Source organism: Gallinula chloropus (genome assembly GCF_964237585.1).
Source record: "Gallinula chloropus genome assembly, chromosome: 20".
Taxonomy (NCBI): domain Eukaryota; kingdom Metazoa; phylum Chordata; class Aves; order Gruiformes; family Rallidae; genus Gallinula; species Gallinula chloropus.
In genome coordinates this window covers 10,213,750-10,322,170 of record NC_140105.1, presented here as the reverse complement: position 1 = coordinate 10,322,170, position 108,421 = coordinate 10,213,750, and the positions used below count along the sequence as shown (strand labels likewise).

The window sequence follows — 108,421 nt, the reverse complement described above, 5'->3', positions numbered from 1 at the left end:
GTGCTGGCAGGGGCTTGTTCCAACGTAGGGTCACAGCATCTCCTCTGTGTCCCCACCTGCTCCCCCCAGCCTGGAGCCCCTCCACGGGCTGCAGGTGGGGTCTGGGCCTTTCCCATGGGTTTCCCCAGGGGCTGCAGGGGCATCTTTCTCTCCGGCACCTGGGCCGCCTCCTCCCCACCCTGTCCAGGCCTTGGTGTCTGCACAGCTCGGTACATCTTCTCCCTCCTCCGGTGGCAAAATGCAGCTGCTGCCGGGTTGTTTTCTGCTCTGTGTGATTCTCAGAGGCTCTGTGACTATCTCTAGCCACGACTTTGGGCTGGAATTGCTCGTTGTTTATAGTTTAGGCTGGCAGAGAACTCTAACTGCTGCTTAAAGAAGCCGTCTCAGCAGCACAGCCTCACCAAACTGACACAGGGCCCATTCCAGTCAGCACCAAAGGCAAATCCATCCACGCCCACCCTGCAAGGCATTTCCTGACAGGCACTGCAGACAGATGCTCATCGTGTTCTCTCCTGTCCCCTGGCAGGGCAGAAGGCTGCAGCGCTCCCAACACAGGCCTGGGGCCCCGCTCCCAGCCAGGCACCCCACACAGAACTCCCTCTGTGCCTCTAACTGCACAAACCCCCTCCAAGGGGGAAACAGAGTGATAAAAATTGCACCCTGAGCTTTCAACAGACACCCCAGAAGATTCTAACCTCACACTTCATAAGGGAAAGATGACCAGTGTATCAACTCCTTACCAGTGGATGCTTGTGAAGCAGGAGGCACTACTGCAACACGAGCAAAGCCCAGCCACTCAGTTCATACTGGGCACAGCTGCACCTACCCCAGCTGTAGATTGTTCCAGGCTGGGCAATATACTAATTGTCCTGCTTATTGCAGCCTGCCACCTCAGCCAGGTAACGTCCTGTTTGGTTTGTCTCTCACAGACCCTCAAGAAAGTAACACTACTGAATTTTAATGGGGGGGTGTTTGAATGACAATGCTCTGCAGGGAGGATTGTGGTGAAAATGATGCTCAACCTTTGGGTTTGAAGGGGGCTGAATTTATTTATCTGAATCCATTTGCAGAGGCCCACAAGAAAAAAGTGCTGCTAGTTCACCTGACCAAAACAATCAAGCCCAAAGCAACTGCCTTTATTTGGCAAACAGCTTATGAGCCAAGAGCAGAGAATGAAACAAAAACCCCCACAAAACCTAAGCCAACAACAACAAAACTACCCCCAGACACAAAGTACAGCAAAACAGACTGAAAAGGCTGGATCTCAGCATGTATTTACAGGGTACAAACCTTATGTACACAGAGATTCATAGTTACAGGAACTACAGGCACATGGAGTATCACAGTCAAAGCTGGAGTTGCAGAGGCATTTGAGAGCTCTCAGTGCTGTCTGTGAGATCAAGGGCAATGAGGTTACCTAGCCTGAGCTACCATGTAAGACAGGTTTTCAGGTCTTGCCAGTTCTTCAGCCTGTAGCTTCTAATAAGGCTGCTGAAACCTCAGCTTGAATTATTTCTTTGCTGTCAAGAATCTCTCTTACTCATTTCCCAAACTTCTAACTCCAGGCTCTCATACTTTTCTCTTAGAGGCTGACATACCCTATTAGCCCATTTCTGTTCCCTATCTAATTAGTTTAGCCTGATGAAGTTATCCTGTGAGATAATCTAAAGCCAGGTGGTTCTGTGAAACATTGACTGGGATTCATGGGTCCATGGGAATGCAGAAGCTGAACTAATACAGGCTGGAGTACAAAGTAATTCACACCCCATTCCCTGCCAGCAGTTCCATACCAGTTTGGGATTTTTCACCCTACAGCAAGGATGGGATTACAGCAAGAATGAAGTGCTGCCCTGTGATGCTCACACAGTGCTGGCACAAGAAAAACTCACAGCACTGTCCTGTGGAGGGGACAGCTCTTCCCCTGTCACCTGCTTCAAATGAAAGTAACGATGGGCACAGCAGAAGAACCTCAAGACAGCCACGATGAGCTGGCTGGGACCTTACTCTCTAGAAAACAAGTTAATAGATACATGTTTGACCCACACTTTCTGCCTGTGCATGCTGGCTCTTCATCAGAGGCAGTGCTGCTATTGCTGAAGTCTCCTCACTTGTTTTTCTGGCAGTTTGTGTGACATTGGACACAGCAGAAACAAGACATTGTTCAGCAGGGGGTTGGGGAGCTGCCCAGAGGTTGTAACGATACTGAAATTGCAAGTAAGTCAGACAGCAACACCAAGAGTGATACTGCAGAGTCCCAGAAAGCAACACACCCATCACACACGTGTGGCACGGGGCAGCAGGACTCTTGCTACTTTCTCTCTCACCCACTGACACCTCTCAGGCAACAGCACCTTGGAGATCATAGAATCGCAGCCTGGGTTGGGCTGGGACCCCAAGGATCACAGAGCTCCAGCCCCCCTGCCACAGGCAGGGACACCAACCTCCAGGCCTGGAGCTACACAAGGTTGCCCAGGGCCCCATCCAACCTGGCCTTGAACGCCCCCAGGGATGGGGCACCCACCCCCTCTCTGGGCAGCCTGTTCCAGCCCCTCACCACTCTCTCTGCAAAACATTTCCCCCTAATATCTCATCTAACCCTCCCCTCCTTCAGCTTCACTCCATCCCCCTTGTCCTGCCAGTGTCTGCCCAATAACTGCCCAATGGCATTAGATCAGAATACCTAAACCCCAACTGTGACACAAAACTCCAAATACTCAGCAGGTTTTTATTCCCTGTTTAATGCACTGAACAGAACAGCTCAAAAAAAAAAAAAAAAGAAAAAAAAAGAAGCATGAACTCATGACCAGGAACATCTGTAGCCAGTTGCCAGACCAGTGAGGGCTGGAGCTAAATGCTCAGCAGATGAATGCCAGGCTGCAGGGACTCCAGGAAATTCAGTGCATATCTCCTCTCATGAACACAGAGCACATGTCCATCTGGGCTGCCACCTTTTATCCCTTTATAAAAGGAAAAAGGGAATAAATGCACCTGGAGAGCAGGCACCTAGGGCTCCTTCCAGCTCTTCCACAGGACTGGAGTGGGATTTTATGGCTCCTGTCACACACGCTGGGAAACCATCACGCACTGAGGGTGTAGGGCTGGACAAGCAGCAGGATGTGCATGAAGCAGAGGGGTCCCTGCTGTGCTAACACTGGGCCCCAGAGCCAGGTGATGCACAGGTGGGAAACAGGACTTTGAAAACAGAACCCAGAGAGAAAGGAAGGGTCCAAGTAAACACAACACCCTACAGTGGAGGCCTGTGGCTGAGCACACTGTGATTTCTTGTGCAGGTGAAAGATCAGCAGGGTTCTCAGAGGAAATCTCTTCCATCAGAACTCCAGCTCCTTAACTGAGAGCAACACTCTGAATTTACCTGACATGGAAAGCTCAGCACTGCTCAGAATCAGGGCAAGACTTTCAGGCCAGCAAAGTACAACTTGGATCCTGCCCATCTGGTCAACTTCACACTATTTTTTGCAGCTTTGAAACAAGAAAACTAATAATTGCTGAAAAACCCTCTCAAATCAGCCTCTGTATCAATAACCTGACAGCTCTTTGTGGTGGAAGAAAAGAGAATGAAGATGTTCTACCAAAACTGAAATGATGAGCCCACTGCAGGGACGCTGTTTTTAGGAAGAATTTCTTTTCAAGGGGAATTAAAGTTACCAGAATATTCCTATTTTCTACCATCAGCCCTGAGCCTCTCCATCCAAGCAGGAAGAGAGGGAAGCAGGGGCAGTTTGTGGAGCTCAGCAATTAGTGGGTGAGACACTGGGTACAGTCCTGGAGGGACTGTTTCTTTTGGTAGTGCACGAAGGTTTTCACATGTTGGTGCTCATCCTGGACTGGCTGTTAGCTGGAGTGAGCTCTCCTTGGCTGCCTTCTCTTGGAGGAGACTGCAACAAGACCAAAACACATCCTGGTTAGTGATGTGTAAATAAAATACCCTGCAAAGAGCATCCTGAGAAACCAAATGAAGCACAGCAGGATAACCACAGGGGGAAAACATACCCAAAACTCATAAATAATGAGAACTTTGCAAGAGATTTGTTGTGTTTACAGCTTCAATAGTTACTGTTCACAAGAACTGATCCTTAGGAAGTCACAGAACTGTAGGGGTTGGAAGGGACCTCAAGAGATCAAGTCCAACCCCCAAGTCAAACCAGAACTTCTAAACCACTCTTATTTACTCTGTACAAGGTGCTGTTGGCCCCCAAAGCTGAATCCTGTCTGGCATTTAGTTATAACAGATTAATACACTACAAATTGAACCCATTCATGGCTTAGCCTCACTCAGGGCATTCTTTTGGAACCACATCCTGGAAGGAATACTCCAAGCAATTCCTGTCTTCTGGCTTTTGGTTGTTTTGGGTTTGGTTTTTTAACTTCCACTACTAAAAAGAATTACTTTAAACCATCTTTGTTTGGATAAAAGCTCTGTCTCTCAAGGATTACTCAGAATGAATTAGAATCAACTCAATCATATAAACTCCAAAGGACATTCTGTGTTGTACAGGCAGGTCAGTGTACTGGCTGGGAACACTTGTTCTTCTCCATTCAGCATTTCCTGCTGTAAGAACGTGTCCAATCATGAGTATGACACATCCATTCCCCTCCAGGATCTTCCATTCACCAAACTCTTACAGGTTTGGGTTTCAGAATCTCCCCCCTGTGCCCAGGTGCCCAGCCCAGGTGCCCATCCACACCTTGACGTGGATCTGGTTGCGCAGGACGGCGGCGCGCAGGATCATGGCCTTGGCGCGGCGCTGGAACTCTTTGCCCATCAGCAGAGACTTCTCAAAGGTCGTGCTGCGCTGATCCACGTCTCGAGCGTAAAGGATCTGAAAAAGCCAGACAGGGAGCTGAGCTGGGACAGGTTCCACAGGAGGGAACCCTGTCTGGACAAGGGAGCCCAAGCTCAGCTACCACGGAGTCTGAGCTTCCACACAGATCAGCACTGCTGGAAATACCGGTCTCAACAGCTCAGTGCAAGCTCAAGGCAGCCCAGGACTCACTCCAATCTTAACACAGCTGCTCAGTGTGGGATCTGTGGCTCAGATCACAGAATCACAGAGTGTTAGGAGTTGGAAGGGACCTCGAAAGATCATCTAGTCCAACCCCCCTGCCAGAGCAGATCACCCAGACTAAATCACACAGGAACACATCCAGGTGGGGTTTGAATGTCTCCAGAGAAGGAGACTGCACCCCCCTCTCTGGGCAGCCTGTCCCAGGGCTCCCTCACCCTCACTGGAAAAAGTTCCCCCTTACATTTACTTGAAACTCCCTCTGCTCCAGCTTGCACCCGCTGCCCCTTGTCCTGTGGCTGCCATCCCTGAGAAGAGCCTGGCTCCACCACTCACCTTACTGTGAGAGTCTATTCTGGCATTGATCAGTCCCTCCAGGATCAGCTGGGTAAGTTCATCCTCCAGAGCAGCCACCGTGGTATTGAAAGCAGTGGCCATCTTGCGCATATCTGCCGACACGTAGGGGCTGAAGTACTGGGGAAAAGGAAACACTCAGTTGCCAAGTGTCCTCCCCACCCTCTGACAAACCATGGGAAGAGCAATTCCAAAGAGATGGCCACTGACCAGCCACCTCTCAGGATCCCAGGAACAATTTACCTGGATGAGGGCACGATTTCGGATCTGGGTGTAGAGTGTCCGGACGTGAGGGGCGAGGTACATATCCAGCAGCAGGTTGTCCTGTGCAAAACAGAAGAAAAAAACCCCAAAACCATCACAAGATGAGAAACAACCTGGAAAAATACACCATTCCTATGTTTCCTGTGTGTATACACTTCAGCCTTAAAGATCCTACACCACAAACCAAGAATGAATTCAAGAACTTGCAATGTATTTTAAACCAACCCCCTGTGTTTTCTCCTCACTGCTAAACTGCTTCCAGTTTCTGTCCACCACATCAGGAGACAGAAGACACAGAAGAGCTGAACACTCTTAGCAGCTCTTTTTCTGTCACTGCTTCTCACAAAGGGATTTGGTAGGGTCTGTTCTGCACTGCTCCCCTGCAACTCACCTTCATCTCATCCAGCATCTTCAGGCATGAAGCGTATTTCGACTCATAGAACTTGAAGATGATGTCACGAACCTGGGGCTCCAGTTCCAAAAACAATTTGAAGGAGCTACAGATAAAGATGTCAGTGATCAGACATTGGAACCCATCACTTAAATACCCCACATCCCCATCACTCCAAATTGTAAGGTTACAAACTCTCCCTATCACCTGAGAATCCCAACTGTGCCAGCCTGTGTGTGTTCCCTTTCACAGCAGAGCTTTCAGTATGCCACAGGCAGGTTAAGCATGGAATGTAACCTGTCCTAAGAGTGGGAGACCTTCAGGATGCACTCTTTTTGAGTGCTCTCCCAATTCTCCATCACAGATTTCTGAACCTTGGGGCCTCATCCTCTGAATCAGCCAATAAAAAGAGTACAGGTGAGAACCCTTTTTCCATACCCACCCAGCAAAGGGAACACCCATCCAAGCCAAGAGCAGCCAGTTTCTCTAGGAGAACCCTGTGGGAAATGGTGTAAAAGCTTTGCTGAAATCCAGATAGAACATCCACAGCTTCACCCTCACCTGCTAAGCAGGTCATCATAGGAGATGATGTTGGTCAAGCAGGACCTGCCTTTCATGATCCCACACTGCCTGGGCCTGATCACTCACTTTCCCTGCATGTGCCTCATAATGACACTGGATGATTTGCTCCATAATCTTCCCAGGCACCTGGACTGACAGACCTATAGTGCCCCAGGTCCTCCTTCCAGCCCTTCTTGTGGATGGGTGTCACATTCACTAACCTCCAGTGAACTGGGACCTCCCCAGTCAGCCAGGACTGCTCATAAGATGGAAATCAGCCTGGTGAGCACTTCTGGCAGCTCCCTCCCTCCCCTCAGGGGGATGTCATCCAGCCCCACTGCCCTGCATACATCCAGGTGCTGAAGCAGGTCCCTCACCACTTCCCTTTGGGTTATGGGGGCTGCATTGTGCTCCCCATCCCTGTCTTCTGGCTCAGGGAACAGCTGCTCTTGCTGTTAAGACTGAGGCAAAGGCAGCATTCAGCCACTTGGCCTTTTCCTCATCCTCTGTCACCGTGTTACTGGCCCCATCTACTAGAGGACAGACCAGTTTCCTTTTTATTCCCAGGTCTCTTAATTCCTCATGTATTTATATAAACTTTAGTTGTTGTCCTTAACATGGGAGCACAGGTGAAGTTCTAGTTGTACTTCTGCACTTCGGATATTTTCCCTCTATAGCTTCACTCCTGTTTTGTAACCCTCATGGTTGCCCTGCCCTGTCTTCCAGAGGCCATAAATCCTCTTTTTCTCCCTAAGCTGCAGCTCCAGCTCTCTGTTCAGCCAGGTTGGCCTTTTTGCCCAACAGCTTATCTTCTGGAACATGGGCACAGCCTGCTCCTGTGCCTTTATAAGGCTTCTTCCTTGAAAAACATCCAGGCTTCAGCCAGCAAAACATCACTTAATGCTCAAGCCAAACAAAAGCTCAGCGATTTGTCTTCTCTGCTGTATGAGAAAACTGTTAATCTTGCCAGAATCTACCCTCAACCAAAGCCCCAGAGATGTCCAGTACATGCAAACTCCACTCAAGGTGCCACCTACCTGCTGGAGATGACATTGCGCTGCAGTTCCTGGCGGTCAAAGGTGGCCAGGGCACAGAGCCCCCCATAGACAGCCACGTTGCTGGGAGATAACAGCTGGAGAGAGAGAGGACACACTCTGTCACTGGCCACTGAAGGTTGGAATTCAGTGCTCTACCCCCCCAAGCCTTTCCTTCATGCTGTGACTTGTCAAAGGCAGTGAAAGCACTCAGCATGCCCTGAGGCATTCCCCCAGAGCCTGAGAGATTCTCCACTGCTGAGAGCAGAAACCAATTCAGACAACTTCTGATTGAAACAGACAGACAAATCCCACTGGCAATTCCTGTGTAATCTGGAGTAGATCATTTGGAGATCTCAAGAACAGAGACTCACCAAACCCCCATCACAGTTCACAGCACCCCAGGAATGCTGTGAGAGTAACTAAAACATCAGAAGAACGACACAGCACCCCCTCCCTCCCAAGACCTGCACACAGCTCCCTCCCAGTCCTCACCTCAGGGAAATCACAGTGATCAAATGATGCCAACAAGAAGCACTTTGCTGCCTGTTTGTACTTCCGAGCAGCTAGTTCAGCCAAGCCTAAGAACCAGAAAAGGTTAGTCCTTTGTTTGAGACAGCACAAATTAGCAGAAACTGCAAAATCTGGGGGGTAGAGCAGGCCCCAGATGGTGCCTTCACTGCTGAGGTGAAGTGAGACTCTCAGGCAGTATCCAGCATCCTCTGAACTATGCTGACTCACACTGGCATCCTCTCTGGAGAAACTTAGGGAGAAGAAAGAAATGGCAAAGCCAAGTCAGCAGCTCCACCTCATCATCTTTATTACACTTTGCATTTCTGGTGAGAAAATACAAAGTCTGTCAAATCTAAGAGAAAAAAATAAACCTAGCACATACTGTTGTGTAACAGGCAGAAAGACAGGCAGGCACTACAGGCAGCTGAAGGGTTCACTCACCTGCTGCACATTTCAGTTTGGTGAGAATTGCTTGTGTCTGGCTGTCTCTTTCCCCTCTTTGCTAAAGGACATGGAAAAGCAGCAGTGAGCAAGCAGCATGAAATCCATTTTGATTAATTACAACTGTCCTGTTTGTCTTGGGAAGCATGGCAATAACTGAGGATGGGAGGTTTTTACCCTAAGTCAGATTTCCTACACAAGAATCACGGGAGAAAAGAAATACTGAATCTCAAACCCCAAAGCAGTACAGCAGCCAAGGAGGCTGGGTTAGAGGAAGAACAGGCTGTAAGATGAAGGGAGCAACTTGTAAAGGGGAAAAGGAAGAAATTGTTTTATCATTTTGGAGACAGAAAAGAAAGGGAAAACTCATGCAAGACAAAAAGCAGGCCCTTACCTCTGCGATTTCTGGTGTAGACTCAGCCTTGCTTACATAGCTCAGAACATGAGACCAATTCTGGAGGTAGACACTGACCTGCAGAGAGCCAGAAACAGTGTAGAACAGGCATGGATAAATGGTGTAACTGGGAGAAGCAGCATCACTGCAGGCACAAGAGATGTAACCAGAGCAAAGTAGGGGTGGGCTTCACAGCAGGTATCAGAAAGACACCAAGTCCCATCTCCCCAAACCCTCCTACCTTGATGACATTGAGACACATGTTGATAACGTGTTTAGCACTGGTGCAGTAATCACGGGCTCGTGAGTAACACTTGAGAGCATTGCTGAGGTCCCCACAGTCAAGGTAATGATCACCTAAGTCATCATGGCCTCTCCTGCAGCACAGGAATTAAAACACCAATGAGCTGCAGGCTCAGAAACAGCCACAGTCAGTTCGTACCAAACTCACCACACCGACCTAAGGTGCTGAATGCAGCTGACATCCTCTTGTTAGATGCCTGGAGGAGCAAAATGCTCCTCCTTGCTCCAGCAGAGCCTTCTGCATCTCACCTGATACTCTCCTTGATGGAGTTGCCCTTGTAGTTCTTCAGGTCTGTGTCGAGTTTCTCCAGTTTCAGCAGAGCTTTCTTGCGTGTGGCTTCAACCCAGGCGGTGTCGAGGGGAGGCGGCTCTACGCCGCTGTCAGGGACAGCGTCAGGGGTGTTCTGCAGGTCTCTGAAAGAGTTTGAATGGGGCTGTTATGCTGCAAGCTTTTCAACACACAGCTCTGGCACTCCTGCCCTAACCAACAGTGCTGCATACACAGAGAGAACAAAGAGAAACCAAGGATGGTGAGGAAAAGAAGGAAAAGACTGGGATTTCCAGTGGTCACAGTGACGTGACAACCACAGATGGTCACAAAGTCTGCTCAAAATTACCCTGAGGACTTTTTGCAGGTATTTCACTAACAAGCAAGTCATTGTTAATTTTAAAGAAACAACCTGCTCTGTCATAATTAAGTTAGTAATAGTGCTGCAATTAATTTATAGTCTATGAAAGATTCACTGAATCCAGTCAAACATCTCGACATGGGACGCGGGGTGGATGTGTTTATAAGTCCTCTCCCCAGCTACACTGCAATGACTCCATAGCAAAGCTACAGAGCACAGATACTATTCAACTTGTCCATCCAGCTCAGATCCACAGGTCCCCTGCACTGAACTCACTTTCCAGTGTTTCAAACAGAAAAACATGTGCTGAGCTTCTCAGGCTTTTTGCTTGATTGGGTTTTTACCAACAGGCCTTTCACATGTGAGAATCACAGAATCCCAGCCTGGTCTGGGTTGGAAAGGACTCCAAGGATCACAGAGCTCCAACCCCCTGACACAGGCAGGGACACCAACCTCCAGGCCTGGAGCTACACAAGGTTGCCCAGGGCCCCATCCAACCTGGCCTTGAACACCCCCAGGGATGAGGCACCCACCCCCTCTCTGGGCAGCCTGTTCCAGCCCCTCACCACTGTCTCTGTAAAGAACTTCCCCCAATATCTCATCTAACCCTTCCCTCCCTCAGCTTCACTCCATCCCCCTTGTCCTGCAAGTGTCAAGCCGATTCCCCTCCTGTTCCTCTGCTCCCTTCAGGGACTGGGAGGCTGCAATCAGGTCCCCCCACAGCCTTCTCTTCTCCAGGCTGAACCAGCCCAGTTCCCTCCGCCTCTCTCTGTAGGGGAGCTGCTCCAGCCCTCTGAGCATCTCTGTGGCCCTCCTCAAGGGCCTTCCAATCACAAGGCTGGAAAAGACCTTTAAGACCATCAAGTCCAACCATTCCTGTCCTAAACTAACCTGTACCTCATCTACCCTTTCTTTAAACACATCCAGGGAAGGTTACTCAGCCCCTCCCTGGGCAGCCTGTGCCAGGCCCCAGAAAGCAACAAACACACTGCTACATGGAGGTGGCAAAGACTCTCAGGGCAGAACAAACCAAACCAAGGCAGTTAGATAAGGTTTTAATTTATGAACACAGGAGCATCTAGAACAGGCTTCACCTCTGTAATCCACCTAAGGAAAGACCACTGTGTTCATTAATATCTGAAGCAGCTGCAAGGACCAAACTCTCCTCAATACCTGCCTGTGGTTTCTTAAAACACTAAGACTTCAAACAAGACAATGTCTTCTGGTCTTCTGTGTGTTCAGTCTGTTAAAAAGCATCAGTCCTTAGGCCTGAACTCCCACATTTCCCTGCTATCATATTGGAAGGCCCAAGACAATCTGCACACAGACCGTGCCAGTGTGACACGCAGAGTCCCCACTGCGGTGCTCTGGTCTTAACCCATAAAGCTCCTCAGGTTCCCGTGACCCCCCAGTACCTGGTGGCCTCAGACAGCTTCCTGTGGATTTCTTCATACACATCGACGTTGAAGGTTCTCTGGACGAAGGAGAGCGCCATCTTGAGAGCCTCCACCCGCAGCTGCGGGCAGTGCTCGGCGATGAACTGCAGCCGCTCGATGCGCATCAGCCCGCTGTAGCTGGACGCGTACTGCTCCAGGTCCTGAAACAACACCCGGCCTTAGCAGCCACAGACAGCTGCACAGACAGACAGACAGCTGCACAGACAGACAGACAGGCTGCACAGACAGACAGCTGCACAGACAGCTGCACAGACAGACAGCTGCACAGACAGACAGACAGCTGCACAGACAGACAGCTGCACAGACAGACAGCTGCACAGACAGACAGCTGCACAGACAGACAGACAGCTGCACAGACAGACAGACTGCACAGACAGACAGCTGCACAGACAGGCTGCACAGACAGACAGACAGCTGCACAGACAGACAGACAGCTGCACAGACAGGCTGCACAGACAGACAGCTGCACAGACAGGCGGCACAGACAGACAGCTGCACAGCTGCACAGACAGGCGGCACAGACAGACAGACTGCACAGACAGACAGCTGCACAGACAGGCGGCACAGACAGACAGACAGCTGCACAGACAGACAGACAGCTGCACAGACAGACAGCTGCACAGACAGACAGCTGCACAGACAGACAGCTGCACAGCTGCACAGACAGGCGGCACAGACAGACAGACTGCACAGACAGACAGCTGCACAGACAGGCGGCACAGACAGACAGACGGCTGCACAGACAGACAGACAGCTGCACAGACAGACAGACGGCTGCACAGACAGGCGGCACAGACAGCTACACAGACAGACAGACTGCAAAGACAGGAGGTGGCACAGACAGGCTTCACACACACACAGACAGGCTGCACACACAGACAGACAGCTGCACACACAGACAGACAGGCTGCACACACAGACAGACAGCTGCACACACAGACAGACAGCTGCACACACAGACACGCAGCACAGACTGCACAGACAGGCAGGCTGCACAGGCTGCACACACAGACAGGCTGCACACACAGACAGCTCCTGCACGGGTTTCCTGCAGCCCTGACTCCTTCAGGGAGGGCACATGAGCAATACAAACCCAGGTGCACCCACCCCATTCCTGCTCTCTTCAGACTTCAGCCAGTTCCTCTGTGTGCAGCACACAGTGACTGACCTTCCCCTCAGCCTGCAGCACATGCCAAGCTGCCTCTGCTTTAGTTCATTCACTGTTCATTCAGGCCAACCAGCTCACCCACCTTATGCATCAGTTAAATCACCTGTTAATCATCCTAATGTTCAGTTAACCAATTTGCAGCATTTGAGCCAGAGCTTCCCAAAGCAGACAACCTTCCCAGATGGTTTTTTTTCTTGAAAGAATAGTTTTAATTTGAGAATGTGCACTCTTTTGCTCACACTAATTCCTTAAAACATTTCCTTTGAGAGCAAAGAGTGTCTCCTACTCTTGAGGAAAGATCTGAGGTGTACATTCTGAACACTTAATAGATTTTAAGCCTTGGGGAGGAGAAGAGAGAGAGGGGAGGAGAAAAGCATTGCTGGGAGTTTCCCTAAAGCCAGAAGTACATGTGCAACCAACCACAGCACAATGTTCAGGGCAGAGTCAAGCACTCAGGCAGCAGGAAACACCAGGTTCAGGTTGCCTGTCCACATTTAATCTGCATCCTGTGTCACATCTGACTACCTCACCATGAATGCCTAAATTAGGATGCTGCTATCAATGTGAAATTAGCATTTTCTAACGTGATTCTTGCCTGGTTCAGTGCCAGAATGATCTTGCTCTGAGACTAGAACAGGACAGTGTGCACTGAAATTGTGTCCTTGGGATTCCTGCTTTATGTGCTACAGAACCTGAAGAAAACAAGAGGTGTGGGGAAGGAGTCACAGGACTCTGACAGCCCTTCAGACACTGTGCAGCTGTGTCTAGAAGGAGACCTGCTGGGACTCCTTGATCACGAACCCTGGGAGGGTTAACCAACAGTGGAAACTTACTGATAAGAAGTGACAAAGTGCTGGGGGTGAGTTATGTGGGTGCCAGACAGAAAAGGAGCAGCTAGTCAGCCTTGAAAGGAAGAACAAAGCAGGCTGCAAGGAATGAAAACAAGATGTCTGCAAGGGGTTGTGCTACCAGGCTTAAACTGCTGGCACTGACAGTGTTCCTCAGTGTTTGTAAGTGTTTTTAAACCAACCAACAAACAGCAAATGTAAAAATGGCTCCTGCACTCCAGTGCAACTGGGGCAGGCACAGGCTTTGCAAAGTGTGTAACCCTGTGCTCTGCTGCAACAGAGACACTTTGCCTGCATCAGGCTGCACCCCATCCCTCAGTGGCAGCACAAAGGCAGGAGCATCCTCTCTTCTCCAGTTTCATGCCTGCTGGTGCACAATACTCCTGCAGTCACTGAGTAATTCCACTTTACTCCTCAGGTCTGCAAGTTCCACAGGGGAATTCTGGTGCTTAACATCAGTTACAGAGGAAAGAATGATCACTGTGTTTTTGTGGAGCATTTCAGTGCTGTAATAACAACACAGACATGAAGGTGACAACACAACTGCTTCAGCACTCTAACTTTAGAGAACTGAAAAGCAATGAAATCAAACAAGGTATCAGGCCAGATGATGAAAAAAAAATCCCACAACACTCCCACCCCCCCAAAAAAAAAACCCAAACAACCAGAGACAGATGTGGAGTAAACAAGTAGCCATGTGTTGTTAGGCACAGGGACAAGAGGTACAAGTGAATGCTTCAGAGGTTCTGAGTGACCCAAAGCTTCCCAACTGAATGCTTTATTTTTCAACTTTAATGTTGCTTTAACTTTGTCCAATTAAGACCTTTTGTTCTCTTCTGACACAGTGGCCTCTCACTGTTAAAGAGCTGATAGGCCAAAAAAGTGGCTAAAATCTCACAGCATTAAGTAAAAATTGAAGAAATTGATAAAACCAAATACCACCTTTTGTAACTCTACAGCTCTCAGTCTCCAGAGGATCACCAATGGCAGAATTCTATCCTAATTATATACTTAGTGCACATCAGCCTGGCTCCTCAAAGAACACACCTCAAAATAAACTTGTGTCTGTGTCAGTAATCAGAGATGTGCTGAACTCTTCTGGAAAGGAAGCTGTGCCCAAGAGGCAGCAAGTCATGAAACAGCAATCCTCCTTCACCTCAGAAGGTGCAGTAGAGGTCAGCATGTGACAAGGAGCTACAGAAGAGCTCCTACCCCTAAGGAGAGGTACCTGCTCTTCTCACTCCACCTTGCTTTGAAAGAAATGGCTTCATCTCTAAGTAAAACTTCACCAAGGAGTAAAAGGAGGGAGTTTTCCAAACACCTTCCAGGAAGAGGCCATGCCCAAGAAACAGCCCTCAGCCAGCACATACCAGAGTGGGGTTCTCCACCACGTAGTTGATATCAGGTGCATTTTGCTGATCTTCTTGTGGGTCTACGTCAATCTGCATGGGTTCTACTGCGCCCTGGAACAGCAAAGCAAGGTCAGAGGGGGCTCCCTGCACTGCAGCAGGGAACAGCTAGGAAGGGCTTGCTTAAATACACACTCAGTGTGTCTTTAGACACGTTCAGGTTTCCTCTCCAGCCACACCACCCCCCAGCAGGTCTCCAACAAGCAGCACTGAGGCTCAGCATCCACCCAGCACTTTGGTTTGGCTGGTGGATCATCCAGCAAGAAAGTGAAGGGGTCAGAAACCTCATCCTAACAAAGGGCCTTAAGCATCCATGCTGAACTCCAAATGATGCTCCACGTCTCTTCCTTGAGCAGGAGCAAGTGTTAACACTCAGCTCAAGAAGCTCCAAATATCCAGAAGGACCCAAAATACTCACCAGAACCTTTCCAAGCTACTCTAATGCTTAAAAGGAGTCAGGGGGGTGGGGGGGAACCCAACCAACACCTGTTAAAACTTTTTAGAAGTTTAAAAAATGTAAAGTTCAGAATGTAGAGTGGCAATTCCCTGGTTTGTGACAAACACTGGAGAAAAAATTCTCTGTACTGCAGTTGGACCATCCTACCATAGTTACCAGAGTCCAACTGTTTGGGTAGATTCTCTTTCACCAGAGCAACAGGATTTTATTCTCCCAGTCCATTTGGCACTGCTCTGAACCCCACAGGGAATCATACCAGTACAGTGACCTCAGCACAACTGCACCAGTGCAATACCTGGGCATGGTCCCATTTAAAACCAATCTACTATGCAACCCCACAAACAACTCTGGTGTTCCTTCTCCTAGTCAGAAGGATGCTGGGCACTCCCCCTGGGTATTACCAACTTAAACTCAGGAAAGCCAAGCTGAATGCCATCCTATCAAGTGCTAAGGAGGTGCTGATATGACCATAACACCTGATTTGGGGTAAATGACATGAGCAGGCCTTAGGAAGCACAAAAATGCCAACCACCCTCCTCCCACCAACCCAAAATCACACCCATGTTTTTCCTGATCTTGCTGTCTGTTAAGAAATCACAGATGGGGGGAAGTGGGTGGGCTGCTGTATTTTGGTTCCCTGTGTGAGGAGGAACAGAGCAGAGCCAGATTTCCTAGCTCTAAAAATGGAACCAGCTTGTCTTCCCCCACAGCCTGTTTATTATGTACCTATCTCAATGCTGATGCAAAAGCTCCCAAAATGGGAAGGAAAAGCAAGGAAAGCACAGAAAAGCTTGTTTCCCAGCTTGTTATTCCCCATGTGAAGAGGGGAAAAGGAGGATGCAAAGGAGAGTTTGACTCTCTAGATCGTTATCCAGGAAAACTGCACGAAATCATTTAAGTCACCACAGATACAGACCATTGCTTCCTCTGTTTTTATCCACCTTATCTTCTCTTATATCATAAACACTGTCAGAGCTGGCTTTTGCAGGCTGAATTTGCCTATGACAGTGAAATCCTGACATGGATTCCTTAGAAATCAGCATTACAGAAACCAACAGTAACCCCAGCTGGTGGAACAGGATGGTTTCTGCCCTGCTGAGCTGCCAGGCCACACTCTGCATTTCTCTCTTCACTCCCAGATAAGGGAAAACACACCAAGAGGGGCTACAAGTCCCACTGGGACAACGTGAGCCCCAACATTCTCAAGCTACTTTTTTGGCAGAGAAACACGAGGTTTACTTAAGAACTACTCAGAAAGTGAATAAAACAACACTCACTCCCTACGATTCTCTGAGCCCTGTGGGGAGGAACCTCCTAAGGCCTCATGCAAGCTGATCAGCGGCTGCTCAAGCTGGAGTCTTCTGCTGCACTCGAGAGGAAGAAGAGGCGTGACCGGCTGCGGGGGTGCAGCAGGACCCGCCACTGGGGACAGCTGAGCTGCTTCGCTACACTGTCCCTCGCCCTGTCCTGTCAGAACCCCTCTGGGCCCTGGCAGAACGCTGGGTGGCTGCTGACGGGGCCGAGGGGCGCTTAGTGAAGGTCCAGGCTCAGCACACCGACCCCCTCTGGGCTCCCGCGGCTTCCCCCCCACCCCAGACACTCAGCCCCTCTTCATCCGTCGCCTCGCTACACCCTCCTCCTCCTCCTCCTCCCCCCGAGCCCTGCCCGCAGCACGGGCCCGCTGCAGCGGCGGGGCCGCTGCGCTGGGAGCCGCTCGCCACGAACGGCGGCGGAAGCCACACGGCCGGAGCGGAAGGGCGAGCGAAGGCCCGGCCGGGGGCCGGGAGCCCCCGCAAGGGAGCCCGAGGGGGGAAGGCCGCGGCCCGGCGTCCCCAGCCTCCGCGCCTAGGCCTGGGCCGCGGCAGGGCTGGGCCGCGCTGGCGGACACGGCGCGGGAGGGCCGGGGGGCGGGGGGGGCGGGCGGCTGTCCCGTACCTGCAGGTTGAAAACCTGGACGGGCAACGGCATCCTTCCCCTCGCGGAAGCCACTTCCGATCACACCCCCCTCCCCTCCCCGCGCCTCCCCCTCTGCGGGGCTTCCACTACCGGGTCACACAGCGCCGCCAGCCCGCATCCGACAGGTGAAGCCCTTAAAGGGGCCGCGGCCCGGCCCGCCTCGCCTCTCCCGCCGGCGCACCGGGCGGCGGTGCGGGCGGGGCGGGACTGCGCGGGGGTTCCCCGCCTTCGCCGGGGCCCTGCCGCTCGTTACCGCCTTCCCCGCGCGGTCTCGGCTGTCCCGGCGCTCCCCTCCGCCGGCCGCGACCGACCGGCTGCTGGGCTCGCGGCGCCGGCCCGCCCGGTGCCGCCGCCCGCCCGCGGGGCCATGAGGCGGCCGCGCAGCGCGGCGGAGGCCCGCGGGGCTGCAGCATGAGCGGCTCCTACCTGGGGCTTCGCAAGGCCTGCTTCCTGCTGTCCGTCAGCGCCGCCGCCCTCCTCCTGCTGCTGCTGCCGCGGGGGCAGCCCCCCGCCGCCGCGCCCCGCCGTCGCCCGCCGCCCGCCGTGGGGCCTAGCGGGGTCCCGCCGCACCGGGAGGGGCCCGGGGGGAGCGGCGTGCCCGGGACGCGGGCGGGCTCTCGCCAGGAGCCCGGCGGCGGGACTGGGACGGGCGGCCGGGGCGGGGGCCTCGGCGGCAGCCCGCAGCCTGCCAGGAAGGGCCGCCTTGGGCCTGCCGGGGGCTCGGCCAGGGAGAGCCTGGAGCTGAAGGACATCTTCATCGCGGTGAAGACCACGAGGAAGTACCACAAGAGCCGGCTGGACTTGCTCCTCCAGACCTGGATCTCCCAGGCCAGGGGACAGGTGAGGCGTCGCCAGCGGGCAGGGGCAGCCTCCCCTTCCCCCCCGCCTTTCCCCTGGCAGCAGCCGCTCTGCTTCCTCGCTGAGTCTTCCCTTGCATGTGCTCACACCGGCTTGCTTTGCCAGGCTGAGGGAGGTTACCGTGTCTATAGAGCTCAGCTGTGCCCACCTCAAAGGGTTCCTCATTGATTAAGCTGGGTACTCGTTACCTGGCATCCATGGGCCAAGAGGAAAACAGTCTGCTGGCTTCCATGGAGCTGTGGGAGATGCCCCGTGATGAGGAAAGATCCCCTGTGCTGATGCATCTAAGATGTTGCTTTGGATTGGGAAGCTCAGTGACTAAGGTTTTCCCACTGAATGACAGAGAACTTGTTCTGTCAGGTTGTAGCCCGTTCAAGTGTGTTAATGCAGCTTTGGAAAGAGATGGTGGCACCACCTGGCACCTTCCACCCCGGCTCTCCTGGCTGGCTCCTAGCCACAGGGAGTAGGTGAAGTTGCAGAGAGAGGTGCCACCAAAGCAGATGGTCATTCCTATCTGGAAATTGGCTGTACCTGGAGATGAGGAGAGTGAAATCTGGGATGTTTTACTAGAATCACATTCATGTGGTTTGCAGTGCAAACCCTTCTCACATAAGGCAAGGGCTGAACCTGCTGGGGTTCTCACCACCACCCTTCCCCACCCCGCTTCCAATGGCTACTGTGACAAGCTAACAAGGGAAAGTACTCCAAATTCTGAGTGCAGTTGAGCAAAGTTGAAATTAGCTTCTGAAATTCTCAATTGTGGACACACCTTTTGTCTCCTACAGACATTTATCTTCACAGACTGGGAGGATCGGGAGCTACGCCTGAAAGCAGGTAAGCTCTGTGGCACAGGCACATGCCAACTGCTATAACTGAGGGGTTTTTCTGTACCTAGAAGCCCTTATTTCACAATGTGTGAGCCATTGGGGAAGTTAGGATGGAGAACAAGGAGAAAAACTTCTCCTTTCACAGAATATGCTGTTCCTACTTACCACCTGGACAAGATGCCTGGAACTTTCTGAATACTGGGCTCACCTTTGCACCCACTTCCTTCGTGTTAGTGAGTCTGTCTGGTCCACAGTTACATCAGGCATTTCCTTTTGCACACAGGCTCATGGCACTGGTTACCTCACAGAACCACCAGGTTGGAGAAGATCTTTAACATCAAGTCCAACTGTTCCTCTCCTGTGCTAACCCATATCCCTGAGCACCTCATCTAGCCTTTCTTTAAACACATCCAGGGATGGTGACTCAACCCCCTCCCTGGGCAGCCTGTTCCAGGCCCTGACAACTCTTTTCAGTGAAGAATTTTTTCCTGACATCCACATCCTGCACTCACCTTTCTCTGTACTCCACAGCTTGCACGCCACATGCACAGCCCGTGAGCCCTGCCTGCCCTGCAGTTCACTCTCCATGTGTGCACCACATGCACTTCAGATGCAGAGGGTATTAGTGCCAAATGTGGGCTTCTTTTGTAGTCTTTGTTGGACTTCACATGCTTCTTAAACCTGAAAGGGCTGATCTTTATTTTTCTAGGGGATCATATGATCAACACCAACTGTTCTGCTGTCCATACCCGGCAAGCTCTCTGCTGCAAGATGTCTGTGGAATATGATAAATTCCTGGAATCTGGGCAAAAGTAGGTGAAACACATTGTTCTGATTGACTTTGTTTCTTCTAGTCCTGTGTTCACAGGAAAGTTGAGTAACCTCCTCTGCTCCAGTAAGGAATGAAGTTACAATGTGGTGATGAGCATCAGGGGGAAGGGAGCACAGCATGAAGCAGTGTTTCTAAACAAGCATCATCTGAAAGGTGGAAAGGATGCTAATCTAAAGGGGGTTGTTAATTTTTGTTATTATTTATTAATGTTTATTAATATTTTTCCAGGATTAGGGTCTGTGGATGCCTTCAGCTTTCAAATTCTGTAACCCAGAGCAGTGGGAAATGCTTTCTGCTCCGAGCCTGACGCACTAAGACCTGGCTCTAAACCTGTCACTCATTTATTTGCCACTACTCTGCTGTAACCTTCTCACTCTGTTGTGTTTGAAGGTGGTTTTGCCACGTGGATGATGACAATTACGTGAACCCTCGGACTCTCCTGCGTCTCCTGTCTGCCTTCTCACACAGCCAGGATGTCTACGTGGGGAGACCGAGCCTGGACCATCCCATTGAAGCAGCTGACCATGTCCAAAGTGATGGATCAGTAAGCATTCTGAGCTTTTAGAACCTTGAGAATTCCTAGGATTTTTGCCATAAAAAAAACAAGTGGACTTGGCAGTGGTGACTTTCAGAACCAGGAACCTTCAGTGTGACCTCCTGTGCCTGTGCACAGTAGTATTTGTCACCTGGCTGGATGTCTGCTTTCCTTCCTTTACTCATGCATGTCAATCTCCTTCACAAGGTGAAGGGCCCTCCTCACCTTGGCTCCTTCCCTGTAGTGGTTCTGAGGGCAGTGTTCATTGACTTAGGGTTTGGGGATTGTGTTTTGAGAGCAGTTACCACATTGTCACCTTGAGCCAACCTCAGGTGGGTGACAGAGGCTCTCTGGGTACGTAAGGTGTTTCTAATCCTGAGTGGTTGGTTACTAGGCTTCCAGGAAGTGGAAGTAAACATACCTCAGTCATGAGATCCATTTGCTAAAGGCCAAGTCCTCACTGGATCACCTGTACTGACAGGCCTAAAGATGAATCACTCCATGGGCCAGAAAGTCATCCCAAAGCAGCTTGTTGGGGAAGACTGCACAACAAAACAGTCTTCTTGGACATGGACCCAAGTGACTATGAGCTCACCTCTGGCTCCCTCAGGAACACTGAGCTGGCTGTGACCCTTGGCTAGAATGACCAGGGAACAGATGGAGTTGGGTAGCAATGGGACTGCAGTTTCAGTGAGACCTGGACAGGCTGGAGACCTGGGCAGGGAGAAACCAGATGAGACTCAACAAAAGCAAGTGTAAAGTCTGGCACCTGGGAAGGAATAACCACTTGAATCAGTACAGGCTGGGGGATGACCTGCTGGAGGAGAGCTCTGTGGAGAAGGACCTGGGGGTCCTGGTTGATGACACATTGGCCATGAGCCAGCAGTGTGCCCTGGGGGCTGAGAGAGACAATGGGATCCTGGGGGCATCAAGAGGAGTGTGGGCAGTAGGTCACAGGGGGGAATCCTCCCCCTCTGCTCTGCCCTGGTCAGGCCCCACCTGGAGTGTTGTGCCCAGTTCTGGGCTCCCTGGGATAAAAAGGACAGGGATCTCCAGGAGAGAGTCCAGAGGAGGGGTATGAAGGTGATTAAGGGCTTGGAGCATCTACCCTGTGAGGAAAGGCTGAGTGAGCTGGAACTGTTGAGTCTAGAGAAAAGAAGACTAAGGGGGAACCTTATTAATGTTTATAAACATCTTAAGTATGGGATGCAGGGGGAATCAGCCAGCCCCTTTTCAGTGTCTGTGGGGACAGGACAAGGGGCAATGGCTGCAAGTTGGAGCACAGGGAGTTCTGCACCAACTTGGGGAAGAACTTTTCCCCAGCGAGAGTGAGGGAGCCCTGGGACAGGCTGCCCAGGGGGTGTGGAGTCTCCTTCTCTGGAGAGATTCCAGCCCCGTCTGGACACCGACCTGTGTGACCTGTCCTAGGGACCCTGCTTGGGCAGGGGGTTGGACCCCATGGGCTCTAGAGGTCCCTTCCAACCTCTGTGACTCTATGATTCCCATTTCATGTGTGCTACCTTGATTGTGGTGTCTTGACAGTTCAGCTGCTGTCAGTTCCAGGATCAGCTTTCATTTGATAAAACAGCCAGCTGGGCTCCCAGAGGAATAGCAGTTAATCTGTAGCCTTGTTCTGACTCAGTGCAAGATACCCAGCAGAACCTCAAGTTCCCTCCCCTGTCCAGCCAAACAGAAGAAACCTGATGATCAGTAACTACTGTGTGTTTTTCTTGTTGCTCTTCAGAAGACAACCGTGAAATTCTGGTTTGCCACAGGTGGAGCAGGATTCTGTATCAGCAGAGGTCTTGCCCTGAAGATGAGTCCCTGGGCCAGGTAAACAGGGTTCTGAGCTGAGCTCCATGGCTCTGGAGTTGGATTTGATGATCCTTATGGTCCCTTCCAGCTCAGGGTATTCCATGACTGTAGAGCAGTGTGCTTGGCAGGCTTTAGGGCACACTTCATCTTGTCTCCTGTGCTCTGTGTCTCAGCCTGGGCAACTTCATCAGCACAGCAGAGAGAGTGCGTCTGCCTGACGACTGCACCATCGGCTACATCATCGAGGGGCTGCTGGAGGTGAAGCTGCTGCACAGCCCACTGTTCCACTCCCACCTGGAGAATCTGCAGAGGCTACAAGGAGAGACTGTGCTGCAGCAGGTAGGACTAAGCCTCATGTTCTGTTGTCACACTTACACCTCAGTGTGATCAGGAAGAATGCCCTCCATAGACTCAGCTCTCTCTGCAGAGAAGGATGTCTCCAGACTCTGAGCTCTCAAATTCCTTCATTTAGGTAAAGCCCATACTTTCACCTTAGCCAGTGAGGTCATGTAGCAGCCCCTTCCTTAGGGGCCCTGTTTTGCTATGTTAAGCCTGAATAGGCCATTCTCCTAAGCTGACTTTCCACAGGACATTGTAGCAGCAAGTGTGGAAGGAGGAGATGCTCTGCCTGTCATGTAAGAAAGCATTTCTGTCTTTGCCTTTCAAAACCTCTGAGACACAGCTAAATGATTGAGCATTTTTAAGAATAACTTGGCTGAATCTCAAGAAACTTAATCAATTAATCAGTCTTAGGAAAAATCAAGTCGTTTTTAATTGCTGGGATGCCTTTTCACTCACGGGCAGTAGATGGAGCTGCAAGGCTGTCCAGAAGCTATGTCTGCCTGTGCTGTTTGGCACCAGGAAAAAGCCAGGGAGCGGCTTTGCCCCTACAAACTGCTTGGTTATATTTTCCTGGCACTTGTATTAAGCAGTAGAAATGCACACTTGGGGCCAAATTCCAGCATGATGTCATCTCTGTAATGAGTTTAACTGTATGTGGAATACAGCCTTTTGTTGGTCATTGTTTCACTAACCCAAAATTCAGGATGCCTACAGTCAGAGAGAAACTGTGAGTAGTCTTCTAGCTGGCATGAAAGCTTCTTAATACAGTGCTTGTGTGGAAGAGTTACACTGAATTGGAGTTTCAGAGATCTAAACTGTGTTGCCCTTTCCATGCCATTCAACAGCCAAGTGTTTCTGTTTCCCCCTGTGTGTTAAGACATCACTGCTGGGACTTCAGGCAATATCTGGTGGGGATGAACAAAGGTCATTTAGTGAAGGTACAGACATTAGCAGGATTAATCCCTTGCAAAGCTTCCAGGTGTGAGTAGCTTGTCCTTCTGAGCAATGCAACTTCCAGCTCCTGTGCTTATTCTCCCACGCTGTCTTTAGATGGGCAGTGGTGGTGGCTGTTGGTGCCAGTATTGGTTATGTCCAAGCTAACCCCTGCTTTCCAATGTAACCCACCCTTTGGATCAGACAGGGTTCTTGGTTTGTTAATCATCCTGCTGCCCCTGTTCTGATTTTCTGCATCACTGTTGCATTTCTGAGTAGTTATTTGCTTTTACAGGTAACCCTGAGCTATGGGGACCCTGGGAACAAACACAACGTGGTGAGTGTGGGAGGAGTGTTTGGCCTTCAGCAAGATCCCACACGGTGAGTGTCCACTTCCAAAACAAGCTCTCCCTGCCTTGTTTGTGTTTATCAACTGTGAGACAAACCAACCCACTAATCAGGTTGTTTTCTCCTGTCAGCTCCTGTTGTTGTGCCACAGGCAGCTAGACCCACCCCCTCTGCTCTGTCAGACTGCTGCACATGCCAGAGTGCTCCTTGTAGGGAGAATTCCAATCTCATGTGGTTTTTTCTTCACAGGTTTAAATCTGTCCATTGTCTGCTCTACCCTGACACTATCTGGTGCCCTGCTAAGAAGATGTCGTAGCTCCTGACCAGCTGCTCAGACCTGTATCTTGCCTGGCTTGCATAAGATGGGAGTTGTGGGGGACTTCTCTGGTTTGGGGCTTCTTGTTTTGGGGTTCTTTTCTTCTTTGGGAAGACAAGCAGAGGTATCTGCACAGGAGGTAGACAGACTCTACTTACAAGCACAAGGTGTGCTTTGTTCAGTGGCAGCCTGGGACATTCTGAGAAGAATCCTTGTTCTTTTGTCCAGTGGCTCTTTGTACAATGACAACTGGTACATGTGTAGGAGTCACCTCAGGTTTTCTTCTCATGTCATGTGAACCTGTGCTTGGACAAATGCAGTACTTGGACTGACAGCATCCTTACTACTGTTAGAGGCTTTTAGAGGCCCACTGTCTTGAAGCTGGAGTGCTATAGCAGACTGTAGTCCCCATGGTGACAAGAGAGGGGAAGTCTTCGCTCATCTTTCTTGGGAACAGCTTCTGTGGCCTGTCACATTAAAACCTGACCTGTGGGCCAGGACAGGGTCTGTTCAGAAACACACAAATCCTGGAATCACTATGGTAAACAAGGCTGGAAGCCTTTGTTACAGAAAAAACCCTGTGTTAAGGGTAAGCTTACTCAGCACTGGATAAAAATGGCTTACAGTGCACGTTGTCCCCTGTAGTCTGTGTGTGCCTCCCATGGAGGTGATTGTCAGCCTTGGCTCTCTTACCAGCTGAATTGCAGTGGTTGTTGATGATGATGGTGGTTTGCCAGGTCTGAGACTATTCCCTTGATGTTTGATTCTGAAGAAGCATTTGCCATGCTAGATGGTAATGGCTTCTCCTGCTCAGCCCACAGCAGGCTGGAAGAGCTCGAGCGTGCTCACTGGCTGATGGAACATGTCCTGCTCCTGAAGCTGGGCTGTTACCTGTCACTGAGGAGGAATGCTAGATAGTCAGAATGCCCTCAGGAAGGTTTTGAATGGTATCATTTGAGGACCTTTAATTGTATGACTGTGGTTACTCCACTTCAGCTTCTTCAGATAATCTTTTTAATTACCCTAAGGTTTAGATCTGTGTTTATTTCTACTCTTTTTAATTTTTCAATAAATAACTCATGCAGTCACTCAGAGGAGACTGCACACACACAAGGGCAGAAGTTCAATGCTGTAGCAGTATTGCTGTTTTTAAATAAAGCAAGCCTAGGTTCAGAAGTGGAAGAAATGGGGCCCTGTATGTTTACTTTCTTCTTAGCCCAGACTTTGGCCAGGTACAATCCCCACCTGACATGAAGAACAGTTTAAAAATTCATTTGCAAAACCACTCTACTCTCAAAACCCCTCAGAAAATACTTGCTGGTTTAGTGCTAGAGGCTGGATTAAAAGGGGAATGCAGAATGATGGATACTGTGGAACTGTGAGCAATGGCCAGAATGTGGACCTAGTGAGGGTTTCAGATTTCTAAACAGCTGTGCTGAGCTCTACTGTGGGCTTCACCTTGTTGCTTAAGGTCCTGCCATTTGGGATGTGGTATAATGGAGGCAAATGCCTGTGGTATATTAAGTATAAAACTTGGCAGAGGTGTCACCCTCCTGAAATGCACTGGTCCCTGCACTCTTATGATTAACAAAAACCTCTCAGTGTTACCTGGGCACCCTGTGCTCTCTCTGAATTTGTCATTAATGCTGAGCTCTGCTGCTGGCTATACAGTCCTGCAGCTCATCCTTAAACTCCTCCTTTCCTTCATGGCTAATAAGGTGAAGTTAATAAGCTGGGGGAAATCCTATCAAAGTCCCAGTAACACAGCAGCTGTTTTGTAACAGGAATACCTGTGATGCTGACAGCCTGGTACAGGAAACAGGTGGGGTGTAGGATAGTAGGGCCTGGGTATGTTCTACCCTTTTATTAGGCCTTCTGCTCAAGAGCAGTAAGGTGTCCTGGGGTTTAATGGTTTGTCATTAATAGCTCTGGAGTATTCCTTCCTCTATATAAATATTTTAAAAAAGAAAAAAACTACCCAGAAACTCAACCACCACAAACCACTTGTTACTTTCTTGTTTTGAACCTTTAGCAGAAACCCATGAAACTTCCTTGATGACATTTTTGTCTTCAAAAACTGATTCTGATCTCTTCTCTTGGAGCTTTTCTTCCTCTTGTGCTGGTAGAAGCCTCTGATAAGATACCCCAGCCAGCACGGACTGGGTAGTACCTGTGTGGCAAGCTGCAGTGCAGAAAGGCCAGTGCTCCATCTGGATGGCAGGCAGAACTGAGTAAAGCTTCACACTGGTCCCCTGAGCTGGGTGTGCCAAAGAGGCAGCGTGCTCCAAGCTGGTGAGGTGTTTGTTAAACTGAGGAAGGGCTGTGTTCTCCTGCATGCCTTCAAGCTGCTTTTAAGGTTTCTTGTACTGGCAATACAGTAGTTTGTGGATCTATCAGGACGCAGCTTTTAAGTCAAACTCCTGCCTGGTGCATAAAGTGATTCTGCAAAATAAATATTTAACTCATGTCAGAGGCTGTCTTGTCACTCTTCTTGCTGTGCTTTCCCTGCCCTGTGGTCACAGCCTCTGCCAGGCTTCTGGTGCCAAAGAGCCAGAAGCCTGTGAGTGAGCAGAGGGACAAATGGGGTTATTGATGATTAAGAGAGTGAAGTAAAGGAACTGAAATGAGGAAACTTGTCTCTTGACTGTCCTATTTTGTTTCTGCCACTGTTAAATGTGTTACAGGAACCTTTAAATTCCAGTCTTTGGAGAAGCAATGACTGAAGTGGGGAGTGGTCCAAGCAGACCTCTGACAGGAGGGGGAATTGTGCTGCTCTGCTGGCAGCCGCTGCCAGCTCTGTGAAGCAGGAGCTGGGGCTGCCGTGCTGGGGCTGCGAGCAGCAGGGGCCTGGCTCTCACCTCAGCCAGCTCGGGCCTGGTTGGCTGTTGTACCTTCCAGCACGCTGCCGCTGCAGGGCTCAGGCTCAGCGCCGGGGTCCCTGGGCGCGGGGGGCTCAGGTACTCGCAGCTGGTTCTCTCGGCCGCGGCTGCTGCGCCGGGGCTGTGTACAACCAGCGGCCGAGCGGACAGGTCTTCCCGCAGCCTGGAAACCCGCCTGCGTGTCTGCTGCGATGCTGTGCTGAGGATCAGAGCCAAGGAAGCTGACCCCGCGCAGCCCGGGCCCGCCGGGCTCCTGCCCGTCCCCGCCCGGCACAGCGGCGGGGCCGATCCCGCCGCCCGGCCCTATCAGGCCGCTCCGCTGCCGGGCCCCGCCCGGCCCCGCCCAGGCCGCAGTCCGCCCGCAGCATGGAGCCGCATCTCAGCTTCCGCGGCCGCCGGGCCCTGGTGACCGGGGCTGGCAAAGGTGGCCGGGCGGGGGGCGGGGGGGGGGTCTGGGCGGGGGTCTGGGCCCGGCCGAGGGCCTGGGCCCGGCGCTGACGCCGTGTCCCCCGCAGGCATCGGGCGCGCCGTGGCCGTGGCGCTGAGCAAGGCCGGGGCCCGCGTGACCGCGCTCAGCCGCACCGCCGCGGACCTGGAGAGCCTGGCGAGAGAGGTACCGGCCGTGCCCGGGACCCCCGGGCCGCCTCCCCCTCCCCATCCCCCACACCGACCCGGCATTACCCTGAGCCCGGCCCCCCCCCCGCCCCACGGCGGCCGCCCCCCCCTTAGTGCCCAGGCATCGAGCCGCTGTGCCTGGACCTGGCCGACTGGGATGCCACGGAGGCGGCGGTGGGGGCGGCGGGACCCTTCGAGCTGCTGGTGAACAACGCGGCCGTGGCGGTGCTGCAGCCCTTCCTGGAGGTGACGCGGGCGGCCCTGGAGCGGTGAGTGGCTCGGCCGGGCCCGGCCCGCTGCCCCGGGCTGTGCTTCGGGCCCGAGGGGCCGCCTGATACCCCCTTCGCAGAGCCGCGGTCATCCAGCGGCATGGCCGAGCTTGCCAGACAGCAGGAGCAGGCGATGTGCTGGCACCTCACAGCCTGGCACCCCACAGCCTGGCACCCACAGCCTTGTCACCCCACAGCCTTGACACCCCACAGCCTGGCACCCCACAGCCTTGACACCCCACAGCCTTGTCACCCCACAGCCTGGCACCCCACAGCCTGGCACCCCACAGCCTTGACACCCCACAGCCTTGACACCCCACAGCCTTGACACCCCACAGTCTTGACACCCCACAGCCTGGCACACTCTGCCAGAAATGCCCACCGTCACTCCCTCCGTAGCTGGTCATTGTTACCCCTTCTGCCCGCTTGCTTTACTGTGTTTTAACACTCCACATAACCACCTTTCACCCTGTACACACCAGAAGGAAACCAAGCAAAGCTCTGGCACTGCTCCACACTGTTACTGAGTAGCCAGAACCCAGAGTTTCACCTCTCGGATGCTGGTGTGTGGTGCCACCCTGCCTGCACTGCAGAGAGGAGAGCTGTCTGCTGTCAGTCCAGCTCAGAGCTTCCAGTCCAGCTCTGCCTTAGGCTCTGCTGGACTGCAAGGCAGCTGCCAGTAACACATTTCAGATAGAGAGAAGGCAAAGCCAGGTAAGAGAGTATAAAGCTGTCACAGTGGGGAGTTTGCTTGCTGCAATAACATCTCTTTTTTTCTCAAAAGACCCATAGTTGCAGGTGGGGGCAAGCTTGAGGACACAGGAGATGATGAGTCTGCTGCTTTCTGAGAAGATGGGTCATGCTTTGTCCCTACATTAAAAATTGGTATTATGGGCCTATAATAAAGGATTCAGTTGTCACTGGAGATTAAAATGCATGGATTCTACTCAGGCCACTCTGCAGAACTAGCAGGTAAAGACCTGACCAAGGAAGGATGATGTGGCAAACGGAAGAAAAGCTGCTGCTGCCCATCTTACAGCAGATCTGCTACTTGCTAAAGCCTTGTGAAGCGCTTGATTGACCTAAGAAGAGTGACTGGCTGAGGCCCAGGGCTCACTCTTTGACCTTTAGTAGAGTGCTGAAGATCAGAGTCCTTCTTGCTGGCCAGTCTGCTTGGCATTTCTGCCAGTGCCTCCAGGATACCAGCAGCACTCATCCTCTGCTGCCTCCCAAAACTCCTTTCTTCTCTTCCCAGGCTGCAGCCACTCTGTAACTTTTACATTCCATTTATTTGTAGGTCTTTTGATGTGAATTTTCAGGCTGTGCTTCATGTTTCCCAGGTGAGGAAGAATTTTCATTGCAGCTGTCTCCATAAACAGTAGCCACTGAGCTGTTCTGCACAGCACAGAAGTGTCTGCTGGGGAGGGGTGGGGAGCTGTAACCCAAAGTTAACCTGACAACTTGCACATACACCCCCTTCACTCTCTTGCTTTGCCTCATCTCTTTTTAAGTGGGAAGCAGCAGGGACTTCCTTCCTCTGGGTATTTTTGGTCTTTTGGCTGCCATAGCAGCCAGATTCCTACTGAATGAAAGAATCATTTCTGGCATCCTTTTTGTTTTCCCCTCCCACCCCCCCAGATTGTTGCTCGGCAGATGATTGCACAGGGGGTGCCAGGTGCTATTGTAAATGTCTCTAGCCAGGCCTCTCAGCGTGCTCTGAGGGACCATGCTGTTTACTGTGAGTATGTCTGGCTTTAGCAGTGTCCCTCTCACCTTTGACTGGAGATCTGCAGCCACCAAGCTGCTGGCTGCCAGCTCTGGGCAGTGAGATACTCCTGTGCAGTCCAGGCCAAGTGCTGTGCAGTTAAATGACCCTGTTTTTTTTCCCCTCCTCTTGAAGGTTCCACAAAAAGTGCTGTGGATATGCTGAGCAAGGTAATGGCAATGGAACTGGGACCCCACAAGGTAAAGATTCTTCCAAGAGAAAGACAAGTGTGAAAGCTGAGCCTGAGTGCTTCCTCTCAGAGCAGCCTGGTGAGAGATTGCTTGTTGCTCTTGGCCCCAGATCAGGGTGAACACTGTGAACCCCACGGTGGTTATGACGGACATGGGGAGGATTAACTGGAGCGACCCTCAGAAGTCTGCTGCCATGCTCCACCGCATTCCCCTGGGGAAGTTTGCAGGTCAGTGGTGTGGATTTGTGGCCAAGCTGGGCACTTTTGTTGTGTCCAAGCCTGGCCTCTCATTGCTGTCTCAGCCAGAGGTACCTTGCTGCTTAAGAGGGCAGTCCCAGCTCTGCAGAACGGCTGTGGCTGAATTCCTGGAGCATTTCACTAGGACTGAGCAAGTCTCAACCTTACCTTTCCTGCTCCTACAGCCACCTTCTCTTAGGAGAAGTGAAATGTACCTACTGTATTGCCCATAAACACAGCTGGGAGGGGGGCACAGGTGCTTGCTGTGAACTGAGCATCACTGGGTCACAACAAGGACTTTGTGATGCCCAGCTCTCAGCCAGGCTGACCCGTGTATTGCATCAGGCACAGTTTGGGGGTGGGGACATTCCCCTGCTGCACTGGCATGCAGAGGTCAAAGACAGACCTCTTGGGATGCCTTTCTTTTCTAGCACAATTTGAGGGGTGTCTCAGATGTTCTCTGTGCTTGATTCCAGAGGTGGATGATGTGGTGAACAGCATTCTCTTCCTGCTGAGCGACAGGAGCGCTATGACAACTGGCAGCTCACTGATGGTGGATGGGGGATTCCTTGTCTCCTAAGATGACACCTGCATCTCACACCTGGCCTTACTTTTCATCCTAGTACTGCTTAGATGTAAACTGGATAGAAAACAGTGCCACAGACCCAGTCTTGCTGGAGAAGAGGACCAGCAGGGCTGGAACCTGTACAAAAAGTGAGGCAGAAAATGACCTTTAGAAGGCTGCTGCTTATAAACAATAAATCTCACATACGCCGTCATGGAGAATGTTTATTGCACCAAATAAGGTTTTATCTTGTCACTCTACATGATGATTAGAAATTGGACCTGTCTTTCTTCCAACCCTATTCCCTCCCCCCCACCCCAACCCTTCAGAAGCTTTCCCTGTTCCATCCAAATCCATAGAGCCTGCCTGCACTTTCAGTGGGAAGGGAAAGAAGTTAGCAGACTCTTCATTGCTCCATTGCTGTCTTTAGTAGAAAAAAAACAAAACAGAGGCAACAACCACAGCCCTGCTCTGCAGAGACTGGATTTGGGGGGGGGTGGGGGGGGTGGGGAGGCCCCGCTAAAGACTGATGGGGCGGGAGCAGCACCACGCTGTCCTAGGGTGTGCACACTCAAAAAGGCAGATACATTGATTGCACAGAGCTGCTTCACTCACTGATTGGCTAGTACCCAATAAAGCACCTAATGATTAGTTCTTCATCTTCATGCCTCATTTACTTTGGCCCCTTCTGGGGCTGGTTATGGTTTCTGTAACAGTCTCAGGCTAGAGCACCAATTGGTTAAGTGTAAGCCACAGTAGGCTGGGCAAGGAGACCAGACCACTCTCCTCACCACTCCTGTCATTCAGCACCATTTGCAGCAGCTCCTTCCCCACTCCACAAGGATCTTCGCCGCCTGTTTCACCTGCGTGTTGAAAACAGGTGTTTCCAGGGCAGGATGGATGTCTCACAGCCCTTTAGGCTTCGAGTTCAGGAGAGCCAAAACAGCCTGTTGCCCCAAGGAGCTACCTTGCCTTCCCCATTGTACCTCCCTTGGGGGCTGCACAGCCCCCAGTTAAGTCTCCTGCCCCCGCTGCCCCTTCACATCAACACTGACGTTAAATCAAAGAGACATTTAAAAAAACACTGACTTCGTACATGATGAAGGGCCCTACACATCCCAGCCCCCTCCAGAAACACCCAGCTAATATGCAATCTGTCAGAGGACATCAACATGCTGAGCCAGCACCGAGGCCACCAGCCCCTCAGAACACGGTGCACTTCTTGCCGGGCTTCTTGACGGGCGGCGGGCAGAGCACGGCCCGGATGGCTTCGTCGAACACCGTCTTCAAGCCCCGCTGCGTCAGGGCAGAGCACTCCAGGTACTTCACCGACCCTGGGTGGGGGAAGACAGCCCCAGCTCAGCCACTCCCAGCCTACCCAGGCACTCTGGCCCTCGCCCCTTCCAAAGTGAAAGCCCGGAGACGGAGCGGTGGGCACGTGCGACTCACCGATCTCCCGCGCCATGGCCAGGCCTTGCGGGTAGGTGATGGGTGCCAGCTTCTTATCCCGTAACCTCTCGATGGTGTCCTTATCGTCCCTCAAGTCCAGCTTGGTGCCCACCAGGATGATGGGTGTGTTTGGGCAATGGTGTCGGACCTCAGGGTACCACTGAAACAAAGAGAGGCTGAGGGAACTGGGCTGGTTCAGCCTGGAGAAGAGAAGGCTGTGGGGGGGCCTCATTGCAGCCTCCCAGTCCCTGAAGGGAGCTTGTAAGCAGGAGGGGATTCAACTTTTTAAAAGAGCAGATAATGGCAGGACAAGGGGGAAGGACTAAAGCTAAAGGAGGGAAGGTTTAGATTAGATATTAGGGGGAAGTTTTTTACAGAGAGAGTGGTGAGGGGCTGGAACAGGCTGCCCAGAGAGGTAGTGGATTCCCCGTCCCTGGGGGTGTTCCAGGCCAGGTTGGATGGGGCCCTGGACAACCCTGTGTAGCTCCAGGCCTGGAGGTTGGTGTCCCTGCCTGTGGCAGGGGGTTGGAGCTCTCTGATCCTTGGGGTCCCTTCCAACCCAGACCATTCTATGATTCTATGAAAGCAGCACAGCAAGAAAAGCAGCTGCAGCAGCAGATCCAAGCATGAGGGTGTGTTTAGCGATCAGGAAGAAGGGTTTTGCTGTCTAACAAGGTGGCAACGCCTGAACAGGATACTTCTGCCTCCAGTGCTCAATGTGCTTTGCAGAAAGAGCTTGGTGCAGATGTAATGATGAAAGCACTGAGACATGGAATCCCTGCCAGCAAACTCAGCACATACAGGGCTTCCCTTAAATGCATTTCAGCTTCCAGGACATCCCTTACCTTCTTCAAGACCCAGGCTCAAAGAGGTAAAACACTCAGCCAAAGAAGTCATGAATAAAAAGTGGCTTCCCTCCCCCATGGCTCTGCAGACTATGAGGGTCCCTTATCAAAACATGACTGCTGGAAGTTCTGGGCTTGCATTTGGTGCTGGGCAGGGGCCTTCACTGGTTCCTCCCACTGTTTCACCCAGAAGGAGAGTACTTTACCTTGGCTCTGACATTCTCAAAGGAGGCTGGACTCACAAGGGAGAAGCAGATCAAGAAAACATCCTGTATGGAAACAAGAGTGCCAGCTGTGTAGAAAGAAATGGCTAGAGATACCAGAGGGATGGTGGGAAGGGAGGCTGACAGAGGACAACCTCCTCTCACAAGCCAGGACTGTGGCTGTAAGAAAATCTTCCCCATTAAAGGGGCTAAACTAATTCAGAGAGGGGAGGAACTTAAGAGAGGGGAGGACTTTGATTGTATGACCATCTTCTTTTACAATACTGGGCTCTGCACCTTGAGAACCTGCAGCCACAAAGACCTTAGCAGTGCTGTGGGCTTCACCCCTGGTAGGGGACCGTCTAGGAATCACTCCAGCCAGGGAATGGCTCCTAGTGCAGCCCAGCAGTGAGCTGTGCCCAGAGAGCAGCACGATGGAGCATGGCTAAGCTGCACAGCAGCACCAGGCCAGCCCTGTCACTCGAGCCCTCCTACGGCACGCTGAGCTGCTCAGCAACATTACAAAGCAGGGACTAGGACAGGATGATCTCTCAGGAGAAACTCAGCTGTGATACCTCTAAACAACCAGATTTATGGATGGAGCTGCAGGAAGCCAGACTTTCCTCAAAGGAAAGAAGCCTGGCAGTCCTTGGGAGCCTCCCTGTCCCCAAGAAGGAGTGGGTACAACCAGCCCAAGCCCAACACTCACCGTCTGTGGATAGGAAAGAGGCCGCAGTCGGTCGTAATCCTCCTGCCCGGCTGTGTCCCAGAGGCCCAGGTTCACTGGCTTTCCATCCACCATCACATTGGCAGAATAGTTATCAAACCTGACAGGGAAGAGTCAGTGACAATCTTCTTGTGACCCACACATCCCTTCATCTGACATGCAAGGGGGCAGGGAGTCAGGCGAGGCGCCCGCAGCACAGCCCTGGTGAGGACAGCTCCCACACAGAGACACCCCAGCATCACCCCCTACCCCAGCTCTGGGCAGAACCACCTCACCCACAGAACCAGCTCCCACACACTCATGCACACAGAGCAAAAACCAACTGAAGCCCAAGGCCACTACTCACACAGTGGGGATGTATTCTCCAGGAAAAGCATTTGTGGTGTAACTGATCAGCAAGCAGGTCTTCCCTACAGCTCTGCAGGGGAGAAGAGTGACAAGCATAAAGGAGGGCATGGCAGGAAGCAGCAAGGCAGTAAAACTCACCCTTCTCCCACCCAACAAAGGGGCTAGGGACAAAGTTACTATGTGAGGAAACAACCTTGTAGCAGACTGGGATTCTCCAGCTGTCTCCAGCAACGTGCACCTTGGCTCAGTGTGTGCCTGACCCTGCTCTCTCCTGCTCCTTTTGCCCACATGTTCATCCTCAGCAAAACACCAGGCAAAATGTATTTGTTCAGGGACCAAAGGAGAGGGAACAAATGAGTGTCCTGTGCTGGGCTCAACACATCCATAATAATCACCTCACAAAATGGGTAAGTGGTGAGGTGAGGAAACATGCAACGACACAGCACTGCTGCAGCTCCTCAGGTACAGGAATTCCAGGTCAATAAATACAAAGGGAAAAAAATGTGTATCTGTAAATAAAAATGAACTTTGTATTTGACCACTGTCAGTTCAGAAAGGTGTTTTGACTTGAGTTGTCAGGGCCTGGAACAGGCTGCCCAGGGAGGGGCTGAGTCACTAGACCTGGCTGTGTTTACCAGAGGGGAGATGAGGTGCTCAGGGATCTGGCTCAGCACAGGACAGGAAGGGTTGGACTTGATGATCTTAAAGGTCTTTTCCAACCTGGTGATTCTTTGTGATTCTGTGATCAATGCAGACCACTGAAAGTACCAGCTCAGGACTTTGCTGAAGGCAAGTGTGACCAGTCAGCCCCACTGGCAGGCACTGGGCCTGACTGGCAATAGCATAAGTACAGGAACTTTAGTTAGCTCAGCGTGGTAAGGTGAAAGCTTTGCTCTAACAACAGAGGGGTACCAGGAGCAGAAAGGACCACTTTATCACAGTGGGTGCTGTGAACTGCAGACAGCCTTCCAGGGAAGCAGATCATGAATGCCAGTCACAGGAAAAGCTGTCTGTCAGGCACCCAAGTGGAGCTGAATAGCCAACAGACCTATAGCAAATACCCTCCACCCAATTCCATAACTGGAGTGATGTAAGGAAAGGCTTCAGGGGTGAGTGAGAGACCCCTGGAGACCCCACAGCCCTGCACTGGGATGACACATAGCACAGCAAGAACCACTACAGTAACCCACCCAGGGTTTCCCCTCTCCTGGATAACAGGGAGGGGGTGTCAGGAACCACTCCACTGACCTCCTGAGATCCTCCTGAACTGTGAGCTCTCTCCCACCAAACAGGGAAGTCACTGAATTCACACAAAACACACACATCTGTGACTGCAGCTTTTTGGTCTCTGAGGTCACTTGGCCTCTGCACTGTCAATTTGGTCAGAAAAAGCCAAACCCCACACACCTCCAGCTGAGGCCACTGTGCTCCCAGCCACCCCTCTCCCCTCCACCAGGCAGGTGGGTGGCTCTTCCTCCTGCTCCCCTCTAAGGCCACAGGCCAGGCCCTGAACCGCCTCACTCCAAGCGTGAGGCTGAGGGGGCAGCACGCATGGGAGGGTGGAGAGACCAGTGCCTGCCTGAGACCCCTCCTCATTTGCCTCTCCATATCTCACCTCTGCATGTGTTACGACGATCAGAAAGGCAAACAGGAATTAATGAGGAAAACCCAGGCAGGAGGAGCTAGGGGAAGTTCTGCAGCATCCCCTGTGCCTCACCCACAGGTGTGTTCTCAGGGAGAGGACACGGAGGATGAGGGGAGGCACGTGCTGCAGCAGGCCCAGCGCCGCTGTCAACTTAGAACCCAACAAAAGGAGGCACAGGAGAAGCCTCTGAGCATCAGGATTTTTAGGGAGGACTCTGGGATGAGCCGCACTCGTGTGACAAGACCCAGCGCCACACAGGCGGCCAATACCCTGCCCCGGGGACAGCCCCACAGCCCAGGAGCGGGAGGCATCTCTTTTCCAGGCGGCACAGCGATAGAATGAGACCGAACGGCGTGGGGAGACCAAGACCCGCGCTGATGAACCCAGGAGGGCGCAGGACGCGCCAGGCAGGACGGCGGCGGCCGCCGTGCAGCCCGGTCCCCACCTCCCCGCACCGAGGGCTGGGCCCGCGGCCCGCCCCGGCTCCTCACCCCGCGGCCGCCGCCTGGCGCGGCTCCCCCCGGCGGGTGAGGGGCCTGGGCGGGCCGGGCTACCGCGGCCAGGCGGGCCCAGCCCCGCCCGGACTCCGCGCTGCGGGCCGGGCCGGGCCGGGCCGGGCCTCCCGCCGCCGGAGCCGGCTCCCCCGGGCCGCGGGGCGGGGCCGCGCCGGGCCCTCCTCCCCTCTCTCTCCCTCCCTCCCTCCGTTCCTTCCCGCGGCGCCGCCGAGCCCGGCTGCCGGCCGCTTTGCGCGGGGCCGCGGAGGGTCGAGAGGGGCCGTGGCGGCCCCGCCGCCGCCGCGCACTCACCCGTCGCCCACCACCACACACTTGATCGCCTGCATCTGCCCGCGATGGCGGCGCCGCCGCGACTCCGCCGCAGTGACAGCCCGCGCGGGCGGGGCGGGGCCGAGCCGAGCCCGAGCCGAGCCGAGCCGAGCGCGGCCGAGCCCGAGCCGAGCCCTGCGGCGGCGGCGGGGGTAGGGGCGGGAGCTTCGCGCCGGCCCCGCCCTCGCCGGGGCGCGGGTCTCGCGCCGGCTCCGCGCGGCCGGTCCCGACGCCGCGCGCCCTCGAGGGCCGCGCGCCCGGCCGGGGAGGGGGTGGGAGGGGGGGGGCAGGAGCGCGCGGCGCCCACTCGCGGGCGGGGCTCGGCGGGGCGGTCCCAGCGCGGCCCGGGCGGCACCGGGACCCCGGGCCCAAAATCCGCCCCAGGGACCCGCCCTGAGCCCGAGGGGACGGCGTGAGGCTGCGCGGGGGGCCCGGGCTGGGCGCCAGGGAGCGGGGCTGTAGCGAGAGGGGCCGGGCGCTGGCACAGGCGGCCCAGGGCAGGGTCCCGACCCCGAGCTGCGCTGAGGGCAGGGAGCGCCCGGCCCAGGCGCTCGGGGCCCCGCTGGGCCCGGGCTGGGCTGTGCGGAGCCAGGAGCGGGACGCGATGGGCCTTACAGGTCCCTGCCAGCTCAGGAGGTCGTGACTGGGGGGGGGCGGGCGTCCTCCTGCGGCCGTCCGGCCTCAACAGGCTTTTGCTTCTGCCTTGTCCGGGGGGCTACAGCCCTGCCCAGCAACCACAGACCCGCTGGCACCAGCTCTCCCCTCTCCCTGTGATGAGGACAGAGGTGCCCAGCTTCCTTCCTTTTCCCTTAGCTCAGAACCAAAAGCTGGAGGTAGTTACCTACCTTGGACAGCCTTTTAGCTCTCCAGGAGGGATGAGCAGAGTCTTCATGAAGGTAACCCAGCAGCAGGGCCCTCCCTCCCTCCCTGTAAGCCAAACATTCAGCTCACCACCCTCCAGTGTTATGGCAAAATGCAAAAGCTCTTTATTCAAAATACAGAGCAAAACCCACTATGAAAAATCAGACACACAAACCAACCCCCTCCCTGTGGTTTCTTTTTCCAGTTGCTTCTTAAAATAAGTCCCACAAGTTCATCTCTCCCAAGTTCATCTCTTCCCCCCCCCAGACACGCTGGAGAAGCAGGAGGCTCCCCCACTGCTGTCTGACAGAGGTCTCTGCTTCCTCCAGTTCAGACCCTTACATCCCTTTCCTTTCTCCACACCACATGAGGACTTGTGTTACCAGAAGAAGGGAGCACCTTCTCCCCTCTGTGCTCAGAGAAGCAACTCCTCAGCAGCAAGGTTGGTCCTCTCCAGGGGAAGGACCAGAAAACAGTTCCCAGCTCCACAATCCTGAGAAGCCAGCAGGACAGTTCTGCCACTTGTCCCAGCGGACTGAAAGCCCGTTGGACTTTGGGGACACAAGAACTCCAGCCAAGGGCTGCAGTTCACAAGTGAGGAAGCACCCACACTAACCCCCCAGCACCCCACCCTCTGCAATACCAGTCAGTGGTGTAGAGGACTTAATGGCCAGTGCCCAGCCACCCTGCAAGCAGCTGGACAGCAGCTGCACAGCAGCCCCCTCAGCATTCCTGCTTCTGTAGACAGGGAATGCAAATCTACTGCCCATCACTAGAGCCAGAGCCATGGTGGGGTGGGCAGGGGACAGTGTAGAATGGCCAAAGCAAGCCCTGTGTCAGCCACTGCTTCCATCTGCAAGCACTGGGTGTAACAGCACACACGGGTGTTTCCAGCAGCTTCAGGACCTGAGGAACAAAGTGGATGGCTCCCACCTATAGGAAACTGTGAAATCATTTATTGGGTTTCACTGCAAACAGCCCTGGCATCCAAACAGATGCCTGGGGAGGACTGCTGCCCAGGGAACAGCCAACCCCCTGGTAACAATAGGGTGAGCCAACAGACCGGTCCCATACACTTCAAACGCTGTAGCAGTGCAGGGAAAGGCTCCACATCATGAACTGAGACCCACGAGCCTCCATCCCAGCCCTGGATGGTGGTTTCCTCCTCTCCTTTATGCAGTCAGGAGCAAGATTTCTGAAGAGCAAGAGCAATTTCCTGTGGCTCCAAGCCTTCACGTCACCCCACTCTGACAAAACTGTCCCAGGTAGAAAGGAGGAGCTGTACCTGAGATCTCCACTCTCTTCCTGACAGCAGGTATCTGGATCCTTTAAGCCATGCTCTCATTTCCTAGAGCTGTGGGTTCCCAAGGGAGAGCCCTGCACATAGGCCATGATGGCATTCTGCAAGCAGCTTGCTCGCTGGGCCTCCTCCTCCCTCATCCTGGCAATCTCAGCCTCCTTCATTCTCAGTTTCTCCAGCAGCACAGAGATTTCACTTTCTTTGTCCAGCAGCGCCTCACGGTGACTACTTGACATGGCTGTGGAAGAACAGCAGCATTAGTGAAGACAGGTAAGGTGTGTCTAGAACAAACAGGAGCACCACGCTACAGATGTGGCCAAAGGCTATGGGAAGCAGGATGATCAACAGGCACACAGGTGAAGCTGCATGAGAATGTGACAGGTTTGACAGAGACAAGATGTTACACTCCACTGTGCAGGAAATGCAAAGGTTTTGCTTGCTGCACAGCACTGGGTAGCACTGGGTAGCTCAGTCATCTGAGTCTTGGTCTCTCCCAAATGAGAACAAGAATCCCTGCAGACAGACCAGGATGGAGAGAATGATCCACAGCTGCACACACAGGCAGGAAGCAGCACTATCCCTACCTGTAAGCGCAGCTCAGTTCCAGGCCTGCTGTAGGACAACCTAGCATCACCATTTGAGAAGCATGAAAGGATCCATCACCTTTCACCTGTCTCTCCAGGGCTGCAATCTTCTCCCTCAGCCCCTCCTGTGCTGTGCGTTCAACCTGCAGGTGTCCAATCTGCTCCTGTAGTTCCACTTTCACTCTGTTCACCTCCACCACTTTCTCCTCCTCTTTACTGTTCAGGTCCTGACACACAAAGACAGATCCACGAATAACAACCCCCCCTTCAGCAAGTTATTCTGCCTCTGTGGTGACATCCTCTCTGCCCCAGTCCAGATCACCTGCTGAAGCTCCTCTAGCCGCCTCCTGAGCCCATCAGCATGCAGGCTCAGCTGGCTGGCTTTGGCTTGGGCCTCAGCAACCATTTGTTTCTGCTTCAGGCAGCAGCTCTGAGCTTCATCGCGGGACTCGGCCATCAGCCGCAGCTTCTCCTCCAGGTGCTCCAGTCGCTGCTGCTGCAAGACAGGAAGGGAAACAGAAATACCTCACTGCCTTCATGCAAAGGGATTCTCCCCTTTTTTTTGCCAAGTGCCACTGAAGGCTTAGCCACAACAGACACAGCACTGCTCCCTTGCAGTCAGGAGAGAATCCACTGAGCTGTTTGCTGCTGCCAGGGAAAACACGATGATGGGAGACACTGCACAGCCCAGCTCGCTGGAAGGAGGTTGTGGTGAGCTGGGCTCAGCCTCTTCTCACAGATAACTAGTGATAGGACAGGAGGGAATGGCTGCAATCTGCACCAGGGGAGGTTTGGGTTAGAAATTAGGAGACATTGCTTCTCAGCAAGAGTGGTTCCCCATTAGAACGGGCTGCCCAGGGCGGTGGTGGAGTCAGCGTCCCTCGAGGTGTTTAAGGAAAGGTTGGATGAGGCACTTAGGGACATGGCTCAGTAAGTAATATGGGTGGTAGGAGGATGGTTGGACTAGATGATCCTGGAGGTCTTTTCCAACCTTAATGGTTCAGTGATTCTGTGTCCTTGGTAGAAGCACCAAGGCTACTGCCAGTGTTTGTAACTAATGCTCTGTCTTCCTCCATACCCCAAACGCCTCTGAGACAGCACTGTGCACTGCCAAGCAGCTGCCATGCCCCACCACAGACACACATGGCAGCTTGGAACTCCATAAAGCATTTTCCTTTGTGAAACATTCTAATAGTTTGGGTGTATTTTCCTCAGCCTTTGTTCTTTTTCACAGTGCTGACTTCACTGCTGTTTTCACAAAGTTCAGTCCTACAGCAGTAACCACCTGCAAAGATTCCTCATGAGTCCAGAGCCACTGAAGCAGCCCATGAAAGCTGCTACTGGACAGAAAAATCAACACCTAGCTGTTAGCTTTGCAAACTGGCAATATCCACATCAATTCTGTCAGCACTGAAAAGCACAGAGCAGGTGGGGACTGTGGTTGCATTCTGGAGACAATCCAAAGCAGACTTCTTAGGACTCCTTTTAGGGAAGTGATTGTGCCCCTGTACTGGGCATTGGTGAGGCTGCACCTCGAGTGCTGGGTCCAGTTCTGGGCTCCTCACCATCAGAAGGACACTGAGGTCCTGGAGTGAGTCCAGAGAAGGGCAACCAGGCTGGGGAAGGGGCTGGAGGGCAAATCCTCTGAGGAGCAACTGAGGGAGCTGGGGGTGTTCAGCCTGGAGAAGAGGAGGCTGAGGGGAGACCTTCTCACCACCTACAACTACCTGAAGGGAGGGTGCAGAGAGGTGGGTGATGGTCTCTCCAGCCAGGGGACAGGAGATGGGACAAGGGGCAATGGGCTCAAGCTGCACCAGGGCAGGGTCAGAGCAGATGTTAGGAAAAGATTCTTTACTGAAAGAGTTGTCAGGGCTGGAACAGGCTGCCCAGGGAGGGGCTGAGTCATGTTCCCTGGGTGTGTTTAAAAAAGGGTAGATGAGGTACTCAGGTATATGGTTTAGCTTAGGATGGGAATGGTTGGACTTGATGATCTTAAAGGTCTTTTCCAGCCTTGTGATTCTGCGATTCCTCACAGATCCCACTATCTGCAGGCCAGTGAAACCAAGAGCAGGGAGTTACTCAGCAGTTCCCCAAGACAAAAACACAGGTTAGGCAGCCAAACCCTCTCCTTCCCACAGACAGGTCCTGTCCTTACCTCCTCCAGCCGCGCCTGACTCCGGGCTTTTCTCATCTCCTCCTCTGCCCGGCCCCGCTCGGCCAGTGCAGCGGCTTTGGCTTGGCTGAGCTCCTGCCACAGAAACAAGACAGACACTCCTGATAAGAGAAGCTGCAACACTGACCAGGAGACATGAGCAGGTTCCAGTCACAGGCTACATGACACAGCTTACTCACTGTGTCTCACTCAGGGGCAGAGGAAACAAACCCAGGGGAATCTGGCAGGGGGCACAGGTAGGGGAGATGTGCTATGCTACCTGGGACCACATGGGAGACCCCTGAAGTGAAATCCAGGTAAGAATCTAACCATGATCAACAGAAACTTTAATTTTGTTTGAACAGAATCTACAAGTTTTCCCTTGGAACCTTTTCCTTCCTTAGTCCAAAGCAGTAAAACCCATTTCAGCAGGTGAACCATTGTTTTCTGTTCTTCCCCAGAGCACATGACAATCTTTAATAAGGCCAGCCATGAAGGACTCCCTGGCAGCCTTCTCCTGCCACCACTACCCAAGCATTCCAGCAGACCTGGAGCCATGCATTCTCACCTCCTCCAGAGCTATCCTGATAGCCTCCAGCCTCTGGATCCTCTCCTGCATAGAACGCTCGCTGGCCTCAAGCTGCTGTGTCACACGATCCACCTGCAGAGGAGCAGAAACCACTTAAGCTGGAAAACCACTGCTACATCCAGGCACAGCAGCGCTGCCTTCTGGCATGAGAAAGAGCATCTTTCATTGGCCCACCTACCACCACAGAACTCCTCTTACCACCTCAGTGCTCCACTAGGAAACTGCAATGCAGACAGAATCTGCCCTCTAGAAACTGGGAACTTTAGACAGAGATCCCTTCCAGGCCAAGATGAAACAGAAGAGAGTCCAAGCTCTCATCTTCAAGTGGTACAAATCACCAGAGATTCATTTTATGGCTGCAACATGGCAAAAAGTCTGCCTGGCCTATGTCTTTTCTTACAAGACTTCAAAATCTTCAGAGAAACCTATTAGTATCATTTTGAGAGATCTCACCCCTCAATAAACACTCCAAAGAGAGTTGCCCATAGCCTCTTGTCATGTCCACACTCCAGACAGAACCTCCCTGAAACACAGCAGAGAAGCACTAGCAAACTGAGCCCCAGGTTGAAGCACTGGCTGTATACAGCACAAATTCAATTTCCATTAACACCTCTTTATCTCAGCCAGCATGACCAGACTGCTTACTGCTAATTACCTCTGCACACAGCAAGTCTGACACAAGGGCCCACCCTCCAAGCCTCTTCTGCAGCATCATGTAGCTCTCTGCCCCTTACTCTTACAAGCTACGAGGTCTTACTAGCCAGCAGAGTGTTCTGTGATCTCTTCAGCTGGGCTTTGCTTGTAGAAACAGCCTGTGAGCCCCACAGTAAGGCCAAGTCCACTGACTTTTAAACTTGTTTAAGAGCAGCTGGCAGTGAACAATGACCTCCAGTGGCACCTGTATGTCAGGAGCAGTGAGGAGGCTGCAGGAACCCCACTCTTACCTCCTTTAACCGAAGGGCTTCCACGTCTGCAAGGCTTTGTTTATGTCTTCTCTTCTCCATTTCCAGGCGTTCTGAGGGTTGAAAGCAGGCATGTCACAGTGTGGCAGCACAGGCTGTATTTCTACTCGATCACAGACTCTCCCACCCTTTCTCTTTGGCTGCCTTGCACCACCAACTCACAGCCAGTCCCAACCCCCAGGTGTCCACGAGCTGCTTCTGCTCCTCCACTCACCCTCAGCCTGCATGGCCCGCACCTTCAGTTCTGCTGTTGTGTTGGTCAAGTCTTGTTTTACCTGGAATAGCTGGTCCTGCTGGACTTTGCACTTCTTCTCCAGCTCCTCCACCTACAAGGAAACCATCACCACAAAGCATCACCACAGATCACCACAGAGCATTCTTCTTTCCTATTAGCAGAGCTGTACAGAACGATCAGCAAAGACACAAACAAGGATCAAAGCAGAAGACACACATACAGAGCAGAAGTGAACAGTGTTTCAGGTCCTGCTTCTCCAGCTGTCCTACCTGGTTTCTCAGAATCAGGTGTTTGTCACTGGCAGCAGACAAGTCCCGCAACAGTTTGCCTTCCCGGTTACCAGCTTCCTGCCAACAGCACCAAAACCACCTCAGTTCTTGGCACCACCTACCTACTCCAACCACCAGCACATCCAACTGAATCCACCCTACCCCAGGAACACTATTGCTCCTCTCCATAGAAGCACTCAAATAATTTACACAAGGGTTTTTGTGATGGCAGCTGTGGTTAGTGCACCAGTGGTGAAACTCACCCCACCCAGCACCCTCCAAACCTTCACACACCAGGTATGGCCTGCAACCCTGCTCTCCAACCTCACCAGGACTCATCCAGCTCACCTGCTTCTGCTGCTGAAGCTCCTCAGAGTGGTGCTCAGCCATGCTGGTTTGCTCCTGCTTCGCAGCAGTCAGCAGCTCTCCCAAGTCGTGCACCTTCTGCTCAGACAGCGCCAGGGCAGCTTCAGTCATCTGCAGCCTACACAGAGAAACACCTTCCAGGGTCCTTTCTGAGGGAAATGCCTTCAGTGGGCTCTCTGCACCACGTGGTACAAGACCCTAACACAGAGGATTAAATCAGACCAGCTGAAGGAGGCACTTGTTGCCCAGGGAAAGGGCCACCACTTATCTCTGCACCCAGCAGCCTCTGCAGGTGGAGACCTGGGGCTTCCCAGAGCTGGATGCTCTGGTGCCCCAGTGTACTTTCCTGTGTTATCTTCCACAAGCTGTTTTCCACACCCAGACCCCCCCAGGATTTGCCCACCCCCACAGAAGAACAAAGCTGCACCACTGAGAGGCTGTTTAACAGCAGGGCCTGAATGCTGCACACAGGCAGCAGGAATGATTTGCTTGCTCTGGTCCTGAGGGATATCCCCACACAGCATCCCTGAAGGAGCCAGGCTCCCTGGTGTCTGCAGTCTAACTGCTGTCACATGTGTACAGCCCTACACAATCTAACTCAGCTCATGGGCAGCTCCACCTCATCATTCCTTAGCAAACAGCCTTGCTGGTCAGGCTCCTCCATATCCACAGCAGCTCCCAGAGGATACTGCCAACTGCCAGAGCAAGCAGGTACAGGCTCTTGCCAGGCTGTGGATTGCACAAGGAACATGCCCCATCCCAGAAATCCCTTTTTTTTCCCTTTTCACCCTCTGTAATTCCCTTGCTAGGTGTCTAGTAACAAACCCAAGGCCCCAATCTGACCATAACTTCTGGATATTCCTGCAGAACTGAGTCAAACAGCAAGCCTGCCCCTCTGCAAGATTATCCCTCTTCCTAACAGCTCTGCTCTGCCTATGCAGAACAGAACAGCAAGATGCCTTCAGGATTTCCTCCTCCATACTTGGCTTTCAGTGAATTCATGATGGAGCGCTGCTCATCCAAGGCTTCCTGCAGCTGGCTGACTCGTGCTGCAGACACCCTGCATTTGGCAGGGAGGGAGGAGGAAGAAGAGAGGGAATTAAAAAAAAAGGGTGAGTAATTTTTGCCAGGAAATGGAGAGGACCCGACTCTGCTGTCAAGAAACAGAAAGCACTCAGCAATTCAACTCACCTGCCACTCTTGGTTATTTCTTCTCTCTGTTTGTCTATTGTGTCCATCAAATCCAAGAGCTGTGAACAGGGCAAGAATCAGTGAGGAAAGGAACTACATCAGCTTGAATAATTTCCCTTTCTCCTCTATCTCTTCCCTAGTGACAGCTGAAGGCAGGTCAAGCTACTGAAAGCAAGTGTACTGGAGGTTTGACAGGTTCACTGGCACATCTGACTGAGGTCATCAACCACAGGGACTGCACCATGAGGTGTCAGAAGGAAGAGAGACTCCTATTTCTAGGTTTTCACCACTTGGGACAATATCAAACCAGTTGTAAAACACAAGCTGGAATCATGAATAGGGGTGAAAAAAAGAATTAACAAATAGAAGTCACCAAAACTCCTCCAGAACCCAGAGTGGGGTCAGCAGGACACATGTGGTCATCAATTTGGTTCCTGGGACACCTAACTCAGAGGAAGGACTGAGCCATGCCCTGTGCCCACCCACACAGGTGCACAGGCAACTTCAGGTACATCATAATCCCACCACCGAGCGTTTCACCGGGACACTGAGGGGAAGCTCAGGGTTCCTGGCACCCCACTTGCCACACCAACATGCAGGATTGCTGACCTGCTTGTTCTTCTCATCCTTCAGGCTCCAGACCTCCCTGCTGAGTGTGCACAGCCGGCTCTGTGCCTCACCCAGGATACTCTGACGGTCTCGGTTGTGGCCCGTGGCTTGTTCTGGTGCAGAGAGAGCAGGGAACGTGTTTCTAAAGCAGAGTCACAAACTATAGGGCTTGGAAGGGACCCCCAGAGCCCATGGGGTCCAACCCCCTGCCAAAGCAGCTCCCTAGGACAGGTCACACAGGTCGGCGTCCAGACGGGGCTGGAATCTCTCCAGAGATGGAGACTCCACACCCCCTGGGCAGCCTGTCCCAGGGCTCCCTCACCCTCACTGGGGAAAAGTTCTTCCCCAGATTGGTGTGAGAACTCCCTGTGCTCCAACTTGAGGCCATTGCCCCTTGTCCTGTCCCCACAGACACTGAGCAGAGGCTGCCCATGTCCCCCTGGGTCCCACCCTTCAGCTATTGAGAACCATTGATCAGATCCCCTCTCAGGCTTCTTTTCTCCAGGCTGAACAGCCTCAGCTCACTCAGCCTTTCCTCACAGGGGAGATGCTCCAGGCCCTTCATCATCCCTGTAGCCTCCTCTGGACTCTCTCCAGGAGATCCCTGTCTATTTTATCCCAGGGAGCCCAGAACGGGACACAACAGTCCAGGTGGGGCCTGACCAGGGCAGAGCAGAGGGGGAGGATCCCCTCCTGTGACCTGCTGCCCACACTCCTCCTGATGCAACCCAGGATCCCATTGTCTCTCTCAGCCCCCAGGGCACACTGCTGGCTCATGGCCACCCTGTCATCAACCAGGACCCCCAGGTCCTTCTCCACAGAGAGCAGCAAGCACAGCTGGACAAGACAAGTGTCACCCTGAGCAGACAGGAGCCCTTCTCAGTCTGGCCCACATAGAGAGACCACTCTCACCTCACAGACACAAGATGGGGCAGAACCTAAGAGAGCAGCACATACACGGTAAGCAACACCCCAGTCATTCCACTCCACTGCAGGTAGGGCCATGACAAAGGATGTGCTGCATCAGCTACATCCAAACTGGGTTACCCAGAGGCAAAGCAGATCCTAAATTCTTCCCAAGTGACACCTCCAACCTGATCAGCCCACGTTGAGAGGTGAAAGTGATACAGGGCACTGTGTCAACACTGCTGAGAGAGGGAGTGGAGGAGGAAGAGCTCTCTTCTGGCACAGCAAGCACCCTACACCCCTCAAGTGCTGCAAGGGGAGAGGAGTTACCGAGTTTTTCCCATGCAACAAGCAATACTCACCCACTGCTTTCAGGATGTCACTAGGAACGTTGTTCCCAGCCAGCTCCAGCCTCCTCAGGGTCTTGTTGCTGTGCAGAGAGTTCAGCAGAGCTCGACCACCCAGAAGCCCGATATTGTTCCAGCGCAGGTCTGCAGAGGAAGCAAGCTTTCAGCCTGGAGTCACCCCTGTGCTGAGAAACACAGAGCTCAAGAGAAAACAGGGTCCTCACACATCCACCAGCATGGCTAACTAGTCCCAGATGGCCTCAGCACAAACACAGGTGAGCACCAGCCCCCTTTTCAAGAAGAAGGGGTCAGAGGGACAATGACAAAGCAGGGAAGGCAAGGGTGAACCTTAAGCACAGCAAAGTGCAGGAAAGCATTATAGTTGGAGGGGTGTGCAAGTCTGCCCCTCCCTCTTGTGAGCCTTCCTTCCACAACCACCATCTGTGGATGGGAAAGAACTGGAATTACAGCCACATTTTCCTGAAGGAAATTCTGGAAAATTCCTTCCTAAGGACAGGTCTCAGAGTGTGTCATGACACGTGCCAACAGCACCCACGAATGGGAATGAGCCCACTCCCTCCTCCACTAGGAACTGTCCTGCTCCCAGCACACAGTCTCCATCTCCAGGTGTGGTTCCAGGAATTACAAGGAAGTTCCCACTCTCCAGAGGCCAAGGGGCTGTGGCCTCTACCCCTGCACAAAGCCTGCAGAGCACTCCAGACCGACAGGGATTGGGAATGACACTGATCAGTTGGCAGAGATCAGGGGAGGCTGCAACCACCTTGAAAATACATGAGTGTGTGTGTGTGTGTGTGTGTGTGTGTGTGTGTGTGCATACACAGGTGGGCTGAGAACCAGACACCCTTACCCAGCTCCTGGAGACTGGCATTTTGTTTCAGTGCCATGGCCAGTTCTCCAGCCCCTTGATGGTTGATCTGGTTATTGCGCAGATCCAGTCGCTGGAGAGACTTGTTTGTTCCCAGTCCTTGGCAGAAAAAGGAGAAGCCCTCTTCCCACACACCAAGGCTGTTCCACTCCAAGATTAGGCTAAGGAAAAACCAGACAGGATTTGAGTTCATGGGAAAAAACAGGCAGTTGCAAGAGCTTAACTGTGCTCTGGATCACAGTTCCCAACTGAACACTGAGCTTCCCTAACAGAGACTCACACAGCAGGATGCTGCTAGGGCCATGCATCTTCAGAAAGGGCACCTCCAGTTCCCACTCCTTCTCCTGTCCCATCCCTCAGGAGAAACTGCACCACTTGACATTTCTCCTACCCCAAGGAAAAACCACCCTCATCCCTCTTCTTATGTTGTGCTCCATCTGCCAGGAATAACAGAAAAAAGGGCAGATAATGGCAGGACAAGGGGGGTGGATTAAAGCTAAAGGAGGGAAGGGTTAGATTAGATTTTAGGGGGAAGTTCTTTACAGAGAGAGTGGTGAGGGGCTGGAACAGGCTGCCCAGAGAGGGGGTGGGTGCCCCATCCCTGGGGGTGTTCAAGGCCAGGCTGGATGGGGCCCTGGGCAACCGTGTGTAGCTCCAGGCCTGGAGGTTGGTGTCCCTGCCTGTGGCAGGGGGTTGGAGCTCTGTGATCCTTGGGGTCCCTTCCAACCCAGCCCAGTCTGGGATTCTATGATTCTAACAGAAAGAGAGGTAGACAGAATTTGTTTATTTTTACCTCCTGATGGATTTGTTCTGCCTAAGCAGCTTCCCCAGAGCCTCAGCTCCCTCCGTCCGCAGGTTATTTCCCTGAAACAACATTCCCAGGTGATCAGCAGGCCCTTCCCCATCCAGCTATCCCACCACACACCACCAGGCGCGCCCGAGCCCTAATGCAGAGTTCACTCTGCCAGAGATGGTCAGAGTAACGTTTGTTTCACAAATCTGTCAGCTTTCCAGCAAGTGAAGGAGCCCAGGAGGGACGGTGGATACACACACCCTCAGTCACACCATGACTGAGAGCTCAGGAGGATCACAGGACAGCACAGGATGAGCTGTCCATCCATGATGGGATGGGAAGTGATGGTTGTAGATAAGCAGAACCATTCCAACACGCTCTGTTAGCACCAGCACAGGCAGGAAAGAGACGTGTGACATGGTTTGGGATCACAGGTTCAGTGGAATAGCTCCAGGCCAGAGAAACACAGACAGAAAGTCACCCTGATGGCACAGCGATCGTCACATCTCAAAGTGGGTGCTTAGTTCCAGGCTTGCTTGAAAGGTGGATACACTCTATGGAAGCACAAGTCAAACAACTAGTAATGCACAAACCCAAAGGAAATCTTATGTGCATCTCATCTGCCCAGGCACCACCAGATTGACAGCTGCCTGTCAAAGCAGGGTAACTGAACAAAACCAGACAAACACGAGCTGAAAGGGAACTTGGAAAGTCGTGACATGGTGTTCGGGAGGCAAGAACTAAGTCCTCTGTGAACAAGAGCTTCACATAAGCACAGAGCTGCTAGAACAACTAACCAGGCTTGTGTTCCTATTTCCTTCCCATCTCTTTGTCTTAATGTTATTTGAACAGACTCACCTTCAAATCCAGAGATCTGACCGTGGTGTTGGAGCAAAGACCGTGCAAGAGAAGTTTTACACCTGAGGAGGAAAGAAAAACCCCACAGAGAGAGCTGTTCATCACCTGTGTGTCACCCTGTGCCTGAGCTGGAAGAGAAGGAGCATCCTCTCATACTGCCAGCTCAGACCATATGGCTACAGGAAACCCAGCCACTTACTGAAAGGCTGCTGCTGCTGCTGGAAAGCCTGAGCCTGAACTCCCAGCGCAGGAGAGTTATTGCTATGTTGATATATCTCTCCTCAGCACAAGAGGTGCCCGGGTAGGAACTGCACATCCCCCACACAAGCTCCCAGCGCGCTGTGACAACAGCCCGTATCCAGGAGGAGCCCGGCAGGGCAGCCGCTGGCCGGCTCAGCCCCGGCTCAGGCTGCGGGGATGGAGCAGCAGCTCCTTCCCCGTCCCGCAGCATCCCGCCCGGGGCTCGGCAAGGCCCAAGGCCCTGGCGGTGCGGCCTGGCAGATCCCTACCCACACCCCCCCGGCAGCGGCAGCTGCCACCGGCCCGGCAGCGCCTGGCAAGCCCGGGGCTCGCCAACAGCTTCACCCTGCGCTGTCGCCTCCCTGTCCGGCCCCGGCCCGGGCTCCCCCGCGGCCTGAGTCACCCCGGAGCCACCGCCACCCCCCTACCGCTGCCGGGCCGCTGCTCGCTCACAGGCCGAGCCCTCTCGGTCCCGCTGCCGCCGGCCACCGCAGCGGGAGCGCAGCCCCGGGCGGCACGTCCCGCCGTTCCACCCCTCCCCTCCCCTCCCCTCCCCGCCCGGGAAGCCGCCGCGGGAACCCCGCGCCCACCTTCCTCGCTCAGGCCGCAGTCACCGAGCGCCACCTCGGCGAAGGGCGCGGCGCCGGGCAGCAGCCGGCCCAGCGCTCCGCACGTCTCCAGCGACAGGCTCTGCGCCGCCAGGTCCAGGCGGCCGCGGCCCGGCGCCCCGCCGCGCTCCCGCAGCCGGCGCAGCACCGGCTCCTGCGGCGCCGCGCACAGCCGCGCGTAGGCCCGCCGGAACTCCTCCATGGCCGCGGCGCCCGGGCGCCCGGGCCCCGCCTCCGCCGGCGCTTCCGGGAGGCGGGCGGCGGCGGCGGCCATGGAGGAGGAGGAGGGCGGCGGCGGCTTCAGGAAGGTGCGGCGGGGCCGGGCGGGGAGCGCGGGGCCGGGTTGTTCCCTTCTCACCCCCTGTCCTCCCCGCGCAGGAGACCGTGGAACGGCTGCTTCGCCTCCACTTCCGCGACCGGAGGACCCGAGGTACCGGCGCGGCGGCGGCGGGCGGGCCGGGCCCCCCTCCCTCCATCCCTCCCTCCATCCCCTCCTCCATCCTTCCCTCCATCCTTCCCTCCATCCCCGCTTTGCCGTTGCAGTTAACGGCGACGCGCAGCTGCTGATGGCCGAGATGCTGAACGTCTTCGTCCGAGGTGAGCGCACAGCGCCGGCTCCCGGGGCCGGGCCCACGGGCAGCCCGAACCGCGATGGGGGCCCGTTACCGGCCTCAGAGGGGCCTCCCCCCCCCCACCTCCCTTAGCACCCAGCCCGCCGTGAAGCTGGGCAGCCCGTGGGCTGGGGAGCGGCTCCTGCCAGCGGCTGGGCCGCCGTCCACTGGGACGGCACCTTCCTCCCCCAAAAGCGGCCACCGGTGGCGGCTCTGAGCCCGCTTCTCCTGCCGCTTGCCCCGCAGAAGCGGCAGCCCGCGCAGCACGGCAGGCTCAGGCCGAGGACCTGGAGCTGGTGGACATCGAGCACGTGGAGAAGGTGCTGCCCCAGCTGGTACGTGCGGAGCCAGGGCAGAAAACAAATGCCCTTGAGCAGGGTAGGGACGGGGGCTGATGCAGCTTCATCCATCTCCCTCTGGGGAGGCTGCTGACGGGCTTGCTGCTCTCTCCTTGCAGCTTCTAGACTTCTAGAGGCCTCGGGAAGCACACGTGGCCCACCAGCCCTGACCTGATGTAAACATCACTCAAGGAAGAAGATTCTGAACTTTTCCTTTCTCTTCCACTGTGGTAGCTTTCTCTCCCCTTTACCAAGCACAACAAAGCCCTCAGCAATGTTGCTGTCAGATGCTGTATTTGGAAAGAGGCCCTGGGCCAGCTGCACCGCTGTTTTCCACCCTGCTGCCTTCCTCCTCGAAGAGCAGCCTGTACTTCACAGCACAGGGAGATGCTGTTGCTTTCTCAGCTGATGGGAAAAACAGGTGCTGCTTCACAAAGATGCCTGGAAGCGTCGTCCAAACTTGAGGCTTCTCATCCCGTCAAACAGGCAGCTGCGGCAGAAACTTCAGGTCCAGCTCCAAGCCTGCCTAATGAATAGGTTGTTAACAGGAGCTCAGTCACAGGGTCCTGCCAAAAGCAGGTAACTGATCTTTATTTTATAAATAAACAGTGTCTGTCCCTCACTACCTTCCAGTATTTCTCTAGGGCTGTGACATCAAAGAATGCTTGGAACCTTTTAACCATTTGATATTCTCCTCAGAAGCTGCTTCCCCTCTGCTATAAATTTGTTCTCACAAAGAAACATCAATAAATTAAAACCGAGTTTCCCTCCCTTGTGTAGGCTCTTTGCTGCAATTAATCACTGAAAGTCAAGTTGCTTCAAAGACTTGCAAAGTTTCCCCCTCGCCCGCCCTCTCTCTAAATCTTTGTAGGACGAAAGGAAAAAGGACAGAATAACAAACAGCATGTGTGAGAATCCCACATCATGGGACAGCCTGGCCCCTCAGCCAGCAGGAGGGCCGGGGGGGGGAAGCTGTGAAATAAGAAACCTTACACATGTCGGCAGGACCCACACGACTGAGCCGGCTCTGTCGGGAAACAGCGCCGGCTGCGGGGAAAGCAGCTGACACCAGCGTGCCCTGAGGATTGCACACTCTGGCTGGCTAGCTGCAGCCTTCATACTAGCAAGCTCTTACCCTAGCAAGCCCTTACCCTAGCAAGCCCTTACCCTAGCAAGCCATTTCTGTCCCCTAGACTGCCGTGGCAGGGGAAGGCTCGGTAGGTCACTGTGCTCTTTGATCCAAGAGCCATCGAGGGTCATCGCTCAGGCAGCCCCTTGGAAACTTCACCTAAACCCACAGGTTAATACTCCTTCTTTCTGATGGCAGTACCAGCTTGAGCAGTGCCCCATCGCTCTGTGCTGTGGCTTCTTTGCCAAGACAACTGTTTGTGCAGCTGTATAACGAAGCCAATGAAGGAACTGACCTAGTTCAGCCTTCAGCCCCACAACCATATGGTAAAAAAAGAAGGCAATAGCAAAAAAAAAGGCAAGTAATACAAGTAATAGTGTCTTTGATGCTCATTTTCCCTGGGATAAGTTCAGCTAGTATAGCAGAAGTGATACTGAAACAAAGCCAGCTCATCCAGTCTCTGCATGTGGTGTTATGTGGCTGGGTAGGAATCCTGCACTTTTAAATACCAGGACATCCTGTCTCTCTTCATGAACTCCCTCTCCTATTTTCTTGCCTTTTTCATATTTCAAATTCTCATCTTTTCCCCCCGTTCTGTCTCCATCCACTCCCCACCATCACCTGTCATTAGCCACAGCTACTGGTTGGCCCCGATACACCCCACATGAATTGATCAGCTGTAGCTCCAGTCTGGCTCCTGTGCAGTGAGTAAGCCTGACCCAGCACCTCAAGAGACACAAACAGCCCTATGGAGCACAGGCTCAGCCCACACTTAATCCAGTAAAATAATAAACTCTAACCATTATTTTAGTAATTCCTGTTTTGCCACAGCATGTCTTTTATACCCTGACAAGTGCAAGAGGGACTTGCTTTCCCCAGGAAGAAGTTAGAGCAGCAGCTGTACGTAGCCCTCTTGCATTGCCCACTGCCAGTGGCCACACACAGTCCCTGTTTATGTTTGGGTGTCCTGTAAGAAATCAACATTTTTGCTAAAGCATTCTGCTCCCTCCACTTTGAATCTCCCTTTCCCCCCCGCTCCTTCCACCTTTCTTTCATGCCTCCCCCTCCCTCTGAGTTTCTTCAAAGCATCTGGGAACATTTGGAAGTAATTAGACCTGAAGGGAAATGTTGGCCAGGCTGAGAGACAATGACAAGTGCCAGGAACCCTGGGTGCCCTTTCTAGCCACTTTGAAGTTCATTCAGATGGTACAAAGCTCCGTTTTGCTTTGTTAGAAAAAGATGGGAGGAAGGGAATGAGGCATGACAGGCCCATTGAAAGGGGAGCAGGTTCCTGTGAACTGCCAGAGAAACTGAGTACTGGGGGAAGAAACACACTATCAAAGAGACCGACCAAAAAGGCCTCCTATGGCCACGGGGCTTTATTTCATCTACAAACTGTGCAGATGCACACGTGGGTCAGGGGAGATTTGTCCACACAGGGAAAATGCAACCCCATGTTATTACCCTACAGAACCCCAGCAGCCCAGATTGTCACTGATCCATGGAGGAAACCTGGAGTAAAACCCAGCACCGTGGCTGCTGTGGCAGTGTGGAGTTCAGCTCCAGCCTGAGTGCAATTCTAACCACCAACCCTCATCTCTGTGCAGCATCTGCAGGAGGCAAAGATCCCAACTGAGCAGTGCTTCCCTCTGTGTGCCAGTGGCACTGTGGAGCACAGTCGCTCTGCCGCGGCAGCGCCGGGACCCGCAGCCCGAAGGTCCCGTGGAGAGAGACCTGTGTGGGGGATGGGTTTGGTTTTTACTCACTGTAATTACTGATGTTAATTACATGTAGTGAAATAAACACGGAGCTTGGGGCAGAAACAACCTCCACGTGCATTCCATTGACCTGTGCTCTTCTGGCAACTGAAAACAACCCAAGTGCAGCAGACCAAGAGGGTCACAGGGAAAGCCCATGGGAATTGTTGTAAGTGACCAGTGTGGTTCCTCCTCACTCCCTTTCTGGCCACCTGCCCAGGATTAGCAGCAGCACTAACCCCAGACAGCAAGAAGCAGAGAGAAGTCTTGCTCTAGGCAGCACTTAAGCACAGGTAAAACTGAATCAGGTCATGTACTGCTGCTAGAATCCAGGCTGGCAGACTCCAGTTATCTCTGAAGGGAGGATTTGAATTTTAAAATACAAGCAGAAACCAAGTCCTTCACAGAAAGTACATAGCAATAACTTCCCCCTTAATCCTCTATTCACTTTATTTGCATGCAAGAACCCTTACATTTAACCTCTAACCTTGCTTCTGTAGTCACAAAGACCACAAATAGGCCTTTCACTTCTCCAAAAGGCAAAGCTGACATCTGAAATAGCAGGTTTTTATTGATAACTAAAGGTTATCATACAGGTTAGATCTCTGCAGGGCCCCCAGCCATTTCTTACACACTGTGAAAAAGTTCAGCAGGAAAGAGGCACAGCTGACTGCTCACTGATCCAGGAGCCCAGAATGCTTCATCTCTTCCCACCTACAAAAGAAATGGAACAGCATTAAAACACTTAACCACATCACTTGCATTGTGTTGTTTCTCAATGATGCAGTCTGGTTGCTGAGGGTTCTTATGCACTGCTGTGCTCAGGCAACAGTTGGGTAGCATGAAGGAGTGCTTAAAATTCATCATCACTTTTGGAGCAGGGCACTTCACCCTACATGGGATTAACATGCATGTTAGAGCATGTTACTAACCTTTCATCCCAGCTGCTAATGGGTAACGTGCACAGGTAGGTGAAATGTTATTTCAGACTTAATCCAGGTAATCTTTACTTGGAAAAGAAGGTTTTATGCTTAACTGGGATGCTTCCATCATTGAGGAAACAGAAAAGATGCATTTCCTACATGATCTGCATCTGTATCCCAGTACCAGGCTGGAACAGACCAGCCACAGCAGGGAAACATCCTGACCCACCCCCACAGCCTTCCAGCAACCATTGCACATCTTATGCTACACCTGCTGGAGCTGATGGCCTCGGGATCTTCTGGAATCAAAGACTCAAACCCTCATTCAGGAAGTTAACATTTGGCATTATTAGCCAGGGAATTCCAGACATTTCTTCCTAGCTTTACTGCTGTTAAGGAGGCTGACTGAACTTCTGGGTTTTTTTTCCTCCTCTCTGCCACTGAGTCAAAAAGTGAGTATTGCCAAGAGCTTAATTCAGGAGTCCTTCTTGTTACTTGGTATTTTTCACAAGTTCTCCTACAAAGCCACAGATAAGCTATTGGTTCTCAGACTAAAACCAAAGCTGCATCTGTCTGATCAGGATAAACCAAGGAAAAATTAATCATGGAAACTCAGTTGCAATCTTAGCTGTGGAAAACCACTCCTGTTTTGCAGTGAAGATTAAAACCAGAAAAAACAACTCAAAAAAAAAAAAAAAAATCAAGGGAAGGAAAAGTACTAAACCAGACTGTACCAGCAGAGGAAAAAATAACAGGTTTAACAGATGGCACAAGGCCTTGGTACAAAGAATCTCATGGCCCTTGGTATCTGAGCTACACTAGCATAGTTAAGACCTCAGAACACTGAGCCCAGAACAAAGTTAAGAGTGCTGCAAGCACGTGGATCAGGCTTGGCACTGCCTGAGTCCTGCATTCAGATGCTGCTCCAGTGAAGGCTGGTGTTTAAGTCACAAACTGATGTGTGATTGACCAGCACTCAATGTCCTGCAAGCCAAGATGTTGACATCTTCAAGAACATTGCCAATATCCAGCAAGTCTGGCACAGAGGAGGCTGCCCTTCTGGGGAGCTGGGGATGAGGAGAGCTCTGCTCCCATTTCATGGTACCTGGCAGCTTCAGCCACTTGGGTATCTTCCCAGGGGCGCTTCTGGGCACCTGTGGAGCTCCACACACACTCGTGGGTTTTGGCTGTTGATCAGTCTTTCTGTCACTCCCTGCTTCTGGCTCAGACAGGGAGGGAACTATGGATTCTAAAGATGATGATGCAGAAGGAACTAATGATTTTGACAAACACCTGAGGGAGAAAATACACAAGTACAATTAAGCTTCATTTTTTCATTAATGGCCCCTTGTAGCACCCACCACCTTTAAATTTTAACCTGAGATTGAAAAGACTCTTCTTGTTCATGACAAGCCATGAGCCATGTCACTACAATCCTGCTTTGCAAAGGAGGACTCTCAGAGCTATGAACTGTGGCAATATGACTGCTAGAGAAGAATGTAAAGTACTGGTATCATCAGGGCATGTTTCTCTGCAGTAAGACAGGCATGTTTCACACTTCCCACCCCTGAATCACTCACCCACTTGCAACTCAGTCCCAACGTACCTGGCTACTAATAAATCAGCTGCAGAAGGGGAAACTGCAGAGCCCAGCAGGTCTGATTTCAGGTAACAATCTGTTTAAAAACAAAACCCAAACACTTGTTTGGTAACAGAGGCATCAATCACCACAGAATCACACAGGTCCCTGTGGAGCTCATGCCCACTGTGTAGTATAGTAAATCCCCATCGCCTCCCCTCAGCTGACACAGGACACAAACTGTTTCTTTCACAACTCAAAGTTCCCTATTTCATTAGTGAAACCTCAAGCTCTTGACATTTTCTTGTAGTGCTCACTGAATTTTAGAAACTTTCCTGTGAAGCCAGAGCATGCTTTCACCTCCAGGAGAAACAGAGATTCCAAGCATAAACCAGAGGTGCCAAAGCATCAAAGACACAGACCTGCTGTCCCATTCTTCTACCATCCTTCTCTCCACAACAGACAGCACCTCCTCCACAGCCTGACAAACCTCCTAAGAAAAGTGCTACACTTATTTTTATGCTCAAGCTAACCCACCAAGCTGGCCCTGGGAAGCTTAAGCCATTCAGAATGGGAACATTCACCAGCCTTCTCAAGGAGCATGTTATCTTCTGAACTCTAGAGCATAATTCTTCTGGGTCTGCTGTAAGAGCTACAGAGTCAGCTGAAGAAGAGAGGAAACTCACTCACCCCGGCGCTCCTCGGACCCGAAGTGAACGACAGCAGTTGGGAAGAGTTTGGCCTGGAGAAAAGGGGAAAAGATCACTGACTGTAGAGGCTTCCACAGTTCACTGTGAGCATTAGAGCCAAGTTAGGCAGCTACAGGCAAGTTGACAGAGTTGGAGCTGAGGTCACTGAGCTGAACTTGTGTAGAGCACAGGGCACTCAGAGTAAGATGTGAAGCAAAACTCTACGACCTGTTCTACTGCACCAGTGATCTGCAATTTGTCCTCCTGGGTCCCCCTATCACCTGAGAGATTATTTCCCCCACAATTCTCCACCACTGAGCAGGGAGTGAATATGGTTAAGAATCTTCTGAGACCAGAGTGGCTGACAGAAGAGAAGGAAAAATCCAGCTATGCCCTCAGAAAGCTATTCTAGATTATTCTATTACATCTACACCTTGTCTCTAGTTGGAATTTATCCAGTTTCAACAGCTTTCCAGGATTCAGTCTATTATTTTGTGAAACCAGCCTGAATTTCTAGTTCCTACTTGTCAGAACAATCACCATGTCTTTTTTCATCCATTTAGCTCATTATGTGACCTAGATAACCACATGACTGCCTTTTTCATGTCTGCATTTATCAATCCAAGGATCTTTATTTCATCTGCAAATGTTAGTAATTATTATTTTGTATTTATATATCTACTTCCAAAGTAGATAAAAGATAATGAAGAGTGTGGCCAGAGCCAATTCAGCAAGCCACCAGCATAAGTGATCTATGCTTCTCAACAGTTCCCCTCTATTATTTGAGATGCCAGTCAGCCAGATCACAACTCATTTACTGGGTGCTTTAATTACACATTAGGACACACCTTCAAAACAATAAGGGCCCCACATAGGTCATGAAGCACTGAATCAAGTGAAAGTCAGTTTAACTATGTAAATTTATTGTCTGTGATCTCCTAAGCACTGTCTCCTCCTATGATACCAGGAGGGTGCCACAGTGCCCAGGTTGACCACATCAGTGGGAAGGTGGGAGATGCTGCCTGTCTCGCTGGGAATGGCCCTGGAAAGGAATGCACCACAGCACCTGGAACCCTGTGCTCTCACCTCCATCTTCAGTGCTCCACAACAACTGGCAAGTTCTTATCAGGCACATAAAGAGAAACACATTCAATAGAGTTCCCATTAGCTCATCATCTAAGAGAACCAACCCTTCTGCAAGCTAGAAGTGCAGTCAAGCCAGAGTCAGCTCTTGCTGAGCATTAACTACCACTCCACAGAGAAGGCACAATCTCTACAAGAAACAAATACAAAGTGGAAACATCAGGACTTTGGTCAGCAGGCCTGGTCCCTGATGTAACATGCCAGGATTTTGGTCAGCAGGCCTGGTCCCTGATGTAACATGCCCATAGATTTACCACACTGCTTTCTGCTCCAGCTCCCCCCGTTCTAAGGTGTGAACCCATCACACAGCAAGAATGAGATGGCAGCTGATGGTTCTCAAGCTACTCATAGTGCACAAGATGGTATCTGACTGGTTGTAGTTCACTTGGTTGTCCTCTCATTTTAAAAAACAACTGTGCATCATCACTCTCACCATCCTCTCCTTCACTCACACTCAGTCTCACGTGGTGACTAACCAGCTTTACTCAGCGACCTCTGCATAAACAGCTACCCCATAAAATCCACAAACAGGGATTTTGTTCAACATACTAAGACATTAAATGACTTCACACTGTTGAGAAGCAATTAGTAGCTCAAATGATGACCTACTGAGTATTTGTGAACATAAAATTGATTCTTTTCAACTAGCCCTACGTTAAGATGCAGGGTCAGATCCCAGCCAGTAAGAACCTGATCCCAACGTAGTAAAATTCAACAGGGTAAGAAATGGAAATGTACAAACAGTTACCACCAAGACCCTGTTCTGCAGAGTGTTAACAGAGTTAAGCAGGCAGACTAAAGACCTGGAAATCAGAGAAACAGAAGTAAAACTCTTAGCTACTGAATCCTTAGGTGCTGAATAAACATTACTCAGAGAAGAGGGCTCTTAGAAACACTGCACAGCCCGAACTAAAACATGCAAGGAGGGAAGCAAGCATTAATGCAAATCAATCATTTACCCATAATTAAAGAACCCAAATGCCTTTCCACTTTGGTAGCTAATACTTCTGAGGTCAGTAATAAGGAATGAAGCAGCAGAACAGGTGTAGGGAAGGAAATCTGGCGAGCTAAAAGAATTCAAGGATTAAAACAACAAAAAGTTACAAGAAGTTCAGATACAGGAAGTCCCTGAAATAACTGGCTGGGCCACCAATTACTAAAACTAAGGAATTCAATTAAAGAAAAGAATTTCTATTATGGTTTTAGATCAGTTTCCTCATCAGGGAGACATGAAGATCTCTAACAAGCCAGGAGGTAGGTACAACTGAGCAGCTAAGAGGGCAGAAGTATCCTGCAATGCCATTGCCACCACAGGATCACAAATGGTTGAGGCTGGAAAGAGGATCTGAAAACAGTCTAGTCCAAACCCCCCTGCTCTGAGCAGGATCAGTCAGAGCAGGTATCTGTGGATCTCAGTGTCCAGTTGGGTGCTGAGTATCAATAGACAGAGACTCTACAACTTGCTCAGGCAACCCACTCCAGTGTCAGACTGGGAGAATTAACAGGTCAGTGTAACACCACATAAAGAAAAACTATCTGAAACAATTATCTGAAGCTTTCAGAAGACCTTCTACTCAGAGGCAGAAACCAAATCATCAAAGAGTAAAAGAGCCAAGTACTGCCATAGCCAGACACTGTACAGAAACTGTTGATTAATGGTCTACAGGTATCCTGGGAAAAGAGCAACAACTGAATTTCTCACCTCGATCCAATGAGTAAATAAACCCAAGCAACTGCTTCTCTTCCTATCACCAATGCACACATGGGAATTGTGCAGGACAGGCTGCCTGCTCTGGTGTTTTCTTGAACCTCTGTTGCCACCATTAGCACAGTTGGGATACTGGAATGATGGTCCTTGGACCTGATGCAGCGCAGTGACTACCAGAACCCCAAAGGATCCCTGATCTTCACGGAGGAGCCCGTGGATTGCTACCTGATCAACAGGCTAACAAAACTCTACTAACCAGAGGCAAAATGAACCAGCCTCACCTATCTTCCCAACTACAAACTCCAATTGAGTATGTGGTATTACCATTTCTTTTTCACATTACTCCAGGGGCTGCAGGAGAGTTTCACACACAGCACGTCCCACACCACGCCAGGCTGAAGCAGGAGACCTTCACCAGCCTCCTCCATCAGCTCCTGCTAGAGTGGCCAGGCATCTTCACATCCTTCAACTGGCATTTTAGCAGAAATCGTTATTTATTAGGTCTTTTAACATTTCATTCCTCAATCACCAGGGCCTAGCCTGCCCCAGTCACAAAGACTGCTCTCCATAAACTTTTTTAATTAAAAAGTCCCAGACACGGTTTAGAAACCCCAGAGAAAACTCCAGCAAGAGCTTTGATGTTTCCGCTGCCTTCGTCTGAAGGGTTCCCTCTATTTAGGAAATGGGTGCCTTAAAAAGCCACCTCCCTCCCCCCCCCCAAACACACATACACTCAAGCCCTTTTACACACAACATCCTTTTCATGCCAGCTGCAAGTTGGAAAATGAGGTTTTTGTAGCGTGTTAGTGTTGGAATTTTTTAATAACCTCCCCTCTCCTTCCCCCCCCCCACCCCCCCAACTCCCAACCAATTATCTTGGTAAATAATTAACATTCTGAAAGAGATAAGTAAGCACAGCATCTCAGAGCTCAAAGCCCTTTAGTTCAAAGCCCTGCCCTTTTCTCTTCGTTTCCCTGCTGCCGCCACCGAAACTTCCTTGTCAATCAAGCTCTGGGCACACACATCAAAGCTCCATGTGGGAATGGCCCCAAGGGGTCAGAGAAAATTCATGGCAGGGACTTGGTGAGGCACAAAGAGAAAAAGAGAGTGAAAAACACAGACCAAGAGCTAGACAGGCACACTCAACCACACAAACAGACAGAGTGTGCCCCAATATAAACCTCTACCCTGTTTACTCACAGGTTGACAAATAACCATCGTTCTAAGTGTCAGGATCCACCTACACAGCCATTTCCCACTGCTGGCAAAACATCAGTCCAAATGCTCCAGTTCAAAATCTTCTCATTGAAAGAAACTTAAAGGGACCGAAAGCAGCTCCCAAGCACACAGAATGCAACCTCCTTCCCATGGCTCCACTCCCTGCATCCCTATCCCTTCCCAGGGGTCAGCCAACACACAGCCTCCTCCTGCCAAATCGACATCCAGTAAGTTCTTTTTCTCCAGTTCCAATAGACTACTGGCTCATTCACACAACCCTTTGTCCAGCTTCTTTTGTGCACAGTTCTTGGGTACCATCCCAATTTCAACACTTACGGAGGGGTCGGTACAGAAGGCAGCTAGCTCCATCTCAGTGATCACCCCAGGAATGCTCCAGCCAGGCACTGGTAGGACACAGTGTTGTCTGAGAGGGTTTTTTTTTTTGTAACACAAAAGTATTTCAATGAGCACCAATTGCACATTAAAAAAAAACAGAAAGAAAGAAAGAAAGAAAAAAAAAAGCCAGTGGAATGATCCCACTGGCCAAGGAATGTCTTGGCACAAAGATGAGAAGGCTTTAGTAGCTACAGTCCAGGAAAACACACAAACTCAAAGCTGAAGCCTTTACTATTCTCTAGCACTGCTGAGAATAAAAGGATCAAATATTGGGCAGACCATTACCTGAAAACTATCTTCTCAAGTCAGCTGGTGCTTCCTCTTTGCAGTTGTTCTAACACATGTATCAATGTTTCTAGAAGCAGCACCCTGCAGTTCTTAACCTCACTGCACAGGGCTCTGGTAAGTGTGTTTGTGAATCAGAACAGACTTAGAAACCTCTCAGAGTCACCCTGCACATGTCAGAAGAATCACAGGCTCTTTGAAACGAGCATTCAAAAAGCTCCATTCAGTTATATGCAAAGAATTATTACAACTGAGTAAGTCCACAGCTAGTTAATTAGACTCAAATATTGAGCATTTCTCTTCCTTGCTGCTTGGCTTTCCAGCCAAAGCTACAATGCCATTCTGACTGGGAAAAGAGATGCTATTGAAATATAATGTTCAAATCAAGGGATATTTAACAAGATACAGTTAGAGCTGTTGTTTTTTTTTTTAATTGCAACAGCAACTAAAAATCCAATTGAAAATGGTGTCCCACTGTGCAGTTATATAATGTAATCAGCAGCAACATGAAATGTAACACAGGATTAGGCTTGGGGATTTTTGTTTGGAGGGGTGTTTGTACAGATGAAAAACTGAGACCTGGACACAATAAATAACAAAGTCACACAGGATGGCAAGAGCAGAAATGAGAACTAAGTATGTCAGTCTCCAGAACCCCATCCAAGGCCTTAATCACAGGACAGCTTTCTTCTGAAGGGATCAGAACGTGACTGATGCAGCAAGAGGTGGGAGAAGCCAATGTCCTGCTTACTGTCCTCCCCATTTAAGGAGCATCATCCCACGTGACCTCAGATTTTAAAAAGCTGTAAATAACACAGCTCCATCAATTTACTTAGCTTAAATGAACAACTCTCCATCTCAGAAATCCAAAGACCAGCCTGGTGCTCATAAAGCCACGTTTAGTGTGAAGCTGAGCTGTGTAGCTAAGCAACTCCCAGTTTAATTTCAGGCAGGCAGAGTGCAGGTCCGCAGACAGCACAGCGGCGAGCGTGGTTTGTGAGAGCTGAGCATCCTGGCTGCAGAGCAGTGTGCTGGGGCTGCTGCAGCTCACACTCCACGACAGAAATATCTGCACTAGAGCAATATTCCCCCCTGAATCCATCAGCAACACACAAGGGCAACATTTCTGCTGCCTTCTACTGCACGTCCCTGTCGCTTGTCCTCAGAGCACAGGAAAGATTTCAGGCAGAACCCTCTCCAAACAACAGCTCAAGACTTCCTCCTTCATGGGCACATTGATGATCTCTCAAGGTCCCTTCCAAACCCCTATGATTCTCTGATTCAAAGAAGTCCCAGCAGGTTATGTACAGGACTCCCTGAGCGAGCTGAGCCTGCTGTCTGAGGGGACCCTGCAGCTGCCAGAAGGAGCAGCATTCTTTCCGTTACACGAGCTGAAAAGATTAAGAGTGCCACAGGTCTGCTGGTAGTTTGATGTTAAAAGATGAATAAGAAAATCAGCACTTCAAAGGGCCACGGGCGTGGAAGGAGAAACCCAAGCTCCCAACATGAAATGCTGCCCAGCACACACACACCCCAAACACAGCAACCAGCCCTTGGAAACTTCAACCGGAAAGCCGGTGGATCAAAAGCTCCTCCAGCAAGACTGCAAAGTGTGGCTGAAACAGAAATAAACACTGCAGGCACGGTGAGAGGGGGCAAACTGACTTCAGTGGTTCATGTTTATAACCCCCAGAACAAAGCTGCTCAATGTGGGACTGCAACTGCCAAGGAAGATGGATATTCTGCAGCCGATGGTCAGACCCAGCTGCAGCAGGGGACCTTTAAAATTCATAAGGTGAAGATAAGATTTGAAAGCACTATTTTGAGAAGGCTACTTAAGGAATCCAGGTATAAAGAGCATTCATTGAGCCCCTGAGCTGAGATCAGAAAGATCTGGCCTGAGAGTACACTAGAGAAGGTTTCTGGCAGCATTTCCAGCCTGGCCCCAGCCGAAGCGCCCGTAAGAAGGAGCATGGGCAGCCCTGGCCAGCACGGGTAACAGACCTCACAAGACAAACCACAGGGAAGACTGCTACCCAAATCTAGTCAGATGAGAAAATCCTGAATGGATAAACCCAGGGCTAAGACTTCACACAGGAAGGTGAATGCCATCCTCCTGGCTGGGTGGATTTTACTATTAATTACAATGTTCTTGGCTAGCGAGCGGAATAACCACGAGGCCACTGGAAATACCTCCCACAGACCAGCTCTGATGAAGTAATTTTTTTCTGAGATTGCATTCAGCCTCTTGCCAAAAGCAGAGAAGGCTTCATACTGCTCAGCTCACAGCTGGCTTCACTGACCATGCGTGCCAGAGGCATTGCCCAAACTGGCATTAACAAATAGGACGTGGAACCAGAACTAAAGGCAAAGAAGGGAACAAACAGCTCCTCTGGATTTCTGCCCCATGGTACATGCCAGAGGCAACACTTGGTGCATTCTAAGATCTGATTAGAAGACCTAATTATTTATGTGGAAGCCTGTGGATTCCTTGAGCTCCTCTGAAGACAGACAACAGCCTCCTGCCCTCTTTGCTGCCCCAACTTTTTCAGCAGCTGGTATTCTTACCCTCTGCTAACTCTTCCCTAGTATTAACTCAGCAATCCATGATCTCTTCCACTAACACACCCCAGATATGCACTACACAAGTGCCTGTTTCTGGGAGGAGAAAGAAGGGAGGCAGCAGCTCTGAAAAGCTCAGCTAGCCTAGAAAAACACAGACAAGCAACTAGAGCTATAAGGAACCCAAAGCCAAATGCTACAACAGGGAAGCCTGCAGTTGATCAGTTCTGGAGAGCAGAACATTATAAAACACTTCAAGGGACATGAGGATAAGGCAGCCAGCAAAAATAGCAATAACAAAAAATCAAAGCAATGCCTTGAAGTCTTTATGGGTTCCAAAAACTCCACACTGCTGCCAATCTGTGTGCTCACTATACTGTAAATACACACATATTTTGGGAGAATTCACTCCAGACAGTTCCTTCAGCCCAAGGATCTTGGCAAACACACTGACAATATTTGTCTTTTTTCCTGGTTCTGCTTATAGTGTAAAAGTTCTCCCTCCATTGTAAGGGCTCACTTTTAATGAATGTGGTTCCAATCTTATCAGCTTGAATGGAGTGAGAGGGTGGAGAGGGAGCAGAAGTGTTGATAGTACAGTACTCCACCATCTGCAGTGGCTCCCGTTACTGGCTTCAGCACAGATTTCAGTCCTTCATAAATATTTGACTGCTCAAATGTGCTCACATTACTGCCTCAGACACCATCCACTGCTTCTCACAGCCAGCACCAAGGCAGTCCATGGATGGAGGATAACCTGCCACTAGCTCAAGGCCTGGGGAAGCCAGGTGCAACTCCATGACTCCTGTCTGACATCGGACAGGCGATCTCACACAGCCAACTCCCAGCTGTACCACAGAAGCAGCATCTCTGCCCTCTACCCCAGCACAGTGTGGGGCTGTGGCTCCATCAGAGATCTCCAAGACACTAAGTTCCTCAAACACCCAGGCTGGCAGTGGTCAATGTCCAGGACACTCTGTAGCAGGGCTCAAGCAGGCTCTGTCTGACAGTCTCAGCAAAGACCTGAAGTTTCTAGAAAATCCTTTTGAAGTTCATCAAGAGAATCCCCATATCCCTGGAGGAGGATGCTAGGATTCCATATGTGCCAAGGCACTTCTCAAAGGAGAAAACAGAAGGTGACTGAGTAGTCTATAACTAAACTGAAGAGAATAAACAACTGGGTGCTTCTGTGTCACAGTCCTACTTAAAAGTAACAGTCCACTTGCACTTAGCCATGATAGTGTCATGTATTTTGAGAAGACATGAGCATCAGGCAACCTAGGAAAAAAAAGTGGACTCTGCAGAAGCCATAAGCCAACCTCTTGTTACTTTGCTCTTTGGTTCTCTTAACTTTTTCCTCATTTTCTGTTTCTCAAGTCTTTAAGCACCATATTTAGGGAAGAAGTAGTCCCTAAGAGCAAAAGGAGAATAAATGCCATTTAAAAAGTGGAGCAGCATTTATGACACAGTGTCATCAGGCAAAATCTCCTGTTTGAAAGTTAAGGATTCTAAGGCTCATGTAATTTCAATGATAGCTCACCATCATCCCTGAGATAATTACATCTCAGTGCAATCTTCCTTATGACTGCCTTTGTTTTCTCTGAAAGTCACTTTATTCCTGAAATGAATATACACTCCAGAGGTGTTTTACAAAGCACCTACCATCCACCTCTAATTTGGTATGTTACCCTCTGCTCAGGTAAGACACGTATGAAAGAGTGAACAGTGATAATGTGAAAGCTACAGGTTGGGGAAAATCCATAATGGCTGGATACAACATGGTAGTAACCTGTCTTGGAAGAGCTGTTTTTAACAGAAATGTAGGTTTTTCAGTCCCTCCTCAGCCTTTCAAACATCCTCCAAAAAAAAAAAAAACCAAACCAACTCAAACACCTACAAAAAAAGCTTGAGAAATGAGCTGTTCCTTCACCTCTATTCCCTCTTCCCACCATGTCAGGAAGAGCTGCACACTCCACAGCACTCATTCACACAGGCATGGTAACCACCAGAACACAGCAGTGTTCCAGAACATGCTCTCACAGTGTGGAGATGGTGACCACTGCAAGGTCACCTAGCATGACAGCTCCCCTCTCCCCAGCCCAAGAGCCACACGTCTCACACAATACCTCAACTGCATCTGGACAGAGCAGCTCTGCCTTTTCATCTCTATCCTTCCAGATAATGGGAACAGAAGGGGAGCTCTGATTAAAGTACAAAATGTTTCCCTTCCACAGACCACATGATGACTAAAAGGGGGAAGGTCTTCCCCTAAGCCACCCACACAGAGCCTGGCCCCATCCAGGCACCGCAGCCCTGCAGCAAGTGTGGATGCTGAACCACACAAACCTCAGTGTCAGGGGTTGGAAGGCAACACCAGAGAAGTGAGAAGCAGTGAGCAGGTCCTGTCCCCAGCGCTGCCCCACCTGACCCAACACTAGAAATATCACCTCTCCTGCTGCTGCTCTCATTTGCACCAAGAGCTCAAGGCTCAGGCTGAGCAGCCCGATGAGCAACAGCCGCCCATGAGAAGGGCATCCAACAACAACAGGGTTGCCAGGGACATGAAAGCCAGAGCCACTTCCACACCCGCTTCTTCCCAGAGAAGAAAGCCTCCTTCAGCCCCTGCCAAGCACTCAGTCCTGCAGCAGCAAGAAGGGAAAGTCTGTCCAAGCAGAAGACATTCACCAAGTCAAGGCAAAAGTTAAAAGATGGAAAAGGATTTAGTCTGGTAGCAGGGAGCAAAGCTTCACCAGCCTACACTGCCATCCTGGCACGTCAGAGCGTGCTGCTCTCTGACAACTACAGTAACCAGAATGATATGACAAGTTCTCAGCAGGAATAGTTTTTTTTCCTGTTTTTTCCATCCAAATAAAATGTTTGTAAACACACATGAGCATTGCTGCCACAACAGACCATGACCTGAAAGGGCTGAAGGGCTCCAGACAAGGGACACAGACTACATGGCTCCCAGCTCTTCCCATCTGCAAACCCATTTCACACTCAGCTGAACCAAACAACAGGAAGGTCTGTGCTCAGACATGGCAGCTCTGGACCACAAAAACAGGGAGCGTAGCGTGCATGTGCCATGTCAAACCAGTCTGCACTGGTCAGCTCTAGGGCTGCTTCCCTTGCCTCAGAACTGCTAACAAGCACAGAAGAGCTTTATCATCTGCCATCCCTCTGAGTGCTTTCCAAAGCCACCAGCAGCAATGCAGCCATAACCAGTTCCCCCTTCGTGAGGCTTCTCAGGAATCTGAAGACAAGATTTGTCCTTTGCATTCCCCATCCCAGTTACCCATGTGCCTCGAGACACTGGTTTGGGTGGCAGATGTGGGTGAGATGGCACAAGCCAGAGGAAGCCAGCAGAACTTCGTGCCTGGATGGGAAAACCTGGCTCCAAGACACAAAGCACTGTCCCATGATACTGTGAGAAGAAAAACTATAGCTCTCCCCAGCCAGGCTGACACTGTGCCTCACCAACACATGCTGCCCTGCTCCTGTGGGTGGGAGAAGCAGTGCCATGCACACTGTGGGTCTGAATGAGGCCGTGGTCGAGCGGGGAGCGGGATGGCTGGTGGGGACAGAGCAGTGCTCAGGCTGTGGAGCTGGGCAGAGGCCAAGAGCTACTGCACAGCAACTCCTGAACCACAGAGCCAGGCAGGGCTCTGATCCCTGAAGAGGCTCACGGCTCCCTGGGAAGCTAAACCTGTCGTAGGCACGGTGACAATACAAGGAACCCCAACACCAACGAAGCCGCTTCCAAAACTTCCCGTTTCAGCACAGAATTCTTACCAGGGAATTAGGCAGAGGAGAGAATTCCCACTGTGAGCGCACACACAGACCCACACTTTGCTGCCCTCAACGCTCAACAGTCTAAAAGCAGCTTCACATGTATGTCTTCCACATGGCCTGGTCAGGAAGTTGTGGAATTTGGAAAGCTCCATTACAAACAACTTCAGAGGCATGCTAATCCCTACCTAATTCACCACGTTGCCTGAAAAGTCCCTTTCTCTATCCCTCTCTCTGCCCCACCCCTTCTGCTCCCTCTGAGGCATCAAGCAGCAGCTCTCACTGCAGCCTGCTTGACCCTTTACCCCCCAACTCATCCTCAGTGCATCACGCTACAAACGTCCATGAAGTCCTGAACGACAGCACAGGGTGAGTTTGAGGCAAAGTCACTGGCAACATCACTCAATCAGCCTCTTAACATGTGTGTGACTTACACAGCCAGGAGACCTCAAGGCCACCTTATGTGACATTTGCAAAAAGCCTCCAGGAATCTGGATGTGAAAAACTGCCTTTCAGCCTCTGAGAGCAGTTACACATCCAGTACACATCCAGAGTACATATCCCTCAGTGTACAAGCTGGCTTGAAATAAACTCTTCCATAGTGGTTATCTAAAAGGTCAGATTTTTGTCTAATATGGCCTCTAGCTCCTGCTGTAGAAACTGTAAAGAGTTACCTGCCCAAACCCAGCCTCTCAGCTCCTACTGTACCAGTCCAACCACAGGCACAGCAAAGGCACCTTAGCTCAGCTCTTGTAATAATGTTTCAGGGCTGAACACAGCTCAGACCCCATAAGGCACTGAGCACATGCAACAATGAGAACCCCTCAACCCTGCCACAACATGCCAGTGCATATTGTTGCACAAGGTGGACCTCTTCTGGTGAAGAGCTTGTGCTCCAAAACACCTGGTCCCACTGGTCTTGGCAAAGCAGAAGCCCACAGGGATCACAGGACATTACACAGCTTCTTTTAAGTGACTGAAGCAGCGGGCAGGGTGAAGGGAAGCAGCAAGTCAGAGAGAATCACAGAGCACATGTGAGTCCTTACCTCAAAGAGAGTCAGACTTTCATCCTTCAAGATGATTCTGGGAGGTGCAACAACTGAAGTTAAAAAACAAGTTATAAAACAGGACCACCTAGCAACCAAAACAATAAACACAGCAGGTATGGGAGGGACTGGTGCCCTTTAAAGGGGTGACACACTCACACTGCCCACACAGGCTTCTTGACAAGGCAGAAGCATAATGCAGCCAAGTGAGCAGGTTACACCTCCTCTGTGCTCTGAGGCTGTGTTTAGGGAAGGAATTCCTCCCCAGGCCAGACCTTGTGGCATCACAAGATCCCATATGCACACAGCTAGAAACAGGCTTTGTAAATAAGGCCAAGATGATGGACAGCACACTCACACAGGTAAAATGGCAAGTCTGCATCTGCAAGGTGGCTTCTTACAAACTCTCTCAAAATGCCAACTGCAAGAAAAGGAGAAAAAGGTTTGCTGAATTACATTTGTCTTCAGATGCTGGGTGAAAAGACTAACCTGTACCAGCAGAACTGCCTTCTACAGTGTCTGCAGATTGTCTTTTCCTCAAAAGAATGCTATGACAAGGATCTTGGAGAAAAAAAGAAAACAAAACAAAACCCAAACAAAACAGAAACAACAAAAAACCCCCACCCAACAAAAAAATAACCCCCACAAAAAAACCCCACCACACCCCACACTTAGACATGCTGGTTCCTTAGGAAAATCTAAGGATGCCAGTGTAGGTCTGCCTAGGAAATCCAACTGCAAGATTTGCAGAGACCTGCCAGGTGAGACACAGGTAACTAGACTTTTACTTCTTGTTCCATGTAAAAGTATCAAAAATATTCTGTGGGTAACCATCACTGACAGAGAACAGGAGGATCTCAACTAACTGTAAGAGCTGTTTGGTGTATGGTCTGACCACCCTTTGTGAACTGACGAGGCATAAAGGTTCATCCCTCATTATTCTTATCACAGGAGGTAAAGCTTCTTTATCTTCTGGGGTTTTTTTTGCTGTTGTTATTTGGTTTATTTTGGATTGGGGAGGTGTGGGTGTTGTTTTTTCCCCAAAAACCTTTTAATCTTTAACATATAGAAGTGCCCAAACCTGGGTAACATACCATCTGAACACAAACTGGGATAACAAGTGGGACAATTTCCTGAGCACAAGTACTTTGCCATGAAGTAACCTGAGAGCCTTCAAGTACTCCTGCAAATAAACTCCTCTTAACTAAGTTAATTACCCCAGACCCTTTACACATCCAGTTCAGGGGTGCAATAAGGATGGTGTAAGTAGTTACTGCTACTTTTTCAGAGCAGTATTACTTCCCTGGACAGCAGAAAGGTCCTTTCTACCTTCTTTTGCCAGGCAACTAATCAGTGATGAGAGGTTAGCTGCAGCTTCACAGACTGGATCCAAAATTGCTCTTACCAGTCTCACCAGGGTGGAAGAACCCCTGTAGAACATGACGGTCTGGGAAATGGACTCTCAACACCACCTAGATCAGAGGGAAAACACACGAGGTCAGTTGTTTGCAGCTGTTCTGTTACACCTGTCCTTGGCTTGGAATCTGTGAGCAAGTGGTTTGATTGGGTTTTTTTAATGGGGAGACTGGAGATAGTTACAGGGGTAGAGCAGCATACTGGCTAAAACAAGTACTCTGCAGCTCCTGAGAGAGCTTGGCTTTCAAAGGCTCTGAGAGAGTAGACATACAGGAACAGTATGACATACAATGCAGCAGCACTTCTCCAGAGTAGCAGCTCCCAGTGCTAAGCAATGCACAAGCAAAGGAGCAAGTCACCCATGGACAGGTACAGAGTATCAGTATCCTGCAGAGTCCACAGCATCAGAAATCCTCCTGCCACACATCTGAAATAGCTCATGCCATTCTATTCCCAGCATTGGCTGGAAAGCACTTAACTTGGGAACTTAATTTCCACCACCACCACCCCCCCAAATAAATCACCAAAGACAAAAACCACATGAAGATCATATTTAGAGAATAAGATGTAGTCCACCTGTAACATCTCACTGTGTAACCTGTAATGAGATACTATCAAAATGAATGAGTGTACAGAGCAGACTGGAAAGCTCCAATCCACAGAACAGACTGGAGAGCTCAGTCATACAGACAAGTGCACCACAGAAGGGTTTTGAAATAGCTGGAACAAAATAAAAGGAGCTCTATTGCCTGCCTCATATCACTACAGGCCAGTTGATTTTACATGGCCCAACTGTTACACAAGTCCCCCACACAATCAGCAGGGACAAGAGTTTGGAAAGTCTTCCTGTGAGTAGCTCAAGATCCAGTTGATCACAACTGATTCCCACAGCTACTTAAACCCTGAGTCTGGACTAGGCAGAGGGACTGGACCAAGAACAAAGGTTACCTTTGGGTAACGCTCTAACTTCTCCTTCAGCTGAGCCTCCCTCAAAGACTTTGTCATCAGTGGAGCTTCTTCCAGGCGTTTCCTGCACACATGGGAAGAAGACAAGCTGTCACTTCTGTCATTTTAGGATGTATTATTATTTTATTAAGAAAGCAAAAGGTCCAAGAACAGCTGAGGAGAACTTCTCAACTGTTCCATCTCTCTCCCAACATTTTCTCCACTTCCTGTGGTTTCTACTTCAGCATCTCACACATGAAGCTATTGAGCATCAGCAACAATACTGTATAAAACTGCTTTTCTTGTAGATGTTTAAAAATAAGTTCACTACAGCAGATGCCAGAGAAGATACTGAGAAGAGCACAGGAATGTTTGCTGAGACTGGTCAAGAAGAGATGGATTCATTAACCTAACAAAACAGACCAAACTGTGATTATTCCAGAGAGGAAGAAGAGCTACTGAAGCTGAAAACCAATGCTGGCACAGTAAGTTAATGGCTATTAATTAGGGAAACAAAACAAAACTGAGACATTTCAGATCATTCAAGGATGGCATTGGAGACTGGTGCTTTAAAAGGAGTAGTGGGTTCACAAAACCAAAATAATCTACCTGTATCTAGAATGAAACAATAAATTCAAGAAAACAGTGACATTGTTTCCTGTAGGTAAAGAAATCAGCTTAGATCAAAGAGATCCTGTCTTCAGTTTTAGTCCCTTTCCCTTGTTTCCACTTAGTTCTGAACATCTAGACCACCAGGCCAGATTCCAGTGAAACATTTGATCACATAATTCTGCACAACTCTTTGCAAGTTAATCTCTTGCACCTACACAGCTTGATGGACTACTTATTTTGAAGAATGATCAAGCTATCTCAGGAACAGCTGCTGATCAAACCAACCACAGGCTTACTTCACTGAGGGTACCCCAACTGTCAGCTGGCACAGCCCATCCCAAGATGCCCTGAAAGTGCCAACTCACAGTCTGAAAACCAAACATGAAACTAACCCACTCCTTTCCTTCTCTGTGACCAACTGCTGATTCAGACCAATTATCAGCTCTTCATGAGGTCAGAATCAAATTGGAATTGCACATAGAAGCTTGCACTGTGTGCAACTAGTTTTTGTTAAGGCTCAGAAGCCAAGCAGTGTGAGTTTCATGTGTAACTTGCCTTTATTTTTATCCCTGGCTGGCTGTGAGGGAAAATGGGATTACAAGCATCAGCAAGTTTGGAAATTTTGGTCTTTTTTTGAGGGTGCTGTATTTCCAGTAACCCCCAACCAAATGATGCTACATTTGTACCACTAAATACTCCAGACCCACAAGTGGCAGAGCAATTTTCAGCCCAGTCTGTACTCATGTGGATTTCAGTGGCCTGTGGGGAAAAAAATCAGCTCTAAGTAAAAAGTTCAACTCAGACTTGGTTAGAGTGTAAGTCTGCTGCCCCACAGCCCCAGAGAATGCTTGTAAAGTTTAAAGGAATGTTAGGATCCACTTGAAACTAAATAAATTCATGAAAATTAATGTATTTAAGGAACATACAGACAGCAAAATGTTGTGATAAGGAGGCTAGTTTATCTTAATCTGGCTTTAATTTGGAACTGGAATAAGAATACAGCAGAATCATAAATATTTGACAGCAAGCTACTTGAACAGTGAGATGCATCATTAGTCCAGCTTCCTACACTTCTTTCCCTCTTTGTGTGTGTTCCAAACTTTCTCATGTCTTGATTTGTGGCTTTATTTCCATCTGGGTAACGTCTCAAAGTTGGTCTTTTCTGATGAGATCTATGAAAAGGTTAATATACAAGGTATTTCTTACTGGCTGAAAACGCTACTGCTGAAGTCAGAGGGAGTTATTCCCATGAAGCTGGATCTTTACATTCACATCATTGTCCAACACAAGTTATAAATTCTGTCCATTTAATTCCTAACAGTTAACATCAAGTCAGATCAAAACAGATAGCAGGACTCAGCACTGCTCTGGGCTCCTACCAAAAAAGAGCACATTTAATTACAAAGGCAGTGGCTTCTCTTTCAGAAAAAGGGAGAAGGAAAGAAAGAGAGAGAGAGGTAGGGTGTTAAGTGGCTTTGAGTAACTCCCTGAAAAGCAGAACAGGGGAAGGAATCTTGCTCTTAGGCTCTCACAGAGAGAGGATTATCTCCTCCATTGGCTTAAGGTTCTCAGATAAATTTCCTGATGATATTTTCAACATCCATGTGAAGCCATCATCCCACACACAAACACACATCTGATTGACATGAACCAGAACCATGTCACAGCACTTGAACTCAAGTGGCATAAAGGGTGGATTGCCAGTGCTGATCATTCATTCACTCCACAGCCAGTAACTCATCTACAGCTTTTTACCCAGAGCTCTCAGCCAGCTCTAGGTGCACAGTGTCACTCTGCCCAACCAAGGGACACAGACAGAGCACTCTCAGTCAGCAGCACAAAGGGAACGTGCCTCTCACTCTGCAGCTGTGCCAAACGTCTCCGCACATCGTCCACCGTGACTTCAAAAAACTCATCAGGAAGCTCTTCTGGGCCAGCAGGAAGTGGTTCCAGTAGGTCTGGGTGACACACAAGAGGCTCTCGCTCCACAAACTACAGAATAAAAATTCATTTCAATTAGTCTGCAATGCATTGCTTTGATTTTCTTATAAAGGTTCCTGAAACAAGGCAAGAGTGACAGAGAGATAGTATCTGCCAACTGAAATACAATGGAATTCAAGACACTGAGATCATCTGCCTGGAGCATCTCCCCTGTGAGGAAAGGCTGAGTGAGCTGGGACTGTTCAGCCTGGAGAAAAGAAGACTAAGGGGGGACCTTATTATCATGGGGATACTTATAAATCATGCATGGGATGCAGGGGGAAATGGGCAGCCCCTTTTCAGTGTCTGTGGGGACAGGACAAGGGGCAATGGCTGCAAGTTGGAGCACAGGAAGTTCCACACCAACATGGGGAAGAACTTTTCCCCAGTGAGGGTGAGGGAGCCCTGGGACAGGCTGCCCAGGGGGTGTGGAGTCTCCTTCTCTGGAGAGATTCCAGACCTGTGTGGACACCGACCTGTGTGACCTGTCCTAGGGAGCTGCTTTGGCAGGGGGTTGGACCCCATGGGCTCTGGGGGTCCCTTCCAACCCCTGTGATTCTATTCTATGATCAGACTAACAATACAGGGGTTGTCAGTGTTACTTCTTTACAGTTAGTAGAGCTTGGGGCAGATGTCCCAAGGAGCAGTAGGAATCTGCATTGTCAGAGGAGTCACACCCCAGCAGTCAGCTGCTTTCCACTGTCAGTACAGGAAGCCCAGGGCAATAACCCCAGCAGTCACCTAACCTAAGGAGGTGGCTTCTTTCCAGGGAGTGTCTGTGGAATCTCCTCACTTACACTGATATTTGCAGATGAATCACACTTCCAGACAGTTATGAGTACTCAGAAATTACTCCCATCCCAGAACCACAGCCTACCTCTCTGCCCTGCTCCAAACCTCTCTCAGCACGTAATCGCCTCCTTCCCATTCTGAGCAGCACCAGCTCAGACAGATGTTACTCTTCATACTACAGACTATAAACTGCCCAGTTACATTTTTCATCTGGCTCACACCCTATCCCCCATCCTCTTGCCACAGAACCAACAGAGTGCTCTCCATTTCTCCTTGATCTAGAGTGCAATCCTTTGGTTTGGTAAGGTAGATTTTAGCCTGCTGAGTTCTCTGACCTGGGCTGTGGCTGGGTTGAACTGTACACATTATGAATTTCTCACCTGGCTTCTGGTGAGCAGACAGCTCCCTCCATGCAAACCCCTTTGCTGGGTGCTTACAAATTATTTTGGACTGAAATCAGCCCTTGCTGCAGGCTAAGGGCACAGATGGGAGGGGAGCAGTTCCCTGCAGTTCAGCTGCAATAAAGGTACTTTCCCTACAGCACTGCTGTGGAGGACAGGCCATTCAAGCAGCACACAGACCTCCAAGGGCCAAGGTACCTGTCCCACCTGCACACTGGGCACAGGCAGCCTGGCTGCCCCAACCTCCAGAACCCAGAACTGGGTATCACGATGGCACAGTTCTGCCCTGGGCTGTGGCTGCAGTTATTAAAAAAACCCCAACAAAATACAAAAACAAAACCAAAGAACCAACCACCCAACAGCCCCCCCCTCAAAAACACCCCCACAATCCTCCCCAAAAATCCAAATCAAAACCCCAACACCCCCCACACCCTATTAGGCAAAGAGCATTTGGTGACTCTGAAGGGAGAATGACATCACCTATCCCTCACCACTGAGGAAAGGGTAGATACTGGCTACCACCCCTCACACCAGAAGCAGTGGCTGTGTCAGTATCTGACTATAAAGCAAGTACACAAGATGCAGTTACACCTACTGGCTCCTGAACAATTCCAACTGTTTAAATCCCAGAACTGTTTAACTGCACCAAGCCTGAAACAGAACAGTGTGCTGCAGGAGATGCAGGGGAAACAGCCTGTGACTGAGGAACCCCCAGGACAACACAACTCTGGTAGTTCATGTAGCATTTCTTCACAGTCAGCTGCCAGCTTTAGGCCCTACAAACACACCTCAGACCCATTTCTTCTCCCCTCATTCCCTCACGTACCCTTTCTGATCCTAATTAATGCCCCAATGTCCTCCCTCCATCTGTTCATCCCTTCTCCCTCCCCCCAGGCATGGGCCCCTTGGGAACAGGAGTCTCCCTCAATTGTCAAAGGCAACAACACAAATTACAAGGCAAGGTTCCCTCTGCTTGTGGGCACCAAAGGGTAATTTGAGAAATTAGAAGAGGGAGGTTGTGTGGGTGGGACCCTTGGCTACTTTTAGAAAGTTGAGCAGGGTCAGCTCTAACCAGAGGCTGAAGGAGCCTGATTGCAGCTTCCCCAGCTCAGCACCACAGGGTGACACTGGGCGTGCAGGGAAAGGGCCTGTTGCACAGGGTCCTGACTGCTGCCCACATGGGCTGACAAGGTCAGGTCCCTGTCAGAGGCCAGAGGAGAACTAATCAGGCTTCCCCTGCAACCACATGCACTTCCAGCTCCTCAAACAGGCTCAAGTTTTGTTTCATTCCAAATCCTCACACACTAAAAGTCGACTAAATCCCTCCAAACCAACCCCAAACCCCACAGCCTGAGCGGGCCCGTCCTGCTGGGGTAGAAGGGAGAGAATCCCAATGTCTGCATTAGCAAATCCTAAACTCACCACTCAGCACTGGCTCCAGCAAGCACTTCAACTGCTCCACACAGCAGCAGGTCCCACAGGGAAAGCGTCAGTCACTGCCCAAAGGAGGAGCAGAAGCTGACAAGACTTCAGCCAAGACAGCAGAAACCACAAGACAGCAGAAGGCAGTTGTATCCCAGTCCTAAGTGTTCACACCTCTCCCTCACTGCATGCCCACTGCTCCAGATCACTCTGTCAGAGCTGTCATTCAAGCATCACTGTCCAGACATGTTTGGTCAGACAGATGAGCCTCCCCTGCCAACACAGTGCTGCAAATGGGCAGGCAGGAGCTTCCACTCCAAAGCCATCCCCCAGCCTCCCAGCACTACCTACCTGCTGTGAGACACCCTGTTCTTGACCTCCCACTTACACCCAGCCAAGATGCCCCCGTTCCATTCCCTGTGGGATACCAGCACTGGCCCCACACAGACACACAGGTACCTTTTGGTGTCCAAGTCTGTTATTTTATTCAGTGTTGGCTGGGGAAACAAGCATCTTCACTTCCAAACCAAGGCTACTCCCTAGCTGTCACTTGACATGAAGAATCACGCTTCTCTGTACAAAAGGAGATCTGTGCAAGACTGACCAGACTGTGAAAATACACAGTGAAGAACTCCCTAACATTAAATTTCCAGCTAAGCCCCAACAACAGAGTAAAACCTCTGGAGAAAGCTGGAACAACTGAGTCTCAGTGAACCATAATCCAGGTGGTTTGATTCAGAGTTTCTGCATCTCAATTCCAGAAATGGAGAACAGGGTCTGATGAGAGAAGGGCAGCACAAGGTATCTACTGAGCACTGCTTCACCACCCAGGATGATGACACTGCCACTGAAGATGCAGACTGACACATCATCATATCATCTCTTCTGCCATGTATTTAACACCCTGTGGAACCAGCCATACATCTTGCCTCCTTAGAGACGTAAGAAAAACTCTTCAGAAAGACAGATATACCCATTCCTGATGCTCTATAAACTCTCCCCAAAGTCCAGCCATCATCCTGTTCCCCCTTCCTTGTCCATCATTTGCTCACTCAGGCACTCCCATCAGGCATCTCTCAATCTGAGTACCCTCACCACAACCTTACTCCAAGGTGTCACCAACAATCCTAAAGCAGAGACAGAATCCAAAAGCTGCCTTCCCATGGGAATTTACAGAAAGGATGCTACCAGGTACACCAACTCCCTTCCCAGTCCACCACACACCCAGGGCTCTCTGCAGCTGTGATGAAAGGCAACCATCTCCTGTAGTAATGAACAGCCACCACAGGGCAGCTTCTTCCATCCACTGGTAACGCCGTGCGCTTTGCCATCACACTCCTGTCGCCTTCATACAACAAACATATGGTCTGTCACCTTTGTTCTCTACTTCTACCAAAGTTGAGAGGTGAGACACTTTTCAGCAGTAGGCTGAAGCCACCTATTCACAGCAGCATCTACTAGACAGTCTGTGCACGTGCAGTCTACACCATCAAACCAGGTGTGGGGAAGAGTTCACCCTGCGATCACCACCCTGGACCTGAGCGAGCAGGTAAGCTGAAGAAAACTTTATGAGAAGTTTGTGCTTTCCACAGCAGCAAACTCTCCCTGGAGACCCACCTCCTCCCCACCACCTCAGGGAGCTCTAATCTCCCAGGGAATCTGGTGTAAAGTTACCTTCTAATAATTAATGTTCTGACATCAAAGTCAGCATGCAGCTGTCTGTAAACCATCTTTAGCCCAAGAAACGAAGGGACGCCGGCACAGATTTTATCCAGCCTCCCTCTTCAGCTTCAAAAACCACACACAGGCAAAGCATTAATGGGAAGATTCTTTTACAAAAATGGACCTTTGATGTTTAAAAATAATTTGTTTTGTTTTGGGTTTTTTCCTCAGGACTGAAAAGGGACAAAAAGCAGATGCCATGTGGCTAGCCCCACGCCGCTGCTGCTGCTGAGAGCAAGGAGAGCGGAGGATGGCAGGAATGGAGGAGGGAACAAAGTGTAATCAATCAGCAGCAAAAGCACCAGAGATCAAAGGGTTGAAAGCAGCAGTCAAAATCACATGCTGTTTAACACAAGGACAGAACCCCCCCAACAGAATCTGCAGCTGCTCTCCCAAAGCTGCTCTCAAACGGGAAGGGAGGCTGGCTCCAGAAGTGCCTCTGAGTGGTTTGAACTGGACTGTAGTTCTGAGAACGATGCTGGATCACCAGAGTCCTGAGGCCAGGGCTGCTGAGCTCTGGGCCCAGCAGCACACCCGAGTCCTGAGGCCAGGGCTGCTCAGCTCTGGGCCCAGCAGCACAAGAGAGTCCTGAGGCCAGGGCTGCTCAGCTCTGGGCCCAGCAGCACACCCGAGTCCTGAGGCCAGGGCTGCTCAGCTCTGGGCCCAGCAGCACACCCGAGTCCTGAGGCCAGGGCTGCTCAGCTCTGGGCCCAGCAGCACAAGAGAGTCCTGAGGCCAGGGCTGCTCAGCTCGCGGCCCAGAAGCACACCCAAGTCCTGAGGCCAGGGCTGCTCAGCTCTGGGCCCAGCAGCACAAGAGAGTCTTGAGGCCAGGGCTGCTCAGCTCTGGACCTCAGCACACCCGAGTCCTGAGGCCTCTGCTGCTCAGCTCTGTGCCCAGCAGCACACCCGAGTCCAGAGGCCAGCACAACCTCAGTTGTGCTGCCGGGCCCAGAGCTGAGCAGCAGTGGCCTCAGGACTCTTGTGCTGCTGGGCTCAGAGCTGAGCAGCCCTGGCCTCAGGACTCAGGTGTGCTGCTGGGCTCAGAGCTGAGCAGCCCTGGCCTCAGGACTCAGGTGTGCTGCTGGGCCCAGAGCTGAGCAGCCCTGGCCTCAGGACTCGGGTGATCCAGCATTGTTCGCCATGGGCAGCAAAGTGATCCAAGATGTTGTGTCTCTGCAGCCACAGGGACAAGGGCAGGCAGCAGGACTGGTGAAAACCACCACCACAAACCCCTGTGCTGCTTCTCCCTTCCTTTTCAGACACGACTAAGCTCCTCCTTCCCAAAGACAGTGGGATTGAAGAGTGCAACACATCAGGCTGGACAGATCACCAGGCCTAGTGTTCAGTTCTCCATGCTCAGGTCTGTTCTAACAGGTTCAAGATCAATCAGATGGACCCAAGCATGTTTCTAATATACTGAGATATCCACCACTGGGTTGGCAAGGCCTCTTTCTGCTCCATTTGGACCTGCTCCAAAGTCCTCTCAGGGTCTGGCTGCTGCTCCTCAACAATTCAGAAACTCATCAAGAACTGACTGCAACCACAAACAAGTCAACCAAGGCTTGGTTGATTCTGCATCAATTTGAGAGCATACACAGAGTCTTGCTAAATGCTTCCTAGATCGAGCACCCTTTAAACCTCACCCAGCACCCTTTCCTCCTCCTCCTCACATCTCTCCCTTGTTTAATCCTGTGACTGGACCAGAGCTGGAGATAAAGGCAGAACTCCAACTCTAGGAGGTACTGAAGAACAGGAAACAACAACAGGGATCTCTGAACACTAAAGCCAGCCCTTGTGATGATGTGTGCAGTGAAGGGCAAGGGAAAGAGCTGGTCACAGAGAATCTGGCATTTTACACCACTTGCCAGACATCCCAACCTTGCCAAAGGCATTCAATTCCACACAGCTCCCTTACAGAAAGCACACTTAACATCACTCAAAAGCCATCCTGCAATGGCACCACAGCACTCCCCAGTCATCACTTCTGGGGTCTCTACATGGGCTAAAGCATTTTTAATTTTAACACACAGAGTTTTACTTCAGAGACACCAACTGTGATGACAGACATGCAATTTTTCTGTCTGGAAAAAAAGGTTAGAGAGGGGCACACTTTATTTAAGAATCAGGGTACTTTAAAGCAAGACAGAAAACACTCTCATATGCAAGCAGAAACAGGGAAGGAAAAGGATGGAAAGTTTCTGCTTCCTTTGCAAGACTAAGAAAATTACAACTCACAGAAGGGATGGGACTAGACTTGAAAGGAAGAGAAGAGGTCCAGACCTGGTTTGTTTGGGTTTCTTTGGCTTTTGTCTGTGTGCCCCCCCAATGTCACCCTCCCCACCCCCTCCCAATAGTGAACTCCTGGCAAGTAAAATGCAACTGTAGCTGAAAAATTCATGTCCTAAATCTTATACCCCTTTCGTTCTACTGCATGTGGCACCAAAAGGGTTCGACTGTAAGTCAGAGTGACCACAGGCAGAACTCTGAGGAAGCCAATAATGACAACTACCAGCAACAACCTGTTAAGACAACAACCTGTTAAGACACTTCTGCTCCTGGTTATTAAAGCTTCACTTGCCTCTGGACAGCAAATTCTTGAACTCCCATCCTTTATATCGCCTACAGTAACCTGTGCAAGGTAGAATGTTTCCTTACTGAGCTCCTGGGAACACTGTGTATCACACCAAAGAACTTAACCTTACATTATGGGGGAAAAAGTCTTAAAATACAGAAAAATCTCTTCCCTCCTAGGAGCTCAGCATCAGGCAAGGCAGAATAAAAGAAGCTCTTATTGCAAAAAAAAATTCCCTTACCTGTTCTTGCTCTGTTTGGAGTTCTTGGCTGTTCTTAGACTTCTTTGGCTTAGAAGGGCCTCCAGGGCTGGAGAAAGTTGTTGGCATCTTTGAAGATGGCTTATCTAACCCAAATGATGGTGCAGGTACAGAAGAGTCCCCCAGACGCTGCCCATCTCCAAAAAAAGGGAGGGATGGGGTAGACTCAGGCTCTGAGGAGGGGCACAGCTCCTCCAAGCTGGCAGGAGATTCTCTAATTGAGTCTTGGTTGTCTGTGCAGCTGTTTAAAGACATGGCCACATCCCTGTGGCCCAAGTCCTTTGGGAACGTGTCTGCTTGAGGTAGGGGCACATCCACTGCTCCTTCAGTGGAGCCTGGTCTCACTGTCAGCTCATCACACATGGCACCCACAGCTTCCTCCTGGCCAGATGAACTGCATTTCTTCATGACAACTCTTAAAGAAGACACCAGAAAGAATAAAACCCAAATAATTTATCCTAACAGTACTGCCCTTCCCATTCTCAATGTGACCATGACACAAAGACAACAGCCAGACTGAAATATACCCCTAATTTAGTGATCTGCTTCCTCCAGACACTAAGAACAAGCTCTAGTTGCTCTGAAGTTAAGGGTGGGGGGTTGGGGGAAGAACCAGAACTACCCACTCCACAGGAAGGTAACTGCCTTCCAGGAAAAAACAGCAGTCAGCTGTAAAGCACAGCTTCTGACCCCTCCTGCCTTCTGCACATGCTGCAAAGAACTGGCCAGAGGATCAGAGAAGGGCTGTCATTGTCCCCCACCTCACCCTCCCAAGCAGTCAGCAGGAGGCACTGCAGGGACTGGGAGTTTTCATGCCTGAAACCCAAAGCAGGGAAGAAGAAAGCAGTAGATGGTTGTCCCCTCAGAAGGACTTTTAACTTTGAATGTCTGTTTCACTCACAAGGGGGGTGGGGGGGGAAAGCAGCAAGCAAACAAGCCCCTTTAATCTGCACAGGACTGGTCAGTGCCAGCATCTGCAGCTGTGGGAAGCACATCTGGGCAGCAGTTTCAGATAAACAGGCAAATGCAATAATTACTGAGTGCTGTGGTGTTTGCCTTTTGGAAGTTTTTTCATGCTTTTTTTCTTTTTTGGTATTTGAAACAAAACAAATTCACCACCAGAAGAATAAAGAGTCTAAACTTTGCTTCTCCCAACCTGATGATGGCACTGCCTCCAGTCAGGCCAAGTGACTTCAGCGTTGTCTTCTCTAGGGCATCTTTTCCTGCTATCTGCAACAAAACCAGAGGAAATTTAAGTATGACATCTGCCTCTCTGGGACAGCATTCACAGACTCACAGAGTTGTAGGGGTTGGAAGCGACCTTGAGACATCAATTTTCAAGAAAGAAGCCTGTATCTAAACACCACACAGCACCAGAAACAGCTCAAAACACACTCTTTCTGCAGTTGGAAATGAGACTTGAATCCATCTGTATTCACCTGCACTGCTTTATCAAATTATAATTTGATCTCAAGGAATTTAATTATTAAATGATCTCAAGGGAAGATGACCTACATGTATTCCCATCCCATCCATACATCCAGATCAGATCCAACCTCAGCAAGGCATTATTTTTATGTCAGAAGTTAAATCACAGGCAACATCTCCAAGCTGAAAGACATTGGCTTTCATGACATACACCTCCCATCTGCTTGTAATGACCTGTTCCAGAATAAAGCTGATCTGTCCACAGAGGTCAGGGGGAAGTGAAGGGGACAGCTAGGGAGAGCGAATTCCATAATACACACATACAAAATATTAAACAAAACATTAATAGCAAAAGATCAAAACACAGAGAAAAGCAAATATTTATTAAAATGAAACCACTGTTTTGACTTGAGCTTTAAAAGAAGTTGGAAAGAAAAACACAAACAGGTCATTGAGCTCATTTTATGGGCTCAGAGGTCTAAACGGCCCAGGGTTACGTTCCAAGAGAGCTTTTTCCATACAGACACGTCATGCTTTGAAAAGACCAACATTTCTCTACTTCCCCTCTCAAGAAAGTTCAAAAGAAACACTTTCCAGGTTGAAAAGCAGAGCTGAGTTTTTCTTATTTTTTAGGGACAGGAGGGGAAGAGACAGTTAAGAAGCCTCTGCTGACTTACCTCATCTCGCATGTAAATACAGCCCGGAGAGAAGTCACCCCGCTGCTCCATCAGCTCCCTGCAATAAAAAGTAAACTACTGCAGCCTCTGTAGAGCAGCCTAACCCCTCCACAACCAACGAGGAGCAACAGCAAGAAGTTAAATTAGGTAGCCACACACTTCTTTGTGTTCCTGCAGCAACCACTATCACACAGTTCACAGAATCAGCAGCAGACGTTAGGTAAAGGATTTGCTCCAATACATTCACTGCCCCTTAAACACAGCCCTGGAGGTTTAAAAAGGAGAAATAATTAAAGTTAGCCCTGAAATTAGCTGATCTTCCTAGATGAATGACATGTTCAAAGCTATGTGCCTCTGCACCTGATATATGACTTAATAATAACTGGTCTTTTTAATTCCTTATGGAAGGTACATGATGTATTGCAGTTTAGACTGCACTTTCCTTGGGGACAGACCAGCATGCATGGCAACACACAGAATGAAACACTGCTCTAAAGCAGATAATCTGAGGAGAAAGTATTTGCCTGTCTTAGTATCAAACAGATTAAAAAACAAAATGTAACCACAGCAGCTTTCAGATTGTGGAGACCAGGGACAGAATAAAGCCAGAGGAAAAGCAGCCCCAGGAGACAAAGCAAAGATCAACCCAGTGAGGTAGAACACATATTAACAGTGATGCAAACTACTGACAGGCCATCTGCAGGGGAAGGTGTAAATAAAGGACTCTTGGGAAAAAAACCCAGTAAGATTCTACTCTTGACAAGATGCTACTCTTCCCATTTTCCTCTAACAGGCAATTCTGAGGCAATCAGGTAGAAGTGAAGCCTTGTTACATATTCACTCCATCAAGCGCAGAAGACAGACAGGCAAAAAAAGCCAATCACTCTCTGGCACAGCAAGTCTCACCCTGATCCATCCAAGATTATGCAATTTCCAAAGAGAGCACATGTGGAAAACCCAACAGCAGCGTGTTGGGGGAAAAAAAAGTACCAATACTTTTAGCAAGGAAGCCTCAGAGGTCCACTGAAAAGTAAAAAGCCTTGAAGAATTAACCAGCACATTACACTGAAGGACTGAAGTCAGTGAGAGGATAGGATTCCAGAGCAGAAGCAGCTCCCTTCTGTGCTAGTCTCCCTTGAAGTAAAGTGAAAAGCAAACTGAAATCAGCTGAGAATGGTGGTAAAATATGAGATTAAGGAGGAGAACAGTTTGCTTCTCTCCCCCAAGAACATCAATAGCCAAAGGTGACCAGGAGAACACTGTCCATCCTGAGACAGTGGTGGTTTGGAAGGTAACTGCCTGCATTCTCACAAGCATTTTTTTTCCAAAGTTTTAGATTCAAAAGTTACAGCCTAACCTAGCAGGGGAAACTGAGAAACAACAGGGGAGACAGTTGCCCCAGGACATTCTCCATCCACAGAGGGTAACTGATGAGATTTGTCCTTCTCCATAACACTCCAGTAGCTCTTGTTAGCACATTCTGTCCTGAGCAGTCATTGCAGTTGCAGCAGGACATCCCTTGGCAAGGAGCTGTGTGTACCATCTGCACTGCAACAGCTGTTTTATCATCAGAAGCAAAAGAGCTGAAGTTCTTCCTCATGGGAAACTCCCTTGATCTTAGTGGTCTCTGGAGTCCAGTCTCTATGGGGAGGGAAACCAGCTTTCATCTGGGAGCATCCTACCTGGGAAATGGAACAGGGAAGGAGTATTGAAAAATGATGCCAGTGCTCAAGGCTGGGTTCACTCTGACTCTTGAGAGGAGTTTAAAGAATGGAGTTCCACTGCTTCAAGCATTCTGCCTTCAGCATTGTGTAATTTAAACATGCATATTCTGTGGAGCAGTATTACCAGACATGATGTTATCCCCAGGGTTCAGGTGGGAAAATGATTCCTCAGAGAGCAGCCAGAATCCATTCACTCAACTGAGAGTCTAATTCTGAAGCAACTACGTGCATGACACAGCACAACCACTGCTGGTAGGGAAGCCTCTGAACTTCACAGCTGGTCAAGTCCACACACAGGCACATAATAAACCCACCCCAAGGGTGAGTATTACACCCACCATTACAGAAGGACCACCTTAAGGCAGGGATAACAGGAGCTGGGCTTGTTCAGCCTGGAGAAGAGAAGGCTGTGGGGGGACCTCATTGCAGCCTTCCAGTCCCTGAAGGGAGCAGAGGAACAGGAGGGGAATCAGCTTGACACTGGCAGGACAAGGGGGATGGAGTGAAGCTGAAGGAGGGAAGGTTTAGATCAGATATTAGGGGGAAGTTCTTTACAGAGAGAGTGGTGAGGGGCTGGAACAGGCTGCCCAGAGAGGGGGTGGGTGCCCCATCCCTGGGGGTGTCCAAGGCCAGGTTGGATGGGGCCCTGGGCAACCTTGTGCAGCTCCAGGCCTGGAGGTTGGTGTCCCTGCCTGTGGCAGGGGGTTGGAACTCTGTGATCCTTGGGGTCCCTTCCAACCCAGCCCAGTCTGGGATTCTATGATAACATTTTCTGCTCAGGCAAGAAGGAAAGGAAACTACCCAACAACCCTTAGGACTTTAACAATCTGTTCCACAGGAAATGGACAGTCTGAATGCCCAACTGGATCTCACAACTTTCAGTGCAGTGGTTCCAGTAATCTCAAGTATCATCCTAATGCTCAAAGTTCTTTAACAGCAAAGGCTTTGCCAATATTATCTGACTTAGTCTTTCTACTGTGACCACAGTAAATCACAGATGAGAAGCTTAAGAATATACAGACAATGTATCACCTCCTATTTTTAACATGAATCTATTAGCCCAGCACAAAGTGACACAACAAACTGAATAGGGAAGGAGCCAGCCAGCCTACAGAGTAGAAAATTAAGGGAAATAGTTATTAAGCCCCAGGAATATTCATCAAGGACATTTATATTTGGACTCAAAACACAGCTTCAATGAAATGTCAGTGAAATAGCTGGAACCAGAAGTCATTCAGGTTTGAATGAGCCACCTGGAAAATTGTGATACTCAATCCTTGAGCAATCCTCAAGAGCACATCAAAGAGTTCCAGCTGGAAGATGTGGGGCAGCAAACCTGTTAAGCACAGACCAGATTTGAGACTTCTGTTTAATTGCTGCAGTCTATCTCCCATCCTGATCTAAAGATTAACATGTAAGCCTTTCTAAAAACATGCAAGAGCATGGTGATACGGGACATGGGTGAGTCACCTCACTGGAAACCTCACTAGAGTTAGCAAATCCACAGAGAGTAACCAGTAAAACCAGTCCCAAGGTCTGGTCTAGGGAAGTCAGGGGCTGAGAACTACCTCCAGACCAGCTGCAAATCATGGAGTTCATGGTCCTGAGGTACCATTCCTTCAGAACACTTCTCCCAGTCACTGCACCAAACCCCAGCGTGCAGGAAGCCATGAACACACCCAGAGCACCTAAAATTACATTCCAGCTTGGGATTATGAGACAGAGTTAATGTTTGAACTCAAGATGAACAAAGGAAACGCCTCAAGAACAAGTCTGCCACCATTCTGGGTCTGCAGTTACTCTCTGTCAGGACAGAAAGTCACAGGCACACAATGCTCTGCATGAAGCAGGAGATTAAGTTCCTACTATAGAATGAGCAGCACCTTGTGGAGCAAGACCCAGGCTCCAACCTCCCCTCAGTCCCCTGGCAGCAGAAACCAGTTAAGTTCCACAGGCCAACACTTGATGAGGAAAGGCAGAATAAAATCTTGCCAAGACTGGAAGACTGGCACAAAACAGAGACTTTCAAGAGACTACCTTTGGCACACCACAGCAGATTTCATGCACTCAGACTCTCCCAGACAATCCAGTCACCCCTAGGAAGAGCCATTCCTTCACCTTGTGGTTTTTGCTTCCAAACAGGATCAGCTGTATCCCTACAGGAATCCCCAATGGAAGTGCACAAAAAGATAAAGGTCTGCTTAGGCATGGAGGGAACAACACAGAAACACACAACTGTGCAGGCAAAACAGCCCAGAGGAATAAAACCAAGAATAAAACCTTGGACCCCAAGTTGTCCATCTGTCAGGAAAGGTGAATGATCACCATTTAGGAGGAGAGAAGCAGAGGCACAGTGGAACACACGTCCTCACCACACAGACCCATGAGAGGGGAAACCAATCTGACTTACACAACCTAGTTTCATTCATCTTTCCCAAACTGCTTTCTCAATTCAAGCAATTCTTTGGATTTAAGAGCTTTCTACAAATGCATGGAAAATATCTGAAGGTAATGAATAACACTGCAGAAGTAGCAAAGAGTCACAGTCACTGTCAAAACTGTCTTCAAGTGTCCAGGCTGCAATCACACCTGCTGAAGCTGCCAGACTGGCAAGAGGAAGCGACAGGAAAGCAACAGCTCTCCCAGGCCTCATGCTCAAAGGGTACACAAGGCTTGTGCCCTCAACCAGGCTCTGCAGAACAGACTCCAAAGCAAAGATTCCCCCAGAGACTTATTTTTGTATAACTCTTGGAAGCCAGCAGGCTCCTCCTCCAGCTGCTGTTAATCCATGACATGCACTCACTGAGGCAAGCACACACATCAAACACAGTGTCATTTCTTTGATGTGCTGTTCTCCAGAAGGGGAACGGGGAGCAGATTAGATTCCTTCATGTAGTGATCTGACAGGGCCTGTAAACATCTTGTGCAAGGCCTGCCGCACGCTGAGAGGAGGAGCAGCCCCACAATAGCTTCCAGACCTTCTTCAGACCAAACCAGCCAAGATGGACGCTGGAAACCCAGGGGAAATTCCAGTGGATTTAGAATCCTTCCCCTCACGCACTGAGAGGGCTGAGCATTCCAGGAAAAGGTCTCCAAGTCGGAGAGTCAAAGGAAGGATTCAGCAAAAGTCAGGAGTTAGTCAACAGAGTCAACACACACTGGAAGGAAGCAGAGCCCAGTAAATCTGTGTGGATGGCTACAGACCCAGCTTGGTTTGTGATTAACTCACATGCAGCGTCTTTGCTGCTTGCTGAACTTTAATCTAAAGTTTGCAAAGTCCATTCAGACATCAAATTCAGCTTCCAGAGGGCAGAAAGGAACAGCTGTTAAGAAGAAATGAAGTTATGAATGCTCAGCACACTGGAGCAGTTAGAAGCTTAAGAGCTGCAGTATGTACACTAACAATGTGCTGTTGTAGTGTTACAATAAACTCTTAACAAATAAAACCACTCCAAAGGAGCAAAATTATATAAAGAGCTCAAAATTTAAGCCAAAGAAATAGCCAACTGATGTGTGAGAAGGCCAGAAAAATGTCTATCTGCCACTATCCACAATGGCCACCTCTACCAGTACAGCAGTTCCCAAGCTGCAACAGGCACTCTTCTCCTCCAGGAGAGCACAAAGTATGTAAGAGAGGCCTTAAGAAAATCACACCTGGCTTTTCATGCCCATCTCTTTCCTAAAGGAAAAGCAAAAGAATTACTTTCTCTCTAGCAATTTCATTATTCTGACCTTAAGAGTAAATGCCACAGTTCCCTGACCAGTAAAGACAAACCCAGAATGCTCAGTAAGACTCCTTTATATCACTGGAGAGTCACTAGACCACCTCAAACTATGGCTTGATGATACAAAATGTTGGATAGAAAAACTGACACAAGCCATCCCTACCCATCTGCTGCTTCCTCCCTTTTGGACCCTTGTTTCCAGACACACTATGCTGCTTCCCATAGCTGCCCAAGACAGACAGCCCTCAACTGGGTCAGGAAGCCTATCTACCTGCAAGAGAACTGGGGGTTCAGCTCAGTCAGTTACTTAAGCCAATTCCCCACAAAACTGCACAAATAGTATGAGGGGAGTTAGACAGCAGGGCAGGAAGCAAGTACTGACTGTTTAACCCTTACAGCTACACAAAGGATGCCCCTGATCTAGGCTCCCTCCCTTGGGCCAGCACTAGTCACTAGGGTCAGGCAGCCAAGCCAGCACATCACTGGGAGGCTGGGAGAAGGAGTTCTTTCACCCTGGACACAGCTCTGGAGCAACTCCAGTCACACAACTGTGCAACCCTGACTCAATGAGTAACAGCCAACTCAACCCCAGAACCACACTTCTCAGGCCACTTCAACTGCAGCACAAACAAGCAACTTTAATCTTCAGTTACAGGAATTCATGTGAGTAGATGCCACTCCAGCACTAACACTTTGTAACCAGTTACTACAGCTCAGCTACCAGGTGATAATGCAGCATTTTGCATCCTGTAGCTGTACCCTAAAAGGCTGAACTGACCCAAATGCTGCTGCACCATCACCCTTACTGCTGACTACTTCTCTGGCACCACAGCCTCAGAGATTTCAAGAGTTCTGAGACAGAAAGCTACTGTCTCTCTTTAGAGCAGCATTTCATTGGTTTGAGAAATTAACAAAACCAGTTCCAACTACCATAGCACAGCATCTATGTAGATTCAAATACAACACAGCAACTAGGAGAAGGTGAGGAATGTAAAAGAAAGAACATGATAGAAATGCAGGATCAGAAAAAAAAAATATCAAGAGAATGGTAAAGCCAACTACAATGGAAAAAAGAATTTATTGGAAATTCTTTTCAGAATAGAATGGCTGTCACAGCTTCAGGCCTTCCTCTTCCAAGCCATGACAAAAATAAACATCTTTGGAGAGAAGTTTATTGGCTTGACATTTCAAAACAGTATGCTATTTTTAAGTCTAAACCAAAAACAAAAGAAAGCACTGAACACAGACTGGACTGTAATGAGATTTCTAAACCATATATATGTGTATATATATATTCAATAAATGCAGGACCAGGAATTCTTTCATTTAAACAGGATTTAATCTGTCTTTTGAAGATTCCACATCAGCCTGCTGAGAGCTTCAGATCTTGGAGAACCTGCACAACAGCAAGCCTCCAAATAGCAACTCACTTAAGAAAGAATCCCCTACACCACATGGAACCACAGCACAGAAATCTCATCAAGAGAATCTAGGTACCATCTCAACTCTGGCAGCAACTTGACTTCAAACAAGTTTGTGTGAAAGGCAGGTGTGGCAACATATCCAGTTCTGGCTTCTCCCTAGCCTTAGGAGTTTGTTACCAGTTTAAGCCCTGAACCAGAAGTGCCACTCCAGGATTAAAAAAATAATCACCTATGGAGTGCCAAATGTGAAAGAGAAGGAAAAGGCAAAGACCTGTGCTGTAAAGGACAAACCACAGTCAAATGAAAGCAAATACTACAGAGCTGCAGGATTTAGTTGATCACAGTAACACCAACTAACTACCAGCAGGCAGAGACCCACCCAAACAAGCATCCTCTTGCTGCACTGCTCACCTGATCTGGGCAAAATGGTTGAGAAGCTCCCACAGTGTCTGCTGGCAGAGAAAGGTGTCCTGCAAACGGGACCCATCGTCCAGTTGTAGCGCGACCCGAACCTGGGGGAAACACACCGAATGAACCCGCAGTCTGAACAAACCCTTTGCTCTCTCTCTCTACATCTGCTTTTTTCAGTGTTCCAACAGGCTCTAGGACCTGCCACCCAAAACAGAGAGAGAGTTCCTTCCAGACACTTGCTGCAAAGGAGTACATCAACTGCACGTGCCCAGGGGGAATCAAATGGTTATTTTACAGGTGTCCTGGTTTCAGCCAGGCTGGAGTTCCCTTCGTTTTCAGCAGGGGATGGGATGCTGGGTTTGGGTGTTACAGTGGGAGCAGTGCTGGTAACACCCTGATGGGTTCAGTTGCTGTCAGTCAAGGACTTGCTCAGCTCTTCATGTTTCCCTATTCATGAGAACGGAGGGGCAAAGCCAGGACAGGTGACCCAAACTGGCCAAAGAGAGTATCCCATGCCAGTTCCATCCTGCTCAGTATAACGGGGGCTGATGGGAGGAGCAGGGGGCGGCTCCGGGACACGCGGGTTTTGGGGGATGGTCGGGCTCTGGGTGGCACGGCCTGAGCTGTGGGTTCAGTGACACACTGCATCCTGTATCACCAGTTTCATAGATTTTTGCTCTAAAGTCCTGTCAGCACTGTTATATTTGATCTTTCTGCTGTTCTAGTGAACTCTCCTTATTCCAACCCATGGGCTTTTGGTTTCTTGGTTTTGGGGTTGTTATTTGCCCCTTCCTTTTCCCTTCCCTTGCCTCACACCCCCTTCTCCCCTCCTCTTCTCCTTTAAAGAGCAGGCAGCTGTGTGGATCTCAGCTCTCAGCCGGGGTAAAACCAGGACAAGAAGTTACTATTTAGAATAGTTCTATTCTGCTGTGAGTATGAGCATTATACACAAGGATCATATGAGAGACAGTGTCAGAGGCCTCACTGAAGTCCAGGAGACAACATCCCCTGCTCTCCCCTCACCTACCAGGCCAGACATTTTATCCATTAAGCATATGAAGTTGGTCAAGCAGGACTTGCCCTTACTGAATCCATCTACTCCTGATGATTTACCTGCCGTTCATGTGCCTGGAAATGGTCTCCAGGATTAGTGTCACCATCACTCTCCCAGGGTTGAAGGTGAGCTGACTCACACACAGCTCCCCAGGTCCTCCTCCTCTCCCTTTCTCAAGACAGGAGTGACACCTGCTCTCCTCCAATCTTCAGGCACTTCTCCCATTCACCATGACTGACCAGAGACTACCACAGATGGCCTCACAGTGACATCTGCCAGCTCCCTCATCACTTGTGGGTGTATCCTGTCAGGACCCATGGACTTCAGTTTGCTCAAGCATTCCCTGACCTGATCCCCTTCCACCAGCAGTACATCTTCCTTGCTCCAGCCTCTCCCCAGATCTCTGGGACTTGGCATTCTGAAGGCTGGTCTCACTAGTAAAGACTGAGGTAAAGAAAGCACCTGGCCTTTGGCACATAACCCACTCCCCTGCTTGTCATCACTGGGACCACGTTCTCCCTTTTGTCACCCATGTCCTTACAGACCCCTTCTCTTCACCTTTGACTTCTCAATTCCAGCTGGGCTCAACCTTTCCTAACTTCAACCCTGGATGCTTGGACAAGGTCCCTCCATTCCTCCCAGGTTACACATCCTTGTTTTCACTCTCTGGATGCTCCCTTTTTGTGTTTGCCTCTGGCCAGGATCCTGTTCATCCACAGAGGCATCCTGGCCTTTTCACCTGAGTTCCCATTCACTGTAAGGGATGAGCATGGAAGGGCCAGTCTTTGAATATTAACCAGCTTTCTTGAGCCCCTCTTTCCTGACATACCTTGAAGTGAAACACATTCAGAAAAAAGCCAATGCAAGCCTCCCAAACAACGTGTCATCATAAGCAACTGAGATGGTCTGGTTTATACTGGCTGAAACTCTACAGTAGTGGTCTTTGGAGTGATATAAAGTGTATAACAATACCCCAGACAGGGTTAATGCAGCTGCACAAACTAACACACCATCCCAGAGCTCTGCTGACTTCAGCATTGATTTGCAGAACTACCACCCTGGGGCAGAACAAACCAGACACCTGCACATCCACACAGAGAAACAAGCAGCATGGCTTCTGAGTTAAAATCCTGAACAACTACTACTGGTCCAAAGAAAGTAGAGGGGTGACCTGCAACTCAGTTGTGCTTCCTAACCACAAAATTGTGACATGCAATTTAAGAGTGAATCGACCAAAAGTCATTCTGAACACTCAGTTAACAAGATCCTAAACACCTGCAGGAAGAGGCACAGGACAGGTAGCCACCTCCTCTAACACACCTCTTTCAACCTGGAATGTGAACGCTCACCTTCAATAGCAGGTGCTCAGGCAGATCCTACCTACCCCTCAGAGAATTACTACCAAAAATAAGCAAACCAAACTCCAAGGCATTTCTAAAATGAGCACACTGAGGACAGTCCTGAAGAACTTCAAACTCCTGATGGTCCCAAGGGTACAATCACGAAACAGAGAATGGCAGAGCTCTTCAGGGGTTAACATTACCTTTTACAGAATATTCAGCTTTCTTTTTCAAAATTTTTAACTCTTAAGCTTTCCCAATTAGCTCAGCTGTCTAAAGAAAAGTAAAAAATAAAGTCCCAAGTAGATAGCACTGAGTGTGTCTGGTCAGCTATCATTTTCTGAACCCCACAGTCTGAGGAGGACACAAGCCTAGGACATCAACAGCAGCTCTCCTTCATTCTGTGTTTTCACATGTGCCTGCCAACAACCTCAGGGCACCTCCTCTCTGTGAGAGCACGTGCATGATTTGTACAAGGCCATGGCAGGGGTGAAAACAGAGAGAGAAAGAAGGGAAAACAGACACAACACACACCGGGAATCAACCACAATCTCCCTGGAGGAATTTGTTTGTCATCTGCCTCCGCTCCTACCAGTCCTTGCAGGACTGCAAACAGAGATCTACTGGAGATGGGAATTGTTCTACATAAAGGAAACAGCAGCAGCAACTAGCCAACAGAACCCAGTCCTTTCATCCCACCACTAACACAACCTCCTGGTTTCTCCTATGCTGGGGACAAGCCCTCGATTATCCTCAGCCACAGCAGAGTGATGACAGCTGACATCACCATTCTATAAGAATCCAGCCCAGAAATTCAGACTACCAGTTGCATCAGTTTTTGGGCCAGAGTTCAAAGCTAAGCATGTCCCAAAAGTCCCATTCAGTCAATTAGAGAAGCCTTTTTTTTTTTAAAATCCCAGCCTCAATAGAGAGGTGCAAATTACCTTCTAAGTTTACAAAAACATAAACAAAAGGCCAGCAGGTTTAACACTAGCACTGCACTGCTGGTGCCCCCAGGTCACCTTCCCTCACAAGGGGAATTCTACACATTCTTAAGGACTGTCTTACAGGAACCAGCGATTTTCACATGCAGAGGCAAATCCAAAAGCATTCTGGTTTTGAAATATGAGACTTGCTGAACAAGCTCGGGATTTATCAGAACCTGTATTCTCTCTCTGGTGGTAACTGCTGCCAAGGCCCCACAGGAAAGCACACCAGCTTCCACCCCCATCAGCTCAGTGAGAGAGACAATAGTAACTGGTACAGAGCCAAGCTCATCCCAACTCCACTGCAGGCAGCCTGCACGACTGAATCCACATCTCAACTGCTGCTCCATTAAGGCACAACAGCAGCATCAGTTCCAGTCACAGTTATCCTGCTATTTTAAACTTCCTCAAGTATTTGAGGCTGGTTCCTCAGGCAGGGAATTCCTTCTGTTGATCACTCTGTACAAAGCATCCCCTTACACTGTCTGTAAAACTCCTCCAAGTGAAATCATGTAGTTTATGGGCCAGCAACTCTCTTTGGACTGCACAAGCTTTTCTGCTGTATCTTCCTGACTCCATACAACAGCAACCAGCACCCCAGGGGAAGCCTCCCTTCTGTAGGTTCCTCTGCTGAAATACTAAAGTGTAATTAAACTTAATCTGTCATTAGCTCTTCTCTTTTGTGATCTACAGTAGCAATTCCATGTCATAACCCCTCTCCTATGGCACAGTCCCTCTCACCCTTTCTAATATGCTGCATGTATCTTCTTGAGAAGGTAATTAAAAAGTCAGCCTGTGTTTTCCTTGAGTACAACACCCCTCAACTGGATGCAAATGTCAGATCAAGTCATCGCTGTGCCATTTTAATAGAAACACTTTCCTCTGGAAGATGAACTCCATCCCATCACCACTTTTTTAAACTGAAAATTTTAAGCAGATGCTACCAGCTTGTGGTATTTTTTTAACTAAAATACGTCACTTGGAGCACAAACTTCTTTCTACCACAGAGTCAGAAAGAAAACATTAGCACAACAACAAAGCCCATGGAGGCTTTGCAGAGGAAAACATGGACCTAAGTGACCCCCAGAACCCACACTGCACACCCACAGTGACTGAGAGCAGAGATTCCAAAACCACCTCACTCTGCAAAGTTCACTCTCCAAGTATGTGTCAGTCAATCTTTGTGACAGCTAAGGCAACTGCCTGCAACAAAAGGCCACTAACCCAATTTGGCAGACAGACTTTAACAGACCTGAAGCTTTCACAAAAACTGAGAAACTCCATATGAGGAAGTCCAGAAAGAGAGAGATTCCTGTTAGTCACAGACAAATTGTCATTCCCAGGCTACATAAATAAAATCCTGTGTAGTTTTTACCATGGAAGACATTTGCACTCAGTAACACCTACAGATTATTTTGAAAATTATGCCTCCAGCCATTATAACAACATGCATAAAAGATTTTTAGATCTCCTAAATGTGACAACAGCTCCTACAGAACGTGACATCCACAAGCCCTTTGCAAATTGTACTAAACAGGGATGCCTGGCAACAGCATACACCACACTAAATTCTAAAGCTGTGTGACAGCAATGCTGGCAAAGAAGCAAAAGAGAATTCTTTAAGAATTTGAGATTTTAGTCAAAATGCAGAGGCAGACAACCACAGCAGAAACAGAAGTTAGGAAATGGAGTCCAGTTAGTGGCTTAGCTGCTGACTAGCAGTTTGTCAGCTCCCCAGAAGTTCTCCCCATCCTCCAGTACACAGGTGGAACTCCACCATCACAGCCTGCCAGCAAAGCCTTACAGCAACTCAATTACCATTTTCCACCACACCTCAGCCAGTCTTCGGGTGGTCAACTCAAGCACTGGCCAAGCTCTGCCATAGTCCTGCTCGTTAGATCGGACAAGATGGTATTTGGAATGACCAATAACAAAACCAATGAGGCCACACTGGGACATGAACATACCGTGTTTCCAATTCCCACTCTATTAGATACTGGCACCATCTCCAGCTTGGCATTGTTGGGCAGCCTGGCAAATCTCCACTGTAAAGAGAGATCCAACACACTCCGCTGAAACCTAAAGAAGAACACAGCCCGTGAAGACACCAGGAACCATCCTCATGCCACTTGTCAACAATGCAAAGTCCAGGTATTGAGCAAGAGAACTCTGGGCAGGCTGAGCAGAAGCCACAGAGCACCAAACACACAACTTTCCTCATCTGGCTGCTCAGGACAAATAACATCTTGGTGATGATACCGTGAAAGGACATGGTCAGACCATCAGGTGTGAGGAGAAGAGTCTGGCCAGCCCGTGAGCTATCAAAAGTGTGTATGTCAGGAGGGACATCCCCATGACACTACTCACAGGGTCTCAGTATCAACCCCAGGAGCAAAGGGAACTTGGTGTGGGGAAAGCGGGAGAGATTGATGTGAACAAAATCACTTTGCTGGAGACCAACCTGAGGGCGGCCCGTGGATCCCTCCCCGCGGGTCACTGCCGGGGCCTCCCTCGTGCAGCACCACACGCTGACCCACACCAAGGCTGACCCCGGGAGCGGCTCCAGGGCCCGCGTCCCCCCCAGCCAGCCACCCGCCCGCCCGCGCACGCCGGCCAAGGCCCGGCCAGGCCGGCTGCGGAGCAGGCCTCGGGCGGGCAGACGGCGCGGGGGCTGCAGCCGCGGGCGGCTCTCGGGCCAGCGGCGCCACTCGCAGCGGGCAGGCCGCGGGCACCGGGCGTGCGCCTGACCGACAACGCTTCGGGCGGCTCGGAAGCCGCCGGGCCCCGCCCGGCCCGGGAGAACGGCCGCGGACGGGCCGGACGGGGCCTCTCCCACCTGCGGCGCGGCCTCCAAGCCGGGGCCGCGGAGGGGCGCGGGCCGCCCCCGCGGTGAGACTCACTTCAGGCCGTACTCGCCGGGGCTGCCGCCCTGCTTCCTGCAGACCTCCTCGAGGATCTGCGGAGAGAACACAGGCGTTACGGGCCGGGCCGCCGCCGCCGCCGGGCCTCGCCGCGCCGCGCCGCCGGCCGCCCCCGCCCTGGACCCACCTGGAGCAGCACCGTGCCGGGCCCCACCCGCACCGTAACCCGCCGCCCGCTGGGGGCCAGCACCGACACCACGGCGCCCCCCCCGCCCGCCGCCGCCATCTTCCCTCCCGCCGCGACGCCGGCCCCGCACACGGCTGGGGCGGAGCTGGGCCCTGGGCCGCCCCTGCTCGCAGACCCCGCCCCGCCGCGGGTCAGGCTGCTGGGGCCGGTCGGGGGCCGGGCTGGTACCGGGCTGGCGGAGCCGGCCCGAGGTGGGATGGGGAAGCGGCCGTGCGGGGCCGGCATCCGGCCGGCGCTCGCGTTTCTCGCGTGCGAAGAGGGCTCGTAGCGCTTGGGGCGCTTGGGGCGAGGGCAGGGCGGTCCCGGGGAGGATGCCCGGCAAGACCCAGGAGCGTGCGGCGGGCGCCGTTCGCTGGGCCGAGGCAGAGGGGCGGGAGGGGGGTGCTCGGCCCGGGCCTGGGGAGAGGCGCCGGTGCCGCCGTCCCGCAGCTCTGGGGAGGGCTGGAGAACAGCGCGGCCGGCACTTCCAGCGGCTGTGCCAGCGCCTTGTGCTCTCCTGGGCACTGCAGGGTCAGGAAGGACCTTGCCTGGCCTCTATGGAAGCAGAAGGTGGCCACCCCGAATGCGGGCGCGCCAGCCCGCAGACCCCCTCAGGCCTGGGTCAGAAGGGCCTGTTGGGGCAGCTGGGCACCCACATGCCAGATTTACGGCAATAAATCTCCTCCACAGATGATACTTTTCACCAAGAACTGCTGGCAGCACCTAGTAACTCCTTGGCAACACGTGAAAGCCGCTGCCGTGACCGCGTTTCGAGGGAGGAGTGAGCATTGTGCCACGTTCCAGTTGTCCGATGAGCATCGGTGTCATCACCAGCCACTGCTGGAAGACAGAGCAACCTGCTGCCTTCAACAGCCATTGCTTCTGGCCAGGAAAACCCAAACATGTTGACCATACACCTTACGATTAGCATTGCAAGCTCAGCCCTTCAGATGAGAGGACTGCAGCTAGGGAACCAAGGCAATGTTTTATGACACACACATGATTTCTCAGAGACTCTGTGAGGTTCCCCTTCTCTCCCAGCACTGCCTTTTTCTTCTCAGAGGTTGAGCTGCTGTCTGTTTCGCTTGCTATCATAAAAAAAACCCTTCGTTTGGGTAACCACTGGAATTTATTTAGCCTCAGTTGTTACCACATGCCAAATATTTTCTCTACTACTTCTATATTTATCGTATATGTTAAGCTTCAGTTCCCACCGCCACCCCCAGCACCCACAAAAATGTCTGCTTTGCTGGGCTTGTAAAGGAAAAAGGCCCTTTTAAGGAAAGATGCTTTTGTAGAAGATAACACTTGGTCGTTTTTACCACACGGGCAGTGTGAGAAGGGAGAAAAACAGAGGATTGGAACTTCAGTGATGGAGAAACATCCCCGTGCTTATGCATCTGGATTCCAAAGTCCACCCCACACCGTAACCGCTCAGTAAGGTGTAGTAACCAGGTGTCCTGGTGTATAATGCCACAGCTGGATGATCTTAGAGGTCTCTTCCAACCTTAAAGACTGTATACTTGGTTTAAAAACAGCACTTTAAAGTGTCTTTACATTTCTCCTCTCCGTTCCATTGGGATGTATTGCTGTCTTACCGCTTACGCAGCTCCAGTGTTGAGGATACTGGCATCCCAGTCCACACCTGTAGTTCCAAAACACATTAAAATTGTTTAAGTCAAAAGTATTTTACTTTCAGAGTGGGGATGGACAAGGGGGATGTGTGTGTATGTGTGTGTATACACACACACACACATATAGATATATCCAGTTACCACAGAACAGCTGGTTAGTAACTATTGTCAGTCCACACCAGCTGAAGGACTTTCAGTCATATGCCAATACCCTGTAAGTTCTCTGCAGGCACTATTTTTATTCCATTCCATGATTTTAGCTGTGGAACTTCCTGAATATAATCACGATAATAGCTGTATATGGAGGTATCACCACCATCCTCTGTGTCAGTCCTCAGCTGGTGCAGCGGAGTTGTCCATACTCTGGAATTCAGCACTGCAGAAGGAGGTGAGGAACGTCCTCTCAAGGCTGCTCCTTTCTGGTGGAGAGATCCACATCTTAGAGGAGCTGCTTATTACACATGGCTACCCTGGCTCACGCCACAGTCTCCAAACACACCCTCTGAGAGCAGAGGAGAAGACTGCAATTATATTGAGAACTCCTTCCTTGGTGTTCCCCGGTTCTTGTTAAGAAACAGTCACTAATCATTCCCTGCTACCACCTCTGTAATGGTTACACGTCTAGGGACATATTTCTTTCCATTCCTTTTCATATCTTTTTAATTGCCTTTTGCAATATGCCAATTATGTGAAGAGGCACAAGGACTTAAGGGCAAGATTTGGTGTGCCAAGGTCTTCTTAGCCTTTAAAACAGGGTGGAGATCCAAAGCTCTGCAAGTATCTAGCACAGAATGACAATATCCTGTCCTTCCACTAATTAATACCTTCACAGATGATATGGAGAAGAAGAAACAATTAAAATGTCTGTGTTAACACCAGTGACTATTCAGCTTCTGACATGGAGCAGCTATTCAATTTTAAAAGATAGATTATGGGTTTCATGGAGCCCCCAAAAATTGGTCTGGTCTCTGGATGGGGGGGTAGCTCCTATTTGATGTCTGAAGCAGGCAGCTGTTTCCTATTTTGCATTTGAAAGTGACACATCCCTTAAAGAAACGTTGCTCCTGTTAAAAAGACACCGATGTAATTTGAGCTGAACATTTCCAAGTCGTGGGATTAGAGAGATGAATCCAGCTTTTAATGGCATGTCATCATCAGAAAGCTGCGTGGAGGTTAAGGGTCACATTTCATACCCAGAGCCATTTCTAATCTCAAATATTTATCTGAAATTAGAAGCATCGGGAGAGAAAGAAGGGGAAAGGTAACTACAACCTGGAGTTCATTAAAGGGCTACAAAGAAAGAGGAACTTGTTAGGGAATAGCTGGAAACACCCGTAACAAGTCGGATTTCTCCTCTGTCAGGATCAAGTGGGTGCCCACAGACCTACCAGGTGAGCCTCAGCAAAATGATGTCCACCCTGCCAAAAGCTTTTCAAGAATGGCATTTCATCAGTGACCACACTGAACAGCCTGGAGAACCACCAGTTCCCAAAGCCACCTTTGTGGCAGGTAGTGCTGTGCCCCACCTCCATGCCCCTGGCATTACACACGTCTGCATTCTGTCCCACACCCACACAGAGAGTAATGTGTAAATATGCTTCCCAATGAAACATGGGAGAATCATAGAATCATGGAATCACAGGCTGGGCTGGGTTGGAAGGGACCCCAAGGGTCACAGAGCTCCAACCCCCTGCCACAGGCAGGGACACCAACCTCCAGGCCTGGAGCTACACAAGGTTGCCCAGGGCCCCAGCCAACCTGGCCTTGAACACCCCCAGGGATGGGGCACCCACCCCCTCTCTGGGCAGCCCCTTCCAGCCCCTCACCACTCTCTCTGCAAAGAGCTTCCCCCTAACATCTCATCTAACCCTCCCCTCCTTTAGCTTTAATCCATTTCCCCACACACACCCTTCTTTTCCTTTCGAATGGATAAGAAATTAACTGTGATCATCTAGAAATGTGTCGTGACTGGTTCCAAAATACAACACAGCACAGTAGGTTCTTATCACAGAAATGACAATTCTGAAAAGTATTTCCTCCTGCCTGTACCAACAGTAGAGGCTACGGATCATGCTGAGTCCTGGAGCTGGTCAAGAGAGTGGTTTCTAGCACAGCATAACGTGTGTGCACCAAGGGCTAAACGATCTCTGCGGAGTTCCTCTACCCTCACCCACCACTGGTGTGGTACTGCACAAAAGCAGGATTTTATCTGTTGGAGAGGGATGTCCTATGAGACAGCTGATGCCCCACACATGCTTTGGATCCACACAAGACCCAGGAAACAAACCACAGAACCTCAACTGAGCCAGGGCCGCAGAGCTGCTGCTGTGCAGCGTGAGAGCTGGCTAGGAAGGGGAAGCATACCTACAGCATCCCTCCCTGGGATGCCAGGCCTAACCCTTGTGGTTTCTGAGAGAGAAACATCAAAAGGGCACATCCTGGAGCTGCCTTGATCCCAGCAGAGTACTAGGGAATTTCAGAGCTGCCTCATTTGCTACTGCATACCATAGTCTGATCTACTTCAGCATACAGAGCTGCAATAGGACACACTGGAATGCACTATGCAGGGTGTTTCCTTCTGACAGGTGTTAAATGAAAGCAGCATCTCCCTTACCATTAATCTCATTAACAATAAAAATCTCTTGCTGGCCTCCTGTGTGCCTTACTCCCACCAACAAAAGTGCCCAAACATCAGTGCCTGAGGCCAGATTCCAGCTCTCCCACCGCTCCCTCTGAGCTTCCTTCCATGTGAGCCCAACCTGTGCAACGCACGGTGGCTCTTAGCCAAAGACCAAAACTTGGTGAACCTCTCCTGCTGAGGGACAGTACAGTAAAACTCCCCAAGATCTGTCAGCACTTTGATGTTCTCTCAAGTTCTGTACGTCAAAGAGTTAAAACACACCGGATTGAAATGCCTGGAAGCCAGAACACGGGGTGCCATGCACTAACCTCACACAGCCTTACGCTGTCAACAGCCCCCTGGCCCCTTCGTGACAGAGGTACCGCCAAGCTTTGGGGATTTGGAAGGATGACAGGACAGACTGCTCTGAAAGAAATGCCCCTGAAGGGCACACAGTGCAGCCAGGACAGGCAAAATTTAGTTTTCTTTGCTTGTCCTCATCGGACAAAGGCCCAAAGGTTTGCAGCATGCATCGCTCCTGAGGCTCCTCACTGCTACCTCACACTCAGTCAGCCCTTAAGGCACCAGCATGTTACAGAGCCCAGCACCTCCAGACCTCCCCACACAGACACAGCGTGGAAACCAGGGTGAGCAGAAGCCCAGGAGAGATGAACAGCAGCTGCAGCAAGATGAACAGCAGCCCTTTCTCTAACGCAGTAGGAGGCAGTTCTTACCCAGCCTCTTTTCTTGCTGCAGATAGTGGAATACAAGGTCATGGAGCTGTCTGTGCTGACTCCTCCAGTGATCCTGAAGCACTCTTGAGGACTCACTGATTCATCTATTCAGACTTTGCACAAACTAACCGGTTTCCAGCTGCACCCCTGCTCAGGCAGCCAGACAGGCTCTCTAACCTGCTCTGGCTGGTCCAGTCATCAATTGCTCATACGGGTCACAGCCAGCAAGGAAGGGATGTTAGAGCCAGTGTAGGAAAAGGTCTGATGGTTCAGACCTGTGCTGGGGCCACAAATACATCAGGGTGAGCGCGGTGCATGTGCAGAGGGATCTGTTCAATTGGGTGGTTATTCCTGGCTTAAAGAGGCTGCTGGTACTATCAGCACTTAAATAAGAGGTAATGTTTGGAGCTAAAAATCTGGTTGGGGACAGGATTAGACTGGGACTGTGTAAGAGTAAGTGAAAGATTATGAAAAAAAATAATCCAAGCCAGAAGAGCCATCACAGCTCCCACAGTGAGGGTGAGGGAGCCCTGGGACAGGCTGCCCAGGGGGTGTGGAGTCTCCTTCTCTGGAGAGATTCCAGCCCCGTCTGGACACCGATCTGTGCGACCTGTCCTAGGGACCCTGCTTGGGCAGGGGGTTGGACCCCACGGGCTCTGGAGGTCCCTTCCCACCCCTATGATTCTGGGAAACCATGTGCTACAGACGTGGGAGATTCAGAGCTGAGGGGACCTGTGCAGAATCCAAACGCACAGAGGTAAAAATGTACTTGCAGCAGCTGGACAGCCTTAACTCGTGCTCCTCAAAACAAAGACAACCCTCCAACTGGTTATCTTAAGGTCACGCTGCTTTCTGACCCCAGCTAGATCCCAGTTCCTGGTCAGGACAGCCGGTTTCCCTGCTCCTCTCTGGAGGGCTGTCGAGGGGCGTGAGCTGTCCGGTTTGGTGCCCACACGAGGATGGAATGATTTGAAGCACAGCCTTCCCTTGGCTTTAATACCGAGCTTTGTGATGAGGGCAGCGTTTCTGCGGCGCTCCTGGCTCCCCCAGATGACAGGCACGGTGGTGGCTGGGACTCAGCGTGGGTTTTGCCCCGGGATTCTCCCTGCAATCGCTGGAGACGTCCCGGCTGGGGGGGGTGGGGGGCGGTGGGTAACCCTCGTGAGCTGCCGAGAGCAGCACGGCGAAGTCCCGCCGTGGCACGAAGGCTCCGGCCCCCCGCCCGCCGCAGGGAGCCGCGCCCGGCGCCCGGGAGTGCGGGCAGGGCGAGGGGCCGCCGCGCCGGGCAGGGACCGAGCCGGGGGCGGCTCGGCCGGTGCTTGGGCCCCGCCGCAGCCCGGGCCGGCCGGACGCAGGTTCCCGCCCGCTGCGGGACAGCCCGCTCCCGGTGTCCCTCCGAAAGCAGCCCGGGCTTCTGGCCAGGAGCTCCCCTCTGCCCCGATGCCCGCCCCGGTCACCAGTGGGCGCCTACGCGGACCGGACACCGACGACCCAAGCCAAATGGCCGTGTCCCGGCTTTGCGCCGCTCCTGGCGGGCCGGGGCCTGGCTGGAGCCCGGGGCGGCAGTCGCCCCATCCCTTCGCCCCGAGGGCTGCGGGGGGAGGGGGCCGAGGGAGGGGGAAGGCTCCGCACCGGCGGCGGCGGCGGCGGGGGGCGCGGGGGTGGCACGTCCCGCGGGGTGGGGCGGGCAGCGCCGCCCACGTGGAGCCGGGGAGGAGCCGCCGTCGCGGCCGCGGGGGGGATCGGGGCGAAGGCAGGGGGGTGGTTGGGGGGGCGAAGGGGGGGGGTCTGCGCGGGCCGGGGGCTGCCACGTGCGGGTCCTCGCGCCCGCGCGGCCCGACCCCCCACGGCCGGTCCCGGCCCCGCCGAGGGACCGCCCCGCGCTCCCCGCCGCGGGGCGAGGCTGGCGGGCGCCGCCGGCCGCGGCGGCGGCCCCGGCGCCGGCAGGGGCGGCGATGGCGGCGCCGGCGGCGGGGGGCGCGGGGCGCGCCCCGACGGAGCGGCCCGCCGTGCCGGTGCGGCGCGGCGCAGACCCCCCGCTCCCTCCGCCTCGCTCCGAGGGGGCGGAGGGCAGGGCAGGGCGGGGGCTGGCCGGCTGCTGCCCCACGCGGCGCCCGGGCTGGCGGCGCCCCCGGCGCGCTCCCCGCGCACTCCGTGCCCCTCTGTCATGCTCGCCGCCTGGGAGCGGGCGGCGGGCTCCTGCGCCGGCAGCCGCGCCGCCGAGCCCGCGCCGCCGGCGCTGTCCTCGCCGCCCGCCGCCGACCCCCGTCCCCGCGGGCGGCGCGGCGGGGCGCGGCGGAGCGCGGGCGGCGCTGCCCGCCGCCGGGGGCTGGCTGCCGCCGCGGCGAGCGGCGGGTGGCGGCGGGCGGCGATGGGCACAGCGGCCGTGCACCTCCTGCTGCTGCTGGGGCTGCTGCACGCCGGGCCCGGCGGCGAGGGCAGGAAGGGCTGGCGGCGGCGGGGCCCGGCGGTCCGCGAGCGCGGCGAGGCGGCGGCGGCGGCCGAGAGCTTCCCGCTGGACTTCACCGCCGTGGAGGGCAACATGGACAGCTTCATGGCGCAGGTCAAGAGCCTGGCGCAGTCGCTCTACCCCTGCTCGGCCCAGGCGCTGCCGCACGACCTGCGCCTGCACCTCCTGCACAACGCCTCGGTCACCTGCAACGACGGCAGCCCGGCCGGGTGAGTCCCCGCGCCGCCGCGCGCGAGCCCGCCGCGCCGGCCCCGCGCGCCGCCCGCCGGCTTCCCCGGCCCCGCGCCGCCGCGCGCTCCCCGCGCCCCGGGGTCCGTCCCCCCCCTCCCCCCGAGGGGCTGTGGCGCCACCGCGCGGCGGCGCGCGGCGCGGCGGCGACAGGTGCAGCGATCGCCCCCGCCGGGGCGGGGCGGCCCGTTCCACGCTGCCCCGCGGCTCGGCACCGCGCCGGGCCCGGCTCCCGGTGACGCCGCGACGCCTCTTCGTTTGTCCTCAGCTACTACCTCAAGGAGTCCAAGGGCAGCCGGCGCTGGCTGCTGTTCCTGGAAGGTGAGCGCCGGGCGGGGAGCGGGAGGTCCCGCCGGGCCGCCTCCCCTCGGCCGCGCCCCCCCGCTCCCCTTCCCGCCGTCCGTGTCCCCCATCCCCCGCGGCCCGGCCCCCGTCCCGCGGGCCCCGCTGCCGGCGCCGGGCGGGCGGCTGAGCCCTGTCTTCCTCTCTCCAGGCGGGTGGTACTGCTTCAACAGGGAGAACTGCGACACCCGCTACGACACCATGCGGCGGCTCATGAGCTCACGGGAGTGGCCCGCGACCCGAGTGGGTGAGTGTGTGTCCCCCTCTGCCCCACGGGGACGGCCACGGAGCACGGCCGGGCCGGGCAGATGCCCACGGCATGGGGAGCCTCGCAGGCGAGTGGTGGCTGCCGTGCCAGCAGCCGGGCTCCTGGCAGAGGATGCCCGAACACGTGCCCCGCGTTAGGCAAGCCCCGGTGTGCGCCCGGCTGGCCCCGGTGTGTGGCACCGGCCAACGTGCAGTGGTGATGTCCGGTGCCTGCACCTACCCAGGGACCCGCTGGGGTCTCCACAGAGCTTTGGGTTGAGAAGAACCGTGCTTGGGCAGCTCTGTCAGGACAGATGCGCTTCCTCTCGCTCATTGCCCAGGGTGTTGGGTTTGCCTGTAGCAGGACGGGCCCTGTGTGCACAGGCAGAAGTCGGGCTGGCTGGCTGGGCTTTCACCTGGAGCTCTGCAGTCCCACCTTTTCCCCCGTCAGACCTGTGCAGCGTCATCACCAGCTGCAGTGATTCCCTGGGGGGAAGCATGCCTGTGGTGTGTCCACATCAAGTACTTGCAGCACCTTTCTGTGCCGTGCAGGAGATGGGAGTCGGCACCCCGATGCCCACGCTCTGCACCACCAGGCTCCTGAGTCAGCACAGATGTGTTGAGCTTCTCTCTTCACTCGCAGTGCCCTCTGAGCACCTAAACCCCTGCCATACACACAGATCCTGTAACTGCACTGGCTGGGACTTGGTGTCCAGGGAAGTGCTGTGTGCTAAGCATGTGTCACAGGTTCTTCTGGACAGGCTTCACCTCTGGTGTGAGTCAACTTCTGAAAGTCACCCCAGCCTAAGGGCAAATTTGGGCATGTTCCTTCCACTTCCCCTGCCAGTGTTCTTCATCACAGACATTTGCTTTCCGCATGGTCAGAGACCCTGCATGAGGCTCACAGGGTTTCCCTGAAGTCACAGACTGTCACCTGTACACTCCTTGTCTCTTTGTGCCCATCTGCAGGAACAGGGATCCTGTCATCACAGCCAGAAGAGAATCCCCACTGGTGGAACGCAAACATGGTGTAAGGAGGGACGGCGAAGGGAGAGGGGGTTATACCTGAGCAGCATCTCCTGCCTTTTAGGCCAGCAGGAGTGCTGCAAGGGCAGACTAACACTCATGAGAGGAACTTGTGTGTTTCCTCATTCATCCTAATTCACCTCTCTTAACAAGTAGCACTGGGAAGGTCTGGAGGAACTTCAGCCCAGTCCCCTTGGAGTTGTGGAGTGATGTAATGAATTTAAACTGGGGCTAGCCTGGGGAGCCTTCTCACATACCTCAAGTGGCAAATCCTGTTGTGAGTGCTGGGCTGGTAGAACGTGTATGTTAAACGTTTGCCCATTTGGGAAGGATGTGGAGCAGCTCTCCTAGATCAAAGAACAGAAAAGAGAAAGGTGCCAGTTGATATGTGCATCTGTATGGGAAAAGCTGAATTCTGAGAGGGATCTTACTCTGCATTCTGCAAGCTGGAGACAAAAAAGGGGTGATAACCTCATTCCTGCAGAAACCTCCAGTGGTTGCAGTCAGCATTTACACGGTGTGGACAAGCTCTTCTCATTTTTCATGCAAAAAACTGACAGAGAGAGAGAGTTTCCCTGTGGCAGGTCACCCACCGTATCGGTGGGACAGCTGAGAGCAAAATCTTGGCCCATCATTCTGGCCACTGAGCTCAGTGCCTCAATCAGACCGGTAAAAGACATTTTATTTGTTGATTTAGCTCAGTAAAACTACTGGTGCTCAGCAGAAAAACCTGAGGCAGTTGTAATTGCTTGGTGCACAAGAAGGTATGTTGTCTTAAGTGAACAAGAAGCTCTCCCCTTTTCCTGTCCCCAGGGTTTAATTCTCTTCCAGTTCCTTGACCCCAGCCTCACCCCTCCTCGCATGTCAAAGGAACATCAGTACTCACACAGCTCTCTCTTACAGATTCATCCCCTATTGCTCAAGTGATGTTTGGAGTGGTGCCTCCTCCAAGTCCGAGAAAAGTGAGTGTTGCTGATGGGCTGTTGCTGCCCCAGACATCACACGTTAGAGGATGTGGCCAGACTTCTGTGAAATTATGTGAACGAAGAACAGGCTTTTCCTTGCTGAAGGGCGGGAAGGAATATCAAGCTACTTCCAGATAAAACATCCTGATCTCTTTAGCTGAAGCTGTTGTGACACGGTTCAGAGCCGCTGGGACACTGATGCAGTGTGCCAGCCTTAGAGGACTGAAATGCCTTTGAGATGAAGCTCCAGGTTCCAGCACACAGCAGATTAAAGGGTGTAGCTGAGGGCCCGTGGTTGGCTGTGTGTGGCTTTGGGTTTGCTGATCTGAGAGGCAAGTGCAGTGACTCTGCTGTCAGGCTTCTGCTGGGAGGGTGTTTGAGAGGAGCTGCCGCCTCGGGGTAACGGTGTCTGCAGGTTTCTCTGGGATATGAGGAGTGAGTGGCTCATCTCCACACCATGTCTTGGTCTAGGTGGTGACTTTGCTGATGAGGAGCTCTGGGCACCTGGTAACACAGTCCTTGCCCCAGCTCAGCCAGATTTCACACAAATAAGCTGTTCTGCTGTGTGTAGTTCTCTGGGTTTCCCAGCCTATGCAGGACTGGTGTTAGGGTGCAGTAATGTCTGTGGAAACACCAGGGCCATAGTTCTCCCATGTGTTCATTAAGAGCTTTGAGTAG

At 51.3% G+C, this 108,421-nt stretch overlaps 8 protein-coding genes across 10 annotated transcripts in view; 4 read left to right on the top strand and 4 right to left on the bottom strand.

The window, feature by feature from the left end:
• Window positions 1-2,626: 2,626 nt before the first annotated feature.
• Window positions 2,627-17,741, bottom strand: GPS1 (G protein pathway suppressor 1). Of its 2 annotated transcripts, none has more exons than XM_084273668.1 (14): window positions 17,630-17,741; window positions 14,752-14,844; window positions 11,324-11,505; window positions 9,529-9,693; window positions 9,218-9,353; window positions 8,977-9,054; window positions 8,583-8,643; window positions 8,124-8,209; window positions 7,632-7,726; window positions 6,034-6,139; window positions 5,622-5,702; window positions 5,361-5,498; window positions 4,707-4,841; window positions 2,627-3,896 (listed from the first exon to the last, which is right to left on the bottom strand). In XM_084273668.1, exons 2-14 carry the CDS (start codon window positions 14,827-14,829, stop codon window positions 3,822-3,824), a joined length of 1,416 nt encoding a protein of 471 aa, XP_084129794.1. In that variant the 5' UTR covers window positions 14,830-14,844; window positions 17,630-17,741; the 3' UTR covers window positions 2,627-3,821. The 2 variants fall into 2 exon arrangements, with proteins under 2 accessions (XP_084129794.1, XP_084129793.1); XM_084273667.1 differs by lacking the exon at window positions 17,630-17,741 and adding an exon at window positions 17,183-17,261.
• Window positions 17,615-26,617, top strand: RFNG (RFNG O-fucosylpeptide 3-beta-N-acetylglucosaminyltransferase; the record flags this gene model as incomplete). The annotated part of the gene is made up of 8 exons (XM_084273669.1): window positions 17,615-18,043; window positions 18,847-18,895; window positions 19,598-19,700; window positions 20,111-20,264; window positions 22,000-22,088; window positions 22,244-22,409; window positions 23,641-23,726; window positions 23,943-26,617. The coding sequence occupies 8 exons, from the start codon at window positions 17,615-17,617 to the stop codon at window positions 24,007-24,009; spliced, it is 1,143 nt and encodes a 380-aa protein (XP_084129795.1). The 3' UTR covers window positions 24,010-26,617.
• A 628-nt stretch (window positions 26,618-27,245) lies between these two features.
• On the top strand, window positions 27,246-31,354 carry DCXR (dicarbonyl and L-xylulose reductase). The gene is made up of 8 exons (XM_084273489.1): window positions 27,246-27,312; window positions 27,404-27,501; window positions 27,618-27,772; window positions 29,070-29,112; window positions 29,411-29,510; window positions 29,673-29,737; window positions 29,838-29,955; window positions 30,441-31,354. Exons 1-8 carry the CDS (start codon window positions 27,255-27,257, stop codon window positions 30,542-30,544), a joined length of 741 nt encoding a protein of 246 aa, XP_084129615.1. The 5' UTR covers window positions 27,246-27,254; the 3' UTR covers window positions 30,545-31,354.
• RAC3 (Rac family small GTPase 3) lies at window positions 31,036-36,596 on the bottom strand. Its single transcript, XM_084273490.1, has 6 exons — window positions 36,553-36,596; window positions 34,100-34,171; window positions 33,736-33,853; window positions 33,030-33,092; window positions 31,979-32,138; window positions 31,036-31,863 (listed from the first exon to the last, which is right to left on the bottom strand). The coding sequence occupies exons 1-6, from the start codon at window positions 36,585-36,587 to the stop codon at window positions 31,733-31,735; spliced, it is 579 nt and encodes a 192-aa protein (XP_084129616.1). The 5' UTR covers window positions 36,588-36,596; the 3' UTR covers window positions 31,036-31,732.
• A 932-nt stretch (window positions 36,597-37,528) lies between these two features.
• Window positions 37,529-50,531, bottom strand: LRRC45 (leucine rich repeat containing 45). Of its 2 annotated transcripts, XM_084273488.1 has the most exons (17): window positions 50,309-50,531; window positions 49,479-49,540; window positions 48,621-48,691; window positions 47,810-47,988; window positions 46,957-47,085; window positions 45,689-45,801; window positions 45,080-45,138; window positions 44,871-44,948; window positions 43,871-44,006; window positions 43,523-43,600; window positions 43,233-43,344; window positions 43,001-43,071; window positions 42,036-42,128; window positions 41,471-41,563; window positions 39,638-39,811; window positions 39,395-39,542; window positions 37,529-38,969 (listed from the first exon to the last, which is right to left on the bottom strand). In XM_084273488.1, the coding sequence occupies exons 1-17, from the start codon at window positions 50,526-50,528 to the stop codon at window positions 38,773-38,775; spliced, it is 2,013 nt and encodes a 670-aa protein (XP_084129614.1). In that variant the 5' UTR covers window positions 50,529-50,531; the 3' UTR covers window positions 37,529-38,772. The 2 variants fall into 2 exon arrangements, 1 of the variants encoding a protein (XP_084129614.1); XR_014617763.1 differs by lacking the exons at window positions 49,479-49,540; window positions 50,309-50,531 and having other exon boundaries at window positions 37,529-38,626; window positions 38,717-38,969; window positions 48,621-48,752.
• Window positions 50,532-50,585: 54 nt separating this feature from the next.
• On the top strand, window positions 50,586-52,045 carry CENPX (centromere protein X). The gene is made up of 5 exons (XM_084273416.1): window positions 50,586-50,634; window positions 50,705-50,756; window positions 50,870-50,923; window positions 51,184-51,272; window positions 51,395-52,045. Exons 1-5 carry the CDS (start codon window positions 50,599-50,601, stop codon window positions 51,407-51,409), a joined length of 246 nt encoding a protein of 81 aa, XP_084129542.1. The 5' UTR covers window positions 50,586-50,598; the 3' UTR covers window positions 51,410-52,045.
• A 2,662-nt stretch (window positions 52,046-54,707) lies between these two features.
• ASPSCR1 (ASPSCR1 tether for SLC2A4, UBX domain containing) lies at window positions 54,708-97,541 on the bottom strand. Its single transcript, XM_084273506.1, has 16 exons — window positions 97,440-97,541; window positions 97,292-97,347; window positions 96,359-96,470; window positions 91,012-91,112; window positions 83,728-83,785; window positions 82,779-82,852; window positions 81,605-82,037; window positions 74,325-74,464; window positions 71,864-71,945; window positions 70,905-70,971; window positions 69,858-69,920; window positions 69,500-69,552; window positions 57,354-57,405; window positions 56,691-56,760; window positions 56,190-56,377; window positions 54,708-54,875 (listed from the first exon to the last, which is right to left on the bottom strand). The coding sequence occupies exons 1-16, from the start codon at window positions 97,536-97,538 to the stop codon at window positions 54,862-54,864; spliced, it is 1,662 nt and encodes a 553-aa protein (XP_084129632.1). The 5' UTR covers window positions 97,539-97,541; the 3' UTR covers window positions 54,708-54,861.
• A 7,092-nt stretch (window positions 97,542-104,633) lies between these two features.
• The window catches only part of NOTUM (notum, palmitoleoyl-protein carboxylesterase), a gene marked incomplete at its 5' end in the record, with an annotated part of 7,449 nt that continues 3,661 nt past the window's right edge, over window positions 104,634-108,421 (top strand). Inside the window, 5 exons of the mRNA XM_084273514.1 lie at window positions 104,634-105,145; window positions 105,433-105,485; window positions 105,658-105,753; window positions 106,722-106,782; window positions 107,682-107,740. Coding sequence (XP_084129640.1) covers window positions 104,634-105,145; window positions 105,433-105,485; window positions 105,658-105,753; window positions 106,722-106,782; window positions 107,682-107,740 — 781 coding nt within the window. The remainder of the gene's footprint in view (window positions 105,146-105,432; window positions 105,486-105,657; window positions 105,754-106,721; window positions 106,783-107,681; window positions 107,741-108,421) is intronic.

What these genes read in the sequence shown, in the direction of transcription:
- LRRC45 (XM_084273488.1), bottom strand. Translation starts at nt 50,528, where the DNA reads ATGGAGGAGTTCCGGCGGGCCTACGCGCGGCTGTGCGCGGCGCCGCAG. An exon ending in CAGAACAAATCCATCAGGAG is followed by an intron (nt 47,989 to 48,620) that starts GTAAAAATAAAC and finishes GTTTTTCCTTAG; the next exon opens with CCTAATCTTGGAGTGGAACA. An exon ending in GGCTAGAGGAGCTTCAGCAG is followed by an intron (nt 39,543 to 39,637) that starts GTGATCTGGACT and finishes TTTGTGTGTCAG; the next exon opens with GACCTGAACAGTAAAGAGGA.
- GPS1 (XM_084273667.1), bottom strand. Translation starts at nt 17,215, where the DNA reads ATGCCGTTGCCCGTCCAGGTTTTCAACCTGCAG. An exon ending in TGTGTCTCAATGTCATCAAG is followed by an intron (nt 9,055 to 9,217) that starts GTAGGAGGGTTT and finishes GGCTCTCTGCAG; the next exon opens with GTCAGTGTCTACCTCCAGAA. An exon ending in GCAACCAGATCCACGTCAAG is followed by an intron (nt 3,897 to 4,706) that starts GTGTGGATGGGC and finishes GTCTTGTTGCAG; the next exon opens with TCTCCTCCAAGAGAAGGCAG.
- RAC3 (XM_084273490.1), bottom strand. Translation starts at nt 36,587, where the DNA reads ATGCAGGCGATCAAGTGTGTGGTGGTGGGCGACGG. An exon ending in GGAGAATACATCCCCACTGT is followed by an intron (nt 33,854 to 34,099) that starts GTGAGTAGTGGC and finishes CTTCCCTGTCAG; the next exon opens with GTTTGATAACTATTCTGCCA. An exon ending in CTCTTTCCTATCCACAGACG is followed by an intron (nt 33,093 to 33,735) that starts GTGAGTGTTGGG and finishes GTTTCCATACAG; the next exon opens with GATGTTTTCTTGATCTGCTT.
- ASPSCR1 (XM_084273506.1), bottom strand. Translation starts at nt 97,538, where the DNA reads ATGGCGGCGGCGGGCGGGGGGGGCGCCGTGGTGTCGGTGCTGGCCCCC. An exon ending in GGAGGCAGTGCCATCATCAG is followed by an intron (nt 82,038 to 82,778) that starts GTTGGGAGAAGC and finishes GTCTTCTTTAAG; the next exon opens with AGTTGTCATGAAGAAATGCA. An exon ending in TCCAAACAGAGCAAGAACAG is followed by an intron (nt 74,465 to 81,604) that starts GTAAGGGAATTT and finishes TTTATTCTGTAG; the next exon opens with TTTGTGGAGCGAGAGCCTCT.
- DCXR (XM_084273489.1), top strand. Translation starts at nt 27,255, where the DNA reads ATGGAGCCGCATCTCAGCTTCCGCGGCCGCCGGGCCCTGGTGACCGGG. An exon ending in ACGCGGGCGGCCCTGGAGCG is followed by an intron (nt 27,773 to 29,069) that starts GTGAGTGGCTCG and finishes ATTTATTTGTAG; the next exon opens with GTCTTTTGATGTGAATTTTC. An exon ending in GAGGGACCATGCTGTTTACT is followed by an intron (nt 29,511 to 29,672) that starts GTGAGTATGTCT and finishes CTCCTCTTGAAG; the next exon opens with GTTCCACAAAAAGTGCTGTG.
- CENPX (XM_084273416.1), top strand. Translation starts at nt 50,599, where the DNA reads ATGGAGGAGGAGGAGGGCGGCGGCGGCTTCAGGAAG. An exon ending in GCGGCGGCGGCTTCAGGAAG is followed by an intron (nt 50,635 to 50,704) that starts GTGCGGCGGGGC and finishes CTCCCCGCGCAG; the next exon opens with GAGACCGTGGAACGGCTGCT. An exon ending in GCTGAACGTCTTCGTCCGAG is followed by an intron (nt 50,924 to 51,183) that starts GTGAGCGCACAG and finishes CTTGCCCCGCAG; the next exon opens with AAGCGGCAGCCCGCGCAGCA.